This window comes from Mustelus asterias, chromosome 10, assembly GCF_964213995.1.
Source record: "Mustelus asterias chromosome 10, sMusAst1.hap1.1, whole genome shotgun sequence".
NCBI lineage: Eukaryota > Metazoa > Chordata > Chondrichthyes > Carcharhiniformes > Triakidae > Mustelus > Mustelus asterias.
In genome coordinates this window covers 19,913,757-20,057,935 of record NC_135810.1, presented here as the reverse complement: position 1 = coordinate 20,057,935, position 144,179 = coordinate 19,913,757, and the positions used below count along the sequence as shown (strand labels likewise).

At 49.2% G+C, this 144,179-nt stretch overlaps 1 long non-coding RNA gene across 1 annotated transcript; it reads right to left on the bottom strand.

The window, feature by feature from the left end:
• Positions 1–44,072: 44,072 nt before the first annotated feature.
• Positions 44,073–141,191, bottom strand: LOC144500004 (uncharacterized). The gene is made up of 3 exons (XR_013498913.1): positions 141,087–141,191; positions 47,274–47,404; positions 44,073–44,549 (listed from the first exon to the last, which is right to left on the bottom strand). It is a non-coding gene; the product is annotated as an uncharacterized LOC144500004 (long non-coding RNA).
• Between the last annotated feature and the right edge of the window lie 2,988 nt (positions 141,192–144,179).

The window sequence follows — 144,179 nt, the reverse complement described above, 5'->3', positions numbered from 1 at the left end:
GTAAAATACGTCCTTCTGATATCCGTGTTAAACCTCCCCCCCGCCTCACCTTGAACCTATGACCCCTCATGAACGTCACCATCGACATGGGAAAAAGCTTCCCACCGTTCACCCTATCTATGCCTTTCATAATTTTATCCACCTCGATTAGGTCACCCCTCATCCTCCGTCTTTCCAGTGAGAACAACCCCAGTTTACCCAATCTCTCCTCATAACTAAGCCCTTCCATACCAGGCAACATCCTGGTAAACCTCCTCTGCACTCTCTCTAAAGCCTCCACGTCCTTCTGGTAGTGTGGCGACCAGAACTGGGCGCAGTATTCCAAATGCGGCCGAACCAACGTTCTATACAACTGCAACATCAGACCCCAACTTTTATACTCGATGCCCCGTCCTATAAAGGCAAGCATGCCATGTGCCTTATTCACTACCTTCTCCACCTGTGACGTCATCTTCAAGGATCTGTGGACTTGTACACCCAGGTCCCTCTGCGTATCTACACCCTTTATGGTTCTGCCATTTATCGTATAGCTCCCCCCTACGTTAGTTCTACCAAAATGCATCACTTCGCATTTATCTGAATTGAACTCCATCTGCCATTTCTTTGCCCAAATTTCCAGCCTATCTATATCCTTCTGTAGCCTCTGACAATGTTCCTCACTATCTGCACGTCCAGCCATTTTCATGTCGTCCACAAACTTACTGATCACCCCAGCATAATTAGGGACCCACTGGGCGTAGTATGAGAAGAAGCCCAGGCATCTCCGTAGTGCTTTGAGATTGGTGGGAAGGGGAAGATCCAGGAGGAGATGCATGCGGTCAGGATCAGGGCCGATGACCCCATTTTCCACTACATACCCTAGGATGGTGAGGCGGTGAGTGCGGAAGACGCACTTCTCCTTATTGTAGGTCAGGTTAAGGAGAGCGGCCGTGTGGAAGAATTTATTGAGGTTTGCGTCGTGGTCCTGCTGATCATGGCCGCAGATGGTGACGTTATCCAGGTACGGGAAGGTGGCCCGCAGCCCGTTCTGGTCCACCATTCGGTCCATCTCACGCTGGAAAGCCGAGACCCCATTGGTGACGTCGAAGGGGACCCTAAGGAAGTGATAGAGGCGGCCATCTGCCTCGAAAGCAGTATATTGGCAGTCCTCCAGGCGGATGGGGAGCTGGTGGTAAGCTGATTTAAGGTCAATAGTGGAGAACACCCGGTATTGCGCAATCTGATTGACCATGTCAGATATGCGTGGAAGGGGATACGCGTCCAGTTGCATGTACTGATTAATGGTCTGACTGTAATCGATGACCATACAGTGTTTCTTCCCAGTTTTGACCACCACCACTTGTGCTCTCCAGGGGATAGTACTAGCCTCAATGATCCCCTCCTTCAGGAGCCGCTGGACCTCGGACTTGATGAAGGTCCTGTCCCCCGCACTGTACCGTCTGCTCTTGTTGGCAATAGGCATACATTCGGGGGTGAGGTGTTCGAATAGTGAGGGAGGGGTGACTTGAAGGGTCGAGAGGTTGCAAGTGGTGCGCGGTGGGCAGTCTAGGAACTGTGGGTTGCAGACGGAGAGCAGGGGAATGAGGCCCGTTGTACTGCAACGTGACACTCCTGAGATGGGTCAAGAAATCGAGCCCCAGGAGTACAGGAGCGCAGAGGTGTGGCAGCACCATGATGCGCGACAATCAAGCACGAGGTACAAGGCTTCAGCGATTGAAGGCTTTTATTGACAAACAATGGAACTATCTAAACACGAGTACACCATTCCAGACTGGAGGGGTCCCGCCTGAGCAGAGGGTCTTATACCTCTCCCAGGAGGCGGGGCCCGACCGGGATGTGCCATAACAGCATCCACCACAGGTATATTAATCCCACAGTGTAAACACCCTAGCCCAACAACAACATTATAACAACCCCACAGTGTCAACACCCTAACCCAACAGCAGCATTGGAATAACCCCACAGTGGTAACCAACGATGGTTCACCACATTCACCCCTCCTTTGAAAACAAAGGCCGGCGGGGTGCGAAAAACAGATTACATATATACAAAAAAAATCTACAAGTCCAGACGGTCTGGAGGACTGCACCGTCGCTGTGATCTCCTCAACACCGGTTGTGACACCGGAGCAGGTGCTTGCGGTGGCGTTCTCTCCAAAACAGCATCCGGCTGTCCCCTCGAGGACTCATGGGCCGGTTGACCCTGGTGAAGCGGTGGTGCAGGGGATCCCGGTACCTTCTGTGGTGGCGCCGATCTCCGAGTCTCAGGCAAGCTGTACATGGGAGTATAACTGTTATGCACTGGTCCCGGTGCTGACCGCGCCACGTCCGGGGAAGAAATAAGTGATAGGGGATTCGTGACAGGGGGTATGGGAGCGACAGGAGTTGCTACGTCCCCTGCGGGCGCCAGGTCTCGAATCGAGACTGTGTCCTCTCGCCCGTCAGGATATGCCACATAGGCATACTGAGGGTTGGCGTGGAGGAGTTGGACCAGTTCGACCAAGGGGTTGGACTTGCGGGCCCTTACATGTCGCCGCAGAAGGACGGGTCCTGGGTACGTCAACCAGGCTGGTAAAGATATCCCCGAGGACGACTTCCGAGGGAATGAGAACATCCTCTCGTGGGGAGTAGCATTGGTTGCCGTACACAGGAGGGAGCGAATGGAATGAAGCGCATTTGGAAGGACCTCCTGCCAACGGGAGACTGGAAGGCCCCTGGACTTCAGCGCCAATAGGACAGCCTTCCAGACTGTAGCATTCTCTCTCTCCACCTGTCCGTTGCCCCTAGGGTTGTAACTCGTGGTTCTACTAGAGGCAATCCCGTATGAGAGCAGGAATTGCCTCAAGTCGTTACTCATGAACGACGAGCCCCTGTCGCTATGTATGTAGCAGGGGTACCCGAACAGGGTAAAAAGATCACGGAATGCCTTGATCACTGTGGCAGTCGACGTGTCCGCACAGGGGACAACAAACAGGAACCGGGAGTATTCATCTATGATATTGAGAAAATACACATTCCGGTCCGTTGAGGGAAGGGGGCCCTTAAAATCCACACTCAGCCTCTCGAAGGGGCGAGTGGCCTTGACCAATTGTGCCCGGTCAGGTCGGTAAAAGTGCGGTTTGCATTCCGCGCAAATCCGACAGCTTCTCGTTACTGACCTGACATCCTCCACCGAGTAGGGCAGGTTGCGGGCTTTTATGAAGTGGTAGAGCCGAGTGACCCCAGGATGGCACAGGTCATTATGGAGGGCGTTCAAGCGGTCCTCCTGCATGGTAGCGCATGTTCCGCGCGAGAGGGCATCCGAGGGCTCATTGAGTTTCCCTGGACGATACATAATATCGTAATTATAGGTGGAGAGCTCAATTCTCCACCGCAAGATCTTGTCATTCTTGATCTTGCCCCTCTGCGTATTACTGAACATAAACGCCACGGATCGCTGATCCGTGATCAGGGTGAACCGCTTCCCCGCCAGGTAATGGCGCCAGTGTCTGATGGCCTCCACAATAGCCTGGGCCTCCTTCTCCACCGCTGAGTGCCGAATTTCGGGACCTTGAAGGGTGCGGGAAAAGAACGCGACGGGCCTGCCTGCCTGGTTTAGTGTGGCGGCCAGGGCGAAATCCGATGCATCACTTTCCACCTGAAAAGGGATGGATTCATCCACCGCGTGCATCGTGGCTTTCGCAATGTCGCTTTTCAAAGCCTTGAAGACCAATACGGCCTCCGGCGTGAGTGGGAAAGTCGTGGACTTGATGAGCGGACGGGCTTTGTCCGCGTAGTTAGGGACCCACTGCGCATAATAAGAGAAGAAGCCGAGGCATCTCCTCAGTGCTTTTGCGCTAGCGGGCAAGGGAAGTTCAGTAAGGGGGCGCATACGGTCTGGATCAGGGCCAATGACCCCGTTTTCCACCACGTATCCCAGGATGGCTAACCTGCGCGTACGGAATACACACTTCTCCCTGTTATAGGTCAGATTCAGGCGAGACGCAGTGCGCAGAAAGTTCTGGAGGTTTGTGTCATGGTCCTGCTGGTCATGGCCGCAGATGGTGACATTATCCAGGTACGGGAAGGTAGCCCGCAGCCCGTTCTGGTCCACCATTCGGTCCATAGCACGCTGGAAGACCGAGACCCCATTGGTGACACCAAATGGAACCCTAAGAAACTGATACAGACGACCATCCGCCTCAAAAGCCGTGTATTGTCGGTCCTCTGGGCGGATGGGGAGTTGGTGGTAGGCAGACTTAAGGTCTATGGTGGAGAACACCCGGTACTGCGCAATCTGATTGACCATATCAGATATGCGCGGGAGAGGATACGCATCCAGCTGCGTATAACGATTAATGGTCTGACTGTAGTCGATGACCATCCGGGGTTTGTTCCCGCTTTTAACCACCACGACCTGTGCTCTCCACGGACTAGCACTGGGCTGTATGATCCCTTCTTTGAGGAGCCGCTGAACCTCAGATCTGATGAAGATCCGGTCTTCAGCGCTGTAACGCCTACTTTTAGTAGCGATGGGCTTGCAGCCTGGTACCAGATTCATAAATAAAGAGGGTGTGGTGATCTTTAGTGTGGAAAGATTGCATGCGGGGCGCTTTGGACGATTTGGAGGCTGCGGCTGATTCCCTACTGCCAGTGAAGGGAGTGGCCCACCGTACTGTAGGATCACACTCCTCATGTGGACCATAAAGTTTAGTCCGAGGAGAATTGGCGCGCAAAGATGCGGCAACACAAGGAGCCTGTATCGCTCGTAAATTGTGCCCTGCACCTCCAGAGTTACCACACAACGTCCTTGGATCGGTACAGACCGGGACCGTGATGCCATAGAAATTGTCTGTTTGGCAGGTAGAACCCGGAGTCCACACCTCTTTGCAGTGTCAGGGTGAATAAAACTCTCGGTGCTCCCACTGTCAAACAGACAATACACAGTACGACCATTTACCTTGATGTTCATCATTGAACAGTCAAGCCTGTGATGCTTTGTCTGGTCCAGAGTGATCGACGCCACCGTTGGCCCTTGGACGTCACTGCAAGCAGCCGAGGTTGATGCTGAGAACCCCTGCTGGTCGCTCCTGGTCGTCGTCGACCAAGATGGCCGCCCCCATGAATCGCACGTGGGTGAGGGCGCCAAGCGTAGCGACTCCTGGTGGTCATCCTCCTCCTCCGCCAGCCACAATGGCGTCGTCCTGGGTTCGCACGTGGTCGGACCTCGTGGGTAATGCGACGCCAATGGAGATAGTCTCCGTTCTGGAGGGTCACAGGCTGCACTGCCGTTCTTGGGCTTCGATCTGCAGACTTTCGCGTAGTGCCCCTTTTTACCGCACTGACTGCAGATCACCATTTTAGCTGGACACTGTTGCCGTGGATGCTTGCCTCCTCCGCAAAAATAGCACCGTGGGCCGCCTGGAGCTGCCGCCGTCGTCGGGTCGATATGGGAGCGCGAGCCTGTGGGGCGAGGAGGGATTTGTGCCTGCTCCTGCCACGTTGTCTCCACGTGGTCTTCTGGGTACAGAGCCAAGCTTTTCGACGCAGCCTCCAGCATCTCAGCCATCTCCATCGCTTGGGTCAGGTTGAGATTCCCTTTCTCCAACAGCTTGAGCCGGATGTACGAAGACCCTACCCCTGCCACAAACGCATCTCAGGCGAGGTCGTACATGTACTGCTCAGCCGACACAGCTTTGCAGTCGCAGCCCCTGGCAAGCTGCAAGAGCTCATTGGCGTAGTCCTCCATGGTTTCGCCCGACTGCCGACGTCGTGTAGCGAGGAGGTAACGAGCGTGAATCTCGTTGGGTGGTCTCGTGTATCGCTTTTTCAAGAGCTCGATGGCCCTCGGGTAAGTGGTGGCCGCACGAATCGCGAGGTAGACCGTGTAGCTTACCCTCCCATGGAGGACCTGGAGTCTGTCGTTGTCCGTAGTAACTGCTGCAGAGGCTGCCAGGTAGTCCTCGAAACACTTCAGCCAGTGGTCGAAGGTGTTAGAGGCGCCGACCGCACGTGGGTCCAGCGTCAGACGCTCTGGTTTCAGCATTTGCTCCATACTCTCTTTACTGTCGAGAGTTTCGTGTTTGTCAATAAAATTGATGCGCGACAATCAAGCACGAGGTACAAGGCTTCAGCGATTGAAGGCTTTTATTGACAAACAATGGAACTATCTAAACACGAGTACACCATTCCAGACTGGAGGGGTCCCGCCTGAGCAGAGGGTCTTATACCTCTCCCAGGAGGCGGGGCCCGACCGGGATGTGCCATAACAACATCCACCACAGGTATATTAATCCCACAGTGTAAACACCCTAGCCCAACAACAACATTATAACAACCCCACAGTGTCAACACCCTAACCCAACAGCAGCATTGGAATAACCCCACAGTGGTAACCAACGATGGTTCACCACACACCAGGAGCTGACAATTTTCATACTCAGTGCCCCGAACCGTAAGGGTCACCACACAGTACCCGAGGACCTCCACCGAGCGGGACTTTGAGGCCAAGGAAATTGTTTGTTTAACTGGCCACACGGAAAGGGCATAGCGGCTCACCATATCGGGGTGGATGAAACTCTCCGTACCCCCGCAGTCGAACAAACAATTTCCCACGTGGCCGTTTACCTGGATGTCCATCATGGACCTGGCGAGTTGATGCGGACGGGATTGATCCAGCTGGACAGCAGCCACCGTGGATCCCGGAGGGTGGTCGACCGCAGTTGCCGGCGTCCAAAATGGCGGCCCCCTCGTCTCACACACGGCCGATGGCATCCAAAATGGCGGCTCCCTTGACTCACATGCGGCCGATGGCGTCCGAAATGGCGGCTCCCTCGGGTCGCAAGCAGCACTGTTGGGTTTCGAGGACGACTTTGCCCTGCAGACTTTAGCATAGTGGCCCTTCTTCCTGCACCCAGAGCAGAACACCTCCCTTGACAGGCAGCGTTGTCGGGGGTGCTTCCCCAGGCCGCAAAAATAGCACTTCGGACCTGCAACAGCCGCAGCAGTCGAGTCGTTGGTGGGGCGCGGTGTGGCGTAAGTCTGCGGCCCTCCTAGATACTGGGGTGGCAGCGGCCGTGGTGCCCACGATGCAACCGCGTGGTCGGATGCGTACGCCTCGAGATTACGGGAAGCCACCTCTAAAGATTCTGCGAGCCCCACCGTTTTCGGTAGGTCCAGCCCACCTTGCTCTAGCAGTCACTACCGAATGTAGTTGGACGCGATGCCTATAACATCGGCATCGCGGATTAAGTCCTCCGTATACTGTGCGGCGGATACAGCCTTGCAATTACAGGCCCTGCCGAGTACCCGTAGTTCGCGGAGAAATTGTGCACTCGATTCTCCCGGCCGTTGTCTTCGAGTAGCCAGAAGGTGTCTGGCGTAGACTTCGTTCGTCTGCTTGCTATACTGGCTCTTGAGGAGCTCTAGCGCATCCCTGTACGTCTCAGCGTCGCGGATGGTGGAATATACCATGTCGCTTACCCGGGCATGGAGCACGTGCAGCTTGTCTGCTTCGGACTGGACGACAGCGGAGGCTTTGAGGAAGGCTTCAAAGCACTTCAGCCAGTAGTCGAAGCTGTTGGAAGCTCCCACAGCTTGAGGGTCCAGGTCTAACTTGTCGGGCTTCAAAATTTGTTCCATCCTATAATTTTTGTTTTCTTTTGTGATTAAAATTGATGCACCATCAATTCACGAGGACTCCAGCGAGTGTGTGAAATACAACAGGCTTTTAATCACAAAGAACTGGAACACACCCTTGTAGCTAGCCTGGTCCAGACTGAGGCAGGGGGGAGGAACCGTCACCTTTATAACTCGATCAGGTGGAAAGGGAGGAGTCTCGGGTCAGGCGCAGCAGGGGTGTGTCCAGGCATATAATACGTAGTTACAGTGGGTCACCACAGAGGTGACATAATGGGCCCGATTTTACCATTTTGATTCTCAGTGCCGAATCTGGGCGTAGTACAGATCCGACCTTGAAATCCTCTTTCCAGCGCGCCCATACGCTTTTTGCCAGCTCCAGTCCGATCCGTGCAGTGGGCGGGGCTTAGCGCTGCCAGAACGATCGGAGCTCTGAACTGCGCATGCGCAGTTCGAAAAAGATCTGAAAAAGCGCGCCCGTGTTAGATCGCAGATCTGAGGAGTAGAAATGATGGGCCCGATTTTACCATTTTGAGTCTAAGTGCCGAATCTGGGCGTCAAATAGATCTGAGCCTGGAATCTTGTTTCCAGCACACCCATTCGCTTTTTGCCGGCTCCGGTCCGATTCACACTGTGGGCGGGGCTCCGGAACGATCGGAGCTCCGAACTGCGCATGCACAGTTCGGAAAAAAATCCGAAGCAGCACACCCGGGCAAGGAGAAAAAAGCAGAGAGAGCGGCTCTCTGACCCAGATCATCTGAGGGAGGGCGGAGGGGGGGAGTGGGAGGTGGAGAGGGGGCAGGACCCAAATCACCCTCGGGGGGGCGGGGGGGGGTAGTGGGAGGAGGAGAGGGGGGGGACCCAGATCACCCTTGGGGCGGGGAGGGGGTGGGTGGGTGGGGGGTGGGAGGAGGAGAGGGGGTGTGACGGGCCCATCTGGCTCAGCAAGTCAGTTACAATACTGCGTTCAGCATCTACTGAACCATCTTGGATACAAGGGATAATGGCATTAGGGTTCTGCATGTAAGCTTTGCTTATGCTAAAAATTATATCCTTGTTGTCGGCAGCCATTCCTGGTGTTACAGTACTGATAGCACCAGGAAGATCGACCAGTACCATTCATTATCCTTTGTATCCAAGATGGTTCAGTAGATGCTGAACCCAGTATTGTAACTGACTTGGTGAGCCAGATGGACCCACAAGGCAGAAGGACCATCTTTGTGTTGACCAAAGTGGATCTAGCTGTGGAACGTACAGCTTATCTTGCTAACGGAAGGATGGTGGAGGGAGACCAGCGATTGAGGTAGGTTGTGGGTGTGCTCTGCCGAGGGGGGCCTGCCTCCCCAGTGGCGTCCGATCCCGGGGGGGAGGGGGGGGGGGGGGGGGGTCTGCCGGGGTGATTAGCGGGGGGGTCCGCGGAGGATGGTCGAGGAGGATGGTGACTTCACAAGGGCAGAGAGGGCTTCGGAGGTTCTCCTGCAGAATAGAAATCCGCTTCGGACTTTTATTCTGCAGGTCGCTAAAAGCGCGGATTCGGAACGGGCCAGAAGACGGTAAAGTGGGATTTGGCGGTAGGGCTGGGCGCACGGTTTATTAAGTCGATTTAAATGCATGCGAATGCATTTAAATCATCGGGCCACTCAATTCGGGCGCGAGCCGGACCCACACCCGAATCGGGTGTCGGTAAAGCCACGATCTGCTCGGAATCGGGTGCAGATCGCAATATAGGCCCGACGCCCAACTTTACCGTGATTTCGCGCCCGAAAACGGGTGCGAAGTTTTGGTAAAATCGGGCCCGATGCCTTGACTTAAAATCATACCTGCGAGTAAATCTCTCACTCAGAATGACAATTATTTGGTCGTTTAAAAATATAACCTGTTCCTGTGCAAGCCACTCAGAAGCAATAAACACAGCTCCATATATGTAACTACATTTGCAATTTGCATCATTCTTGCTGATCAGAAGTAACTTTTAATCTTTCCATGATGCCACAAATCTGTGTTGTTAAACACAGATAATGAGTGGGTGCCGAAAGATTTCCATGGACTAGTCTGTCAGTCAGTGCTCCCACTGATCCATCCTGTACCAATATCTCTGTCCAGCTGCCTGGAAATCGTCAAGTCTCATCTGGAACAACTGAATTTGGTCAATAAATTATCTTTTTTGCCTTTGGTGCTGAAATAAAAATCTCACCATTCTCTGGACTCTGAAATGTCTTGCTGCACTTTACACTGGAGGCTGTCAGCTCTCTTCCAACTGGTCCTATTTTGGCCACTTCAATCATTACTGCAGTTGAAGAAAAGTCTATGGTGACTGTATGTTTCATCTAAAAGAATGCTGGCTTTTCACGCTGTGATATATGTGCGTTCAGTCTTTTGAGTTATGCCCCCTATTCCAGACATTAGATAAACATTCCTTCTGAAGTTTTTGTGGAGAAGCAAGGTCACATGACCCAGGACACCTACCTTTCGGCCAGTATAATAATACAGACCCCCCTGGGAGGCAGGCCCCCCTTGGCAGACCCCCCCTCAACCAGAGATCCATCTGAGCCCCTTCCTCCCCCCCCCAACCAGAGATCCATCTGAGCCCCCTCCTCCGCCCCCCCCAACCAGAGATCCATCTCAGTCCGCCCGCCTCCTCCGGCGGACGCCAGCGGAACGGCGTGAAGCCCGGTCACTTTAGCCATGGCTCCAAGTCTGCGCCCAGGTAGGTGCTGCAGGCTCTCGAAGGACTGAAGATGGTCGAGAAGGATGGTGGAGGGAGACCAGCGATCGCGGTTGGGGGTGTGGTCTGCCGAGGGAGGTATGCCTCCCAGGGGGGTCTGATCCCAGGGCGGGGGGCGGGGGGGCGGTTGTGGTCAGCAGGGGGTGGGGTGTTCTGCCGGGGGGTCTGCCTCCCGTCGGGGGGAATCTGCCTCCAGGGGAGGGAGCTTGGTCTGCTGGGGTGGTTAGCGGGGGGGTCTGCCAGGGTGAGGGGGGTGGAGGGATTGCCACTGCTGGGGGGCGTGGGCTGGATATCGGGGCACTCTGAGAAGGATGGTCGAGAAGGACTGACTTCACAAGGGCAGAGAGAGCTTCGGAGGTTCCCCTGCAAATAGAAATCCGCTTCGGATTTTTATTTCACAGGTCACTAAAAGTGCGGATCCAGATCGAGCTGCGCAGTGGTAAAGTGGGATTTGGTGGTGGAGTTAGGCGCACAGTTAATTAAATCGATTTAAATGCATGCTCATGCATTTAAATCATCGGGCCGCCCGATTCGGGCATGGACCGGATCCGCGCCCGAATCGGGTGTCGGTAAAGTCGCGATTTGCTCGGACTCAGGTGCAGATCGTGTTAAAGGCCCGACGCCCGAATTTACTGCGATTTTGCGCCCGAAAACGGGCGCAAATTGTTGGTAAAATCAGGCAAAACATGTGATCTGCTTGTTCATTTGTTCACTGATTTGACTATGCTTTGATTGAAACATCAAATGCGTTTAATTCCGCCTTTTAGTTTCATGGCTGGCTCCTTTGAAGTCAAGTGGCTCATTTTATTTTATTCAATAGATTTTCCCTGTGATAGTGTGATGGAAAGTGTTTCTCTCCTCTGGGATATATGTTATTCTGAGTTATCTGCTCCTTCATTGTCAATTGTATATGAGACTGAAAACCCAATTCCAATGCAACTTTGCAGAATTGTTGCATCAACCCCAAATTGGTAAATGCTTGCTTGAAACAATGATGTGGAGATGCCAGTGTTGTACTGCAGTGGACAAGATGAGAGATCACATGACACCAGATTATAGTCCAACAGGTTTATTTTAAATCACAAGCTTTCAGAGCACTGCTTCTTCACCTGACGAAGGAGCAGCGCTCCGAAAGCTTGTGATTTCAAATAAATATGTTGGACTATAATCTGGTGTCATGCGAACTCTCAGTTTGAAACAAGAATGCTGTGCTAATACTAATCGGCAAAGAGATTTTGCGTTGTTCCTTGATTCAATAATATTTATAATAAACCATGAAAAATGCTTTGTGAGAAGATGAGATGCTTAGAAACATAACGGTCACGACTTAGAAACATTATGGGTGGCACAGTTGCACAATGGTTAGCACTGCTGCCTCACAGCGCCAGGGACCTGGGTTCCATTCCTCCCTTGGGTGGCTGTTTGTGTGGAGTTTGCACACTCTCCCCTATGTCTGCATGGGTTTCCTCCGGGTGCTCCAGTTTCCTCTCACAGTCCAAAGGTGGATTGGCCATGCTAAAATTGCCCCTTAGTGTCCCAAGATGTGTAATTGGTTAGGGGGATTGTTAGGGGGATTAGTGGGATAAATGCATGGGGTTAAGGGAATGGGGTAAGGGTGGCGCTGGGTAAAATGCTCTGTTGGTGAATTGGTGCAGACTAGATGGGACAAATGGCCTCCTTCTGCACTGTAGACATTCTCATAGAATCATAGAAATCATAGAAACCCTACAGTGCAGAAGGAGGCCATTCGGCCCATCGAGTCTGCACCGACCACAATCCCACCCAGGCCCTACCCCCACATATATTTTACCCGCTAATCCCTCTAACCTACACATCCCAGGACTCTAAGGGGCAATTTTTAACCTGGCCAATCAACCTAACCCGCACATCTTTGGACATATCATTCTATGATAACATTGTTCAAGTCGTATGGGCAGCCTTTATATTCTATCCAAAGACTTCCTCGTGAAGGGTAATTGCCAAACCTTTGTGCTTAGGTGAAAAGTTAATGATAAGTAGCCATATGTCTCTCATGAGTTTGGAATCTGCTGGGCTCCATGGTAGGAGATAGCGCATATTGCTGGTGTTACAGTAGCAGCAGGCTTTTATGAGTGGAGTGACTATTAATCCCTAGAGTATAACATACAAAAGATATAGGTTTTGTATTTTTAAAGACCTGCTTTCAGGAGCTGCTGTTAAACGTATTGCATGCTTAACTCAGTCTACTCCAAGACCCAGTGACTTTACAAGCTTCAATGGCTTGCCACATCATTTTAATCTGACGTTAAGAATTCCATGTGGAAGCTGCAAAGACTCATGTACACTAAGAATCCCTTGTATCTGAAAGGAGCTCTATGATCGCTAAGCTTTCCAGATGCTGAATTTTAAAGTGTTTCAGGAGAGCGGGCAGGGATATCCACATGTTCATCGCATTAAAGCAATTCTTCATTAAGTCTACAAAATGTGCAGAAAATTCAATAGCCCACCTGAGTATTTTCAAACCTCACTTTACACTGCAATGCAATTTTAATTCCTTCAAAAGACCATTAGGTCTTCTGGAACTCACAAAAACTCACGTATCTTTGATTTGTGTTATTGTGTAAGAAAGATAATGCATTAAGACCCACCTGCAGATTGGTCAAGTTGTCTAATTTATGGCAAACAAATGATTATCGCTAATTGCATTTTGAAATTAAACAAAAGAGGGAAAAGGATGAATCACATTTTAGATTCATTAGCTGTCTGCTGAATTGAATTTCTAAAAGGTTCCCTGGACAGGCATACAAGTCCTAGAGGTACATTTTAATGATATAATTTAGACAAAATGGAGTCCCTTTAATGATACCAATATGCTTGCTTATTAAATTGCACCAATTTTGAACTTTGAATATTTTTCATATCAGGCAATGTGTGGATTCCTTGGGAATTATGCCTTTAGCTAATGGGCATCTTTAGACATTAGGATATTCCCCCAAAATTGGCTTTGCTCTCATGCTGTAGTCACTGAGTTCCAGTTTAAATTTTCCAACTCCCCATGAAAAGCTACGCTATCAACTGGCACTGCTACCAAGCCAATCCACGTGCTCTAAGAAGGGCTACCAGGCAATAACTTGAGCACAAAAGGCAAGGCTGACACTTGAGTGCAGTACCAAGGGGATGCTGCACTGTCAGAGGTGCTACCTTTCCGATGACACATTAAAATGGACAGAATGGATCCCATGGCGATGTTTTGAACAATAGCATCGGGGTTATTACCAGTGTTCTGAACAATATTTATTCCCTCAATTAACATCCAAAAACAGATTGGCCAGGATTTTACCAGCTCTCCCCGCCTATCGATGGACAGAGCAAGCCGGTAAAGTCACACGAGAGCCGAGAACTCAGGATGATGCCCAATTTCCCGGCTCTTGTGATGTTGCGAGAGCTGGATTTCCAGCGCAGTCAGCCTCATGCCAGATATGGGTGAGAGGTTGAATACATTATGTAAATACATTCTGATGTTAATTCCCATGGCATTAACGAGGCTGGTGCTCGATCGTCTGGGCTCGCTTGCCTTTATTGACTCACCAGGAGATGTTCTTTCCCGCGAGAAAAACACCTACTCCCCATGAATGGAGAACAGTTATGTTGGCCTCACCGGCAGAACTGGAAGCCATTGGGGTCGCCCAGGGAGGCAAAGGGCAAGGGAGGTGCCCCTTGGATGGTGCCACCCCTGGCAGAGCCACCTTGGCACCTTGTCACTGCCAGCTTGCCTTCTCGGTAATACCCACCAGGCAGTACTGGGGGGCAGGGCCTATGGGGGTGGGGGTGGGGCCTATGAGGACGGGGCGCATGGGGGCAGGGCCAGGCTGGGGCTGCCTGATCAGGAGAGGAGGGAGGCCTGCTGCACACCCTGCATTGTAAACAGATCGGGGGGAGGAGGGGGCACGATCAGTCTGGGCAGCAGGGGGGATTGGTGTGGGCTAGATGTCCATCCAGTGTGAGGTTTGCAATCAGCCATGGGCCCCCGCGATTGTGAGGGGGGAGTTTGTGAGGCTGCCTGCAGCAGCACGGGCCTGACAGCTCTCTCTCTGTCAGAACCCTGCAGTTGGAATTGCGCATGTGCAGAACCAGAAGTCTGTACATGCGCAAAACCTCCCTCTGCAGGCTGGCTGGTGAATTAAGCCCCGCCTACTGCTTGCAGCAGCTAGAAATGGTCTAGCCCATATTTTCAATGTCAAAGTCCGTAAGATTGGCTGTGAAAACTCACCCAAAAAAATGGATCAGGAACTCTCCCATTTTCACTCTAGCTGGACACTTAGAATCAATCTCGTAAAGTTCCACCCACTATCTGCACATTATCACCTTATTGTTTGTGGAACTTTGCCATGCTGTTCCAGATTGGCTGTTGCATTTACTAAATTACAACAATATACACTTCCAAACAGAAAGTACTTAATTCGCTGTGAATCTCTTTGAGGCATCCGATGGTTGCAAAAGGCGCTATATAAATCTACGTTTTTGATTTCTTTCTCTTAATGTAACACCTGTAATCCATGTACAAGATATTCTGGAGAACTTTTTTCACATATCTTCCCTGACTAGGTTACAAAAACAGAAAATGCTGTAAAATCTCAGCAGGTCTGACAGCACCTGTGGGGAGAAAATGGAGCCAATGTTTTGATTGTAGATGACCCTTCGTCAAAGCTGAGAGCAAGGAGAATCAGCGGAGATTTAATCAATGGGGGGGACGGGTGTTGGAATGGGACAAAGGGAATGTAAATGAGGATACAGAAGGCTGAGAAGGTGCTAACAGTGTCCATTCAGTGATCAGAATGTGTGAATGGCAGAACAGAGGTGCAAATTGTTAAAGGATGGCCTGAGGAATGTGGCAGTTGCCCTGAAGGTGGGGGTGGGTTGGGGGGTGGGGGGGGGGGGGGGGGGGGGGGGCAAGAAGGAGAGCCGGAATAGAGAAGTGAAAAAATGGAGGTGAGAAAGAAGAATGATAAAATGGATGAATAGGATGAAACAATGAAATAATATAAATGGAAATGGGGTGAAGGTCGAGGGGAGAGTTCATCTTCTGAAGTTGTTGAACTCAATGATCAGTCCAGAAAGCTGTAAAGTGCCCAGTTGGAAGGTGGAATGACTATGTTAATTTGTTGGGAGGCAGACAACATGCAACCTACTCCCTGCATTCTTCACTCATTCATTCCACCTGTCCCTTGGGAATCAGGATATTCCATGCAGAGCCTAGTGGCTGTACATGAATGAATTTCTCTCACCTGGCTTTTTAAGTTTTGTTGCTTTTTTCCATTTTTTTTGCACAAGAAAAACACACTCAAAGAAGAATTATGAGATTAAACAATTTCTTGTCACAAATAGTGCTGTTTTATTTTCAAAAGGAATAAAAAACAGCATTCTCTTTCCCGAGACAAATATTTTAAGAAATGGTTTTGTGCTTTTTTTTTCATTTCAAATGAATTTATTTGCCTGGTTTTCCCTTGTGAACTGGAATATCATTTTTATATCAATCTTCAGCTGCTGCTTTCCATAGCCAGGAATCAAGTCATGATAAAATTGTCAGATTTTATTATGCCAGCAGCCAGGAAGATATGTTTTCTTGTTGGCGCCGGTCTAATTCTGGCCACAAAATATCCTGCACCAGCAGCATTTGGCGCAGAAACATTTTGTGAATGCCTCACATACACTCTATCGTCATGTGACGGAAACTCATTTTTGTGGCCATGCATCTTTTGCGCATCATGGTGTTATGAATTGACAGTCACATTAACTTGGCATCTGTAGTGAGCAACTTGTTATGACCTCTTCATAGATCTGCTTGGGACACACTTCCCTTCTAGTTCAGAGACAGAAAACAGTGTAAATTCAGGGGTACATTCTCCTTCGGCTTACTTGACCTGAGACGTAGCCTATGGTACAAAAGGGACAGAGTACAACCATTGGATTAAAATGCCAATCGTAGATTTTATAATTTTGGAGCCAAGCCTTTCTTGCCCTGGATAGTTTAAAGGTAAATGAGCATCGATATAAAGCGACAATAATCTGGTCCTTTAGAACCCAGTGCTGGTTGAGATAGATGAAGGTTGGAAACCGACAAACTGGATCGCAAAGAATAGTTTATATAGAGGGACACCACCTCTAACCTGACTGCGATCCGACAGTAAGAAAACTGCATCTCGAGTACTTAACATTGACACAACTGGGATTTTTCAGTCAAGAAGCAGCCATCAGTGAGACAGGGTTTCATTCCTATATGGAAAGGTCGCAGAGACCGTCATTTGCCATTCGCCTTCAAACAGAAAGTTCAATACTGCTGTGCAACACCACTGCTAGACCCAATACAAGGTGGTATTAACTGTATTAACAGCACTACTCATGCATTTTAAGGTGATGCATTCCTTTTTCCAACAAAATGGATTAATATCACTTTAATGTACAGATGATTGCTTTCACCAGCAAAATATTTGGCGGGCACCCCGCCACCGCCCCCCCCGCTAGAATTCCAGTGGCGGACGGGATGGGAAAATTCGACCATTATACTATGACATTAGTGCACCTTTAAGAAATTCTTTCTTTTAAATCATGTTCTCTGCAGTTTGTAAGCAGGCCTTTTGATTTCATTGTGGCACCGGCGGTCAGCTAAAAGTTCTTTTATTGCTGCTTCAATGGTTTAAATGGGGTTTTATTTATTTCTAATCTGGGCCTCATGCACAGACTTGGAATTTACAACTGGGTGCAGGTCATGTGTTATGGACAGCTTCTTTTTCTTCATACCGAATTCAAGGTTACATTTTCAGTTTGGCTGCTGACTACTATTTTAGTTTAGTAGGTTTTTGGACATTAGACTGAAAAGCAGTGGTGCTCTCTCCCTGGGATTGTAAGTTCTACTAGCTAGGTGGAAACAGGTATCCTGGCCTTCCTGGAACGGAAATTCTGCTGCTGGAGGTTTGCTAGCTAATAACAAGAGTCTTTCCCTGCTGTTCTGACTTCAAGCTTGTCTGTGTGTATCAAGAGAACTGCAGCATCCAACCAAAGGATTACGTTCCAGCATCACGTGAACATTTATATTTTCTGTGTTAAACTTATGGCAAGGGTTTTGTTGATGGGATTTTTTTGGTGAGAACAGTATTTAGCTGTTAAGATTTATACAATATCATAGTCGTTTTTTTTCTTGTTTGTAATTGGTAAATATTATCGATCATTTTAACATATTAACTTTATTCTTAAGTAATCTTTGTTTGACAATAGCTCCCGAGTAGGTCATTTCAATCATACGATCACGAGGGGTCACGGGCTCAAGCTGAGAGGGGCGAAGTATAACTCAGACATCAGAGGGACGTTTTTTACACAGAGGGTGGTGGGGGCCTGGAATGCGCTGCCAAGTAAGGTGGTGGAGGCAGGCACGCTGACATCGTTTAAGACTTACCTGGATAGTCACATGAGCAGCCTGGGAATGGAGGGATACAAACGATTGGTCTAGTTGGACCAAGGAGCGGCACAGGCTTGGAGGGCCGAAGGGCCTGTTTCCTGTGCTGTACTGTTCTTTGTTCTTTGTTCTCTTTGTATACCTGAAGTGAAACATCTCATGCTAAATCTAGACAAATTCAAATTGCAAAACTTATAATTCAAGCAGACTTCATGAAACATTTCCTGACCTGAATTATAACACTATAAAATGAATAACTTGTCACTAAGTCTTCACAAAGTACAAACATTGATGGCAAGAGTTCCTCACTTTCAGAGGAGCAGATTTATTCAAATGTTACAAATCATTAACATTCCACTGCTGGAAAGGGTTGGAAAATCCCAGCCTAGGGGTCACTATTTAAAAATAAGGGGTTACCAATCGATTTATTTATTTAATAAAATAACTTCTGACGAAGAGCCATATTGAACTCAAAATTTTACCTCTGTTTCTCTCATCACAGGTGCTACCAGACCTGCTGTTTTACTTTGTATGGATTTGGCAGAGTTGTATTGTATTCCATACATTTTAACAGAAGTGGGGCTGGTTAGCTCATTTGGCTCGATGGCTGGTTTGTGCAGCTGAGCAACACCAACAGCATGGGTTAAATTCCTGTAGTGGCTGTGGTTATTTATGAAGCCACCCCCTTCTCAACCTTGACCACTGCCTGATGTATGGTGATCCTCAGGTTAAGTTGTTACCACAGTCAGCTTTTCTCCTCAAAGAGAACAGTCTATGTTCATCTGGGACTATGTTGAGTTTACCTTACAATTTAATAGGCTATAATTTTGAGTTGTACAGTAGTTATGAAAGTTGCTATTGTGATGATACCGTGCCTTTGTAAGGAGTATGTTTATAAGTCAGCTCTGTTTTACAAGGTCCCAATTTGTCTGGGAAAACATGCAGCTCCATGTTGAGAATGCAGGATAATAACTGAATTTCGCTGATGGTTTGTCTAAACAGAGTTAATGCATTTGTGTTTGCTTAGGTTTCCCTTGGGCTTTCAGAGTAGGGTTTTGATTAGGTTGATTGACATGTGTTAATGGGTGCAGTTAAGCTTGCAAGAGAGACAGTGTTTTAAAACAGTCAGTTTCTGCCTGGTGCTGAATGAAACAAGACATGTCTCTCTGTCTCTCTCTCTCTCAGTGCCCTGAGAACTCTTGTCCTGGCAATCTAATTACAAGCATGTAAGTTTGTGCTTGCTAACTGATCTTGAAAAGGTGTTTTAAGTCTGTAAGAGTAATATTGCTTGAATTGGAACTCACAAGGATAGGTTAGCAGTTAAGAATTATATCTTGTCATGTTTAAGAATTGTTCAAATGTTAAATATTAAACTACTTCATGTGTTATAGTTAAACTGTGTTGTTAAATAAAGTTTGTTTTGATAAAAGCTCCTTCCGTTTATCTGTAGACTCGCACTTGGAGTGAAACATTAGATCCTCACATTGCCAAAATTAGCAAATAATTCAGGTCTAGTCTAACTTCATAATATACCTTGGAGTTTCCGACTTTGTACCCTAACACTGTACACATGGGATTAGGCTGAGTGGTTCATCTTTTGGCTGGTGCACACGTGATGGGTCAAGTGGCCTCTTTTTGTGCTATGAACGTTTTAGTTCTGGAAATCTAACTTTATCTTTCTTTCACCAGTAACATTAAAGATATCTTCCGTTACATTAAATATGAAGCTGAAACTGCTCGTTTAGATGGGAATTAAATATCCATGGGAATATTTCAAAGGAGAATAGTTGGAACCTGAATTCGAATCCCGCCATGGCGGTTGGTGGAATTTGAATTCAATAAAAAAAAACCTGGAATCAAGAATCTACTGATGACCATGAAGCCATTGTCGATTGTCAGAAAAACCCATCTCGGTCAGGGAAGGAGATCTGCTGTCCTTTCCTGGTCTGGCCTACATGTGACTCCAGAGCCACAGCAATGTGGTTGATTCTCAACTGCCTTCCAAGGGCAACAAGGGATGGGCAATAAATGCTGACTAGCCAGCGACGCCCATGTCCCATGAATGAATAATAAAAAATAGGCAATTCTAAAACGTCTTAGCCAGGATTCCTCCTTCATTTACATAACAAGATTATCAGATGAATTAAATGACATCCAATTGTTGTGTGTTGATGTGTGCAAAGGAGCTTTCACATTTGCTTATATTAGAGATTTACTGAAAATCATTATAATCCCACCACTCGTGCTGCCTCCGTTCCGCCCTCGTTTTGTGTCTAATCTTCACTGTGTGCTTCTGAGAAGCTCCAAGAGCATCTCCTCAGGGTACTTGTAATTAGATATTGGTGTCCCACAGAGGTCTGGAGACACATGTGCACTGCACGCATCAATGATGTGAAGGTAAAGATAGAGGGAGCAACACCGAATTTCCACAAATGAGGCTAAAAATAGAGGTACAGTAAACATTCTCAAGATCAAAGAAAGCTGCCAAGAAATATTGATAATTTTGGTGCAATGGGAAGAAAATGCTCTTTGGAAATAAGCGACATTATATTTTTTAAATACAGGCAACCTTGGACTTACGATGCAAGTAGTTCCTGAAAACCGTGTCATAAGTCGAAATGTTGTGAAGTCGGAACCAACATATGGGAAGAAAGTTATAAATGGGGGATTAGTCCCGGAACCCTATTTTCACTGAAAAGTAATGTTCCCTTTCAAAGAACAAAGAACAAAGAAAATTACAACACAGGAACAGGCCCTCCAAGCCTGCACCGACCATGCTGCCCGACTGAACTAAAACTCCCCACACTCCCGGGGACCGTATCCCTCTACTCCCATCCTATTCATGTACTTGTCAAGACGCCCCTTAAATGTCACTCTTGTATCTGCTTCCACTACGTCCTCCGCCAGCGAGTTCCAGGCAACCCCACACTCTGTGTAAAAAATCTGCCTCGTACATCTCGTCCAAAGATGTGCGGGTTAGGTTGATTGGCCATGCTAAAATTGCCCCTTAGTGTCCTGAGATGCGTAGATTAGAGGGATTAATGGGTAAATATGCAGGGATACGGGGGTAGGTCCTGGGTGGGATTGTGGTCGGTGCAGACTCGATGGGCCAAATGGCCTCTTTCTGCACTGTAGGGTTTCTATGATTTCTATGATTTAAACCTTGCCCCTCGCACCTTAAACCTATGCCCCCTAGTAATTGACTCTTCCACCTGGGAAAAAGCTTCTAACTATCCACTCTGTCCATGCCCCTCATAATCTTGTAGACTTCTATCAGATCATCCCTCAACCTCCGTCGTTCCACTGAGAACAAACCAAGTTTCTCCAACCTCTCCTCATAGCTAATGCGCTCCATACCAGGCAACATCCTGGGTAATCTTTTCTGTACCCTCTCCAAAGCCTCTACATCCTTCTGGTAATATGGCGACCAGAACTGAACATTATAGTCCAAGTGCGGCCTAACTAAGGTTCTATAAAGCTGCAACATGTCTTGCCAATTTTTAAACTCAATGCCCCGGCCGATGAAGTATGCCTTCTTGACTAACTTCTCCACCTGCGTTGCCACTTTCAGTGACCTGTGTACCTGTACATCCAGATCCCTCTGCCTATCAATACTCTTAAGGGTTCTGCAATTTACTTTCCATCAGCTTATGGCTGTGACACCATGAACAGAGGAATGGAATCACCCCTTGGCATTTTGTGGTTTTGAAGAGAAAACCAGTTTACACCGACTGTTAAAGAAACCAAAACCTTTTGTAAAACAAGCATCTGACTCACCAGTTTTTGCTCATCAGTTAGTTTTTAACTATGGCTTTTGTCACACTAACGTTTGTGAGATTTTCTACATCTGAGAAGTAATTTACCCATCCTGAGCTTGTGAAAGGCAGAAATAAAGGAACATAACTGTTGGTTAAGACCAAGGGCTGAATTGTCCGACCCTTCTGGCCGGCAGGATCTTCCAGTCCCACCAATGGTGACCCAACAGTGGTGGATTCTCCAGTGGCTTTGCCAGCAAACAATGCAAAACACCGTTGACATCAGTGGGACTGAACGGTCCTCACACCAGCCAATGGCAATCTTCCTCTTCTGCCAGAAAAGCACCACGGGTCGGAGGGGGGAGGGGAAAATCCCATCCTTCACTGGCATGGTGTCTGTTATTCGGCTTTTAACTTAAACACCTTGCAACCATTCCGGTTTAATGAGACAAACAGGAATAATAATTAACTCTTTAATTGATTCAACCATTTCTTCCTTTGTTTAACACTTTCGGTACCAAGTCAAACTTAAGCAGTTGTAACTCATTAACTCTTTTACTGAACTTTAACTCTGAACTGAACATTAACTTTAATTATTTAATTGAAATAGATACTACCGATTTTAGGAAAAACCTTGGCCAAGAAACATCCCCGATGTAGAATCTATCTTTTTCTCTGAAGCATCCCTCAGGGTACATGTCTTACGATGGCTAGTCTCCATAGAGTTGTTGCTGGCAAACAAAGGATTGCAGTGATTTTTATCCACGAATTCTCCACTTGCTTCCAAAAGATCCTCTGTCATCCAGAAACCAAAAACCGATCACATTGCTCAAACATCCAATGAAATTGCTTGTGAACGACACCATTACACTACTTCACATGACAGGTACCACACATAACGTCAATAAAAGTCGAGGCCATGAAGTCTGAGTCAATGTCAGCAATTTGCCTTATTTGACCAACACGGGAAGCTTCAGGTCACAATTCCTAGACCAGAGTAACTGACTCAGAGCAACTTTATGACCTGTAACTGGTTTTAATTATAAGTTGACCAAAAATCCCAGCATGCTTAACTCTCAGCCAGAATAGCCGTTATTGCCATTATTATTGTTAAATCATTGTTGTAGCCTTCTTTCTCCATCGGCATATCGTAAAGTCCAAACCAACGTTGTGATGCCAATATTGGATACAAATTTATAAATGTCACAAATACTGTTGGTTGTAACTTGAATGTGGTCAAATCGAGGGCAATAATTACAGTTTGAAAATCATAAAGTTGGGTGATGTGGAACAATAAGAAGTTAAAGGTGCAGGTTCACAAGACAGCATTTGGAATATTGGCTATAATGGTCAAAGGTGCAGTACATAAATGTCATGATATCATGGTGAATCTTAATAAGATTACAGTTAGAGTACTATATGTGGTACAGTGCATAATATGTGGGGGATATCGAGGCAATAGAGGGTCCAACACAGATCTATGATTTTGCTTAGTATGAAGAAATGGAAATGCAAAAAAAGACTTGGAAATGTGGGGCTGCTTTCATGAGAAGAAGAGACCACATGATCTTTGATACAGGAGATTTAAGTGATAATGGGATGAGACAAATGGGATGGAAACAGAGGGGGAGTATCTCATCCACCAATCATTGCTTCCAATGCAGATTTGTGTCAATTCCAGGGGGCAGACAATGGCACTGGCTATGATCCAATGTTTCTGAATGATAGAAATAGTGATATGTCAATGGATTCCTCCTCTAGGTTGTTTCAAAAGGGGTTCAAAATGGAAATATGCTATAAAATATGTAAGAAATTCAAGGTGGAGAGCTGGGAAAGCTTTTTACTTAGATGGAGCAATGGTATGCACTATTGGGGTTGGCTGAAATAAGAAGCATTTTGGTTTCATAGAAAGAAGTCTCACAACACCAAGTTAAAGTCCAACAGGTTTATTTGGTATCATGAGCTTTTGGAGCACTGCTCCTTCATCAGGTGAGTGGGGTTTCATAGAATCATAGAAACCCTGCAGCGCAGAAGGAGGCCATTCAGCCCATCGAGTCTGCACCGACAACAATCCCACCTAGGCCCTATCCCCATAACCCCACATATTTACCCTGCTAATGCCTCTAATCTACACATCCCGGGACACGAAGGGACAATTTACCCCTTGGCCAATGCACCTAACCCGCACATCTTTGGACTGTGGGAGGAAACCAGAGCACCCGGAGGAAACCCATGCAGACATGAGGGGAATGTGCAAACTACACAAAGACAGTGACCCAAGTCAGGAATCGAATCCAGGTCACTGGAGCTGTGAGGCAGCGGAGCTAACCACTGTGCCACCGTGCCACCCCAAAGGGTAAGTTAGGTTGGTGATTATAGCAAAGGGACAATAAAAGAATATGAGAAGAGGATGTGGTTGTAAGTTTAGGAATGCTATTTGTCTGAGGCTAAGACTACAGGAACTGTTTGGACCAAATAAACAGTTTCAAAGACAACTTTTTTATGTAGTTCTATGTATATTGGAAGGTTAACTAAGTTAACTATATCTTGTTTTACTTTTGGATATAGCTGTTTATTATTCTGTCATTTAAGAACATAAGAAATCGGAGCAGGAGTAGGCCATCTAGCCCCTCGAGCCTGCCCCGCCATTCAATAAGATCATGGCTGATCTGAAGTGGATCAGTTCCACTTACCTGCCTGCTCCCTATAACCCCTAATTCCCTTACCGATCAGGAATCCATCTATCCGTGATTTAAACATATTCAACGAGGTAGCCTCCACCATTTCAGTGGGCAGAGAGTTCCAGAGATTCACCACCCTCTGAGAGAAGAAGTTCCTCCTCAACTCTGTCCTAAACTGACCCCCTTTATTTTGAGGCTGTGCCCTCTAGTTCTAGCTTCCTTTCTAAGTGGAAAGAATCTCTCCACCTCTACCCTATCCAGCCCCTTCATTATGTTATAGGTCTCTATAAGATCCCCCCTCAGCCTTCTAAATTCCAATGAGTACAAACCCAATCTGCTCAGTCTCTCCTCATAATCAACACCCCTCATCTTTGGTATCAAACTGGTGAACATTCTCTGCACTCCCTCCAAGGCCAATATATCCTTCTGCAAATTTGCCCCTCCTTTGAACGCATCTTTTGTTTCTTTATTTGTTCCATTGCCACTCCGTTTGACTCTGTCCCACCAACTCTTTTGTCATTAAGTGCCTTCCACTTAATGACCACTTACGGGCCTTATCCTGCTCAGCCTTAGTTTTTAGGCTGGTGGGTATGGATAGGGTAGGAAAGTGAACTTTAAACTTTTCCCTATCTCGGGAAGGGGGAGTGTAGCATCTCATTCTGAAGGTCCCCTCAGAATTTTGGGTGCCCTCCCCCTTGGAACATTGGAGCTACGGAACCCCCTCCAACCTGGCCTGCTTCCCGAAGCCATGATCGTCCCCTCCTGACGACCCCACCCCTCCTCCCCTGCCCTGGGTGTGCATCTACCCTCCTGCCCCTGGGACACCCAGAATTTACCTTTGCAAAGGTCCCAGGACTCAGTGCTGGGAAGAGCACTGTAGTACCGCTTCCAGTCACTGCAACACCCTATCTCTACCCCGGGTGAAGAACTGTCGGCCAATCCAAGGACTGACAGAAGTCATGCCAATTAACACTTGAGTGTTAAGTGATGGTGGAAGTTCGAGTGTCGGTGGCTGCAAGTTAGAAGTATCTGTTTTTTATTTTAATTAAGTTTAAGGTGGGCTGCCAATTTGCTAAATTCAAAATAGATGCTCTGAATCATTTCAACTGAGAGAAACTGCAGAACCAGTCAAGAATGAGCACAGATTAGAAGCTTTCTTTGATTTGGGGAGAGAGGGTAGTCTGATTTAAGTGGAAATGAATGGCAGAGTGAGTCAGAATAGGTGCTATTATTTTTAGGAACTCAAACACACCAGCCATAATTAGCCAAATCTCTTTACAAAGTGACAACTTGTCCTCAGCAGTCTGACACTCTACATCATGTCAACTGATAATTTGCCTGCAGGAAACTTAAGATGTCATAATGGACAGGAATATTTAATGTGCCAATTCTTTCCTTTCTTTATGAGAAACAGCTTTCTCCTGTGGGACTTGTGGTTTACCTGAAAAAAGTGAACATACAAAATGTCATGTATATTGTTGCATCCAAGTTTCCTAATGGAAAATAAACAGTTTTTTTCACTTGGATAAACAAAAGGGGTAAACAGACCTAATAGGACTCCTGTGGAACATTCTCTCGGTCATCACATCTTCTTCAGTCGGTGGGCGGGAGTGGAGAAATGATTTTGGAAGAGATATTTGGGGCGGGCTATTTTTGCAAGCTTCTTAGTTCTTTGCACTTTGCTTTGCACAATAAGAGAAAGAGGAGGAACTGAGAGACTCTTGTAGCGTAGGGCATCGGGGGAAGAAACATACCCCCTCGATTGAATACACAGTGGAAGGCGAATGGTTAACAGAAGAGAGATACATGCAGAAATTACTTTTCAGCAGAAAGGCAGTGGTTGTCTTGTGTTGCATACAGTAGCTTGACTGGCAGGCAATGTCCAGGGGAAGCATATGGCACTAACTGCTGCAGTAAAGGTCACTGCATCCCATTTATCTATTGCCATTGACTCCCTCCAAGAAGAGTAGAGGGAGCTTTAATTTACATCTGATTGTTATGCAGGAGCGCTCGATTTTGACACTGGATGCCTGAAATATTTTCCAGCATTAAAAATCTCACCAAGAGGAACAAAAAGAAAATCTTGTATTAAAATTCCAGAGCAAGCTCTCTGCCACCCCGCAGACTCGTACATAAAGACAGGCATTATAAGTTGGAAATACATTCAAGTAATTTCCCCCAGGAGAGTTGCCTCCTCTCAGACCTCAATGCAAGAGATTTGCACATTTCCCAAAATTTCTAATTCAGCTAAGGCAATAAGTTGTGGCTCCAATAGAAACATCCTGGGCTGGATTTTCCAGCCGTGCTTGCCCCAAAACCGGAAAATCCCGCCCGAGGTCAACAGACCTTTGCATGATTCACCCCCCCCCCCCCCCCCCCCCCACCCCCCCGCCGCCACCCAGTATGATTCCCGTGACAGGTGGGACAGGAACATTCCTGCCCCATGTGTGAAAAACAAACCATTGCTGTCACCTCTGTCTCCAATTCCCAGGCTACATTGTAACAATCCATATCTTGCAAAAAACAAGCAAAACGTTTACGAATAACTACATGCATGCAGCGGAAAAAATAAAAAGGATGTAATATTTTCAATACTTTGTAATTGTAATACTTTAGGATTTTCTGGCCCTTCCTGCTAGTGAGATCTTCCAGCCCTGCCAAAGGTGAACCCCCCCCCGCCCCGCCCCCACCACCCCCGTGCCGAGTTCTCCAACAGTGAGGTGGGCAAGCAATTCAAGATCCTCCCGGTGACCAATGGTGAACCGTTGGAAAACACGCCATGGCAGGGAACGGAAAATCTAGGCTATTGAGTTTCTGAGATGAAGGTGTTGCTTGGAATTTTTTTTTCATTGAAATGGCTACATCGCTGTTGCCATCAGAAGGAAATGCTTCCAAGCCACCTCCACCGTAGTCAGCTAACACTGCAGCCAGTCAACTTATTGATGGTGCTGATTACTGGATACTGCCCATCGCAAACTCCCTCTCCCTACAGGCAACTGTCTGAAGCCAGACAAGGATGTTCGCAAACTTGGTGTTACATTTGACCCCAAGGTGAGCTTTCAGCCACATAATCAGTGGTGCCATCAAGACTACTTATTTCCACATCTGTAACATCTGCTGTGTCCTACCCCATTGCAGTTCTTCTGCTGCTGAAATCCTCATCCATGCCTTTGTGATTCCGAGATTTTACTAACATACTCGGCTGCTCCCTTGCATTCTAGAATCCTTAAACCTGAGGCCATCCAAAACTTTGCAGCCCATGCCTTTCAAAATTAATCTTCAGGCCCACTGACCTTTGGCTCCCTATTAATACTTCAAACTTTAAGTTATTCTCCTCATTTTCAAATCTCTCTATATCCTTTACTGTTTCTTGTTTTCAATCTCCTCCAGTGCTACAACTTTCTGAGACATCTATGCTCCTTTAATTATGGCTTAGACATAGAATCATAGAGTCATACAGTGCAGAAGAGGCCCTTTGGCCGATTGAGTCACACATGTGAAATACCTGACCTCCCACCTACCTCCATTTATCAGCACTTGGCCCATAGCCTTGAATGTTATGACGTGCCAAGTGCTCATTAAACGTTGTGAGGCAATTCACATCTGCCACTCTCCCAGGCAGTGCATTCTAGACTATCACCATTCGCTGGGTAAAAACGTTTTTCCTCACATCTCTCCTAAACCTCCTGCCCCTCCTCTTGAACTTGTGCCTCCTTGTGACTGACCCTTCAACTAAGAGGGCCAGCTACTCGTTATCCACTCTGTCCATGCCCCTCATAATTTTTAACACCCCTCAGTCTTCTCTGCTCCAATGAAAACAACCCAAGCCTATCCAACCTCTCTTCTTAACTTAAATGTTCCATCCTAGGCAGCATCCTGGTGAATCTCCTCTGCACCCTCTCCAGTGTAATCACATCCTTCCTATAATGTGGTGACCAGAACGGCACACAGTACTCTAGCTGTGGCCTCACCAAAGTTCGACACAACTCTAACGTGACTTTCTTGCTTTTGTAATCTATGCCTTGATTGATAAAGGCAAGTGTCCCATATGTCTTTTTCATTTCCCTTCGGCTACTTGGGCATCCCAATTTTAGTTGTTTCACATTGATGGCAGAGTCTTCAGTTGCTGAGAATCTAAGTTCTGGAATACCCTCCATAAAGCTCTCTGGCTTTCTATCTCACTTATCTTACTTAAGACGCTCCTCAAAGCCTACCTCTTTGACAAATGTTTGGTTACCTGCTCTGCTATCTCCTGTATGTCTCAGTCTCATGTTTTGTTTTATACTGCTTCTGTGAAGCACCTTGGGACAATTCCTTATGTCAAAGTTGGCATTGTTGTGGTGGTCTTCTATGAACTAACCACAGGCGACTCAGGAACAATGTTACAATCATTTGTTCAAAATTCAACTATGGAGAGCACTGCGCCAGAGAAACTTCCAAAGCAGCAGTCTCCTCTAATACAGCACTCACAGATAGAGCACTCTAATTCAGCACTCACAGATAGAGCACTCTAATTCAGCACTCTCACCAAGTCACAGATACACTGTTAATCAGTACACAAAACTTTGTTTAATTTCCAATCTTGTCTACGTAGGTTTATTATTTAAACCTTCACCCAGTAGTAGGATTATCTCCAGGCTCAATAACTGTCCTTCCAACAGTAATGATGTGGAGATGCTGGCATTGGACTGAGGTGGACACAGTAAGAAGTCTCACAACACCAGGTCAAAGTCCAACAGGTTTACTTGGAATCACGAGCTTTCAGAGCACTGCTCACTTGACGAAGGAGCAGCGCTCCGAAAGCTCGTGATTCCAAATAAGCCTGTTGGACTTGGACCTGGTGTTGTGAGACTTCTTACTGTAAGAGTAATTGTTCAAGGATAGGAATTATGCTCAAGAAAGGGGGAAGTGGTGGAAATTTGGAAATAAACCTGTTGAACTTTAACCTGGTCTTTTAACAGTAAACCACCTTGCTGGAGACTTCTTTCTGATCTCAGATTGGGCGGCATGGTGGCACAGTGGTTAGCACTACTGACTACAATGCCAGGGTCACGGGTTCAATTCCAGCCCTGGGTGACTGTCTGAGCGGAGTTTGTGTATTCTCTTCCTATCTGCATGGATTTCCTCCGGGTGCTCTGGTTTCCTCCTACACTCCAAAGATGTGTGGATTAGGTTGATTGGCCATGCCAAAAATTGCCCCTTGTATTGGGAGATTAGCAGGGTAGATATAGGGATTGGGTGAGATTGCTGTCAGTGCAGGCTCAATGGGCCAAATGGCTTCCGTCTGCACTGTCGGGGTTCTGTGATTCTATGATTCAGATCCTTCGGGTGAGTAAAGTTTAACGGTGTATAGAGTTGCATAAGTATTTGACTAGCTTATGATTTACTCTAAGTCAGGTTTTGCTAAATTTATTAATTTCCACTAATAGCAAATAAATACCAATGATTGTTATGTTCTTCAAAGTGGAAAAGAAGAATACAAAACCAGGAGTTTAAGAAGGATTTGTGGTTATTTAAGAAGATAGATGCACATAAATTAAACAGAAAAAGATTGTAATTATTTAACTAATTCATTGAAGCTAATTCATTTGAGGTCCAGATGAGATTTGGTGAAGTCAGTAAGGAATTTGGGTTGTGTTAGCTAAAGTTTCCCAACATTTGGGAGAATGATTGATTTTGGGGAAGTAACAAGCATTTTTCATTCCAGAAGTTCAGGAAGGTAAATAACTACAGGAGAGTGAATTTAATATGATTCTTGGGGAAATTAAAGAATCTAATAACATTACTGCAATTGCAGATAGCGAAGGATCAAGTAATTTCATGTCAACGGATCTTTACATTTATATATCAAAGTTTTCGAGAAGAAATTATTAAGGGGAATTAAATTGCATGAAATTGACAGATGCCTTGTGGCATGAATAACAGATTGGTTAGGTGGTGGAAAGTTGGGATTACAAAGACATTGGTGTTTGCCAGGCATCCTTGCTGGCAAATGAGATCTGTGCTGGGAATCAAAGGGAAAATATATTGGGAATATGATTATTTGTGTCGAAGTCGAAAATAGAATTGTAGGATAGAGAGCACTGGCAGAAGCAACCTCATGCAGTAAGATGTGGGATAGTACATACTAGACATAAGATTGTCAGATTGAAATACAGTCTAAATGGAAAAGGATGAGGAGGGTAAATGAAAAAGGAATTTAGGAATCCAGGGTACATAGGCAATTAAAAGGTAGCTCAGCAATGCAATAGCAACAACCTGCAATTGCAACATAGCAGATTTCATGGAGAAAATATTTCACAGATCTAGGGCTGTAGTTGAAAATGTGGCCACAAGTAGGAGGGAGAGTGTGGATATGCACAAATAAGTGAGTGTTGGAGACAGAGATTTACATTGGTTGGAAGTTGCGGAGATGCAAAATTTGATCAGAAAAGTATATGGAATTCTGATACCAATCACAAGCAAGAACCAAAAGTAAAATAATAATGTTGTTGTCAGACAGAACCACAGCCAGGCAACATTTGTGCTCAATTTGGGACATTAAAGGAAGACATTTTACCCCATTTGAAAGGAGTTTACTGAGAATTCATAGGATAGTGCCTGGAATACTGGGAGTGAATTTGGATGAAAAATTGTGTACTCCTGGATTATATTGATTGGAGATGAAGATGTTAACTGGTGATTTAATGCAGGCATTATGAAAAATGCAAGGAATTGGCCAGGTAGATTAGTGTAGGAATTCAGCCACATGCTGGTTTCCCATCACCTACACCCTTTATTGTGCACCAAAGGAAAAGGCCACTCCCCCGGCTCACAGTCAAGTAGTCTTCACCTTGCGACCTACAATTCCAGTCCAGGTACAGTTATATGCTTAAATATACCCGCTGGCTCCTTCCCATTGGGCGAGCTATTGCCCGCTCAATAAGGCAGACCATACTCCGCGAAGCCTATGGGTAGATCTATTAATGATTATCCGTGACCTTTGTTGCCACCGTAACATCCCTCCCCCCATCCCACCGCGTCTCTGTCGGCGCCTCCATTTTGAGAAGGTCCTTTCCATCCTTTGGCGCTTGGATGGTGGTCCGTTGAAGGTGGGGCTGAGTCAGCTGGCATAAACCAGATAGGGGGCTTCTCTTTTGGAGGGAGCGTCACAGGATTAATGAAGCAGATTCCTCCTCGGGATCCATTTCAGCCCGGAGGCCCACTTCTTCAACCTCCGTCTCAGAGTCTGTATCTTCACTATCCAGAGAGGCCAACACAAAGTCAGCTTCAAGCTGAGGGCTCTGGCAATGGCTAACTCCATAGTCGATGGCTGGGTTGACTTGGGCAAGGACTCCAGGACTGGCCCTGAGGTAGCCTAAGTGTTTCTTTAGGGTTTACCCTGAACCTTGATCTTGTAAGCTACTGGTCCTGTTTTCTTCATTATCAACCCAGGACCCATCTGGGACTGGCTCTAAAGTTCCTTACATGAACCAGATCACCTGCTGCAAATGTTTTCCTGTTTTCATGGAATCAAGGTTTTTGTTTGGTTTTCCTGCTGGGATTCCACCCTCCCTGCCAAGTTTGGGAATCATGATGTGGAGATGCCGGGGTGAACACAGTAAGAAGTCTCACAACACCAGGTTAAAGACAAACAGGTTTATTTGGTAGCAAATACCATAAGCTTTCGGAGCGCTGCATTTCCACTCCATCTGACGAAGGAGCAGTGCTCCGAAAGTTTGGGAATAGCAGGTTCAATCTGATATGAAGCCGATATCCCATCAACAGTTCTGCTGGAGGAACACCTGCTGTGGTGTGCGATGTGGTCCTGTACTCAAAGCAAAATGGTGCCTATTTAGTCCCAATGGATGCCGCCGTTTGTTTCTTCATCACATTTTTTAAGATTTGAACCAGTCCATTAGGCAACAGGTGATAAGACGTGTCCAGACATATCGGATACCAATGGAGAGCATGAAGTTCTGGAAAAGTGAAGGTTTATGAAGGTCGTGCTGTTATCGGGAACCAAGACTTCCAGTATTCCGTGTGTGCTGAAGCTTTGCCGCAATTTCTCAATCATTGCCTGAGAAGTGTACAGTTATACTGTGTACAGTTCTGGCCACCCTATTATACAAAGGATATTATTCAACTAAAAAGAGTGCAGAAAAGATTTACTGGGATGCTACTGGGACTTGATTGTTTGAGTTATAAGGGGAGGCTGGATAGACCGGGACTTTTTCCCCTGGAGCGTAGGAGGCTTAGGGGTGATCTTATAGAGGTCTATAAAATAATGAGGGGCATGGATAAGGTAAATAGTCAACATCTTTTCCCAAAGGTAGGGGAGTCTAAAACTAGAGGGTATGGGTTTAAGGTGAGAGGGGAGAGATACAAAAGGGTCCAGAAGAGCAATTCTTTCACTCAGAGGGTGGTGAGTGTCTGGAATGAGCTTCCAGAGATAGTAGTACAGACAAGTACAATTTTGTCTTTTAAAAAGCATTTAGACAGTTACATGGCGAAGATGAGTATAGAGAGATATGGGCCAAATGCAGGCAATTAGGACTAGCTTAGTAGTAAAAAATGGTGGCATGTACAAGTTGGGCCGAAGGGCCTGTTTCCATGCTGTAAACCTCTATGACTCTATAAATCATGGAGCCCATGCGTCCTACCTCTGTCCACTTGAAGTATGCATCCACCATGATTAAAAACATAGAACTCATAAAGGGACCTGCAAAATCTGAATATACATGCACCCATGGTTTACCAGGCCACTCACATGGGTGTAAGGAGTCTGAGGGTGGGATGGTTTGATTTTCCTGACACAGGACACATTAGTTTACCAAGTCTGTGATTTTGGAATCAAGGCTGGACCACCAGATGTAGCTGCTGGCCAGCATCTTCAATTTAGATCTTCTGGTTGGCCATTATGCAGTTCCGTTAATATCGGAAGTCACCCTGTGGCCGAACAATTACTCGGAACCTCAAAGAATGAGCCTGTCCTCAACACTAAGTTAAGACTTCTTGATGAGGTAGGGTTTAATTTCTTCAGATGGTCGTCATTGGAAGCCACCATGCGAGATCATGTGTCTAATTTTGGATAAGGTTGGGTCTTTTTGGGTGCATCCAGGCTTTAATCTGCCTTGATGACACTAGCAAGGTCTCCAAAAGTTTCAGAGTTATTACAATCAATTCCATTGCTAGTACAGGAGCCAATCTTGTGGGAAATGGGAGGCGACTTCGTGAATCCGCATTACCTCTCCGAGTCCCAGGGAGATGTTTCAAAATGTATTCGTAGGCAGCCAATAACAAGGCCCAGCGATGTATTTTAGCAGAGGTGATGGGAGGGATTCCTTTGTCCTCTTTAAAGAGGGCCAGGAGGAGTTTATGGTCAGTAACTATAAAATGCAGTCAAATGTATTGATGGAATTTCCTTACACAAATACAACCAACCCTTCCAGTTTGAGAAAATTCTCGCTCTGCACCAAAAAGGTCCTGGAGGCATACACAATGAGCTTCTTCATCCCGTTGTTCTAGCGATGCAACAGCACTGCACCAACTCCAAACGAGGAAGCATCACAGATTACAGTAAGTTAAAATGGGCGAGTCAGGTGGATGAGAGTTGCTGATGATTAACCTTAGAAAAAGCCTCTGCCTGCAGGGCTTCCCAAGTCCACCTGTGGTACTTCTGGAGAAAGGTGTGGAGGGGGCCAATGTGGAAACAAAATTCTGGATAGATTTTCTGTAATAAGTGACTAACCCCAGGAAGGATTTTAATTCCGTGGTGTTTCTTGGGGCTGATGTATCCTTGATGGTCTTTACTTTATACTCTACTGGATGTAACCATGGTAGCCCCAACAGGTTACTTCGGCCACTTGAAAAATGCATTTCTCCCTCTTCGAGCACAAGATTTTGTCGAGGATGACCAGATGTTCCTGTTCTGAAGCCCATGCATTCAGGCAAAGTGTCTTTATTCCAGCTTTTATCTGGACCCAATTTGATGAAACGCTATCAACCTCTCCCTCGCCCTCTACTCCTTTAACTACTTGAATGTCCTCATTCACTTGCACTCGGCCCCTCTCTTCTACCATTGATTTCGTAAATCCTCTTACCTCTGCACCCTCCCCGCCATAAATTAGTTTAAAGCCCTATCTACAGCCCTAGTGATACGATTCGCTAGGACTCTGGTCCCAGCACAGTTCAAACGGAGACCATCCCATCTATACAGGTCCCATCTGCCCAAATACTGGTGCCAATGCCCCATGAATTCGAACCCATTCCTCCCACACCAATCCTTGAGCCACACATTCGTCTCCTTAATCCTATTAACCCTGCGCCAATTCCAGCATGGAATAAGGGACTGGTCTGGCTCTGAGGTACCTAGGTGTATCGCTGGAGTCAACCTAGATCTTGGCCTTGGCTCCTTCCATTTTTCCCAAGCCCTCTTGAAATACTCCAGGGTATTCACTGATAACTTCATACAGTCCCCGCCACCCCCATGCCTAGCCTGAAGACCTCCAACCAGTTGAGCTGAATTTGCTGGAGCCAATTTCTCCCCTTAAGGTTTAGTCCATGCCCCCATGCAATGATGAGTGGGAGACGAGCTGATTGCTGTCTATAAGTCACTGGGCCCACAGTGGTGCCTCTTATTTATAAATGTTCCCCATGTAGGTGGCTAGCCTAGTCTTCGTATTTTCCAATCCACAAAAAATGGATGCCTGATTGGATGTGCTTATAGGTCTGCTCTCTGATAATTGAGACTGTGGCTTTCGTGTCTGATGCGCATCAATTGGACACGAGGCACAAAGCTTCGGTAAAAGAAGGCTTTTATTAACTAACAATGGAACTATCAGAACTTTAACACACTATCCCAGACTGAAGGGGTCCCGCCCGAGCAGGGGGTCTTATACCTCTCCCAGGAGGCGGAGCCCAACTGGGATGTGCCACAACAGTAACAACCACAGGTGTATCAATCCCACCCTAGCCCAACAACAACATTAGAACAACCCAACAACAACATTAGAACAATCCCACAGTGGGAACCAACGATGGTTCACCACATTCACCCCTCCTTTGAGAACAAAGGCCGGCGGGGTACGAAAACAGACTAAAATGTCAACAGATTATAAGTTCAGACGGTCTGGAGGACTGCACCGTCGTTGTGACCTCCTCAATACCGGCAGTGACACCGGAGTAGGTGCTTGCGGTGGCGTTCTCCCCAAAACAGCGTCCAGCTGTTCTCCCACGGACTCACAGGCCGGTTGACCCTGATGAAACGGTAGTGCAGGGGATTCCGATACATTCTGTGATGGCGACGATCTTCGGGGCTCAGGCAAGCTGTGCATTGGAGTAAAACTGTTAAGCATTGGTCCCGGTGCTGTCCGCGCCATGTCCAGGGGAGAAATAAGGGATAAGGGATTCGTCACTGGGGGTATGGGAGCGACAGGAGTTGCTACGTCCCCTGCGGGCGCCAGGTCTCGGATCGAGACTGTGTCCTCTCGCCCGTCAGGATACGCCACATAGGCATACTGAGGGTTGGCGTGGAGGAGGTGGACCTGTTCGACCAAGGGGTCGGACTTGCAGGCCCTTACATGTCGCCGCAGGAGGACGGGTCCTGGGTACGTCAACCAGGCTGGTAAAGATATCCCCGAGGACGACTTCCGAGGGAATGAGAACATCCTCTCGTGGGGAGTAGCATTGGTTGCCGTACACAGGAGGGAGCGAATGGAGTGAAGCGCATCAGGGAGGACCTCCTGCCAACGGGAGACTGGAAGGCCTTTGGACTTCAACGCCAATAGGACAGCCTTCCAGACTGTAGCATTCTCTCGTTCCACCTGTCCATTACCCCTCGGGTTGTAACTCGTGGTCCTACTAGAGGCAATCCCGTATGAGAGCAGGAATTGCCTCAAGTCATTACTCATGAACGACGAGCCCCTGTCGCTATGGATATAGCTGGGGTACCCGAACAGGGTAAAAAGATCACGGAATGCCTTGATCACCGTGGCAGCCGACGTGTCCGCGCAGGGGACAACAAACGGGAACCCGGAGTACTCATCTATTATGTTCAGAAAGTACACGTTCCGATCTGTTGAGGGAAGGGGGCCCTTAAAATCCACACTCAGCCTCTCGAAGGGGCGAGTGGCCTTGACCAAATGTGCCCGGTCAGGTCGTTAAAAGTGCATTCCGCGCAAATCCGACAGCTCCTTGTCACCGACCTGACGTCCTCCACTGAGTAAGGCAGGTTTCGGATAGTGCTTTTTTAAAAGCTCGAGGGCCCTCGGGTAAGTGGTGGCCTCACGGATCGCGAGGTAGACTGTGTCGCTTACCCTCGCCCGGAGTCTGTCGTCATCTGTGGTGACCGCTGCGGAGGCTGCTAGGTAATCTTCAAAACACTTCAGCCAGTGGTCGAAGGTGTTAGAAGCGCCCACCGCACGTGGATCTAGCGTCAGACGTTCTGGCTTTAGGATTTGCTCCATACTCTCCTTCCTTTTTTTTTTCTTCCGTCGAGAGTTTAATGTTAGTTAATAAAATTGATGCGCATCAATTGGACACGAGGCACAAAGCTTCGGTAAAAGAAGGTTTTTATTAACTAACAATGGAACTATCAAAACTTTAACACACTATCCCTGACTGAAGGGGTCCCGCCCAAGCAGGGGGTCTTATACCTCTCCCAGGAGGCGGAGCCCGACTGGGATGTGCCACAACAGTAACAACCACAGGTGTATCAATCCCACCCTAGCCCAACAACAACATTAGAACAACCCAACAACAACATTAGAACAATCCCACAGTGGGAACCAACGATGGTTCACCACAGTGTCCACCTCCATCTTCAAAGGATGGCCATTCACTCGTAATTATACCATTATCGGAGCTACTTTCATTGTTACAATACAACTCAGTGTTGTTGCTATCTCTGGAAGGGAGGATAGCTGCATGGTACACTCATGTATCAGCTTCGCCTTTCGTCCCAGGCAGCACCCATTTTGCCTGTTCCTAAAACATCACTGTGGCTGTCCTTTGGTTGTTCTTGTAGTAATCTACCAACTGGCAACTGAACCCTCCTGGATTATGTCCTTTAATACTCCAGGAGTCGGCCCTGTTGTTCCTTGATAGTCTGGTGGCAATATTAGGGTACCTATATCAGCTGAGGCCCTGTAATACCCGATTGCACAAGCAGTCTGCATTAAGTCCTGGTTGCATGAAGTCCCTCCCCTGAGCTGGAAGACGTTGCTGCCTGATGTCCCGTTCACTGCATTCTCAAGTGACAAGTGTTAGGGTCTCAGACCAGAACCCCAAGGTATATTATGAAACCAGACTAGACCCCAACAATTATTCTATTTTGGAATAAATGTGAGGAAAGGATGCTTCACTCCAGGGGTAATTACACTAAAAAATCAGAGATCTGTTATCAAAGCAAGCTTTATTCATGACACAGTTTAAGTATAACTCAAGCAAAATGAAGCAGCTTAACTCTTAATAGTTGAACAATCTTTAAACATGCAAAGAAACAACTCTAATTTCTAACTGATCACTGTTTCAGTTCCAAATAAACAGCATTCTTCTTCGATTTAATACCCACTTTGAATGTAGTTAGCAATCACAAATATACTTGCTATAATGAGTGTAGAAGACTTGGAGTTTTCAGAGAGATATAGAGCTTTCAGAAGCCTGCAATACTCTCCAAAATTCAACCAGAACAGCCAAACTCCTACAAACTTCATTGCAGTGTTAACATAAGCCTACTTGTGGCAATAATAAATAAAATTTAAACTTAAAAAAATCCTGTTTTGTTCTCCTGCAGATACAGGACAGCACATGAACCACAACATCACATGACCTTGTCAATCACTCCACTCTGAAATCCCAGATGAAGTTAGTCCATTAACCCTTCTTAACATAACCACTTGAATGGTTGAAATGAGTAATTATCCTGCTCTCCCAGAATCTGAACTACATTCCTACCAAACACACTGACTACCTGTAGAAAGAAGCTGAAATTTAAAACATTCTCCTGAAACATAAAACAAACACACAATATATACATATCATTTGCACACTTTCATCGACTGCTTTTTTAAAGTTCAAATTGGCTTCTGCCAACAGCTACTTTTGGATGGCTAGGTCATTTATGATACATACTAACCTGTCCCGCAACATTCATTAAGAGGTGGTCCAAATTTGTGGTGTTCAGCTAATTTCTGCAACCTAGCCAAGAACTCGGTGATAGGTTCCCCAGGATTCTCCCAGCCATGTTGAAGCAATATCGCTGGAGAATTATCAGGGGCTTTGCATCATTGTGTTTTTTTTTTACCAGGTCTATCAGTTCATTCAAAGTTTTTGAATCAGGGACATTTGGATAGGTCAGATTTTATATTACACTGAAAGTCGGGGCCCGCATGCTATTAGCAAAATCACTTGTTTTTCCTCACCTTCAGTGTTGTTAGCACGGAAGGAGTAATACATGTGTTCAATGTATTGGGGCCGGTCTTCCCCACTGGTTAATAGGGCTTAAGTTCCCCAAAAAGAGGCTTTTCCTTACCAGAGAAATTCTTGATGTTCAGAGGTTGTCCGGAGAGAAAGATGGAGAAAAAAATAGAAATGTTCTTTTCTTTCTTGTCACCAATGTAGTAATTCAGGCATACCAGTTTCCAGTCACCAACACTCTTTATTGTGCACCAAAGGACAAGGCCATTCCCGTGGCTTACAGTCAGGTAGTCTTCACCTCGAAACCTACAACTCCAATTCAGATAAAATTGCAGGCTGGCTGGTTCCCATTGGGCAACCCTCCACTTGCTCAGTAAGACAGCTCATACTCCATGAAAGCCCACGGGTAGATCTATTAATGATCCTCCGTGGCTTTCGTGGTTGTCATAAAAATAAGGAACCAGTTCCCTCTGTAAAAAAATCCAATACAAGCAAATTGTAGATTGAAATGGATACCGGACATTCGGCTGTCATGTTCTTGCCAGTTCTCTGTAGCTGATCCCACCCTTGCCTTTTCCCAACAGCCCTGCATTTTTTTTGTCTCTTTTTATACCCCATTGAAATACATGATTGGATCAACCTCCACCACCCCCTCAGGCAGTGCACTTTAGATAGTCACCACTTGCTGGATAAAAAAGCTTTTCCGCATCTCACCATTGTTCATTTTGCCAATCACCTTTATCTGTGTCCTCTGGTTCTCAACCCTTCTCAACCCTTCTGCTAATGGGAAGAATTTCTGTTATGTTTTGACATGAGTAGATTAATCAATACATGGAGGTGATCCAACGTCGCAGCTTCTGTTTAGTTATCTTCAACAACCAACATAACAAAGAACCCGAATTCTGCCATCCTATAATGCACTGGCTCACGAAGAACAGCAGGCTAAACAAGACATAGAGTATATAACAGTTTTTCCCTATCTACTTTCTGCAGGGCCCTTAGGATTTTGAGAGAAGCATTACTTTCTATAATGTGTGCAGTCTGCACTAAATATTTTGTAACATGGTATTGCATTCTGTTTACAAGCATTGCACTTGAAAATAATTAATTAAACATGAAATGCTTTTGGAAACTCTGCCAGATGTGATAAGGCAATAAATGTAGGCTCTGGCTTTCTATGAGAATGTAGCAAACACTAGCCCAGGAGACCATAGGTGCAGTATTAGTTGTGCTGTTAAAAAGGGGTAGACACCAACTTGGGAGTAAGAGTGCCAATGGATTTGGAAAATAGATACAAATGGCAAAGCAGAATAATGGATAAATGGTCTGTTTGACTATTGCTTTTCAGTCTTTTGGCTAAGATCAAGCATTGGATCAGACCCAAGACTGTGTGCAATGCCTTATCTTACCAGCTTGGAACTTGTTTCTCTCTCTTGTGGGGACCATGAATTAGATTCAATTTGAATTTGTTTTTTTGGAGCAAGCAAGCAAGGAAATGGATTCAGGTCCGCCCACTCCACTCTGAGCATTGGCTTTGTAACTTTAAGAATAGAGTACAAATTTTTTAAAAAGTCTATTGTGCTGAGCACAAGTAATCTCCTCATTTGTGCCATGTCTGAGGCACTGCCACTGGCCTTATCACAGCTGTATCTATCTCAGAGGGAAAATCTGGTATGGTTTCCACTTTAGATCAGCACCCGATACTTCTTATGGGGTGGCATGGTGGCACAATGGTTAGCACTGCTGCCTCACAGCGCCAGGGGCCCGGGTTTGATTCTCGGCTTGGGTCTCTCTGTGCGGAGTCTGCGTGTTCTCCCCGTGTATGCGTGGGTTTCCTCTGGGTGCTCCGTTTTCCTCCTACTGTCCCAAAAACGTGCTGATTAGGTGCATTGACCATGTTAAGTACTCCCTCAATGTACCCGAACAGGTGCCGGAGTGTGGTGACCAAGGGGTTTTCATAGTAACTTCATTACAGTGTTAATGTGAGCCTACTTGTGACAAATAAATAAACTTTTAAACTTTATGTGCATATATACGAGTAAGAATGGGATTGAGGTCAGCTATGATAGCGTCTGTGATTGAACAACTCAAACCCTGGCCCAGGTACTTCACTTCAGCGAGTTTGAGATTTATCTCTGGCATCTGGGATCCTGCCGACAGCAAGGATTCACCAGTCAGCCTCCCGCATCAGTTTTATTTAAATCTTTAAGGTGGGCTGTGTCCTATCATTTGGTTTCAAATGGAATCTGTGAAGGTTTTAGCTCCACAGCATGTAAATGTAACCACTTTTCTTTGCCAGGATCTGCACCTGGTGGATGGATTTGGCAAACAGAATCCAGGAACAGGCTGTGGTTGTGGATAGGAAGACTGGGAGCATAGTGAGACGACACATAGAGGGTTCAATCCCTGACGTCGGGGAAGGTTCGGAACTTGCCAGGGTGTTCAATTCCCTAACCCTGGGGGTGGATCCAATCCTGGGTTGGTGTCCAATTTCCAACTCTAGGATGGAATCCAATCCCCGACCCTGGAGAGATTCAAGCTGTGACTCCTGGAAGATCCAATTGCTGACTTGAGAGGAGAGATCTTTGCATGGAGGTAAAGGGTCTGATTTGAGGTAGCAATTCTGATTTACCTGGTTCACAAACAATGGAGCAAGGGCACCTTTGTCTAAAAATGTCCTCGCCTCCCCTTCGTGGCCCATGAAGACTAGAAAACTCAGATGGTCAGGGAATCTGAGGGTGCCAGCCTCATTAAAATCTTCAAATGGCCAACCCACTTCCTGGGAACAACCCCACTGCCTTTCCCCTGTCCAGCATCTGTTAAATCTGGAATTGGGAAAGTCGGTGGCGGTTTGAGAAATCCACCTATTAATAGGGTCAAAGTTCAACCTGAAAGCTCTGCGACAGGTATTTTTCCTTGATTTAAATAATGGAATATTCGTGCCCTATCTATTGCCACAGACAAACCATTGAGGCCATTGACAAACCAACCTTCCTTGCAATGGATGACGCCGAGATATTATCTGAATATTGTTTTCATATGCTCTCCTTTTTATGACACTTGTCAATTCTGGTGATAGAGCCAGTGACAATGCAAAAGGGGAGGGTTGAGGGAAGTATGTGTCCATCCTATTTTTCATGAATTTCCCAGCACAAATTGGTACTTGCTTGGTAAATAATGACTATTTATTTATAAATAAACTGTGGAGGTCACTCACACTGATAGTATCACACCGCAACAAGGGGTCAAATAACCTCAGGGAATGCAGAAGGAAGGGGAGGAAAGAAAAACAAAGTTGCAGTGATACAATACATTTGATAAAAGCAGGAGTAGGCCATTCAGCCCTATGAGCCTACTCTGCCATTCATTATGACCATGGTTGATTCCCCCCTTTCTGCCATATCCTTTGATCCCAAGAGCTATATCTAATTTCTTCTTGAAATCAAAATACATTTTGGCCTCAACTACTTACTGTGGTAGTGAATTCCACACATTCACCATTCTCTGGATGAAGAAATTGCACCTCACCTCAGTCCTAAAAGGTTTACCCCTTACCGTGGGCGGCACGGCAGCACAGTGGTTAGCACTGCTGCTTCACAGCTCCAGGGACCTGGGTTCGATTCCCGGCTTGGGTCACTGTCTGTGTGGAGTTTGCACATTCTCCTCGTGTCAGCGTGGGTTTCCTCCGGGTGCTCTGGTTTCCTCCCACAGTCTAAAGGTGTGCGGGTTAGGTTGATTGGCCATGCCAAAATTGCCCCTTAGTGTCCTGGGATGCATAGATTAGAGGGATTAGCGGGTAAATATGTAGGGATATGGGGGTAGGGCCTGGGTGGGATTGTGGTCGGTGCAGACTCGATGGGCCGAATGGCCTCTTTCTGTACTGTAGGGTGTCTATGTTTCTATGTTATCCTCAAACTATGACCCCCAGATCTGGACTCCCCCACCATCGGGAGCATTCTTTCTGAACCTACCCTGTCTAATGCTGTTAGAATTTTATAAGTTTCTATGAGAACCCCCTCACTCTTCTAAATGCCAGTGAATATAATCCTAACCAACTTAATAGCTCCTCATATGACAGACCTGCCATCTCAGGAATCAGTCTGGTAAACCTTCGCTTTACTCTCTCAAAGGCAAGGACTTCCTTCCTTCGATAAGGATACCAAAACTGCAGACAATACTGTGCAATCACTGTGCAGCCAATGGAGTACCTTTGAAACGTATTCCCTGTTGCAATGTTGAAAAAATGGCAGCCAAATTGCCCACAGCAAGACTCCACAAATAGTGCAAGAGGGGAGAAAATTGGCAGGAATCAAGGAGGGAAATTTACAGCAAAACCGTGGCAAGTCCTCAAACGTCTGGAATACAAAAGGATGTTACAACACCCTGTATGGTGAATTAATAAGTCTGGATTTTAATGTTTTCTTTTTAAAAATGGGCTTTGATGTATGGCATAATACTGTGCATGTCAGCATAGTAGTAAATTAGGGGAAAACACCACCATGAGCAATGTGGTTCACATAATTCAAAAGTGGCTGACATACTCTTGAGTTATATGATCTCATGAATTATGTGGCCTGATATCAATCAATGTCTTGTATTACATAAATTCATCACTTCCTAACCTATAATGTCTATGTATTCTATAAAACAAGAAAATGTGTGAAATAGCTATTAACTAATTGGAGAATTGAAACAGTTTCTTGGAAATATCCTCTATTTTTTTCAATACAATATTTTCATGGCCGTTCTCAAAGAAGCACATTAATGTAAAATGTTGTGGATCTCGCAATACTCCTATTATAATGCTTTTTGATAAACTGTACCCTTTGATTATTGTTATCATTCCCAACTGAGAGGAAATCCATAATAAACAGGGTCCTTAAACCTGTGTTTTATATTCTCCCAAAGCTGCCTTGATAGGATATTACAAATAAACCACAAATTGGTCAAAGCCTTTGACAATTGTTTCACAAAATATTTCAAGGCAGGAATGGGAGAGAGAAAATTAACCATTTTCAAAGAATTTTATTCTGTGATCAGACTATTCCAAATAATAATGAGCAACTTTTAGCAGTCTCTGCGGGAAAACGAAACGGACAGTGAGTGACATTTAAAAAAAAGAACAAATAAGAATTGAGGTCAATTATTCCAAATAACATGCATGTTACTCAACCTGCCGGATCCAAGGATGTGTCAAAAATCAGTCCACGTTTAGCGCTTAGCAGTAAATACCAGTTTAAGTGCCGCACACTGCACCAAAGATAGTGTATTATTACCGCCAGTCTTAAGCAGCATTATCTTGCATAATAAATGCACTACAAAGGGTGAAACTGCACTAGAAGCGCAATTATTCAAATGCAGTGCAATCAAACTATAACAGAATATATTTTGTAAGCCTTAAAAGAATGTCATATCCAACCACTTATTTGTGGTTGCAGATAGGAACCCTTTCGTAACCAATTACTGGCTCATTAGGTAATATTTAATTGTTGCATCATTCCAATAAATTAAGCTTTTAAAACTTTATGGGCATAATTATTAATGTGACTGGTCACAGAATGAATAATTCAGACATGAAATAACGCTTATTGGCTGGAAGCGATGAGTGTGAGAAATATTTCCAGTGGTGCTATTATTGGGATTGGTTTGAAAGGACACACACATCTCCTGCAAAACTCTCTTTCGAATATCTTCTTCATTCAAATAGTGGTGCTCAATGGCTGCATTACAAAATGACGCAAAGCGGAAGGAGAAAGAAAGTAAGCTTCGACGATCTCAAATTGGAGTATTCTGGATTAACCTGTGACTGTGTGGATGTTTTTCTGTCACATTTTTCTTTCCAATGTTTTTCCCTTCTCCTGTCCAGTTGCTAGTTTTTGCCGGTATGCGTTTCCACAAGTGTCAGAAAACCACCTGGTACTTTCGCCAACTGGTCATTCTTCATTTCTGGGAACAAGGACAGTGGCTTTCTGACAGTCTGTTCATTGAAATTCAGAATAATTACATCCTTGCCTGCTATGCACTCTCATAGATTTTCTAGCTGGGTCCAAAGGCGGGTGGAGGGGTGGGGGGTGTGGAACTGCAGTGGGGGGGGCTTGGTGAGGAGCAGGTAGGGGAGGCTGCCATTAAGAATCACCAGAAATTAGTCAGGAGTAAGAATTCTAGTTGCTCTTCATTCTTTAGCCTCTGGTGGCTAAAATCAGCTAACCCATTGGTTGAAATTTGCTCCAAATTGCTCAGTGCCAACAGAAAATGGCGCATTTAATCCAAAGGATAGAACATCGTCAAATGTGTCATAGAAACATAGAATCATGCAGTGCAGAAGGAGGCCATTTGGCCCATCGAGTCTGCAACCACCACAATACCACCCAGGCCCTATCCCCATAACCCCATGCTAGTCCCCCTGACACTAAGGGACAATTTAGCATGGCCAATCCACCAAACCCGCACATCTTTGGACAATGGGAGGAAACCTGAGCACCCGGAGGAAACCCACGCAGACACCGGGAGAATGTGCAACTCCGCACAGACAGTGACCCAAGCCGTGAGTCGAACCCGGGTCCCTGGCGCTGTGAGGTAGCAGTGCTAATTGCTGAGCTACCATGCTGCCAATGTCAATGTAAGATTATGACAATGAAGTATCCCACGTCAAGCAATGATTCATAATATCCCAGCAATGCCACAATCTGCATTTAAACAGCACTACTAGTGCTAAATAAAACGGCACCAAGGTGCTTCATAGAGCTGGAGATACTGGATTCAAGAAGGAAAAATTAACAGGGACCAAGCCAGCCATTTATAATGGGGTCAAGAGAAAGAAGATACACAAGAGAAGCCAGACTGTTCAGTGGGGAGTGGAGATTATGGGGCTGGAGGAGTCAGGGAGATGAATGGCTGTGATGGGATTTAGACAGAGAATTTTAAATTTGAGGCATTGGGGTGCTGGCACTGTTCCACTCATGTTATCGTAAGTGACAATGTGGCAGTTTATTTTGCGTTTCACATTGCTGCATTACTACATGGCCTTGATTTTAATGGCACGCCCAAAATCGGAGGCGCGCAGAACGGCATACTCCGTTGGCCTCGGGCGCGATCTCACGAATCTCAGGCAAGCGTGCCGGTAAAATTCTGGCCCATATATTTTGCAAGCAGTATGGCACGTTGCGATAGCATCTCATTTAGCAACAGGAAAGGTGATGTGTTTGACCAATAGTTTAATCTGGAAATGTAAATTTTCTGACTCGGATCTATACAAGGTTTTGTTGAATTGAATGCATTTCAAATGAACACCAGTCGCCAAAATATTAAGTAGGAAGCGACAGTAGTTTTACAAAGTTGGGTCACAAGCAGTCTCACAACAACGACTGTGTTTACCCCAGTCTAACGCCGGCATCGCCACATCATCACAAGCAGTAGCCAGTTTCTTTGTGAATTATTTTGATTGTTCATTTATTGTAAAAGATCTTAAATAAATGCTATTCAATTTTCTGTGGCGTTATTCAGGTGTAATTAAAAACAGAAAATATTGGATGTATTCAGCAGATCAGTCAGCGCCTGTGGTGAGAAAAACTGAGCTAATGGCTGCGATTTTACCGGTTTGCCCTGCCCATCGATGGTTGGAGCAAGCCGGTAAAATTGCATGAGAGTCGGGAATTCAGGATCGCGCCCGATTTCTCGGATCTCGCGATCTTACCGGCATCAGATTTCCAGCGCAGTCAGCCTCTCGCCGATTTCTGGTGAGAGGCTGAATAATTTATTTAAATTTATTTAAATCATGATTTGCATCTGTTTCACAAGCCCGGTACTTAATCGTCTGGGCTCACTTGCCTTTGTGGACTCGCTGGGAGAGGTTCTCTCCGGTGAGGCAAACACCTGCTCCCAATGAACGGGGAACAGTCGCGTTGCCCTCTCCAGTACAACCGAAGGCCATTGAGGCCCCCCTGGAAGTTCGAGGGCAAGGGGGGTTGTCCCTTGGTCAGTGTCAACATCGCAGTACCAGCCTGGCACATTGGCAATGCCCACTGGGCATTTTGGCAATGCTGACTGGGCAGTGGCGGTGTGGAGTCTGAAAGGAGGGTGCGGGACCTGAAGGGGGCAGGGCCTATTGGGGGCAGGGCCCATGGGGATGGGGCCTGAAGTGGGGCCATGGGGAGGGGGAGGGTGCTGAAGGGGGGACTATGGGAGTGGGGCCAGACCAGGGTAGGCCGAGGGTGCGGGGGGGGCCCTAATGCTTCTCTACATCACTATCAGTGGGGGCGGGAGCGTGGGCCCCACTCTGCACTCTGCCAGAGATCGTGGGTGAGGGAGGGAGGTGGGACCACTGCCGCTGCCTGCGACCAGTGGGTGGGGGGCACAATTGGCCTGGGGGATGGGGGGTGGTGGGATTATATTTTTGGTCGCGTGGAGCTCGTGATCAGTCACAGTTGCTTGGGGGTGCCGGGTTGAGGCTGGCTGCAACAGGTGATGCCTGACGAGTCTCTCTCTCTCTGTGTCAGGCCTCTTGCTATTGCACGTGTGCAGCCACAAAGATCTGCATTTACTCAATAGCTCCCTCTGCTGCCTGATCAGGCTCGCTGTCAAGATTAGCCCACCCACTGCCTCGAGTAGCTAGAAACAGTCAAGCCCATTTTTTCATGCACTAAATGCAGAAGATTAGGATTAAAAACTCACCCAAAAAACAGATCTGCCACTCTTCCATTTTCATGCTAGCAGGACACTTTTCTCTAAAATTCCGCCCAATGATTCAGGGCAATTAAATGAAACCAGAAAGCATTGGAAAAACTTAGAATATCTGATAGCATCTGTGGAGAGAAGGAGAGTTAGTGGGAGGGATTTTTCTCCCCCTCCAAGGCATGTTTGGCAGCAATGGGAGGCACTATAATTTTCTACATGCATTTTAAAGATTTTGATAATAAAAGATCCCAGAATTTTTACAACTGGCCGATGGTTCCCAGTTTTTACCTTCTCTCTTTCCTTGAACAGGGGAGATACATTTACTTTGGCTACTTAAGAAGATTATTCCACTATCGCTGATAAAATACTAATTATGGAGGTGCCCACACCACATTCTAAGGCTGGGCTTGGGAGGAAGAAGCTCTTGTTCTGGCACCTGTACCCCATGGAGGTTACATTCAGTAGCAAATGTCACTCCCACTTATAACCTCACTAGCCTCTCAATTAGCATAACCCTCCTCACCAGGGTCTGCCTGACCAGGATTGGCAAAATGACCCCAGTTTCCTGGTTATCCATCCTCCACCGCTATTCCATGTCCGGGACAGACTGCAGTTCCACGAGGGGCCATCGCTCCTGGTGGTGCTGCAGGGACTGACAAGCTGCCAGCCACCTGATTGACCATCAGTTCTTGGAGGCAGGAGATCCTCCCTCATTCGGCCAGAAACTACAAGCTGAAACAGTTAGTTAACTGTTTGACAAAATGAAATTCAGTCATATTTTCTGGAACTTGCAGAGCTAAGCTCACTCCCAATTTTCATACAATGGCAGACATTGTTATTTTTTAAAAAATGATGGCCAGAATATCCACGATCTCTGCAGTGACCTATTTTATAACCCCAGCACGCTGGCCATCAGGTCCTGAGGATTTGCATGATTTTAGTCTTATGTTTTACAATACTTTAAATCTTTTTAACCCCTTACTTCTACTCCTCATCTGCAACATCTGTCTTCTACTGCGAAGGCAGACACAAAATATTCGTGATGTGGAGATGCCGGTGTTGGACTGAGATGGGCACAGTAAGAATTCTCACAACACCAGTTGAAGTCCAACAGGTTTATGTGGAATCACGAGCTTCATCGTTCATCTGATGAAGGAGCAGCGCTCCGAAAGCTCATGACACCATATAAACCTATTGGACTTTAACCTGGTGTTGTGAAACTTCTTACAAAGTATTTGTTCATTGTCTATGCAATTTCCCCATTATACTTTATCCTGTCTCCGTCTCCAAGTGGCCAGTGTTCACTTTAGCAACTCTCCTCTTTTCTATTCATGAACCTGCAATCTGATTTTATTCTTCTGGCTAGTTTATTCTCACATTCTATTTTTGTCCTCTCTCTTCGCTTTTTGGTGGCCCTTTGTTGATTTTGAAAGCGCTCCCAATCTTCAGGCTTACTACACGTTTCTTTGACACATTATGAGCCTTTTCTTTTAATTTAATATTATTTTTAACTTCCGTAGGAAGTCACAGATTGATATTCTTTGCTGAGCTTTTATTTTTTAATGGAATGTATTTTTGTTGAACTTTTTAATGATTTATTTAAATGTTTTCCACTGTTTATTTATTGCCATATCTTTTAGTCTCTTTACCCAGTTAACCTGAGCCAGCTCTCACTTTCATGAATATATAATGAACATTAAGTTTTAAGATTCTTGTTTGGGGCTGGAGTGTGTCACTTTCTTGTTTGGGGCTGGAGTGTGTCACTTTCTTGTTAAGGATGGAGTGTGTCACTTTCTTGTTGAGGGTTGGAGTGTGTCACTTTCTGGTTTGGGGTTGGAGTACTTTCAAAACTAATGGTGAATTAAATTATATTACGGTCACTTTATCCGAGTGGATCTTTGTATTAACCTGGCTTCATTGTACTATACAAGACTTAAAATAGGTTCATTCCGAGTTACTTCTGCAATATATTATTCCCAGAAACTGTTTTGAAAGCATTCCACAAACTTATCTTCCAAACTTTCTTTTCCCCTTTGATTGGTCCAATCGATTTGAAAATTAAAGTAATCCACAATTATTACATTGTCTTTGTTTCATTTTCCAATTTCTTTTTATTAGTGTCACAAGTAGGCTTACATTAACACTGCAATGAAGTCACTGTGAAAATCTCCTGGAAATCCAGTAGCTAGTGGGGAACACTGAAGGGTATGTTAGCATGGCCAATGCACTCACCAGCATGTCTTTTGGACTGTGGGAAGCAACCGGAGCACCCAGGGGAAACTCACACAGACACAGGGAGAACTTGCAGACTCCGCACAGACAGTGACCCAAGCCGGGAATCGAACCCGGGTCTCTGGAGCTGTGAGGTAGCAGTGCTAACAAGTACACCACCGTGCTTTCCTTAGTGTTCTGTCCTATGGCATAATTACCGTTCGGGGGTCTAAAAACTTCTCTCACCAACATTTTATGACCCTTGTTCTTCCTCAGCTCCATGCATACTGCTTCTCCTTCATGTGCTTCTGAGCCAAGATTCTTTCTCACTCCTGTCCTTATGTTATATACAGTAAGAGTTTTAACAACACCAGGTTAAAGTCCAACAGGTTTATTTGGTAGCAAATACCATTAGCTTTCGGAGCGCTGCTCCACCTTATGTTATATATTCAGAGAGTATACAAAGAACAAAGAACAGTACAGCACAGGAAACAGGCCCTTCAGCCCTCCAAGCCCGTGCCGCTCATTGGTCCAACGAGACCATTCGTTTGTATCCCTCCATTCCCAGACTGCTCATGTGACTATCCAGGTAAGTCTTAAACGATGCCAGTGTGTCTGCCTCCACCACCCTACTTGACAGCGCATTCCAGGCCCCCACCACTCTCTGTGTAAAAAACGTCCCTCTGATATCTGAGTTATACCTCGTCCCTCTCACCTTGAGCCCGTGACCCCTCGTGATCGTCACCTCCGACCTGGGAAAAAGCTTCCCACTGTTCACCCTATCTATACCATTCATAATTTTGTACACCTCTATTCGGTCTTCCCTCATTCTCCGTCTTTCCAGGGAGAACAAGCCCAGTTTACCCAATCTCTCCTCATAGCTAAGACCCTCCATACCAGGCAACAGCCTGGTAAACCTTCTCTGCACTCTCTCTAAGGCCTCCACGTCCTTCTGGTAGTGCGGCAACCAGAACTGGACGCAGTACTCCAAATGTGGCCTAACCAGCGTTCTATACAGCTGCATCATCAGACTCAAGCTTTTATACTCTATACCCGGTCCTATAAAGGCAAGCATACCATATGCCTTCTTCACCACCTTCTCCACCTGTGCTGCCACCTTCAAGGACTTGCACACCTAGGTCGCTCTGTGTTTTTATACTCTCGATGGCTCTGCCATTTATTGTATAACTCCCCCCTACATTAGTTCTTCCAAAATGCATCACTTACATTTATCTGGATTAAATTCCATCTGCCATTTCTCCACCCAATTTTCCAGCCTATCTATATCCTGCTGTATTGTCCGACAATGTTCATCGCGATCCGCAAGTCCAGCCATCTTCGTGTCATCCGCAAACTTGCTGATAACACCAGTTACACCTTCTTCCAAATCATTTATATATATCACAAATAGCAGAGGTTCCAGTACAGAGCCCTGCGGAACACCACTGGTCACAGACCTCCAGCCAGAAAAAGACCCTTCGACTGTTACCCTCTGTCTCCTGTGGCCAAGCCAGTTTTTTACCCATCTAGCCACCTCTCCTTGTATCCCATGAGCCTTAACCTTCTTAACCAACCTGTCATGAGGGACTTTGTCAAATGCCTTACTGAAATCCATATAGACGACATCCACGGCCCTTCCCTCGTCAACCGTTTTTGTCACTTCCTCAAAGAACTCCACCAAATTTGGAAGGCACGACCTCCCTCTTACAAAACCATGCTGTCTGTCATGAATGAGATTGTTCCGTTCTAAATGTGCATACATCCTGTCTCTAAGAATCCTCTCCAACAACTTCCCTACCACGGACGTCAAGCTCAGTGGCCTATAATTACCCGGGTTATCCTTGCTACCCTTCTTAAATAACGGTACCACATTCGCTATCCTCCAATCCTCAGGGACCTCACCTGTGTCCAATGAAGAGACAAAGATTTCCGTCAGAGGCCCAGCAATTACATCTCTTGTCTCCCTGAGCAGTCTAGGATAAATGCCCGCAGGCCCTGGGGATTTGTCAGTTTTAATGCTACCTAAAAAACCTAACACTTCCTCCCTTTTAATGGAGATTCTCTCTAACGGGTCAACACCTCCCTCTGAGATACTCCCAGTCAACAAGTCCCTCCCCTTTGTGAATATTGATGCAAAGTATTCATTTAGGATCTCCCCTATTCCTTTGGGTTCTAAGCATAATTCCCCTCCTTTGTCCCTGAGAGGTCCGACTTTTTCCCTGACAACTCTTTTGTTCCTAACATATGAATAAAATGCCTTAGGATTCTCCTTAATCCTATCTGCCAAGAACTTTTCGTGACCCCTTTTTGCCCTTTTAACTCCCCATTTGAGTTCTTTCCTACTCTCTCTGTATTCCTCCAGAGCTCCATCTGTTTTCAGTTGCCTGGACCTAACGTATGCCTCTCTTTTCTTTTTGATCAGATCCTCAATTCCCCTGGTTATCCACGGCTCTCGAATCCTACCTTTCCCATCCTTCCTATTTACAGGCACATGCCTGTCCTGCAGCCTTATCAACTGTTCCTTAAAAGACTCCCACATGCCAGACATGGACTTACCCCCGAACAGCCTCTCCCAATCAACGGCCACCTGCCTAATCCGGCTATAGTTAGCCTTCCCCCAATTTAGCACCCTACCCTTAGGACAACACTCGTCCTTGTCCATTACTATCCTAAAGTTAACAGAGTTGTGGTCACTATTTGCCACATGTTCCCCTACCAAAACTTTGACGACCTGACCAGGCTCATTTCCCAGAACTAGATCCAGTATAGCCCTCTCTCTAGTTGGGCTATCTGCATACTGTTCCAAGAACTGTTACAAATTCCTCCCCGTCCAGACCCCCAGCCCTAAGCACTTTCCAGTCTATACCAGGGAAATTGAAGTCTCCCACTACAACAACCCTATTTTTTCTGCACATATCCAGAATCTTCTGTATACATTCAGCTCAAAAATACTTCTACTGAACAATGTTTTGAGGCTACATTAATGATCAACTTTCCTTGTTCTTATGAGATTGTTTTATTGGTTGGTGTAAATTTATGTTTATTCAAGTCCTTACAAGTTGGCAGATTCACTCTGTTGCTTGCACAGGCATTGAGTGCAGAAATCAAATCGCCCCAGGTCATGATTTTATCTTCAATTATTTTTTACAAGCAGAAAATGTATCTGTAAATGCTTGAAAGTTAGGACATAAGTGTAGGATCCAATTAAACCCTGGTATCATTTTGCTGAATCTGTACTGTACTGCATCCCCTCCAAGGACAATATTCCTTCCCTAAAAATGAACAAAATATTTGATCCAGAGAGGATCTGCTCAAGGATCCATACAACTGAAGGGTAACATTTTCCCCATTGTAATCTGACCCACTTGAGATAAAATCCAACATTCTATTCATCTTTTTGATTGCTTTCTGTGCATGTCTATTGACATTTAATATGTTTAATTCATTCTCAGGATATGTTTAGTTTAGTTTAGTTTATTTATTAGTGTCACAAGTAGACTTGCATTAATACTGCAATGAATTTACTGTGAAAATCCTCTAGTCACCATACTCCAATGCCTGTTCAGGTACACTGAGGGAGAATTTAACATGGTCAATCCACCTAACCCGCATATCTTTGGACTGTGTGAGGAAACCGGAGCACCCGGAGGAATCCCACGCAGACATGGGGAGAATAATAGAAATCATAGAAACCCTACAGTGCAGAAGGAAGCCATTCGGCCCATCGAGTCTGCACCGACCACAATCCCACCCAGGCCCTACCCCCATATCCCTACATATTTACTCACTAATCCCTCTAACCTACACATCTCAGGACTCTACGGGGCAATTTTTAGCATGGCCAATCAACCTAACCGCACATTTTTGGACTGTGGGAGGAAACCGGAGCACCCGGAGGAAACCCACGCAGACACGAGGAGAATGTGCAAACTCCACACAGACAGTGACCCAAGCCGGGAATCGAACCCAGGTTCCTGGAGCTGTGAAGCAGCAGTGCTCACCACTGTGCTACTGTGCCGCCCGGATATGAATATGGGCTCTGTAAACAAGGTCAGCATTTTTTGACCATCTGGGTTTCCCTTGAGAAAGTGATGTTGAGCTTTACTCTTAAGCTGCTGCAGTCCACATGTTAAAGGCAGTCCCACAATGTTGCATAGTATGGAATTTCAGGATTTTGAGCTAGCAATGAGGAATGTTTTAGTGTAATTGGACTCTCAAATCTCTCAGCTCTGTAATAGTTCTTAGAGTCCCCCCATTTAGAGAATAGTTCGATTTTTTTTCTTGGTTCCAAAATGGATGATTTTACACTTGCGTCCAATGGACTCTATTTTCCATAATTTTGACCACTCATTTCATCTATGTTCTTTCGCAATTTCCTTCGCTAACATTGTGTCTTCCTCCTAACTTGGTGCCATCTGCGGACACTATCCCACAGTTCTCCATTGTTTCATCCAAGCTGTTTATAACTATGTTGAAAAGTTGAGGCCCCAGAACAATCTCTTATGAACACCTCTTGTCACATTTAGCCATTCAAAATTCCTACTCCTTATTCCCACTGTCGGTTTCTCATCTCCAGCTTATTTCCGACCCAGTCGAAAACCTACCTCCAATTCCTGAGGATCACAGATCTCATCTGCTCTGCAAACCCCATCAGAACCAATAATTTCTCCAATGCAGCCTCTGTGTGCTTACACTCACATTGTCACCTTCCACAGCCTTCACAACTACTTCTCACTTTCTGCTCCATCCTGTCACATTGAACACTGTAGTAAGTTGGCTTATAAATGGTAAGGTTTGGAAACACTTGATTGGGACACGTATGAACTCACTTCCTCTTCTCGCAAGAGAAGTTGGCACAGAGCAGGAATATCACAACCAAATAAAGGTCCTGCCACATTGCAAACATTCAAAATTTGGAAGATGCGCCCAGTGACATCAAATTGGACCCAAAAAAGTATTGGAGATGGCATGACTGGAAGCGAGACACAGAACAGTTTGATGACATCATCTTCCCTTCCTCTTTTCATTCTACTTGGAATTGCAGCATGGTGACACAGTGGTTAGCCCTGCTGCCTCATAGTGCCAGGGACCCCGGTTCGTTTCCCAACTTGGGTCACTGTCTGTGTGGAGTCTGCGCATTCTCCCCGTGTTTGCGTGGGTTTTCCCTGGATGCTCCAGTTTCCTCCCACAGTCCGAAAGACATGTGGTTAGGTGCATTGACCATGCTAAATTCTCCCTCAGTGTACCTGAACAGGTGCCGGAGTGTGGTGATGAGGGGATTTTCACAGTAACTTCATTGCAGTGTTAATGTAAGCCTACTTCTGACTCTAATAAATAAACTTCAACTTAAAAAACTTAAACTTATCACATGTTTGTGAAGTGATAACAGAAGATGGAGTGTTGTATCACACCGCTACAAATCTGCCTGTACATCTTCTGTCCTGTTCTACTCCCCTTTTTCAAGTTCAGTAAGAAGTCACTAATGTTAAACACACTGTTAATGAAAACCAAAATGACAATGCACCATCACTTGCTTGAACCCTATCTTACCCTATCCCATCGACATAGCTATAAGCATCCTATCTGACATACACAGTGAGTTATGGGGAGAGTCAGTCATCACAGTAAAATCTTTCCGCTGACATAGTCATGCCGTGGTTTTGGTCTCAACCATAAACTCCACCTTGGGTAGGTTGGAAGTACAGATGAACAAGGGCAATTGTTCTAACTGCAGTGTCTACTCTCACACAGGTCAGTCGCTGTTTAGGACTGGAATGGGAGCTACATTGCAATGGGAATGGAACATGATGCTATCTCTCATGATAACAGCACTTCTGTGTCCCTCAGAACCAACATTGTCTCTGGTGCTGGAATGCCAGGTGCAGCTAAGTAGCTGGTTAGGCACTGAGTTGTTGAGGTCAGCATCTGGTCGAAACTCTTCGAGCGTCCCTGATTGAGCCACACTACATTACTGGCACTGGGGGAACACCTCATAGAGGCATTAGCATAGGTAAAAGAGCACTTCAGGCAGGTACTAGTGATCACCGAGATTAGAAATAAATTGTAAGACTCCCTTTAAACCTGTAAAATCACAATGCTGATTGGAATCTTTGAATAGGATTCCTATGTTAACCAACATTCTAACAATGTCAGGAGACATGAATAGTTTTGCTTCCTGGGAAGATACTGTTTATTTCAGGGGAAAAAGGCTGTGATGTATGTTGGAAATATTAATGCAGGGGAGCACAGGTCGTCCTGGATTTAACTATTTAATTTAAGGGCGGCACGGTAGCACAGTGGTTAGCACTGCTGCCTCAAAGCGCCAGGGACCTGGGTTCGATTCCTGGCTTGGATCACTGGAGTTTGCACATTCCCTTCATGTCTGTGTGGGTTTCCTCCGAGTGCTCCAGTTTCCTCCCACAGTCCAAAGATGTGCGGGTTAGGTTGATTAGCCGTAGTAAATTGCCCCTTAGTGTCAGGGGGACTAGCAGGGTAAATATGTGGGGCTACGGGGATAGGGATGGATGGGATTGTGGTCAGTGTCGACCCGATGGGCTGAATGGCCTCCTTCTGCACTGTAGGGATTCTATGATTCATGTGTAATGTTGAGGGAGTGCTGTGATGTGGGAAGTTTTCTTCTTTAAACAAGTCAGTACACGAACAGTCCTAATGCCCCTGTGGCTCTGCTGAACATTATTGATTCCATGACACTCTGAAGAAAAAAGGGGGACAACCTACAGAATCAAACGAAAACAGATGAATTAATCCTTCATCTCTGGCCTGGAATTTGCATCTGTAATGGCAGTGAAACTGTCACCATTCTCTGTCATTACTGTGTAAAATTGACAACAACCTCTGGTGTCTAAACATGCACTGCTAATGATGGAAATCCAGGAGTTTCTGTCAGTGATACCTGGCTCCTCCATGGGGTGCAATGTTGCAATCTTTGCAGATGCAGTCAACAGGATAAGTGATGTGACACGCTTATATTTATTATTAGTATTCCTGCTGTAAAAACCATTGAAGAAGATATGCCTTGTTGATCGATCTGTATTGAAGTTTTTAAAAGCAAATTAAGGTATAAATAATGCTCAGCTGCCCATCCAGCCATGTTAACATGCACTGTCAGATGCCAGAGGGTGGCAACTGGGGGATTTTCACAGTAACTTCATTGCAGTGTTAATGTAAGCCTACTTGTGAGACTAATAAACTTTTTTTTTCTCATGCCCTCCATTCTGTGATTTTAAAATAAGTTTAACTTTCAAAGTTTGTTTATGACATTTTAGCTTCCCCCATAATCTCATGTGCACATCCCAATCTTTATACCACTTCCTGCAAAATGATTAAAGTGTGACTTGGAACCTGTGCTTTTAACTTCCTGGTGTTCTGTCCATGAGAATCCTGCAATCTGATTGGCTGTTGCGTTAGTTTTATGATTTAACTAATGCTGAACAACACAGGTCCCCTCGAGATGGAGCGAGATTGAAAGTCACACTGCAGCAGGAGAAATTAATGCTTAAGAGTCTTTAAGATCTTTGTGGGCAGCTTTCTTCAAGGCCAGTGCTGATTGTTTTCTCTTCAGCACAGCTCACCAAATCTGGCCCATTGTTTTTTGTTGTACATCATACCTTATATGGCCTACATATCAATTGCCACTGGACTTCAAAGTAATTTTCTTTATATGAGGCACTCTTACATATTTCTGGAAGAATTGATAAGGTGTGACATAATTGCATCTCTCTCTCTCACTATTCCTTGGGTGTGCAACATGATTGGGCAATGGCCTACTCATGTCAACATTTATCTTTAATTCCACAGAACGAGTTTTAAGTTAAAATGACTCCTTGCTTTTTCTGGGGGAAAAAAAGTTTTATTTGATTGGAGGAAAGAAAACATTTATTGTACGAGGAATGATCATTTTGAAATCAGGGATTTCAGAAAGCAACTTCCATGAATAAAAGTATTCATTTTTCCTGTGTTTCACATAATCCATCAGCAAGGTGATGTCTTTAGCAGACACATATTCTGGGACAGAGTCTATTGATTCCCTTCACCAAATTCTCTGTGTGCATCCAAAGATGTGCAGGTTAGGTGGATTGGCCATGTTAAAATTGCCCCTTAGTGTCAGGGGGATTAGCAGGGTAAATATGTGGGGTTATGGCGATAGGGCTTGGGTGGGACTGTTTTCGGTGCAGGCTTGATGGGCCAAAGGGCCTCCTTCCATAAGGATTCTACAATTAGGATAGTGATGGAAAAGGATGAGTGGTGTCCCAAGGGTAAGGTGTTGGATTGGGGGAAGGCTAACTTTAGTGGGACTAGGCAGAAATTGGCAGCTCTTGATTGGGAGAGGCTGTTTGAGGGTAAATCCACATCTGGCATGTGGGAGTCTTTTACGGAACAGTTGTTAGGGCTACAGGACAGGCATGTTCCTGTAAAAAAGAAGGATAGGAAGGGTAGGATTCGAGAACCGTGGATAACCAGGGAAATTGAGGGACTGGTCAAAAAGAAAAGAGGCGTATGTTAGGTCCAGGCAGCTAAAAACGGAGGGAGCTCTGGAGGAGTACAAAGAAAGTAGGAAAGAACTCAAACGGGGAATTAGAAGGGCAAAAAGGGGTCACGAAATGTCCTTGGCAGACAGGATTAAGGAGAATCCCAAGGCATTTTATTCATACGTTAGGAACAAAAGGGTTGTCAGGGAAAAAATCGGACCTCTCAGGGACAAAAGTGGGGAATTATGCTTGGAGCCCAAAGAAGTAGGGGAGATCCTAAATGAATACTTTGCGTCGGTATTCACAAAGGAGAGGGATGTGTTGACTGGGAGTGTCTCGGAGGGGAGTGTTGAACCGTTGGAGAAAATCTCCATTACAAGGGAGGAAGTGTTAGGTTTGTTAGAGAATATAAAGACTGACAAATCCCCAGGGCCTGATGGAATCTATCCAAGGCTGCTCAGGGAGACGAGAAATGAAATCGCTGCTCCTCTGACGCAAATTTTTGTCTCGTCACTGGACGCAGGTGAGGTCCCAGAGGATTGGAGGATAGCTAATGTGGTCCAGTTATTTAAGAAGGGTAGGAAGGATAACCTGGGTAATTATAGGCCGGTGAGCTTGACGCCCGTGGTGGGGAAGTTGTTGGAGAAGATTCTTAGAGAGAGGATGTATGCGCATTTAGAAAGGAATAAACTCATTAACGATAGTCAGCATGGTTTTGTGAGAGGGAGGTCATGCCTCACTAACCTGGTGGAGTTTTTTGAAGAAGTGACCAGAATGGTTGACGAGGGAAGGGCCGTGGATGTCATCTATATGGGCTTTAGTAAAGCGTTTGACAAAGTCCCTCATGGTAGGCTGGTGAAAAAGGTTGGATCTCATGGGATAAAGGGGGAGGTGGCTAGATGGGTGGAGAACTGGCTTGGTCACAGAAGACAGAGGGTGGTAGTGGAAGGGTCTTTTTCTGGCTGGAGGCCTGTGACTAGTGGTGTTCCGCAGGGCTCTGTATTGGGACCTCTGCAGTTTGTGATTTATATAAACGATCTGGAAGAAGGTGTAACTGGGGTGATCAGTAAGTTTGCGGACGACACAAAATTGGCAGGACTTGCAGATAGTGAGGAGCATTGTCAGAAGCTACAGAAGGATATAGATAGGCTGGGCAAAGAAATGGCAGATGGAGTTCAATCCTGATAAATGCGAAGTGATGCATTTTGGTAGAAATAATGTAGGGAGGAGCTATACGATAAATGGCAGAACCACAAAGGGTGTAGATACGCAGAGGGACCTGGGTGTGCAAGTCCACAGATCCTTGAAGGTGATGTCACAGGTGGAGAAGGTGGTGAAGAAGGCATATGGCATGCTTGCCTTTATAGGACAGGGCATAGAGTATAAAAGTTGGGGTCTGATGTTGCAGATGTATAGAACGTTGGTTCGGCCGCATTTGGAATACTGCATCCAGTTCTGGTCGCCACACTACCAGAAGGACGTGGAGGCTTTGGAGAGAGTACAGAGGAGGTTTACCAGGATGTTGCCTGGTATGGAGGGGCTTAGTAATGAGGAGAGATTGGGTAAACTGGGGTTGTTCTACCTGGAAAGACGGAGGATGAGGGGAGACTTAATAGAGGTGTATAAAATTATGAAAGGCATAGATAGGGTGAACGGTGGGAAGCTTTTCCCCAGGTCGGTCGTGATGTTCACGAGGGGTCATAGGTTCAAGGTGAAGGGGGGGAGGTTTAACACAGATATCAGAAGGACATATTTTACACAGAGGGTGGTGGGGGCCTGGATTGCGCTGCCAGGCAAGGTGGTGGAGGCGGACACACTGGGAACGTTTAAGACTTATCTAGATAGCCATATGAATGGAGTGGGAATGGAGGGATACAAAAGAATGGTCAAGTTTGGACCAGGGAGCGGCGCGGGCTTGGAGGGCCGAAGGGCCTGTTCCTGTGCTGTATTGTTCTTTGTTCTTGTTCTTTGATTCTATGATTTCTGGTGGATGAGTTTACAAACTCATAGAATCTTCCTTTAGAGGATTTATTTCTTAGCAGATTAAATATGTAAGGCGAAGTTATTTTCCTTATCTTGATACATATCAAATTCTGATAGCATGATGCCACCACACCATTGACATATATAATACCAGGTCAAGTGCAGAGCTCATCAGGGTGCTAAAGAGGTTTTCATGTCTGGCATAGCTAAGTCAAGTGGGGAAAGGTCAGGATGGAGAAATGGACTGATTTACAGAAGAAAAGAAACAAATACAAATGAATTTTGAGCTTTGAAAGGGCTAAAGGGGTCATGAAAAAGCATTGGCCAGCAGGATTAAGGAAAATCCCAAGGCTTTTTATACATATATAAAGAGCAAGAGGGTAGCCAGGGAGAGGGTTGGCCCACTCAAGGACAAGGGAGGGAATCTATGCCTGGAACCAGAGGAAAGAAAGACTTGGTGGATGATGAATCTGGGGACGGGTGTGCAGATAGTTTGGTTAAGGTTGAGATCTTGGCAACTTGGCAAGTTCCGCACACATGAGGACGGCCTAAACCAGGATCTTGGGTTCATGTCACACTGTCGGTAACGCCCACAGCTTGCCTCCTGAACTTGCAGAATCTCACTGGCTGTCCTGTCTGGAGACAATACACATTTCTTTAACCTGTGTCTAATGCTCCCTCCACTCACATTGTCTGTATTTTTAAGCCCTGATCAGCTGTAAAGATTCGCATTCTAATCAGTATTCAGTAACTTGATTTTGTGTATCTGTATGCCCTGTTTGAGAGCAGATATCCACTCCATCTGACGAAGGAGCAGCGCTCCGAAAGCTAATGGCATTTGCTACCAAATAAACCTGTTGGACTTTAACCTGGTGTTGTTAAAACTCTTACTGTGTTTACCCCAGTCCAACGCCGGCATCTCCACATCATGACTACAGGGGAGGTCCCAGAGGATTGAGAATAGCCAATGTTGTTCCTTTGTTTAAGAAGGGTAGCAAGAATAATCCAGGTAATTACAAGCCGGTGAGCCTTACATCAGTGGTAGGGAAATTATTGGAGAGGATTCTTCGAGACAGAATTTATTCGCACTTGGAAATAAGTGGATGTATTAGTGAGGCAACATGGTTTTGTGAAGGGGAGGACGTGTCTCACGAACTTGATCGAGTTTTTCGAGGAAGTGACGAAGATGCTTGATGAAGGTAGGGCAGTGGATGTTGTCTACATGGACTTCAGTAAGGCCTTTGGCAAGGTCCCTCATGGCAGACTGGTGCAGAAGATGAAGTCGCATGGGATCAGAGGTGAGCTGGCAAGGTGAATACAAAACTGCCTCGGTCAAAGAAGACAGAGGGTAGCAGTGGAAGGGTGCGTTTCTGAATGGAGGGCTGTGACAACGGGTGTTCCTCAGGGATCAGTGCTGGGACCTTTGCTGTTTGTAACATATATAAATAATTTGGAGGAAAATGTAAATTTGTGGACGACATAAAGGTTGGTGAATTTGCGGATAGCGATGAGGACCATCAGAGGATACCGCAGGATATAGATCAGTTGGAGACTTGGGCGGAGAGATGGCAGATGGACTTTAATCCGGACAAATATGAGATAATGCATTTTGGAAGGTCTAATACAGATAGAAAATATACAGTAAGAGTATTAACAGGCAAAGGGATCTGGGTGTACAGGTACACAGGTCACTGAAAATGGCAACACAGGTGGTGAAGGTAGTTAAGAAGGCATACGGCATTTCAAGTCAAGAAGGGCGGCACGGTAGCACAGTGGTTAGCACTGCTGCTTCACAGCTCCAGAGACCTGGGTTTGATTCCCGGCTTGGGTCACTGTCTGTGTGGAGTTTGCACATTCTCCTCGTGTCTGCGTGGATTTCCTCCGGGTGCTCCGGTTTCCTCCCACAGTCCAATGATGTGTGGGTTAGGTTGATTGGCCATGCTAAAATTGCCCCTTAGTGTCCTGAGATGTGTAGGTTAGAAGGATTAGCGGGTAAATATGTAGGGATATGGGGGTAGGGGCTGGGTGGGATTGTGATCGGTGCAGAGTCAATGGGCTGAATGACCTCCTTCTGCACTCTATGGTTTCTATGGTTTCTATGGCATGTTTGCCTTCATCAGCCGGGGTATTGAGTTTAAAAATTGGCAAGTCATGTTGCAGCTTTATAGAACCTTAGTTAGGCTGCACTTGGAATATAGTGTTCAATTCTGGTCGCCACACTACCAGAAAGATGTGGAGGCTTTGGTGAGGGTACAGCAAAGATTTACCAGGATGTTGCCTGGCATGGAGGGCATTAGCTATGAGGAGAGGTTGGAGAAACTTGGTTCATTCTCACTGGAGCGACGGAGGTTGAGGGGAGACCTGGTAGAAGTCTACAAGATTATGAGAGGCATAGGCAGAATGGATAGTCAGAAGCTTTTCCCAGGGTGGAAGAGTCAATTACGAGGGGGCATAGGTTTAAGGTGCGAGGGGCAAGGTTTAAAGGAGATGTACAAGGCAGATTTTTTACACAGAGTAGCGGGTGCCTGGAACTCGTTGCCGGGGGAGGGAGTGGAAGCGGATACGGTAGTGACTTTTAAGGGGCGTCTTGACAAGTACATGAATAGGATGGGATGAGAGGGATATGTCCCTGGAAGGATAGGGGGTTTTAGTTAAGTTGGGCAGAATGGTCGGTGCAGGCTTGGAGGGCCGAAGGGCCTGTTCCTGTGCTGTAATTTTCTTTGTTCTTTGTTGAAATGACGTTTAAGTTGCCCCAGAGTGCTTTGCAATTGGGCAAAAAGAGAATATTGGCTACTGGCTTTTTAAATCAATTCGAAGCTTTTGCAGATTGAAGCATTTTCTTGCATATTATAAATCAAATTGCTGATTTTAGCATAGTCTGCCATTTTATTTCTGGGAGGAATTGATGATTTGTTCACCTCAAGATTTCCAAAATTTAAATTAATTTTATTAAAAGAGTTCCTCTCAGTTTATTTCTGAGGCTTTGGGAATATGATGGCTGCTTTGATTTTTATTTTTCTCTTAAAATTGATCTTTTGTTTTGCTTCAGAATGATGGCATGTCCATGTTTCTGGGGCGAGTTTAATGGGGAAAAAGAAAACCTCTGTGCAATGTTATTAGAGGATAAGTCAAGTCGAACATAACTAAACACAGAGGTGAAAAGAATGCAGAGTCCAACCGATGAGCAATGACGAAACATGAGAGGTGCCAACTTGATGCACACTTTACTGCAAAGTTGTGTCTGAAATGGTGAGCTTAGTCAAGCAGGGTTAAAATTATTATTTTTAATTCATTCGTGGGACATGGGCATCACTGGCTGGCCAGCATTTACCACACATCCCTAATTTCCCTTGAACTGAGTGCTTGCTAGGCCATTTCAGAGGGCAGTTGAGAATCAACTGTGTTGCCATGGCTCTGGAGTCACATGCAGTAAGGATAGCAGATTTCCTTCCCTGAAAGACATCAGTGAACCAGATTTGTAGGGTGGGATTTTATGGCCTCGATTGACCCCAGATCGGAAAAACCCGGCCAAGGTCAATGGACATTTCCATTGTCTGCCCCTTGCCCGCTCCAATTCCGTGGCGGGTGGGGCGGTAGAACAAAGAACAAAGAACAATACAGCACAGGAACAGGCCCTTCGGCCCTCCAAGCCCGCGCCGCTCCCCGGTCCAGGATTGAATCCTGAATCCAGGATCCCCGCCCAATTTTCCAGCCTATCTACATACCAATATCCTATCCACCGAGCTGTCCCTCACAGCTACGATGCTTTGTTCATCACATCCGGCCTTAATTCCAGGTATTTTTATTGAATTCAAATTCCACCACCTGCCGGGCCGGATTTGAAACCGGATCCCCAGCACATTAACTGAGCTTCTGGATTAATAGTCTGGCATTAATACTATTAGGCCATCACTGACAGTGCAGAAGTGATTTGGCCACCATGATTTTTACCTTCCCTGCCAAACTTGAATTTCACTCTGAATGCATTACGGAAGCTTTCTATTTCTGTGCTTCACTGCCTATTGGTTACACAGCAAAACTATAATATCTAATGAGCCTTTTTAGATGCTGGATCAATGACTGACCTGTTACACTGCAATCAATGGAAAGCTTTTTTAACAGTTCAGTCACTATGATTGAAATGTTCACCTAGAGGCATCTCACGCAAGGAGATAATATTATACTTCTCATTCTTTAATCATGTTCACAGACATTCCCAATTAGTTACACCGTTTTAAAAAAAAAAAAATCATTTCCAGTTGATTGAGTACATGATTCATTGGGTGTCATAATTAATGCTTATTTTTATCTTTGATAATGAACTCGCATTGAATGAATGACTTAAAAAGAAATACTGACAGTTCCATCAAAGTGATTCCATGAGTTATCTTTTCAGCAGCCAAATCATCTGGACATTGCTGGCATTTGTACATTGCCGAAATGCAAAGATTATTTGAGGTAACTAATTGTGCGGCACCAATACAAAACTCAAAATCTTCCCTGATGAAATGTAATATCAGAAGATTTCATTGGTCGACAGCTAATGTTGTGTCAGCTATCCTTGTGTTGCTTTTCAAATTTAACTATCTGTTACACGGTGTAAATTTTGTCTAGTTTATGAGGACATTCCATTTCAATAAAACAATAATTTTCTGCACCATTGAGCTTTTGTTAAAATATCTGTTATTTTTTTAAACCAGCATCCTGTACAGTCATGTGGAATGGACTTTGATTATGTTCTGCTTTGTGAGCTACATGCTTAATGTTCAGAGTGCTACATGTGTCAGCATCATGGCTGCAATAAAGCCCATAGAGATCATTGGCTTGGTGTTTCCATCTGATTTTGGGGAGGTTTTTTCAGTGCAATTTACCTGATGTTGGCGTAACCAACACAACAGATCACAGCATTGTAATTGCAAATTGCATTTGACGTAATTCAAGGCCGGAATTCTCTGGCCATTCGCGCCACTGCTGCCAGCGAGAAGGGAGAATTTGGTGCTCAGCCGAACATTCGTTCACGACAGTGGGATTTGAGAATCCCAGCTGCAGGCGAGATCAGAGAATCTGGCCCCAAGTTTCCAAACAAGGATGGGGCCCGGAGCTCAAAACTGGACACATCTCCAAGCTGAATTAATCACTACTGGAAACTTCTACTAATTGTACTAGCTTGGAGGCAGTTGCTGAGGCTCTAAAAGTTAGTCTGGTTCTTTTGGGTGTAAGGCCAGTGATATAGATACATTTTTAAAGGTTTTGAATATTTTTTATAATTTGCTAAGGAACTGACCGAATCTGACGAGAAAATAAAGGCAAACCACTGCGGATCCTGGAATCTGAAACAAAAACAGAAAGTGCTGGTAAATCTCAGCAGATTTGACGGCATCTGTGGAGAGACAACACAGCTATGTTCTCTCTCCACAGATGCTGTCAGACCTGCTGAGCTTTTCCAGCATTTTCTGTGTTTGCTTTTCATAGTTTTGAAAAAATAATTTTCAGTAATTGAAAACCAGTCATGCATTGATACTCTGACCAAAAAATGCTTACATTTCTGTGGTTAATCCATTATATTGGCCTTAAATATATCAAGGAATACTATGTAAAGCAATATTTTTCTTTAGTAATTATATTTTATCACACTGCCTGATTTTTCTGGATCACATCAGATTTTTATGGTGGCACAGTGGTTAGCACTGCTGCCTCACAGCGCCAGGACCTGGGTTCGATTCCCGACTTGGGTCACTGTGCGGAGTCTGCACATTCTTTCCGTGTCTGCGTGGGTTTTCTCCGGGTGCTCCGGTTTCCTCCCACAAAAAGACATGTTGGTTAGATGCATTGGCCATGCTAAATTCTCCCTCAGTATACCCGAACAGGCGCCGGAGTATGGCGGCTTGGGGGTTTTCACAGTAACTTCATTGCAGTGTTAATGTAAGCCTACTTGTGACACAAATAAATAAACTTTAGATTTTGGCTTTGACGTGATGAAAACAGTTTGAGGCCACATCTGGGGTCCCTTTATTTAAGGAAAGATATAGGCCGGCATTCTCCAAAAAAATTGTAAGTGTTGAATTCTTGGAAAAAGTGGAATAAAACACACTGGTTTTTTTCAGTGGGAGTTTGAAAATGAAAAGTGCACTGATATAAGTTGCATGAAAAGTCTGTGGCCGGGGCCTATTCCTGCTGGAGATGCCGGCAGCATAGCGGTGAACAGGCCATTGCGCATGCGCCGAACTGTCAGTCCTGAGATCCGTGTATGCACAGTGGTCCCTGCCTGCCGGCCTCTTGATCGCTGGCCAGCTCAATCACTCGCCAGCCCCGCAACCCCCTCATTGCTGGCCCTCTGCTCCCCCATGGCCCGATCGCTGCCCCCCCCCCCCCCCCCCCGAGCATGCCCGGGCCACCCTTTCCCCCTTCCCCCCCACCCCCAGCCCGCCTCAGTCACCCCCCAGCCCCGATCAACCCCCCCAATCTCCCCCCTCCCCCATGACAGCCCCGATCCCCCGACAGCCCCAACTCCCCACTCCCCTTATTAACATCAGTCCTCCTTGCTCTACCTTTCACATAACCCTCACCAGTGATACATCCACACTTTGTCCCTCCAATGATAATTTTCATTGAGATCATTGCCCCCATAACCTGGCATTTAAAATGCATCACAGTGCCAACCGATGACAACATTCAATCTTTCATTCATTTGGAACATATAATAATTTACACTTGAGGACATGATACCACCCAAGTGATATCCACAATGGTGCTAATGCAGTTTGTGAGATTATCTTGCAAGTTTTTATGTGGTGTTCCCCCTGCCCCGGCTGAGGTACGAGTTGAGGCAACTTACTCTTTCCCTGTTCCAGCTGTAATCTTTCGGTGTTCGTGAGGGACATCCACACATTTTCCCTCATGCGACTGTGCAGGGGCAGCCTTTGATGTGGGGGCAGGAAGCAATGCGTGTGCCTCTGTCAAAGGAGCCGGGGCTCCAGGTAATGACTCTGGGATGCCTTCAGGAACACCCTATTGAACAATGAATAAAGAACAGTACAGCACAGAAACAGGCCCTTCGGCCCACCAAGCCTGTGCCGACACATAATGCCTTTCTAAACTATGACCTTTTGCCTCTATGCGGTTTATATCCCTCTGTTCCCTCCCTATTCATGTGTCTGTCAAGATGCCTCTTAAACATTGATATTGTATCTGCTTCTACCACCTCCTCTGGCATTCCAGGCACTTACCACCCTCTGTATTAAAAACTTGCCTCTCACATCTCCTTTAAACTTTCCCCCTTTTATCTTAAACCTATGTCCCCTAGTAATGGACATTTCTGTCCTGGGCTTGCATGCCTTGGTCCTTTTAGGACACAATTGGTTGCTATCCAGGGGCAGGGGGAGCATCTGGCAATGTTTCCGTGCCTTTGTGTGCCATGACTGCAATGGCACGGTATTGAGGCCACTTTGCCTCCATTCTGTTTCTCCTTTGCAATTCCTCGCAGTTGGCACAATCACTCGGCATGCAGCATATTTTATCATTGCCATATGGCCTTTAAATTGCCCACCCAACTTTCAGCTCCTGCCACCCAAGCCTACCTGCCACCCCGAACTGGAGCAGAACTGTGCATTTAGCCGCCTCCCATATGATCTGAACGTGATACCGGCGCGGGAATAAAATCTGTTTGTTAAGCTTCCGTTCATTTTGTCAAAGCTCAGATAGCCAGGTGGTGAAGGATAGAGTGCCAGAGCCGAGTCTTTATTCATTTACAAGCTTTTATTTACAGAGACACACATTCATACTGTGAACCTTCCATTTAAGTCTGCCTTTCAGCTTGTTCCTTGGCACAGGTGAATCCCCAAATAAATCCTGCCACCTGCGTGCAATTAACATCCAATTGATGTACAATTAGCACATCAGACTGCCACAGGATGAAGACATCATGAGCGTTGCTGGATACTGGCCATTGAGGTGCATGATTAACTCTTTATGGTCACACCAGCTGGGTGTTGAGGGACTGGAGTCTCTTTTGGTTCCATTTATAGCAGAGTTACCATCTGGTGACCACAAAACAATGGGCATGAAGTCAATGGCATTCTGCACCATGGGTACACCTGCAACCTTATCAAGGTCTTGTGATTACTCAGCCTGCTTGCCTCTGGCAAAAACAAATTGTATTTCCTTATGTTTGATTATAGAGTCTCAGTCATCCTGCATCCTAAGCAAGTGCAAACTTGGAGATGTTCCAGATATCTCCAGCTCCAGCCTGAATGGTTCCAGGGACAGACCCTTTCATCACCGCAGTAACCTTCACAACCACTGGCAGTCCCTGTCCTAGCTGCTTGGAGGTCACAGTTGTAGCTGCAACAAGTGGCAGATTTCGGTGAGATAAAGGTGAAATCGGCACAGTCCCAAATGACCAGAGGCTGTTCTCCCCTTTGAGGGGGAGAGCTGACTGGTGGTGTTTTAATCTTAGGGTCACCACATCTCAGGCAAATGAGAAGGTTGAGAAGGCAGAGCTTTCATGAATAACCGGTATGGGAATTGAACCCATGCTGTTGGTGTTTCTCTGCATTACTAACCAGCCGTCCAGCCAACTGAGCTAAATTGACCCCCATTTCAGAAAGGATGTCCTTATTCAAGTGCTAATGTCTCGTATAGTGTTCCTCACAGAGGTTCAGATAGGAGAATTAATCCTGAACATCCTAGCCAGGACGCTAATATATCTTGCCTTTGATAAGGGGACCAAAATTGTTCACAGTATTCCAGGTGTCGTATAGTTTTGTATAGTTTTAGCAAGACTTCCCTACTTATGTACTCCATTTCTTTTGAAATAAAGGCCATCATTGTATTTGCCTTCCCTGTTGCCTGCTGAACTTGCATGCTAGCTTTTTGTGATTTATGCACGAGGACCCCCAAATCTCTTTGTTCTGCAGCTTTCTGCAGTTGTTAACCATTTAAATAATATTCAACTCCTTTATTCTTCCGACAAAAGTGCAAAACTATATATTTTCCGACATGATATTCCATCTGCAAAGTTTTTGCCTCCTCCGGGTGCGACTTCCCAGCTCCGCTCGCCCCAAGACCTGCCCACGTTCAACGAACCTTGCATGGTCTGTATCCCGCCCGCTATGATCCGTGTGGTGGGCAGGATGAGAAAATTCTGCCCTTTGCGTCATGCTCATCACTTGCCTTCCCACATATTTTTGTCATTCCCAAACTTGGCAATAGTACATTCACTTCTCTCATCCAAGTTTTAAATATGACGTAAGTAATTGTGACTCCAGCACTGATCCCTGTGGCACTCTATTAGTTACAGATTGCCATCCTGAAAATGCCCCTCTTACCTCAACTGTCTGTCTTCTATCCATTAGCCAATCCTCTATCCATGCTAATATACTACCCCCAGCACCATGGGCTCTTATCTTATTAAGTAGCCCATACCACCTTTTGTGCGGTTCCTTATCAAATACTTTTTTAAAAATCCAAGTATACGACAAGCTAACCCTGCATTTATGTGTTTCTAATTGCTCTGCCATTGCATCCTTTATAATGGACTCTTAACATTTTCCCAATGACAGAAGTTAAGCTAACTGGCCTTTGGTTACCTATTTTTGTCTCCCTCCCTTTCTGAATAAGGGTGTTACATTGGCAGTTTTCCAATCCTCAGGGACTCTTCCAGAATTTAAGGAGTCTCAGAAGATTATTATCAATGCACCCATTATCTCTGTAGTTACTTCCTTTACTATCATAGGATGCAACTCATCAAGTCTAGGGGACTTATTGACATTCAGCTGTTTCTTTTTCTCCAGAGATAGTTATTGTATTTATTTCCTCCCCTACCTCTTCCCCCCTTGATTATTTAGTATTTTTGAAATGCCATTAGTGGCTTCTACTGTGAAAACAGATGCAACATATTGACTTAACTCATCTGCCATTTCCTGGTTCCAGATTATTACTTCCACAGTCTCATTCTCTAGGCTAGTGAGTGGGCTTCCTTCAGCTCAGTGGGCCACAAGATTGAAGTCAGGCTTGTTCACAAATCATGACCCAATGAATCAGATTAAATACATTTAATACACACCAAATATTTCTTAATGAACTATAAAAAAAAAGCTTAAATTCATATATTAATAGAACTATCATTAACTTTAAATGGTAAAAACAAAATAAATATTTACACTTTGGATGCAGAGTGAGTGTTCAGTTCTGGCAGTCAATGTGTGCAGTCAGCATGCACCTCACTTCACTTGCCTTTCCTTTTTGTGCGTATCACTTCAGTCATACAGATAGGAAACAAAACTACACAGGCCGAAGTCAGCAGAATGTGGCAACCCTGCGTATGGGTAAAAGTCAACAAAATTTCTTATGGGCCGCACTCAGATTGCAGATGGGCCACATGTGGCCCCAGGTCACAGGTTGCCCAGCACCGCTCGAAGGGACCTATGTCTACTTCAGACTCTCTCTTCCTTTTTATATATTTAAAGACGATCTCACTGTAAATTTTTATATCACTTGCTAATTCCTTCTCATGGTTTATCTTCTTTTTGGTAATCTTTTGTTGTTTTTTAAATTTTTCCAATCGTCTGGCTTACCACTTATTTTTGCCACAGTTTTCAGTTTAATACTATCTTTAACTTGCTTGAGTAAACATGATTGATTACATTCCTAGAATATTTCTTCCTTTGTTGTGAATCATAACCTATTTTCATAGATGTCTGCCATTGCTGATCAATTGTCTTTTCTGCTGAACTCCTTTTCCAGTCGACTCCAGCCAACTCTTCCCTCATTCCTTTATAATTACCTTTATTTAAGTTTAACATAGTTGTTTCTCACCCAAGGAGGTGAACAGTCATTGAAGCAGTCTGAGTAAAGCAAGTTTTGGAGAGAATAGGGAGGGTAGATTTTAAAAAGTGAAGACTTGAAATCCCTTGTGAGAGAAACAGAGATCTAGCAAGATGGTGTAACTCACAGTGGATACTGATGTCTGGGCGGATTGCTGAGAAACACATAATTCATGATCTCTGCAGGTCTCACAGCTTCAATGTTTCTCTGCTCAGAACCTCAGTTTCTTTTTCTCATTGTTGCAGGCTGTCTATGAGGGTCTTTATATTGCTGCTTAAATGGGGGTTTGTTTATTTTTACTGGGATGTTTATGACTCTGCATTGTTAGGAGAAAAACTGGTTGGTAGGTCAGGTGATAGGATTTTTTTTTCATTTTCAGTTTGGAGCGGCAGTTTGAGTTTTCGTTTTAGAAGGGGCATCAAGCTGAAAATAAGTCTCTCTCTCTCGCTCTCTCTCTCTGGTTTTGGAAATTCTACTGGTTAGCTGAAAGCAAGGTCTTACCTTTCTGAAGGTGCGAATCGGCTGTTGGTGGCTTGCCTGGAGCCATTGCTCTTTTGGGAAGCTTTTCTGACTTCAAACTGTTCTGAGTCTATCCACAGAACTGCGGACTTCGTCCAAAGGTCTCAAGTCCAGTATCATATATAGGGCGGCATGGTAGCACAGTGGTTAGCACTGCTGCTTCACAGCTCCAGGGTCCCGGGTTCGATTCCCGGCTCGGGTCACTGTCTGTGTGGAGTTTGCACATTCTCCTCGTGTCTGCGTGGGTTTCCTCTGGGTGCTCCGGTTTCCTCCCACAGTCCAAAGATGTGCAGGTTAGGTTGACTGGCCAGGTTAAAAATTGCCCCTTAGAATTCTAAAATGCATAGGTTAGAGGGATTAGCGGGTAAAATATGTGGGGGTAGGGCTGGGTGGGATTGTGGTCTGTGCAGGCTCGATGGGCCGAATGGCCTCCTTCTGCACTGTAGGGTTTCTATGATTTCTATGATCATGTGAGCTTTGCTGTGTTAAACCTGTGAAAAGGGTCTTTTGTCTGTGGGATTGATTTGATTGGGACACATTAGATATACTTGTTAAGGTTTGTACAGTATAGCAGTTGTTTTGTTCCTTGATTGTAATTGATAAGAGTTCTTGTTAATTTTCTTACTATACATGTCAACTATATTCTTAAATAAACTTTGTTTGATAAAAGCTCCCGAGTGGGTCATTTGAATCATATCTGAAGTGAAACATATCATGCTTATCCTAGTCAAATTCAAGATGCAAAACTTATGATCCAGGCAGGGTCCATAAAAAACTTTGGAGTTTTTGACCTGAACCATAACAATAGCATCTACCATTTAACGATGGTATAATTCTTGGATCAAGTTTGTCTGTAAATTCACATGGACTTCAAGTTAATTCTGAACATTAGAGCAGGATAAATATTGTAAATTGTTTAAATGGACTGACTTCATAAAGTAAACTATATTTTGCTTGTTTGGTATAGTTGAATCTTGTAGCTTTATTCTCTGAGTAATATCCTGGATTTTAAACTTTGTTGTCTTTAAATAAAAAGATTTCTGGTCCCTAATGGGATCATAACATTTTTGCTGTTTACAGTGCATTGTACATTGGGGAGACCAAACACTGACTGAGTGACCATGTTGTGGAACACCTCTATTCAGTCCACAAAAATTACTACAACCTACTGGTCGCTTGGCATTTCAATTTCATCTTGTTCACATTTCTGTCCTCAGCCTGTTGCATATTCCAGTGAAGTCCAACACTAGCTGGAAGTACAGCACCTAATCTTCCAATTGGCCAATTTGTAGCATTCTGAACTCAACATGAACTCTGCCCTCCAATCAGAAGCATTTTTACTCCCCCAAATTCTAATGTATATTTTGTTTCCTTAAACTATATTCTTAAATAAACTTTGTTTGAGAAAAGCGCCCAAGTGGGTCATACTTGAGGTGAAACATATCATGCTTATCCTATCCAAATTCAAGATGCAAAACGTATGATCCAGGTGGGCTCCATAGAAAACTTTGGCTGACATTTATTCGACTGTTAACAACTAGGGCAGGATTTCCCAGCCGTGCTCGCCCCAAAACCGGAAAATCACACCCGAGATCGACAGACCTTTGCATGGTCTGCCTCTCACCCACTACAATTTCAGTGGGAGGTGGGATGGGAAAATACCCCCCCCCCCACCCCTCCCGCCCGCTACTCTGGACCAATATTTTATTCTTTTATTACTGCCATTATCACTCCCTTTGCTGTTTATTCATGCTATCTTTGGCATTTAATCTCTCCTGCTCTCTAACCTCCCCCTTTTTCAACATCAAAAAATCCATCACATTTCCACAGAAGAATCCTACTCTGTTAACTCTATTTCACTCACCAGATGCTGCCTGACCTGCTGAGCTTTTCAGCATTTTGTTTTTATTCCAGATCTCCGGAGTCCGTAGTATTTTGCTTTTGTTGAATTAGTTCTTTCCTGGACAGGTCTCCCTACTGTCCTACTGCCAGTCCGACAGCGTTTCTCTGTGTTGAGTTAAAACTACTTTGTGAAGCTTTGCACAGCTAATGATGTTATTTTTATCTGTCCCCAGTGAGTATTCTATTTATATATAAAAAGCCATGTTTTACCGACCTTAGAAGTATTTCACGTTTACAGCTAAGGTTGAATACATGCAGTGAGAAGACATTTATGGGGAAGATAAAACAGTGAGTATGAACTCCTGCTTTGAACTTCACAGGGCTAATTTCAACATTGGGTAATATTCAACTTTGCAGGTGACATTAACAGAAGGTTGCAGACAGAAATATAGGCGATAACTGCTTTCCATTGGCAGAGTGAAGAAAAATGCATGACTTGCATTTATATAGCACCTGCCGTAATCACAGGGCATCCCCAAAGTGTTTCACAGCCAACAAGGTGCTTTTGAAGTGTTGTGGGAAACATGGCAACCAATTTGCACACAGCAATCTCTCACAAAAAACAATGTGATAAGGACCAGATTATCTTATATTTAAGTTTATTGATTTGCGTCACAAGTAGGTGTACATTACCACTGCAATGAAGTTACTGTGAAATCCCCGAGTCGCCACACTCTGGTGCCTGTTCAGATACACTGAGGGAGGATTTAGCATGGGCCAATGCACTTAACCAGCACGTCTTTCAGACTGTGGGAGGAAACCGGAGCACTCGGAGGAAACCCAGGGAGAACGTGCAAACTCAGCACAGACAGTGACTCAAGCCGGGAATTGAACCCAGTGCTGACCATTGTGCCACTGTACCGCCCATCAGGATGGAATTTTCCCAAAATTTGGTCAAGTCTCACTTGGGGTGCAAAATCCAGTGTGAATCCTGCCAGCCTCAATGGCGCGATCTGGACCGTAGTTTTTAAGAAAAAAAATTCCCCATGCGGAAAAACTCTGCGCCTATGGCGTGAACCGTCTGATTCGCCCACCCCGAGGGTCATGCAGTTCAATCAAACATTTAAACAGCTCTTGCTCACAGTCAAGCCAGGAGGAAGGCAGCCAAGAAGCCTGATCCACCATCCACCAATGGGGCCCTCACTAGAATTTTGGATACCATGGAGGAGAGAAGAGAAATAATCTACTATCAGGTCAGCAGGAACCCCTCCAGCAAAGTCACAATACCTGCCTGGGTGACGGTGACCATGTTGGTGAATATCAGCATCCTCCACAAGAGGACGGGGGGGGTGCAATACCAGAAAAAAATGAATGACCTCCTCTGTTCTGCCAGGGTAAGTGCTTCTTCTCTTCCCTCACCACTCCCCTTTTCAGCCACCCCTTCCCATGCCACCTGGACTCCACGTGCTGCCACGTAGCAGGGTCCCACCACCTGGCCTCCCACAAACGTCCTCTGCTCCCTGGCAATCACTTCCTCACAATTCCTCCCTGCTCATGAGCAGTGCCCACATGCCAGGTATCACCACCATCTCAGTCGCAAGGCCTTCTCCATTTGTCTCCCTGCACGATAAGCTTACTCACAACTGCCGCAATGCAGGAAAAGATGGACACCGGCATAGTTGAACTGAGGATCCTGACTCCATTTGGTGAGAGAGTCCTGGAACTGGCAGGGGAGGAGCAGGAGTGCTGGGAGCGAGGTGGGCCGGCGGGAGAAAAGTGAAGAGGCTCTCCACTCTCACCCAGCCGTCCAAACTCACATGAGTTGTGTGTGTCGCAGACCTTTGACCTGGCTATGCACTAACGCCACGTCACTTCCTTTGCAGGAAAATCACCCGAGATACCCGTTCATGAGCAGGTTTCTACTGCCAACCCTCAACAAATTCTAAGGAGAGGTCGTAGGAGGACATTGAAGATGCTGTTACTCGTGCCCTCCAACAGCACAGAGTCACATTTTGGTGTTCATCGCAGGTTCACTATCTGGTGAGCACCACCCTGCTGCTGATGCATATCAGATGGACGTAGGGATGTCCCAAGGATTGAACAGTTGGAGGTCCGCTGGATCCCAGGACTCAGCGATGCCCCAGCCAAGTGCCATGCCTTTGGCGTCCTTTATCCCTCAATTGCTTGAGATGGAAATGTCGAGCTGGGAATTCCAGGAAGTGTTATCAGTGATATTCCTGACACTGTAAGACTGAATAGAAGAGTCCCAAAGCCTTCTATCAGAGGAGATTGCCCAGCAATGTGAGGCACCCAGGCCAACACTGCAAGGGTGGCGGCCACAGTGGAGAGCCTGGGGCTTAAAGTCAGACCCAAGACAGAAGATGTCTAAAGCATAGCTCAGTCCCTGAGCACCATGGCTGAGACTTTCAACTGCATGGTGCAGACACTCGTGGGCATCCACAAGTGCCAAGACCAGTGGATGGCAGGGCTTCTGGATCTCACTCCAGCTGCCCCTCTATCCCATGGAGTGACCCAGAGGCACATGAGTACCTGTACTTGTGCACAGCCTGGTGCCTTCCACCCAGGAAAACCTGGGAGTCACCTGCCAATCTGATTCCTCGCTTCCAGAGACTGGCGTACCTTGGGCACAGCAGACAGAACAAGGTGGCACTCCAACACCAGGGACACCCAAAAGTAGGCTGGGATCTTCTTGGTCCTGACCCTTCAGAGAACGCTCACCAAGGGGATCTCAGATATCAGGGCATGGAAGACAGTAGACCATCTCCACCTCTGATGTGCAACCTGGGGACAAACCGAGATATAGCGGGGGTTACACATAAAGGTTAAGGAAGTGGAGGTGCACAGCATGGGCATGGGTGAATTTAGACATGAGGAGCTCAGGAACACTATTACCAGTTCAATTTTGAAATCTCACTGTATTAAATGTTATTGTTGCTCACCACTTTAACACCTCAGAAACTTAGGTTTCTTCTGAATGGCATGATGCCTCTCACCATCGGGATATATTGCTCCCACTGAGCTTCCATGCTATCCAAACATGAGGTCTTCTACGTGCGATTCGCAGTGACAAGATTCAGTCATGATGCAGTGAGCCCAAAACCCTCACCCCAATCGCCCTCATTGGCTTAAGGAAGAAGAATGGAGTGCTCAACCTCACTCAGACATGAGTCAGAGAGTCAGCATGCTGGCAGCAGACATTCAGGAGTCAGATATCATCATTAACCAAGGAACCATTCCTCTCTGTGAGCCATCATCACCCTCTTGCATTGACTGGTCAGCCAGCACTCATGGACTCCTCATCCCTAGCTCCCTGGTCAGAGAGGGGTGACAACTTCCTGAAGAGGCACCCAGTAGTCTATCAAACTAGCCCTCCTTTACAAATCGGGAAGCAATAGGGCGTTTCTAGCCCTACTGCCCATGCGTACCCTTGCCCCGGCTTGCTCTCCATCCTTGGCCTCCACAGCAGGCTCTTCCTCGATACCATGTCTTCCTCATCCGAGGACATGTGACATTCCTCCAGTTTGCCCTGTGGAAGCTCCTCACAACTTTGCAGAGCAAGGTTGTGGAGGGTGCAGCCAACAGCCGCGATGTAGGAGACCCTGTAAGGCTGGACGAAAGGGCTCCACTGAATTGTCAAGGCAGCGGAAATGCCTCCTTGGAAGTCCAATGTACCACTCGATGGCTGAGTGAGTCATTCTGTGTGCATCATTATGTCGATTCTTCGCAGTGGTCTGAAGCCACCGCACTGGTGTCAGTAGCCACAACCTGAGGGGATAGCCCGTGTCCCCGAGGAACCATCCCTGTAGCCAGGGGTGTCCCTTCAAAAGTCCAGGAATGGGCATTGGCCAAAGATAGAAACAGAGAAGATAGATGCAGGAGGAGGCCATTTGGTCCTTCGAGCCTGCTCCGCCATTCATCATGATCATGGCTGATCGTCCAACTCAATAGCCTAATCCTGCTTCTTCCCATAACCTTTGATCCCATTCGATGAAGCTATCATGTACGCTACCCAGTGAACAGGCACACATTACTCTCATTGCATGGTCACAGAGCAGCTGCATGTTTAGGTTGTGGAACATATTCCTGTCCATGAAGGAGACTCTCTGGTGCCAATGTGTGTGTCGAGCGACATGCGTGCAGTGATTTGCCACCTGCAGCTGTGGCAAACCCGCTATCTGACTGAATCGCATTGGTCTCTCGTCCAATATGGCCTGGTCCTGGTTGAAGTGGAAGTACTCACAGACAGTGCAACTGTGACCTCATGAATGCACAGCACAGAGAGCAGACACACACAGAGAGCAGACACACACAGGGAGCAGACACACACAGGGAGCAGACACACACAGGGAGCAGACACACACAGGGAGCAGACACACACAGCACAGAGAGCAGACACACACAGCACAGAGAGCTGACTCACAAAGCACAGACAGCAGACTCACACAGCACGCAGACTCGCACAGAGAGCCGACTCACAAAGCACAGACAGCAGACTCACACAGAGAGCAGACACACACAGAGAGCAGACTGACACAGAGAGCAGACTCACACAGCACAGAGAGCAGACTCACACAGCACAGAGAGCAGACTCACACAGCACAGAGAGCAGACTCACACAGCACAGAGAGCAGACACACACAGAGCGCAGACTGACACAGAGAGCAGACTGACACAGAGAGCAGACTCACACAGCACAGAGAGCAGACTCACAGAGAGAGCAGACTCACACAGAGATCAGACACACACAGAGAGCAGACTGACACAGAGAGCAGACTGACACAGAGAGCAGACTCACACAGAGAGCTGACACACACAGCACAGAGAGCAGACTCACACAGCACAGAGAGCAGACTCACACAGAGAGCAGACTCACACAGCACAGAGAGCAGACACACACAGAGAGCAGACTCACACAGAGAGCAGACTCAGACAGAGAGCAGACTCAGACAGAGAGCAGACTCACAGAGAGAGCAGACACACACAGCACAGGGAGCAGACACACACAGAGAGCAGTCTCACACAGCACAGAGAGCAGACACACACAGAGAGCAGACTCACACAGAGAGCAGTCTCACACAGCACAGAGAGCAGACACACACAGAGAGCAGACACACACAGAGAGCAGACTCACACAGAGAGCAGACACACACAGAGAGCAGAGAGCAGACTCACACAGCACAGAGAGCAGACTCACACAGAGATCAGACTCACACACCACAGAGAGCAGACACACACAGAGAGCAGACACACAGCACAGAGAGCTGACACACACAGAGAGCAGACTCACACAGAGAGCAAACACACACAGAGAGCAGAGAGCAGACTCACACAGCACAGAGAGCAGACTCACACAGCACAGAGAGCAGACTCACACAGCACAGAGAGCAGACTCACACAGAGATCAGACTCACACAGCACAGAGAGCAGACTCACACAGCACAGAGAGCAGACTCACACAGAGAGCAGACACACACAGAGAGCAGACTCACACAGCACAGAGAGCAGACTCACACAGCACAGAGAGCAGACTCACACAGCACAGAGAGCAGACTCACACAGAGATCAGACTCACACAGCACAGAGAGCAGACTCACACAGCACAGAGAGCAGACTCACACAGAGAGCAGACACACACAGAGAGCAGACTCACACAGCACAGAGAGCAGACTCACACAGCACAGAGAGCAGACTCACACAGAGATCAGACTCACACAGCACAGAGAGCAGACTCACACAGCACAGAGAGCAGACTCACACAGAGAGCAGACACACACAGAGAGCAGACTCACACAGCACAGAGAGCAGACTCACACAGCGCAGAGCGCAGACTCACACAGCACAGAGAGCAGACTCACAGAGAGAGCAGACACACACAGCACAGAGAGCAGACACACACAGAGAGCAGACGCACAGAGCACAGAGAGCAGACTCACACAGCACAGAGAGCAGACTCACACAGCACAGAGAGCAGACACACACAGCACAGAGAGCAGACTCACAGAGAGAGCAGACACACAGCACAGAGTGCAGACACACTGAGAGCAGACGCACACAGCACAGAGAGCAGACTCACACAGAGAGCAGACTCACACAGAGAGCAGACTCACACAGCACAGAGAGCAGACTCACACAGCACAGAGAGCAGACTCACACAGCACAGAGCGCAGGCTCACACAGCACAGAGAGCAGACTCACACAGCACAGAGAGCAGACTCACACAGCACAGAGTGCAGACTCACACAGCACAGAGTGCAGACTCACACACACAGAGAGCAGACACACACACACAGAGAGCAGACTCACACACACACAGAGCAGACTCACACAGCACAGAGAGCAGACTCACACAGCACAGAGTGCAGACTCACACAGCACAGAGAGCAGACTCACACAGCACAGAGAGCAGACTCACACAGCACAGAGAGCAGACTCACACAGCACAGAGAGCAGACTCTCACAGCACAGAGAGCAGACTCGCACAGAGAGCAGACTCACACAGCACAGAGAGCAGACTCACACAGCACAGAGAGCAGACTCACACAGCACAGAGAGCAGACTCACACAGAGAGCAGACTCACACAGAGAGCAGACACACACAGAGAGCGGACACACACAGAGAGCAGACTCACACAGCACAGAGAGCAGACTCACACAGAGAGCAGACACACACAGAGAGCAGACACACACAGATAGCAGACACACACAGAGAGAGCAGACTCACACAGCACAGAGAGCAGACACACACACAGAGCAGACACACACACAGAGCAGACTCACACAGCACAGAGAGCAGACACACACAGAGAGCAGACACACACAGAGAGCAGACACACACAGAGAGCAGACACACACAGAGAGAGCAGACTCACACACACAGAGAGCAGACACACACACAGAGCAGACACACACACAGAGCAGACTCACACAGCACAGAGAGCAGACACACACAGCACAGAGAGCAGACTCACACAGAGAGCAGACTCACACAGAGAGCAGACACACACAGAGAGCGGACACACACAGAGAGCAGACTCACACAGCACAGAGAGCAGACTCACACAGAGAGCAGACACACACAGAGAGCAGACACACACAGAGAGCAGACACACACAGAGAGAGCAGACTCACACAGCACAGAGAGCAGACACACACACAGAGCAGACACACACACAGAGCAGACTCACACAGCACAGAGAGCAGACACACACAGACAGCAGACACACACAGAGAGCAGACACACACAGAGAGCAGACACACACAGAGAGAGCAGACTCACACACACAGAGAGCAGACACACACACAGAGCAGACACACACACAGAGCAGACTCACACAGCACAGAGAGCAGACACACACAGCACAGAGAGCAGACTCACACACAGAGAGAGCAGACACACACAGCACAGAGAGCAGACTCACACAGAGAGCAGACACACACAACACAGAGAGCAGACACACACAGAGCGCAGACTCACACAGCACAGAGAGCAGACTCACACAGCACAGAGAGCAGACTCACACAGCACAGAGAGCAGACTCACACAGCACAGAGAGCAGACTCACACAGCACAGAGAGCAGACACACACAGCACAGGGAGCAGACACACACAGAGAGCAGTCTCACACAGAGAGCAGACTCACACAGCACAGAGAGCAGACTCACACAGCACAGAGAGCAGACTCACACAGCACCGAGAGCTGACACACACAGCACAGAGAGCAGACTCACACAGCACAGAGAGCTGACGCACACAGCACAGAGAGCTGACACACACAGAGAGCAGACTCACACAGAGATCAGACTCACACACCACAGAGAGCAGACACACACAGAGAGCAGACACACACAGCACAGAGAGCAGACTCACACAGAGAGCAGACACACACAGCACAGAGAGCAGACTCACACAGAGAGCAGACTCACACAGCACAGAGAGCAGACTCACACAGCACAGAGAGCAGACTCACACAGAGAGCAGACACACACAGTGAGCAGACTCACACAGCACAGAGAGCAGACTCACACAGCGCAGAGCGCAGACTCACACAGCACAGAGAGCAGACTCACAGAGAGAGCAGACACACACAGCACAGAGAGCAGACACACACAGAGAGCAGACGCACAGAGCACAGAGAGCTGACTCACACAGCACAGAGAGCAGACTCACACAGCACAGAGAGCAGACACACACAGCACAGAGAGCAGACTCACAGAGAGAGCAGACACACAGCACAGAGAGCAGACACACTGAGAGCAGACGCACACAGCACAGAGAGCAGACTCACACAGAGAGCAGACTCACACAGCACAGAGAGCAGACTCACACAGCACAGAGAGCAGACTCACACAGCACAGAGCGCAGGCTCACACAGCACAGAGAGCAGACTCACACACACACAGAGCAGACTCACACAGCACAGAGAGCAGACTCGCACAGAGAGCAGACTCACACAGCACAGAGAGCAGACTCACACAGAAAACAGACTCACACAGAGAGCAGACTCACACAGAGAGCAGACTCACACAGAGAGCAGACTCACACAGAGAGCAGACACACACAGAGAGCAGACACACACAGAGAGCAGACACACACAGAGAGCAGACTGACACAGAGAGCAGACTCACACAGAGAGCTGACTCACAAAGCACAGACAGCAGACTCACACAGCACGCAGACTCGCACAGAGAGCCGACTCACAAAGCACAGACAGCAGACTCACACAGAGAGCAGACACACACAGAGAGCAGACTGACACAGAGAGCAGACTCACACAGCACAGAGAGCAGACTCACACAGCACAGAGAGCAGACTCACACAGCACAGAGAGCAGACACACACAGCACAGAGAGCAGACACACACAGAGCGCAGACTGACACAGAGAGCAGACAGACACAGAGAGCAGACTCACACAGCACAGAGAGCAGACTCACAGAGAGAGCAGACTCACACAGAGATCAGACACACACAGAGAGCAGACTGACACAGAGAGCAGACTGACACAGAGAGCAGACTCACACAGAGAGCAGACTCACACAGCACAGAGAGCAGACACACACAGAGAGCAGACTCACACAGAGAGCAGACTCAGACAGAGAGCAGACTCAGACAGAGAGCAGACTCACAGAGAGAGCAGACACACAGCACAGGGAGCAGACACACACAGAGAGCAGTCTCACACAGCACAGAGAGCAGACACACACAGAGAGCAGACTCACACAGAGAGCAGTCTCACACAGCACAGAGAGCAGACACACACAGAGAGCAGACACACACAGAGAGCAGACTCACACAGAGAGCAGACACACACAGAGAGCAGAGAGCAGACTCACACAGCACAGAGAGCAGACTCACACAGAGATCAGACTCACACACCACAGAGAGCAGACACACACAGAGAGCAGACACACAGCACAGAGAGCTGACACACACAGAGAGCAGACTCACACAGAGAGCAGACACACACAGAGAGCAGAGAGCAGACTCACACAGCACAGAGAGCAGACTCACACAGCACAGAGAGCAGACTCACACAGCACAGAGAGCAGACTCACACAGAGATCAGACTCACACAGCACAGAGAGCAGACTCACACAGCACAGAGAGCAGACTCACACAGAGAGCAGACACACACAGAGAGCAGACTCACACAGCACAGAGAGCAGACTCACACAGCACAGAGAGCAGACTCACACAGCACAGAGAGCAGACTCACACAGAGATCAGACTCACACAGCACAGAGAGCAGACTCACACAGCACAGAGAGCAGACTCACACAGAGAGCAGACACACACAGAGAGCAGACTCACACAGCACAGAGAGCAGACTCACACAGCACAGAGAGCAGACTCACACAGAGATCAGACTCACACAGCACAGAGAGCAGACTCACACAGCACAGAGAGCAGACTCACACAGAGAGCAGACACACACAGAGAGCAGACTCACACAGCACAGAGAGCAGACTCACACAGCGCAGAGCGCAGACTCACACAGCACAGAGAGCAGACTCACAGAGAGAGCAGACACACACAGCACAGAGAGCAGACACACACAGAGAGCAGACGCACAGAGCACAGAGAGCAGACTCACACAGCACAGAGAGCAGACTCACACAGCACAGAGAGCAGACACACACAGCACAGAGAGCAGACTCACAGAGAGAGCAGACACACAGCACAGAGTGCAGACACACTGAGAGCAGACGCACACAGCACAGAGAGCAGACTCACACAGAGAGCAGACTCACACAGAGAGCAGACTCACACAGCACAGAGAGCAGACTCACACAGCACAGAGAGCAGACTCACACAGCACAGAGCGCAGGCTCACACAGCACAGAGAGCAGACTCACACAGCACAGAGAGCAGACTCACACAGCACAGAGTGCAGACTCACACAGCACAGAGTGCAGACTCACACACACAGAGAGCAGACACACACACACAGAGAGCAGACTCACACACACACAGAGCAGACTCACACAGCACAGAGAGCAGACTCACACAGCACAGAGTGCAGACTCACACAGCACAGAGAGCAGACTCACACAGCACAGAGAGCAGACTCACACAGCACAGAGAGCAGACTCACACAGCACAGAGAGCAGACTCTCACAGCACAGAGAGCAGACTCGCACAGAGAGCAGACTCACACAGCACAGAGAGCAGACTCACACAGCACAGAGAGCAGACTCACACAGCACAGAGAGCAGACTCACACAGAGAGCAGACTCACACAGAGAGCAGACACACACAGAGAGCGGACACACACAGAGAGCAGACTCACACAGCACAGAGAGCAGACTCACACAGAGAGCAGACACACACAGAGAGCAGACACACACAGAGAGCAGACACACACAGAGAGAGCAGACTCACACAGCACAGAGAGCAGACACACACACAGAGCAGACACACACACAGAGCAGACTCACACAGCACAGAGAGCAGACACACACACAGAGCAGACACACACAGAGAGCAGACACACACAGAGAGCAGACACACACAGAGAGAGCAGACTCACACACACAGAGAGCAGACACACACACAGAGCAGACACACACACAGAGCAGACTCACACAGCACAGAGAGCAGACACACACAGCACAGAGAGCAGACTCACACACAGAGAGAGCAGACACACACAGCACAGAGAGCAGACTCACACAGAGAGCAGACACACACAACACAGAGAGCAGACACACACAGAGCGCAGACTCACACAGCACAGAGAGCAGACTCACACAGCACAGAGAGCAGACTCACACAGCACAGAGAGCAGACTCACACAGAGATCAGACTCACACACCACAGAGAGCAGACACACACAGAGAGCAGACACACAGCACAGAGAGCTGACACACACAGAGAGCAGACTCACACAGAGAGCAGACACACACAGAGAGCAGAGAGCAGACTCACACAGCACAGAGAGCAGACTCACACAGCACAGAGAGCAGACTCACACAGCACAGAGAGCAGACTCACACAGAGATCAGACTCACACAGCACAGAGAGCAGACTCACACAGCACAGAGAGCAGACTCACACAGAGAGCAGACACACACAGAGAGCAGACTCACACAGCACAGAGAGCAGACTCACACAGCACAGAGAGCAGACTCACACAGCACAGAGAGCAGACTCACACAGAGATCAGACTCACACAGCACAGAGAGCAGACTCACACAGCACAGAGAGCAGACTCACACAGAGAGCAGACACACACAGAGAGCAGACTCACACAGCACAGAGAGCAGACTCACACAGCACAGAGAGCAGACTCACACAGAGATCAGACTCACACAGCACAGAGAGCAGACTCACACAGCACAGAGAGCAGACTCACACAGAGAGCAGACACACACAGAGAGCAGACTCACACAGCACAGAGAGCAGACTCACACTGCGCAGAGCGCAGACTCACACAGCACAGAGAGCAGACTCACAGAGAGAGCAGACACACACAGCACAGAGAGCAGACACACACAGAGAGCAGACGCACAGAGCACAGAGAGCAGACTCACACAGCACAGAGAGCAGACTCACACAGCACAGAGAGCAGACACACACAGCACAGAGAGCAGACTCACAGAGAGAGCAGACACACAGCACAGAGTGCAGACACACTGAGAGCAGACGCACACAGCACAGAGAGCAGACTCACACAGAGAGCAGACTCACACAGAGAGCAGACTCACACAGCACAGAGAGCAGACTCACACAGCACAGAGAGCAGACTCACACAGCACAGAGCGCAGGCTCACACAGCACAGAGAGCAGACTCACACAGCACAGAGAGCAGACTCACACAGCACAGAGTGCAGACTCACACAGCACAGAGTGCAGACTCACACACACAGAGAGCCGACACACACACACAGAGAGCAGACTCACACACACACAGAGCAGACTCACACAGCACAGAGAGCAGACTCACACAGCACAGAGTGCAGACTCACACAGCACAGAGAGCAGACTCACACAGCACAGAGAGCAGACTCACACAGCACAGAGAGCAGACTCACACAGCACAGAGAGCAGACTCTCACAGCACAGAGAGCAGACTCGCACAGAGAGCAGACTCACACAGCACAGAGAGCAGACTCACACAGCACAGAGAGCAGACTCACACAGCACAGAGAGCAGACTCACACAGAGAGCAGACTCACACAGAGAGCAGACACACACAGAGAGCGGACACACACAGAGAGCAGACTCACACAGCACAGAGAGCAGACTCACACAGAGAGCAGACACACACAGAGAGCAGACACACACAGAGAGCAGACACACACAGAGAGAGCAGACTCACACAGCACAGAGAGCAGACACACACACAGAGCAGACACACACACAGAGCAGACTCACACAGCACAGAGAGCAGACACACACAGACAGCAGACACACACAGAGAGCAGACACACACAGAGAGCAGACACACACAGAGAGAGCAGACTCACACACACAGAGAGCAGACACACACACAGAGCAGACACACACACAGAGCAGACTCACACAGCACAGAGAGCAGACACACACAGCACAGAGAGCAGACTCACACACAGAGAGAGCAGACACACACAGCACAGAGAGCAGACTCACACAGAGAGCAGACACACACAACACAGAGAGCAGACACACACAGAGCGCAGACTCACACAGCACAGAGAGCAGACTCACACAGCACAGAGAGCAGACTCACACAGCACAGAGAGCAGACTCACACAGCACAGAGAGCAGACTCACACAGCACAGAGAGCAGACACACACAGCACAGGGAGCAGACACACACAGAGAGCAGTCTCACACAGAGAGCAGACTCACACAGCACAGAGAGCAGACTCACACAGCACAGAGAGCAGACTCACACAGCACCGAGAGCTGACACACACAGCACAGAGAGCAGACTCACACAGCACAGAGAGCTGACGCACACAGCACAGAGAGCTGACACACACAGAGAGCAGACTCACACAGAGATCAGACTCACACACCACAGAGAGCAGACACACACAGAGAGCAGACACACACAGCACAGAGAGCAGACTCACACAGAGAGCAGACACACACAGCACAGAGAGCAGACTCACACAGAGAGCAGACTCACACAGCACAGAGAGCAGACTCACACAGCACAGAGAGCAGACTCACACAGAGAGCAGACACACACAGTGAGCAGACTCACACAGCACAGAGAGCAGACTCACACAGCGCAGAGCGCAGACTCACACAGCACAGAGAGCAGACTCACAGAGAGAGCAGACACACACAGCACAGAGAGCAGACACACACAGAGAGCAGACGCACAGAGCACAGAGAGCTGACTCACACAGCACAGAGAGCAGACTCACACAGCACAGAGAGCAGACACACACAGCACAGAGAGCAGACTCACAGAGAGAGCAGACACACAGCACAGAGAGCAGACACACTGAGAGCAGACGCACACAGCACAGAGAGCAGACTCACACAGAGAGCAGACTCACACAGCACAGAGAGCAGACTCACACAGCACAGAGAGCAGACTCACACAGCACAGAGCGCAGGCTCACACAGCACAGAGAGCAGACTCACACACACACAGAGCAGACTCACACAGCACAGAGAGCAGACTCGCACAGAGAGCAGACTCACACAGCACAGAGAGCAGACTCACACAGAAAACAGACTCACACAGAGAGCAGACTCACACAGAGAGCAGACTCACACAGAGAGCAGACTCACACAGAGAGCAGACACACACAGAGAGCAGACACACACAGAGAGCAGACACACACAGAGAGCAGACTGACACAGAGAGCAGACTCACACAGAGAGCTGACTCACAAAGCACAGACAGCAGACTCACACAGCACGCAGACTCGCACAGAGAGCCGACTCACAAAGCACAGACAGCAGACTCACACAGAGAGCAGACACACACAGAGAGCAGACTGACACAGAGAGCAGACTCACACAGCACAGAGAGCAGACTCACACAGCACAGAGAGCAGACTCACACAGCACAGAGAGCAGACTCACACAGCACAGAGAGCAGACACACACAGAGCGCAGACTGACACAGAGAGCAGACTGACACAGAGAGCAGACTCACACAGCACAGAGAGCAGACTCACAGAGAGAGCAGACTCACACAGAGATCAGACACACACAGAGAGCAGACTGACACAGAGAGCAGACTGACACAGAGAGCAGACTCACACAGAGAGCAGACTCACACAGCACAGAGAGCAGACACACACAGAGAGCAGACTCACACAGAGAGCAGACTCAGACAGAGAGCAGACTCAGACAGAGAGCAGACTCACAGAGAGAGCAGACACACAGCACAGGGAGCAGACACACACAGAGAGCAGTCTCACACAGCACAGAGAGCAGACACACACAGAGAGCAGACTCACACAGAGAGCAGTCTCACACAGCACAGAGAGCAGACACACACAGAGAGCAGACACACACAGAGAGCAGACTCACACAGAGAGCAGACACACACAGAGAGCAGAGAGCAGACTCACACAGCACAGAGAGCAGACTCACACAGAGATCAGACTCACACACCACAGAGAGCAGACACACACAGAGAGCAGACACACAGCACAGAGAGCTGACACACACAGAGAGCAGACTCACACAGAGAGCAGACACACACAGAGAGCAGAGAGCAGACTCACACAGCACAGAGAGCAGACTCACACAGCACAGAGAGCAGACTCACACAGCACAGAGAGCAGACTCACACAGAGATCAGACTCACACAGCACAGAGAGCAGACTCACACAGCACAGAGAGCAGACTCACACAGAGAGCAGACACACACAGAGAGCAGACTCACACAGCACAGAGAGCAGACTCACACAGCACAGAGAGCAGACTCACACAGCACAGAGAGCAGACTCACACAGAGATCAGACTCACACAGCACAGAGAGCAGACTCACACAGCACAGAGAGCAGACTCACACAGAGAGCAGACACACACAGAGAGCAGACTCACACAGCACAGAGAGCAGACTCACACAGCACAGAGAGCAGACTCACACAGAGATCAGACTCACACAGCACAGAGAGCAGACTCACACAGCACAGAGAGCAGACTCACACAGAGAGCAGACACACACAGAGAGCAGACTCACACAGCACAGAGAGCAGACTCACACAGCGCAGAGCGCAGACTCACACAGCACAGAGAGCAGACTCACAGAGAGAGCAGTCACACACAGCACAGAGAGCAGACACACACAGAGAGCAGACGCACAGAGCACAGAGAGCAGACTCACACAGCACAGAGAGCAGACTCACACAGCACAGAGAGCAGACACACACAGCACAGAGAGCAGACTCACAGAGAGAGCAGACACAGAGCACAGAGTGCAGACACACTGAGAGCAGACGCACACAGCACAGAGAGCAGACTCACACAGAGAGCAGACTCACACAGAGAGCAGACTCACACAGCACAGAGAGCAGACTCACACAGCACAGAGAGCAGACTCACACAGCACAGAGCGCAGGCTCACACAGCACAGAGAGCAGACTCACACACACACTGAGCAGACTCACACAGCACAGAGAGCAGACTCACACAGCACAGAGAGCAGACTCACACAGCACAGAGAGCAGACTCGCACAGAGAGCAAACTCACACAGCACAGAGAGCAGACTCACACAGCACAGAGAGCAGACTCACACAGCACAGAGAGCAGACTCACACAGAGAGCAGACTCACACAGAGAGCAGACACACACAGAGAGCGGACACACACAGAGAGCAGACTCACACAGCACAGAGAGCAGACTCACACAGAGAGCAGACACACACAGAGAGCAGACACACACAGAGAGCAGACACACACAGAGAGAGCAGACTCACACAGCACAGAGAGCAGACACACACACAGAGCAGACACACACACAGAGCAGACTCACACAGCACAGAGAGCAGACACACACAGAGAGCAGACACACACAGAGAGCAGACACACACAGAGAGCAGACTCACACAGAGAGAGCAGACTCACACACACAGAGAGCAGACACACACACAGAGCAGACACACACACAGAGCAGACTCACACAGCACAGAGAGCAGACACACACAGCACAGAGAGCAGACTCACACACAGAGAGAGCAGACACACACAGCACAGAGAGCAGACTCACACAGAGAGCAGACACACACAACACAGAGAGCAGACACACACAGAGCGCAGACTCACACAGCACAGAGAGCAGACGCACACAGCACAGAGAGCAGACTCACACAGCACAGAGAGCAGACACACAGCACAGAGAGCAGACTCAGACAGAGAGCAGACTCACAGAGAGAGCAGACACACACAGCACAGGGAGCAGACACACACAGAGAGCAGTCTCACACAGAGAGCAGACTCACACAGCACAGAGAGCAGACTCACACAGCACAGAGAGCAGACTCACACAGCACAGAGAGCAGACACACACAGCACAGGGAGCAGACACACACAGAGAGCAGTCTCACACAGAGAGCAGACTCACACAGCACAGAGAGCAGACTCACAAAGCACAGAGAGCAGACTCACACAGCACCGAGAGCTGACACACACAGCACAGAGAGCAGACTCACACAGCACAGAGAGCTGACGCACACAGCACAGAGAGCTGACACACACAGAGAGCAGACTCACACAGAGATCAGACTCACACACCACAGAGAGCAGACACACACAGAGAGCAGACACACACATCACAGAGAGCAGACTCACACAGAGAGCAGACACACACAGCACAGAGAGCAGACTCACACAGAGAGCAGACTCACACAGCACAGAGAGCAGACTCACACAGCACAGAGAGCAGACTCACACAGAGAGCAGACACACACAGTGAGCAGACTCACACAGCACAGAGAGCAGACTCACACAGCGCAGAGCGCAGACTCACACAGCACAGAGAGCAGAAAAACAGAGAGAGCAGACACACACAGCACAGAGAGCAGACACACACAGAGAGCAGACGCACAGAGCACAGAGAGCTGACTCACACAGCACAGAGAGCAGACTCACACAGCACAGAGAGCAGACACACACAGCACAGAGAGCAGACTCACAGAGAGAGCAGACACACAGCACAGAGAGCAGACACACTGAGAGCAGACGCACACAGCACAGAGAGCAGACTCACACAGAGAGCAGACTCACACAGCACAGAGAGCAGACTCACACAGCACAGAGAGCAGACTCACACAGCACAGAGCGCAGGCTCACACAGCACAGAGAGCAGACTCACACACACACAGAGCAGACTCACACAGCACAGAGAGCAGACTCACACAGCACAGAGAGCAGACTCGCACAGAGAGCAGACTCACACAGCACAGAGAGCAGACTCACACAGAAAACAGACTCACACAGAGAGCAGACTCACACAGAGAGCAGACTCACACAGAGAGCAGACTCACACAGAGAGCAGACACACACAGAGAGCAGACACACACAGAGAGCAGACACACACAGAGAGCAGACACACACAGAGAGCAGACTCACACAGAGAGCAGACTCACACAGAGAGCAGACACACACAGAGAGCAGACACAGCACAGAGAGCAGACTCACACAGCACAGAGAGCAGACTCACACAGAGAGCAGACTCACACAGAGAGCAGACTCACACAGAGAGCAGACTCACACAGAGAGCAGACACACACAGAGAGCAGACACACACAGAGAGCAGACACACACAGAGAGCAGACACACACAGAGAGCAGACACACACAGAGAGCAGACACACACAGAGAGCAGACTCACACAGCACAGAGAGCAGACTCACACAGAGAGCAGACACTCACAGAGAGCAGACACACACAGAGAGCAGACACACACAGAGAGAGCAGACTCACACAGCACAGAGAGCAGACACACACAGCACAGAGAGCAGACTCACACAGAGAGAGAGCAGACACACACAGCACAGAGAGCAGACTCACACAGAGAGCAGACACACACAACACAGAGAGCAGACACACACAGAGCGCAGACTCACACAGCACAGAGAGCAGACGCACACAGCACAGAGAGCAGACTCACACAGCACAGAGAGCAGACTCACACAGCACAGAGAGCAGACTCACACAGCACAGAGAGCAGACTCACACAGCACAGAGAGCAGACTCACACAGCACAGAGAGCAGACTCACACAGCACAGAGAGCAGACTCACACAGCACAGAGAGCAGACTCACACACAGAGAGAGCAGACACACACAGCACAGAGAGCAGACTCACACAGAGAGCAGACACACACAACACAGAGAGCAGACACACACAGAGAGCAGACTCACACAGCACAGAGAGCAGACGCACACAGCACAGAGAGCAGACTCACACAGCACAGAGAGCAGACTCACACAGCACAGAGAGCAGACGCACACAGCACAGAGAGCAGACTCACACAGCACAGAGAGCAGACTCACACAGCACAGAGAGCAGACTCACACAGCACAGAGAGCAGACTCACAGAGAGAGCAGACTCACACAGCACAGAGAGCAGACACACACAGAGAGCAGACTCACACAGAGAGCAGACTCACACAGAGAGCAGACTCACACAGCACAGAGAGCAGACACACACAGAGAGCAGACACACACAGCACAGAGAGCAGACTCACACAGAGAGCAGACACACTCAGAGAACAGACACACACAGCACAGAGAGCAGACACACACAGAGAGCAGACTCACACAGAGAGCAGACACACACAGAGAGCAGACTCACCCAGCACAGAGAGCAGACACACACAGAGAGCAGACACACACAGAGAACAGACACATACAGCACAGAGAGCAGACACACACAGAGAGCAGACACACACAGCACAGAGAGCAGACATACACAGAGAGCAGACTCACACAGAGAGCAGACTCACACAGAGAGCAGAGAGCAGACTCACACAGCACAGAGAGCAGACTCACACACACAGAGAGCAGACACACACAGCACAGAGAGCAGACTCACACAGCACAGAGAGCAGACTCACACAGAGATCAGACTCACACAGCACAGAGAGCAGACACACACAGAGAGCAGACACACATAGCACAGAGAGCAGACTCACACAGCACAGAGAGCAGACTCACACACACAGAGAGCAGACACACACAGCACAGAGAGCAGACTCACACAGCACAGAGAGCAGACTCACACAGCACAGAGAGCAGACTCACACAGCACAGAGAGCAGACTCACACAGCACAGAGAGCAGACTCACACAGCACAAAGAGCAGACTCACACAGAGATCAGACTCACACAGCACAGAGAGCAGACTCACACAGAGAGCAGACTCACACAGAGAGCAGACACACACAGAGAGCAGACACACACAGCACAGAGAGCAGACTCACACAGCACAGAGAGCAGACACACACAGCACAGAGAGCAGACACACACAGCACAGAGAGCAGACTCACACAGCACAGAGAGCAGACTCACACAGCACAGAGAGCAGACACACACACAGAGCAGACTCACATACACAGAGAGCAGACACACACAGCACAGAGAGCAGACTCACACACACAGAGATCAGACTCACACACACACAGAGCAGACTCACACACACAGAGAGCAGACACACACAGCACAGAGAGCAGACACACACAGCACAGAGAGCAGACTCACACAGCACAGAGAGCAGACTCACACAGCACAGAGAGCAGACTCACACAGAGAGCAGACTCACACAGAGAGCAGACACACACAGAGAGCAGACACACACAGCACAGAGAGCAGACACACACAGCACAGAGAGCAGACTCACACAGAGAGCAGACTCACACAGAGAGCAGACACACACAGAGAGCAGACACACACAGCACAGAGAGCAGACTCACACAGCACAGAGAGCAGACACACACAGCACAGAGAGCAGACACACACAGCACAGAGAGCAGACTCACACAGCACAGAGAGCAGACTCACACAGCACAGAGAGCAGACACACACACAGAGCAGACTCACACACACAGAGAGCAGACACACACAGCACAGAGAGCAGACTCACACACACAGAGATCAGACTCACACACACACAGAGCAGACTCACACACACAGAGAGCAGACACACACAGCACAGAGAGCAGACACACACAGCACAGAGAGCAGACTCACACAGCACAGAGAGCAGACACACACACAGAGCAGACTCACACACACAGAGAGCAGACACACACAGCACAGAGAGCAGACTCACACACACAGAGATCAGACTCACACACACAGAGAGCAGACACACACACACACAGAGAGCAGACTCACACACACAGAGAGCAGACTCACACAGCACAGAGAGCAGACTCACACAGCACAGAGAGCAGACACACACAGCACAGAGATCAGACTCACACACACAGAGAGCAGACTCACACAAACACAGAGCAGACTCACACAGCACAGAGAGCAGACTCACACAGAGAGCAGACTCACACAGCACAGAGAGCAGACTCACACAGAGAGCAGACTCACACAGAGATCAGACTCACACAGCACAGAGAGCAGACACACACAGCACAGAGAGCAGACTCACACAGAGAGCAGACTCACACAGCACAGAGAGCAGACTCTCACAGAGAGCAGACTCACACAGCACAGAGAGCAGACTCACACAGAGAGCAGACTCACACAGCACAGAGAGCAGACTCACACAGCACAGAGAGCAGACACACACAGAGAGCAGACTCACACAGAGAGCAGACTCAGACAGAGAGCAGACTCACAGAGAGAGCAGACACACACAGCACAGGGAGCAGACACACAGCACAGAGAGCAGACACACACAGCACAGAGAGCAGACTCACACAGAGAGCAGACTCACACAGCACAGAGAGCAGACACACACAGCACAGAGAGCAGACTCACACAGAGAGCAGACTCACACAGCACAGAGAGCAGACTCACACAGCACAGAGAGCAGACTCACACAGCACAGAGTGCAGACTCACACAGCACAGAGAGCAGACTCACACAGCACAGAGAGCAGACTCACACAGCACAGAGAGCAGACTCACACAGCACAGAGAGCAGACTCTCACAGCACAGAGAGCAGACTCGCACAGAGAGCAGACTCACACAGCACAGAGAGCAGACTCACACAGCACAGAGAGCAGACTCACACAGCACAGAGAGCAGACTCACACAGAGAGCAGACTCACACAGAGAGCAGACACACACAGAGAGAGGACACACACAGAGAGCAGACTCACACAGCACAGAGAGCAGACTCACACAGAGAGCAGACACACACAGAGAGCAGACACACACAGAGAGCAGACACACACAGAGAGAGCAGACTCACACAGCACAGAGGGCAGACACACACACAGAGCAGACACACACACAGAGCAGACTCACACAGCACAGAGAGCAGACACACACAGAGAGCAGACACACACAGAGAGCAGACACACACAGAGAGCAGACACACACAGAGAGAGCAGACTCACACACACAGAGAGCAGACACACACACAGAGCAGACACACACACAGAGCAGACTCACACAGCACAGAGAGCAGACACACACAGCACAGAGAGCAGACTCACACACAGAGAGAGCAGACACACACAGCACAGAGAGCAGACCCACACAGAGAGCAGACACACACAACACAGAGAGCAGACACACACAGAGCGCAGACTCACACAGCACAGAGAGCAGACTCACACAGCACAGAGAGCAGACTCACACAGCACAGAGAGCAGACTCACACAGCACAGAGAGCAGACTCACACAGCACAGAGAGCAGACACACACAGCACAGGGAGCAGACACACACAGAGAGCAGTCTCACACAGAGAGCAGACTCACACAGCACAGAGAGCAGACTCACACAGCACAGAGAGCAGACTCACACAGCACCGAGAGCTGACACACACAGCACAGAGAGCAGACTCACACAGCACAGAGAGCTGACGCACACAGCACAGAGAGCTGACACACACAGAGAGCAGACTCACACAGAGATCAGACTCACACACCACAGAGAGCAGACACACACAGAGAGCAGACACACACAGCACAGAGAGCAGACTCACACAGAGAGCAGACACACACAGCACAGAGAGCAGACTCACACAGAGAGCAGACTCACACAGCACAGAGAGCAGACTCACACAGCACAGAGAGCAGACTCACACAGAGAGCAGACACACACAGTGAGCAGACTCACACAGCACAGAGAGCAGACTCACACAGCGCAGAGCGCAGACTCACACAGCACAGAGAGCAGACTCACAGAGAGAGCAGACACACACAGCACAGAGAGCAGACACACACAGAGAGCAGACGCACAGAGCACAGAGAGCTGACTCACACAGCACAGAGAGCAGACTCACACAGCACAGAGAGCAGACACACACAGCACAGAGAGCAGACTCACAGAGAGAGCAGACACACAGCACAGAGAGCAGACACACTGAGAGCAGACGCACACAGCACAGAGAGCAGACTCACACAGAGAGCAGACTCACACAGCACAGAGAGCAGACTCACACAGCACAGAGAGCAGACTCACACAGCACAGAGCGCAGGCTCACACAGCACAGAGAGCAGACTCACACACACACAGAGCAGACTCACACAGCACAGAGAGCAGACTCGCACAGAGAGCAGACTCACACAGCACAGAGAGCAGACTCACACAGAAAACAGACTCACACAGAGAGCAGACTCACACAGAGAGCAGACTCACACAGAGAGCAGACTCACACAGAGAGCAGACACACACAGAGAGCAGACACACACAGAGAGCAGACACACACAGAGAGCAGACTGACACAGAGAGCAGACTCACACAGAGAGCTGACTCACAAAGCACAGACAGCAGACTCACACAGCACGCAGACTCGCACAGAGAGCCGACTCACAAAGCACAGACAGCAGACTCACACAGAGAGCAGACACACACAGAGAGCAGACTGACACAGAGAGCAGACTCACACAGCACAGAGAGCAGACTCACACAGCACAGAGAGCAGACTCACACAGCACAGAGAGCAGACTCACACAGCACAGAGAGCAGACACACACAGAGCGCAGACTGACACAGAGAGCAGACTGACACAGAGAGCAGACTCACACAGCACAGAGAGCAGACTCACAGAGAGAGCAGACTCACACAGAGATCAGACACACACAGAGAGCAGACTGACACAGAGAGCAGACTGACACAGAGAGCAGACTCACACAGAGAGCAGACTCACACAGCACAGAGAGCAGACACACACAGAGAGCAGACTCACACAGAGAGCAGACTCAGACAGAGAGCAGACTCAGACAGAGAGCAGACTCACAGAGAGAGCAGACACACAGCACAGGGAGCAGACACACACAGAGAGCAGTCTCACACAGCACAGAGAGCAGACACACACAGAGAGCAGACTCACACAGAGAGCAGTCTCACACAGCACAGAGAGCAGACACACACAGAGAGCAGACACACACAGAGAGCAGACTCACACAGAGAGCAGACACACACAGAGAGCAGAGAGCAGACTCACACAGCACAGAGAGCAGACTCACACAGAGATCAGACTCACACACCACAGAGAGCAGACACACACAGAGAGCAGACACACAGCACAGAGAGCTGACACACACAGAGAGCAGACTCACACAGAGAGCAGACACACACAGAGAGCAGAGAGCAGACTCACACAGCACAGAGAGCAGACTCACACAGCACAGAGAGCAGACTCACACAGCACAGAGAGCAGACTCACACAGAGATCAGACTCACACAGCACAGAGAGCAGACTCACACAGCACAGAGAGCAGACTCACACAGAGAGCAGACACACACAGAGAGCAGACTCACACAGCACAGAGAGCAGACTCACACAGCACAGAGAGCAGACTCACACAGCACAGAGAGCAGACTCACACAGAGATCAGACTCACACAGCACAGAGAGCAGACTCACACAGCACAGAGAGCAGACTCACACAGAGAGCAGACACACACAGAGAGCAGACTCACACAGCACAGAGAGCAGACTCACACAGCACAGAGAGCAGACTCACACAGAGATCAGACTCACACAGCACAGAGAGCAGACTCACACAGCACAGAGAGCAGACTCACACAGAGAGCAGACACACACAGAGAGCAGACTCACACAGCACAGAGAGCAGACTCACACAGCGCAGAGCGCAGACTCACACAGCACAGAGAGCAGACTCACAGAGAGAGCAGACACACACAGCACAGAGAGCAGACACACACAGAGAGCAGACGCACAGAGCACAGAGAGCAGACTCACACAGCACAGAGAGCAGACTCACACAGCACAGAGAGCAGACACACACAGCACAGAGAGCAGACTCACAGAGAGAGCAGACACACAGCACAGAGTGCAGACACACTGAGAGCAGACGCACACAGCACAGAGAGCAGACTCACACAGAGAGCAGACTCACACAGAGAGCAGACTCACACAGCACAGAGAGCAGACTCACACAGCACAGAGAGCAGACTCACACAGCACAGAGCGCAGGCTCACACAGCACAGAGAGCAGACTCACACACACACAGAGCAGACTCACACAGCACAGAGAGCAGACTCACACAGCACAGAGAGCAGACTCACACAGCACAGAGAGCAGACTCGCACAGAGAGCAAACTCACACAGCACAGAGAGCAGACTCACACAGCACAGAGAGCAGACTCACACAGCACAGAGAGCAGACTCACACAGAGAGCAGACTCACACAGAGAGCAGACACACACAGAGAGCGGACACACACAGAGAGCAGACTCACACAGCACAGAGAGCAGACTCACACAGAGAGCAGACACACACAGAGAGCAGACACACACAGAGAGCAGACACACACAGAGAGAGCAGACTCACACAGCACAGAGAGCAGACACACACACAGAGCAGACACACACACAGAGCAGACTCACACAGCACAGAGAGCAGACACACACAGAGAGCAGACACACACAGAGAGCAGACACACACAGAGAGCAGACACACACAGAGAGAGCAGACTCACACACACAGAGAGCAGACACACACACAGAGCAGACACACACACAGAGCAGACTCACACAGCACAGAGAGCAGACACACACAGCACAGAGAGCAGACTCACACACAGAGAGAGCAGACACACACAGCACAGAGAGCAGACTCACACAGAGAGCAGACACACACAACACAGAGAGCAGACACACACAGAGCGCAGACTCACACAGCACAGAGAGCAGACGCACACAGCACAGAGAGCAGACTCACACAGCACAGAGAGCAGACACACAGCACAGAGAGCAGACTCAGACAGAGAGCAGACTCACAGAGAGAGCAGACACACACAGCACAGGGAGCAGACACACACAGAGAGCAGTCTCACACAGAGAGCAGACTCACACAGCACAGAGAGCAGACTCACACAGCACAGAGAGCAGACTCACACAGCACAGAGAGCAGACACACACAGCACAGAGAGCAGACACACACAGAGAGCAGTCTCACACAGAGAGCAGACTCACACAGCACAGAGAGCAGACGCACACAGCACAGAGAGCAGACTCACACAGCACCGAGAGCTGACACACACAGCACAGAGAGCAGACTCACACAGCACAGAGAGCTGACGCACACAGCACAGAGAGCTGACACACACAGAGAGCAGACTCACACAGAGATCAGACTCACACACCACAGAGAGCAGACACACACAGAGAGCAGACACACACAGCACAGAGAGCAGACTCACACAGAGAGCAGACACACACAGCACAGAGAGCAGACTCACACAGAGAGCAGACTCACACAGCACAGAGAGCAGACTCACACAGCACAGAGAGCAGACTCACACAGAGAGCAGACACACACAGTGAGCAGACTCACACAGCACAGAGAGCAGACTCACACAGCGCAGAGCGCAGACTCACACAGCACAGAGAGCAGAAAAACAGAGAGAGCAGACACACACAGCACAGAGAGCAGACACACACAGAGAGCAGACGCACAGAGCACAGAGAGCTGACTCACACAGCACAGAGAGCAGACTCACACAGCACAGAGAGCAGACACACACAGCACAGAGAGCAGACTCACAGAGAGAGCAGACACACAGCACAGAGAGCAGACACACTGAGAGCAGACGCACACAGCACAGAGAGCAGACTCACACAGAGAGCAGACTCACACAGCACAGAGAGCAGACTCACACAGCACAGAGAGCAGACTCACACAGCACAGAGCGCAGGCTCACACAGCACAGAGAGCAGACTCACACACACACAGAGCAGACTCACACAGCACAGAGAGCAGACTCACACAGCACAGAGAGCAGACTCGCACAGAGAGCAGACTCACACAGCACAGAGAGCAGACTCACACAGAAAACAGACTCACACAGAGAGCAGACTCACACAGAGAGCAGACTCACACAGAGAGCAGACTCACACAGAGAGCAGACACACACAGAGAGCAGACACACACAGAGAGCAGACACACACAGAGAGCAGACACACACAGAGAGCAGACTCACACAGAGAGCAGACTCACACAGAGAGCAGACACACACAGAGAGCAGACACAGCACAGAGAGCAGACTCACACAGCACAGAGAGCAGACTCACACAGAGAGCAGACTCACACAGAGAGCAGACTCACACAGAGAGCAGACTCACACAGAGAGCAGACACACACAGAGAGCAGACACACACAGAGAGGAGACACACACAGAGAGCAGACACACACAGAGAGCAGACACACACAGAGAGCAGACACACACAGAGAGCAGACTCACACAGCACAGAGAGCAGACTCACACAGAGAGCAGACACACACAGAGAGCAGACACACACAGAGAGAGCAGACTCACACAGCACAGAGAGCAGACACACACAGCACAGAGAGCAGACTCACACAGAGAGAGAGCAGACACACACAGCACAGAGAGCAGACTCACACAGAGAGCAGACACACACAACACAGAGAGCAGACACACACAGAGCGCAGACTCACACAGCACAGAGAGCAGACGCACACAGCACAGAGAGCAGACTCACACAGCACAGAGAGCAGACTCACACAGCACAGAGAGCAGACTCACACAGCACAGAGAGCAGACTCACACAGCACAGAGAGCAGACTCACACAGCACAGAGAGCAGACTCACACAGCACAGAGAGCAGACTCACACAGCACAGAGAGCAGACTCACACACAGAGAGAGCAGACACACACAGCACAGAGAGCAGACTCACACAGAGAGCAGACACACACAACACAGAGAGCAGACACACACAGAGCGCAGACTCACACAGCACAGAGAGCAGACGCACACAGCACAGAGAGCAGACTCACACAGCACAGAGAGCAGACTCACACAGCACAGAGAGCAGACGCACACAGCACAGAGAGCAGACTCACACAGCACAGAGAGCAGACTCACACACACAGAGAGCAGTCTCACACAGCACAGAGAGCAGACACACACAGAGAGCAGACTCACACAGAGAGCAGTCTCACACAGCACAGAGAGCAGACACACACAGAGAGCAGACACACACAGAGAGCAGACTCACACAGAGAGCAGACACACACAGAGAGCAGAGAGCAGACTCACACAGCACAGAGAGCAGACTCACACAGAGATCAGACTCACACACCACAGAGAGCAGACACACACAGAGAGCAGACACACAGCACAGAGAGCTGACACACACAGAGAGCAGACTCACACAGAGAGCAGACACACACAGAGAGCAGAGAGCAGACTCACACAGCACAGAGAGCAGACTCACACATCACAGAGAGCAGACTCACACAGCACAGAGAGCAGACTCACACAGAGATCAGACTCACACAGCACAGAGAGCAGACTCACACAGCACAGAGAGCAGACTCACACAGAGAGCAGACACACACAGAGAGCAGACTCACACAGCACAGAGAGCAGACTCACACAGCACAGAGAGCAGACTCACACAGCACAGAGAGCAGACTCACACAGAGATCAGACTCACACAGCACAGAGAGCAGACTCACACAGCACAGAGAGCAGACTCACACAGAGAGCAGACACACACAGAGAGCAGACTCACACAGCACAGAGAGCAGACTCACACAGCACAGAGAGCAGACTCACACAGAGATCAGACTCACACAGCACAGAGAGCAGACTCACACAGCACAGAGAGCAGACTCACACAGAGAGCAGACACACAAAGAGAGCAGACTCACACAGCACAGAGAGCAGACTCACACAGCGCAGAGCGCAGACTCACACAGCACAGAGAGCAGACTCACAGAGAGAGCAGACACACACAGCACAGAGAGCAGACACACACAGAGAGCAGACGCACAGAGCACAGAGAGCAGACTCACACAGCACAGAGAGCAGACTCACACAGCACAGAGAGCAGACACACACAGCACAGAGAGCAGACTCACAGAGAGAGCAGACACACAGCACAGAGTGCAGACACACTGAGAGCAGACGCACACAGCACAGAGAGCAGACTCACACAGAGAGCAGACTCACACAGAGAGCAGACTCACACAGCACAGAGAGCAGACTCACACAGCACAGAGAGCAGACTCACACAGCACAGAGCGCAGGCTCACACAGCACAGAGAGCAGACTCACACACACACAGAGCAGACTCACACAGCACAGAGAGCAGACTCACACAGCACAGAGAGCAGACTCACACAGCACAGAGAGCAGACTCGCACAGAGAGCAAACTCACACAGCACAGAGAGCAGACTCACACAGCACAGAGAGCAGACTCACACAGCACAGAGAGCAGACTCACACAGAGAGCAGACTCACACAGAGAGCAGACACACACAGAGAGCGGACACACACAGAGAGCAGACTCACACAGCACAGAGAGCAGACTCACACAGAGAGCAGACACACACAGAGAGCAGACACACACAGAGAGCAGACACACACAGAGAGAGCAGACTCACACAGCACAGAGAGCAGACACACACACAGAGCAGACACACACACAGAGCAGACTCACACAGCACAGAGAGCAGACACACACAGAGAGCAGACACACACAGAGAGCAGACACACACAGAGAGCAGACACACACAGAGAGAGCAGACTCACACACACAGAGAGCAGACACACACACAGAGCAGACACACACACAGAGCAGACTCACACAGCACAGAGAGCAGACACACACAGCACAGAGAGCAGACTCACACACAGAGAGAGCAGACACACACAGCACAGAGAGCAGACTCACACAGAGAGCAGACACACACAACACAGAGAGCAGACACACACAGAGCGCAGACTCACACAGCACAGAGAGCAGACGCACACAGCACAGAGAGCAGACTCACACAGCACAGAGAGCAGACACACAGCACAGAGAGCAGACTCAGACAGAGAGCAGACTCACAGAGAGAGCAGACACACACAGCACAGGGAGCAGACACACACAGAGAGCAGTCTCACACAGAGAGCAGACTCACACAGCACAGAGAGCAGACTCACACAGCACAGAGAGCAGACTCACACAGCACAGAGAGCAGACACACACAGCACAGGGAGCAGACACACACAGAGAGCAGTCTCACACAGAGAGCAGACTCACACAGCACAGAGAGCAGACTCACAAAGCACAGAGAGCAGACTCACACAGCACCGAGAGCTGACACACACAGCACAGAGAGCAGACTCACACAGCACAGAGAGCTGACGCACACAGCACAGAGAGCTGACACACACAGAGAGCAGACTCAGACAGAGATCAGACTCACACACCACAGAGAGCAGACACACACAGAGAGCAGACACACACAGCACAGAGAGCAGACTCACACAGAGAGCAGACACACACAGCACAGAGAGCAGACTCACACAGAGAGCAGACTCACACAGCACAGAGAGCAGACTCACACAGCACAGAGAGCAGACTCACACAGAGAGCAGACACACACAGTGAGCAGACTCACACAGCACAGAGAGCAGACTCACACAGCGCAGAGCGCAGACTCACACAGCACAGAGAGCAGAAAAACAGAGAGAGCAGACACACACAGCACAGAGAGCAGACACACACAGAGAGCAGACGCACAGAGCACAGAGAGCTGACTCACACAGCACAGAGAGCAGACTCACACAGCACAGAGAGCAGACACACACAGCACAGAGAGCAGACTCACAGAGAGAGCAGACACACAGCACAGAGAGCAGACACACTGAGAGCAGACGCACACAGCACAGAGAGCAGACTCACACAGAGAGCAGACTCACACAGCACAGAGAGCAGACTCACACAGCACAGAGAGCAGACTCACACAGCACAGAGCGCAGGCTCACACAGCACAGAGAGCAGACTCACACACACACAGAGCAGACTCACACAGCACAGAGAGCAGACTCACACAGCACAGAGAGCAGACTCGCACAGAGAGCAGACTCACACAGCACAGAGAGCAGACTCACACAGAAAACAGACTCACACAGAGAGCAGACTCACACAGAGAGCAGACTCACACAGAGAGCAGACTCACACAGAGAGCAGACACACACAGAGAGCAGACACACACAGAGAGCAGACACACACAGAGAGCAGACTCACACAGAGAGCAGACTCACACAGAGAGCAGACACACACAGAGAGCAGACACAGCACAGAGAGCAGACTCACACAGCACAGAGAGCAGACTCACACAGAGAGCAGACTCACACAGAGAGCAGACTCACACAGAGAGCAGACTCACACAGAGAGCAGACACACACAGAGAGCAGACACACACAGAGAGCAGACACACACAGAGAGCAGACACACACAGAGAGCAGACACACACAGAGAGCAGACTCACACAGCACAGAGAGCAGACTCACACAGAGAGCAGACACACACAGAGAGCAGACACACACAGAGAGCAGACACACACAGAGAGAGCAGACTCACACAGCACAGAGAGCAGACACACACAGCACAGAGAGCAGACTCACACAGAGAGAGAGCAGACACACACAGCACAGAGAGCAGACTCACACAGAGAGCAGACACACACAACACAGAGAGCAGACACACACAGAGCGCAGACTCACACAGCACAGAGAGCAGACGCACACAGCACAGAGAGCAGACTCACACAGCACAGAGAGCAGACTCACACAGCACAGAGAGCAGACTCACACAGCACAGAGAGCAGACTCACACAGCACAGAGAGCAGACTCACACAGCACAGAGAGCAGACTCACACAGCACAGAGAGCAGACTCACACACAGAGAGAGCAGACACACACAGCACAGAGAGCAGACTCACACAGAGAGCAGACACACACAACACAGAGAGCAGACACACACAGAGCGCAGACTCACACAGCACAGAGAGCAGACGCACACAGCACAGAGAGCAGACTCACACAGCACAGAGAGCAGACGCACACAGCACAGAGAGCAGACTCACACAGCACAGAGAGCAGACTCACACAGCACAGAGAGCAGACTCACACAGCACAGAGAGCAGACTCACAGAGAGAGCAGACTCACACAGCACAGAGAGCAGACACACACAGAGAGCAGACTCACACAGAGAGCAGACTCACACAGAGAGCAGACTCACACAGCACAGAGAGCAGACACACACAGAGAGCAGACACACACAGCACAGAGAGCAGACTCACACAGAGAGCAGACACACACAGAGAACAGACACACACAGCACAGAGAGCAGACACACACAGAGAGCAGACTCACACAGAGAGCAGACACACACAGAGAGCAGACTCACCCAGCACAGAGAGCAGACACACACAGAGAGCAGACACACACAGAGAACAGACACATACAGCACAGAGAGCAGACACACACAGAGAGCAGACACACACAGCACAGAGAGCAGACATACACAGAGAGCAGACTCACACAGAGAGCAGACTCACACAGAGAGCAGAGAGCAGACTCACACAGCACAGAGAGCAGACTCACACACACAGAGAGCAGACACACACAGCACAGAGAGCAGACTCACACAGCACAGAGAGCAGACTCACACAGAGATCAGACTCACACAGCACAGAGAGCAGACACACACAGAGAGCAGACACACATAGCACAGAGAGCAGACTCACACAGCACAGAGAGCAGACTCACACACACAGAGAGCAGACACACACAGCACAGAGAGCAGACTCACACAGCACAGAGAGCAGACTCACACAGCACAGAGAGCAGACTCACACAGCACAGAGAGCAGACTCACACAGCACAGAGAGCAGACTCACACAGCACAAAGAGCAGACTCACACAGAGATCAGACTCACACAGCACAGAGAGCAGACTCACACAGAGAGCAGACTCACACAGAGAGCAGACACACACAGAGAGCAGACACACACAGCACAGAGAGCAGACTCACACAGCACAGAGAGCAGACACACACAGCACAGAGAGCAGACACACACAGCACAGAGAGCAGACTCACACAGCACAGAGAGCAGACTCACACAGCACAGAGAGCAGACACACACACAGAGCAGACTCACACACACAGAGAGCAGACACACACAGCACAGAGAGCAGACTCACACACACAGAGATCAGACTCACACACACACAGAGCAGACTCACACACACAGAGAGCAGACACACACAGCACAGAGAGCAGACACACACAGCACAGAGAGCAGACTCACACAGCACAGAGAGCAGACTCACACAGCACAGAGAGCAGACTCACACAGAGAGCAGACTCACACAGAGAGCAGACACACACAGAGAGCAGACACACACAGCACAGAGAGCAGACACACACAGCACAGAGAGCAGACTCACACAGAGAGCAGACTCACACAGAGAGCAGACACACACAGAGAGCAGACACACACAGCACAGAGAGCAGACTCACACAGCACAGAGAGCAGACACACACAGCACAGAGAGCAGACACACACAGCACAGAGAGCAGACTCACACAGCACAGAGAGCAGACTCACACAGCACAGAGAGCAGACACACACACAGAGCAGACTCACACACACAGAGAGCAGACACACACAGCACAGAGAGCAGACTCACACACACAGAGATCAGACTCACACACACACAGAGCAGACTCACACACACAGAGAGCAGACACACACAGCACAGAGAGCAGACACACACAGCACAGAGAGCAGACTCACACAGCACAGAGAGGAGACACACACACAGAGCAGACTCACACACACAGAGAGCAGACACACACAGCACAGAGAGCAGACTCACACACACAGAGATCAGACTCACACACACAGAGAGCAGACACACACACACACAGAGAGCAGACTCACACACACAGAGAGCAGACTCACACAGCACAGAGAGCAGACTCACACAGCACAGAGAGCAGACACACACAGCACAGAGATCAGACTCACACACACAGAGAGCAGACTCACACAAACACAGAGCAGACTCACACAGCACAGAGAGCAGACTCACACAGAGAGCAGACTCACACAGCACAGAGAGCAGACTCACACAGAGAGCAGACTCACACAGAGATCAGACTCACACAGCACAGAGAGCAGACACACACAGCACAGAGAGCAGACTCACACAGAGAGCAGACTCACACAGCACAGAGAGCAGACTCTCACAGAGAGCAGACTCACACAGCACAGAGAGCAGACACACACAGAGAGCAGACTCACACAGAGAGCAGACTCAGACAGAGAGCAGACTCACAGAGAGAGCAGACACACACAGCACAGGGAGCAGACACACAGCACAGAGAGCAGACACACACAGCACAGAGAGCAGACTCACACAGAGAGCAGACTCACACAGCACAGAGAGCAGACACACACAGCACAGAGAGCAGACTCACACAGAGAGCAGACTCACACAGCACAGAGAGCAGACACACACAGCACAGAGAGGAGACACACACAGAGAGCAGACACACACAGCACAGAGAGCAGACTCACACAGAGAGCAGACTCACACAGCATAGAGAGCAGACACACACAGCACAGAGAGGAGACTCACACAGCACAGAGAGGAGACTCACACAGAGAGCAGACACACACAGAGAACAGACACATACAGCACAGAGAGCAGACACACACAGAGAGCAGACACACACAGAGAGCAGACACACACAGAGAGAGCAGACTCACACAGCACAGAGAGCAGACACACACAGCACAGAGAGCAGACTCACACAGAGAGAGAGCAGACACACACAGCACAGAGAGCAGACTCACACAGAGAGCAGACACACACAACACAGAGAGCAGACACACACAGAGCGCAGACTCACACAGCACAGAGAGCAGACGCACACAGCACAGAGAGCAGACTCACACAGCACAGAGAGCAGACTCACACAGCACAGAGAGCAGACTCACACAGCACAGAGAGCAGACTCACACAGCACAGAGAGCAGACTCACACAGCACAGAGAGCAGACTCACACAGCACAGAGAGCAGACTCACACAGCACAGAGAGCAGACTCACACACAGAGAAAGCAGACACACACAGCACAGAGAGCAGACTCACACAGAGAGCAGACACACACAACACAGAGAGCAGACACACACAGAGCGCAGACTCACACAGCACAGAGAGCAGACGCACACAGCACAGAGAGCAGACTCACACAGCACAGAGAGCAGACTCACACAGCACAGAGAGCAGACGCACACAGCACAGAGAGCAGACTCACACAGCACAGAGAGCAGACTCACACAGCACAGAGAGCAGACTCACACAGCACAGAGAGCAGACTCACAGAGAGAGCAGACTCACACAGCACAGAGAGCAGACACACACAGAGAGCAGACTCACACAGAGAGCAGACTCACACAGAGAGCAGACTCACACAGCACAGAGAGCAGACACACACAGAGAGCAGACACACACAGCACAGAGAGCAGACTCACACAGAGAGCAGACACACACAGAGAACAGACACACACAGCACAGAGAGCAGACACACACAGAGAGCAGACTCACACAGAGAGCAGACACACACAGAGAGCAGACTCACCCAGCACAGAGAGCAGACACACACAGAGAGCAGACACACACAGAGAACAGACACATACAGCACAGAGAGCAGACACACACAGAGAGCAGACACACACAGCACAGAGAGCAGACATACACAGAGAGCAGACTCACACAGAGAGCAGACTCACACAGAGAGCAGAGAGCAGACTCACACAGCACAGAGAGCAGACTCACACACACAGAGAGCAGACACACACAGCACAGAGAGCAGACTCACACAGCACAGAGAGCAGACTCACACAGAGATCAGACTCACACAGCACAGAGAGCAGACACACACAGAGAGCAGACACACATAGCACAGAGAGCAGACTCACACAGCACAGAGAGCAGTCTCACACACACAGAGAGCAGACACACACAGCACAGAGAGCAGACTCACACAGCACAGAGAGCAGACTCACACAGCACAGAGAGCAGACTCACACAGCACAGAGAGCAGACTCACACAGCACAGAGAGCAGACTCACACAGCACAAAGAGCAGACTCACACAGAGATCAGACTCACACAGCACAGAGAGCAGACTCACACAGAGAGCAGACTCACACAGAGAGCAGACACACACAGAGAGCAGACACACACAGCACAGAGAGCAGACTCACACAGCACAGAGAGCAGACACACACAGCACAGAGAGCAGACACACACAGCACAGAGAGCAGACTCACACAGCACAGAGAGCAGACTCACACAGCACAGAGAGCAGACACACACACAGAGCAGACTCACACACACAGAGAGCAGACACACACAGCACAGAGAGCAGACTCACACACACAGAGATCAGACTCACACAGCACAGAGAGCAGACTCACACAGCACAGAGAGCAGACTCACACAGAGAGCAGACACACACAGAGAGCAGACTCACACAGCACAGAGAGCAGACTCACACAGCACAGAGAGCAGACTCACACAGAGAGCAGACTCACACAGAGAGCAGACACACACAGAGAGCAGACACACACAGCACAGAGAGCAGACACACACAGCACAGAGAGCAGACTCACACAGAGAGCAGACTCACACAGAGAGCAGACACACACAGAGAGCAGACACACACAGCACAGAGAGCAGACTCACACAGCACAGAGAGCAGACACACACAGCACAGAGAGCAGACACACACAGCACAGAGAGCAGACTCACACAGCACAGAGAGCAGACTCACACAGCACAGAGAGCAGACACACACACAGAGCAGACTCACACACACAGAGAGCAGACACACACAGCACAGAGAGCAGACTCACACACACAGAGATCAGACTCACACACACACAGAGCAGACTCACACACACAGAGAGCAGACACACACAGCACAGAGAGCAGACACACACAGCACAGAGAGCAGACTCACACAGCACAGAGAGCAGACACACACACAGAGCAGACTCACACACACAGAGAGCAGACACACACAGCACAGAGAGCAGACTCACACACACAGAGATCAGACTCACACACACAGAGAGCAGACACACACACACACAGAGAGCAGACTCACACACACAGAGAGCAGACTCACACAGCACAGAGAGCAGACTCACACAGCACAGAGAGCAGACACACACAGCACAGAGATCAGACTCACACACACAGAGAGCAGACTCACACAAACACAGAGCAGACTCACACAGCACAGAGAGCAGACTCACACAGAGAGCAGACTCACACAGCACAGAGAGCAGACTCACACAGAGAGCAGACTCACACAGAGATCAGACTCACACAGCACAGAGAGCAGACACACACAGCACAGAGAGCAGACTCACACAGAGAGCAGACTCACACAGCACAGAGAGCAGACTCTCACAGAGAGCAGACTCACACAGCACAGAGAGCAGACTCACACAGAGAGCAGACTCACACAGCACAGAGAGCAGACTCACACAGCACAGAGAGCAGACACACACAGAGAGCAGACTCACACAGAGAGCAGACTCAGACAGAGAGCAGACTCACAGAGAGAGCAGACACACACAGCACAGGGAGCAGACACACAGCACAGAGAGCAGACACACACAGCACAGAGAGCAGACTCACACAGAGAGCAGACTCACACAGCACAGAGAGCAGACACACACAGCACAGAGAGCAGACTCACACAGAGAGCAGACTCACACAGCACAGAGAGCAGACACACACAGAGAGCAGACTCACACAGAGAGCAGACTCAGACAGAGAGCAGACTCACAGAGAGAGCAGACACACACAGCACAGGGAGCAGACACACACACAGAGCAGTCTCACACAGAGAGCAGACACACACAGCACAGAGAGCAGACTCACACAGAGAGCAGACTCACACAGCACAGAGAGCAGACTCTCACAGAGAGCAGACTCACACAGCACAGAGAGCAGACTCACACAGAGAGCAGACTCACACAGCACAGAGAGCAGACACACACAGAGAGCAGACTCACACAGAGAGCAGACTCAGACAGAGAGCAGACTCACAGAGAGAGCAGACACACACAGCACAGGGAGCAGACACACACACAGAGCAGTCTCACACAGAGAGCAGACACACGCAGAGAGCAGACACACACAGCACAGAGAGCAGACACACACAGAGAGCAGACTCACACAGAGAGCAGACACACACAGAGAGCGGAGAGCAGACTCACACAGCACAGAGTGCAGGCTCACACAGCACAGAGAGCAGACTCACATAGCACAGAGAGCAGACACACAGCACAGAGAGCAGACTCACACAGCGCAGAGCGCAGACTCACACAGCACAGAGAGCAGACTCACAGAGAGAGCAGACACACACAGCACAGAGAGCAGACACACACAGAGAGCAGACTCACACAGCACAGAGAGCAGACACACACAGCACAGAGAGCAGACTCACAGAGAGAGCAGACACACAGCACAGAGAGCAGACACACTGAGAGCAGACGCACAAAGCACAGGGAGCAGACTCACACAGAGAGCAGACTCACACAGAGAGCAGACTCACACAGCACAGAGAGCAGACTCACACAGCACAGAGAGCAGACTCACGCAGCACAGAGCGCAGGCTCACACAGCACAGAGAGCAGACTCACGCAGCACAGAGCGCAGGCTCACACAGCACAGAGAGCAGACTCACACACACACAGAGCAGACTCACACAGCACAGAGAGCAGACTCACACAGCACAGAGAGCAGACTCACACAGCACAGAGAGCAGACTCACACAGAGAGCAGACTCACACAGCACAGAGAGCAGACTCACACAGAGAGCAGACACACACAGCACAGAGAGCAGACTCACACAGAGAGCAGACTCACACAGCACAGAGAGCAGACTCACACAGCACAGAGAGCAGACTCACACAGAGAGCAGACACACACAGAGAGCAGACTCACACAGCACAGAGAGCAGACTCACACAGCGCAGAGCGCAGACTCACACAGCACAGAGAGCAGACTCACAGAGAGAGCAGACACACACAGCACAGAGAGCAGACACACACAGAGAGCAGACGCACAGAGCACAGAGAGCAGACACACACAGCACAGAGAGCAGACTCACACAGCACAGAGAGCAGACTCACACAGCACAGAGAGCAGACACACACAGAGAGCAGACTCACACAGAGAGCAGACACACACAGAGAGCAGACTCACACAGAGAGCAGACTCACACAGCACAGAGAGCAGACTCACACAGAGAGCAGACTCACACAGAGAGCAGACACACACAGAGAGCAGACTCACACAGAGAGCAGACTCACACAGCACAGAGAGCAGACTCACACAGAGAGCAGACTCACACAGAGAGCAGACACACACAGAGAGCAGACTCACACAGAGAGCAGACTCACACAGCACAGAGAGCAGACTCACACAGAGAGCAGACTCACACAGAGAGCAGACACACACAGAGAGCAGACACACACAGAGAGAGCAAACACACACACAGCACAAAGAGCAGACACACACAGAGAGCAGACACACACACAGAGCAGACACACACACAGAGCAGACTCACACAGAGATCAGACACACACAGAGAGCAGACACACACAGAGAGCAGACTCACACAGAGAGCAGACTCACACAGAGAGCAGACACACACAGAGAGCAGACACACACAGAGAGCAGACACACACAGCACAGAGAGCAGACACACACAGAGAGCAGACTCACACAGAGAGCAGACACACACAACACAGAGAGCAGACACACTCAGAGCGCAGACTCACACAGCACAGAGAGCAGACGCACACAGCACAGAGAGCAGACTCACACAGCACAGAGAGCAGACACACAGCACAGAGAGCAGACTCACACAGCACAGAGAGCAGACTCACACAGCACAGAGAGCAGACTCACAGAGAGAGCAGACACACACAGCACAGAGAGCAGACTCACACAGAGAGCAGACTCACACAGAGAGCAGACATGCACAGAGAGCAGACACACGCAGAGAGCAGACACATACAGCACAGAGAGCAGACTCACACACACACAGAGAGCAGACACACACAGCACAGAGAGCAGACTCACACAGAGAGCAGACTCACACAGAGAGCAGAGAGCAGACTCACACAGCACAGAGAGCAGACTCACACAGCACAGAGAGCAGACTCACACAGCACACAGAGCAGACTCACACAGAGAGCAGACACACACAGCACAGAGAGCAGACACACACAGAGAGCAGACACACACAGCACAGAGAGCAGACTCACACAGAGAGCAGACTCACACAGAGAGCAGAGAGCAGACTCACACAGCACAGAGAGCAGACTCACACAGCACAGAGAGCAGACTCACACAGCACACAGAACAGACTCACACAGCACAGAGAGCAGACTCACACAGCACACAGAGCAGACTCACACAGAGAGCAGACACACACAGCACAGAGAGCAGACACACACAGAGAGCAGACACACACAGCACAGAGAGCAGACACACACACAGAGCAGACTCACACAGAGAGCAGACTCACACACACAGAGAGCAGACTCACACAGCACAGAGAGCAGACTCACACACACAGAGAGCAGACTCACACAGCACAGAGAGCAGACTCAGACACACAGAGAGCAGACTCACACAGCACAGAGAGCAGACTCACACACACAGAGAGCAGACACACACAGCACAGAGAGCAGACTCACACAGCACAGAGAGCAGACTCACACAGCACAGAGAGGAGACTCACACAGAGAGCAGACTCACACAGCACAGAGAGCAGACTCACACAGGGAGCAGACTCACACAGAGAGCAGACTCACACAGAGATCAGACTCACACAGCACAGAGAGCAGACTCACACAGAGAGCAGACTCACACAGCACAGAGAGCAGACTCACACAGAGAGCAGACTCACACAGCACAGAGAGCAGACACACACAGAGAGCAGACTCACACAGAGAGCAGACTCACACAGCACAGAGAGCAGACACACACAGAGCGCAGACTCACACAGAGAGCAGACTCACACAGCACAGAGAGCAGACACACACAGAGAGCAGACTCACACAGAGAGCAGACTCACACAGAGATCAGACTCACACAGCACAGAGAGCAGACTCACACACACAGAGAGCAGACACACACAGCACAGAGAGCAGACTCACACAGCACAGACAGCAGACTCACACTGCACAGAGAGGAGACACACACAGAGAGCAGACACACACAGCACAGAGAGCAGACTCACACAGAGAGCAGACTCACACAGCACAGAGAGCAGACACACACAGAGAGCAGACTCACACAGAGAGCAGACTCAGACAGAGAGCAGACTCACAGAGAGAGCAGACACACACACACAGAGAGGAGACACACACAGAGAGCAGACTCACACAGCACAGAGAGCAGACTCACACAGAGAGCAGACTCACACAGCACAGAGAGCAGACACACGCAGAGAGCAGACACACACAACACAGAGAGCAGACACACACAGAGAGCAGACTCACACAGAGAGCAGACTCACACAGCACAGAGAGCAGACACACACAGAGAGCAGACACACACAGAGAGCAGACACACACAGAGAGCAGACTCACACAGAGAGCAGACTCACACAGAGATCAGACTCACACAGCACAGAGAGCAGACTCACACAGCACAGAGAGCAGACACACACACACAGAGAGCAGACACACACACACACAGAGCAGACTCACACACACAGAGAGCAGACACACACACACAGAGAGCAGACACACACAGCACAGAGAGCAGACTCACATAGCACAGAGAGCAGACTCACACAGAGATCAGACTCACACAGAGATCAGACTCACACAGAGTTCAGACTCACACAGCACAGAGAGCAGACTCACACAGAGAGCAGACTCACACACACACAGAGCAGACACACACAGCACAGAGAGCAGACTCACACAGAGAGCAGACACACACAGAGAGCAGACACACACAGCACAGAGAGCAGACTCACACAGCACAGAGATCAGACTCACACAGCACAGAGATCAGACTCACACAGCACAGAGAGCAGACTCACACAGCACAGCGAGCAGACTCACACAGAGATCAGACTCACACAGCACAGAGAGCAGACACACACAGCACAGAGAGCAGACACACACAGCACAGAGAGCAGACTCACACAGAGAGCAGACACACACAGAGAGCAGACACACACAGCACAGAGAGCAGATTCACACAGCACAGAGAGCAGACTCACACAGAGAGCAGACTCACACAGAGAGCAGACTCACACAGAGAGCAGACTCACACAGCACAGAGAGCAGACACACACAGAGAGCAGACTCACACAGAGAGCAGACTCAGACAGAGAGCAGACTCAGACAGAGAGCAGACTCACAGAGAGAGCAGACACACACAGCACAGAGAGCAGACTCACACAGAGAGCAGACTCACACAGAGAGCAGACTCACACAGCACAGAGAGCAGACACACACAGAGAGCAGACTCACACAGAGAGCAGACTCAGACAGAGAGCAGACTCAGACAGAGAGCAGACTCACAGAGAGAGCAGACACACACAGCACAGAGAGCAGACTCACACATAGAGCAGACTCACACAGAGAGCAGACTCACACAGAGAGCAGACTCACACAGCACAGATAGCAGACACACGCAGAGAGCAGACACACACAGCACAGAGAGCAGACACACACAGAGAGCAGACTCACACAGAGAGCAGACACACACAGAGAGCAGAGAGCAGACTCACACAGCACAGAGTGCAGGCTCACACAGCACAGAGAGCAGACTCACACAGCACAGAGAGCAGACTCACATAGCACAGAGAGCAGACACACAGCACAGAGAGCAGACTCACACAGCACAGAGAGCAGACTCACACAGAGATCAGACTCACACACCACAGAGAGCAGACACACACAGAGAGCAGACACACACAGAGAGCAGACTCACACAGCACAGAGAGCAGACTCACACAGTGAGCAGACACACACAGCACAGAGAGCAGACACACACAGAGAGCAGACTCACACAGCACAGAGAGCAGACTCACAGAGAGAGCAGACTCACACAGCACAGAGAGCAGACACACACAGAGAGCAGACTCACACAGCACAGAGAGCAGACTCACACAGAGAGCAGACTCACACAGCACAGAGAGCAGACTCACACAGCACAGAGAGCAGACTCACACACACAGAGAGCAGACTCACACAGAGAGCAGACTCACACAGCACAGAGAGCAGACTCACACAGAGAGCAGACTCACACAGCACAGAGAGCAGACTCACACACACAGAGAGCAGACTCACACAGCACAGAGAGCAGACTCACAGAGAGAGCAGACTCACACAGCACAGAGAGCAGACACACACAGAGAGCAGACTCACACAGCACAGAGAGCAGACTCACACAGAGAGCAGACTCACACAGAGAGCAGACTCACACAGCACAGAGAGCAGACTCACGCAGCACAGAGCGCAGGCTCACACAGCACAGAGAGCAGACTCACACAGAGAGCAGACTCACACAGCACAGAGAGCAGACTCACACAGAGAGCAGACTCACACAGAGAACAGACACACAGAGAGCTGACACACACAGCACATAGAGCAGACTCACACAGCGCAGAGAGCAGACTCACACAGAGAGCAGACTCACACAGCACAGAGAGCAGACTCACACAGAGAGCAGACACACACAGCACAGAGAGCAGACTCACACAGAGAGCAGACTCACACAGAGAGCAGAGTCACACAGAGAGCAGACTCACACAGCACAGAGAGCAGACTCACACAGAGAGCAGACACACACAGAGAGCAGACTCACACAGCACAGAGAGCAGACTCACACAGCGCAGAGCGCAGACTCACACAGCACAGAGAGCAGACTCACACAACACAGAGAGCAGACTCACACAGCACAGAGAGCAGACTCACACAGCACAGAGCGCAGGCTCACACAGCACAGAGAGCAGACTCACACACACACAGAGCAGACTCACACAGCACAGAGAGCAGATTCACACAGCACAGAGAGCAGACTCACACAGCACAGAGAGCAGACTCACACAGCACAGAGAGCAGACACACACAGAGAGCAGACTCACACAGCACAGAGAGCAGACTCACACAGCGCAGAGCGCAGACTCACACAGCACAGAGAGCAGACTCACACAGCACAGAGAGCAGACTCACACAGCACAGAGAGCAGACTCACACAGAGAGCAGACTCACACAGCACAGAGAGCAGACTCACACAGCGCAGAGCGCAGACTCACACAGCACAGAGAGCAGACTCACAGAGAGAGCAGACACACACAGTACAGAGAGCAGACACACACAGAGAGCAGACGCACAGAGCACAGAGAGCAGACTCACACAGCACAGAGAGCAGACTCACACAGCACAGAGAGCAGACACACACAGCACAGAGAGCAGACTCACAGAGAGAGCAGACACACAGCACAGAGAGCAGACACATTGAGAGCAGACGCACACAGCAAAGAGAGCAGACTCACACAGAGAGCAGACTCACACAGAGAGCAGACTCACACAGCACAGAGAGCAGACTCACACAGAGAGCAGACTCACACAGCACAGAGAGCAGACACACACAGAGAGCAGACTCACACAGCACAGAGAGCAGACTCACAGAGAGAGCAGACACACACAGCACAGAGAGCAGACACACACAGAGAGCAGACGCACACAGCACAGAGAGCAGACTCACACAGCGATCAGACTCACACAGCACAGAGAGCAGACACACACAGAGAGCAGACACACACAGCACAGAGAGCAGACTCACACAGCACAGAGAGCAGACACACAGCACAGAGAGCAGACTCGCACAGCACAGAGAGCAGACACACACAGAGAGCAGACACACACAGAGAGCAGACACACACAGAGAGCAGACTCACACAGAGAGCAGACTCACACAGCACAGAGAGCAGACTCGCACAGCACAGAGAGCAGACACACACAGAGAGCAGACACACACAGAGAGCAGACACACACAGAGAGCAGACACACACAGAGAGCAGACTCACACCGAGAGCAGACACACACAGAGAGCAGACTCACACAGAGAGCAGACTCACACAGCACAGAGAGCAGACTCACACAGAGAGCAGACTCACACAGAGAGCAGACACACACAGAGAGCAGACACACACAGAGAGAGCAGACACACACACAGCACAAAGAGCAGACACACACACAGAGCAGACACACACACAGAGCAGACTCACACAGCACAGAGAGCAGACACACACAGCAATGAGAGCAGACTCACACACAGAGAGAGCAGACACACACAGCACAGAGAGCAGACTCACACACAGAGAGAGCAGACACACACAGCACAGAGAGCAGACTCACACAGAGAGCAGACACACACAACACAGAGAGCAGACACACTCAGAGCGCAGACTCACACAGCACAGAGAGCAGACGCACACAGCACAGAGAGCAGACTCACACAGCACAGAGAGCAGACACACAGCACAGAGAGCAGACTCGCACAGCACAGAGAGCAGACACACACAGAGAGCAGACACACACAGAGAGCAGACACACACAGAGAGCAGACTCACACAGAGAGCAGACTCACACAGCACAGAGAGCAGACTCGCACAGCACAGAGAGCAGACACACACAGAGAGCAGACACACACAGAGAGCAGACACACACAGAGAGCAGACACACACAGAGAGCAGACTCACACCGAGAGCAGACACACACAGAGAGCAGACTCACACAGAGAGCAGACTCACACAGCACAGAGAGCAGACTCACACAGAGAGCAGACTCACACAGAGAGCAGACACACACAGAGAGCAGACACACACAGAGAGAGCAGACACACACACAGCACAAAGAGCAGACACACACACAGAGCAGACACACACACAGAGCAGACTCACACAGCACAGAGAGCAGACACACACAGCAATGAGAGCAGACTCACACACAGAGAGAGCAGACACACACAGCACAGAGAGCAGACTCACACACAGAGAGAGCAGACACACACAGCACAGAGAGCAGACTCACACAGAGAGCAGACACACACAACACAGAGAGCAGACACACTCAGAGCGCAGACTCACACAGCACAGAGAGCAGACGCACACAGCACAGAGAGCAGACTCACACAGCACAGAGAGCAGACACACAGCACAGAGAGCAGACTCACACAGCACAGAGAGCAGACTCACACAGCACAGAGAGCAGACTCACAGAGAGAGCAGACACACACAGAGAGCAGACACACACAGAGAGCAGACACACACAGAGAGCAGACACACACAGAGAGCAGACACACACAGAGAGCAGACACACACAGCACAGAGAGCAGACACACACAGAGAGCAGACTCACACAGAGAGCAGACTCACACAGAGAGCAGAGAGCAGACTCACACAGCACAGAGTGCAGGCTCACACAGCACAGAGAGCAGACTCACACAGCACAGAGAGCAGACTCACACACACAGAGAGCAGACTCACACAGAGAGCAGACACACACAGCACACAGAGCAGACTCACACAGAGAGCAGACTCACACAGAGAGCAGACGCACACAGAGAGCAGACTCACACAGCACAGAGAGCAGACTCACACACACAGAGAGCAGACACACACAGCACAGAGAGCAGACTCACACAGCACAGAGAGCAGACTCACACACACAGAGAGCAGACACACACAGCACAGAGAGCAGACTCACACAGAGAGCAGACTCACACAGCACAGAGAGCAGACTCACACAGCACAGAGAGCAGACTCACACAGCACAGAGAGGAGACACACACAGAGAGCAGACACACACAGCACAGAGAGCAGACTCACACAGAGAGCAGACTCACACAGCATAGAGAGCAGACACACACAGCACAGAGAGGAGACTCACACAGCACAGAGAGGAGACTCACACAGAGAGCAGACTCACACAGCATAGAGAGCAGACACACACAGCACAGAGAGCAGACACACACAGAGAGCAGACTCACACAGAGAGCAGACTCAGACAGAGAGCAGACTCACAGAGAGAGCAGACACACACACACAGAGAGCAGACACACACAGAGAGCAGACACACACAGAGAGCAGACTCACACAGAGAGCAGACCCACACAGCACAGAGAGCAGACACACACAGAGAGCAGACTCACACAGAGAGCAGACTCAGACAGAGAGCAGACTCACACAGAGAGCAGACACACACAGAGAGCAGACACACACAGAGAGCAGACTCACACAGAGAGCAGACTCACACAGAGAGCAGACTCACACAGAGAGCAGACTCACACAGCACAGAGAGCAGACACACGCAGAGAGCAGACACACACAACACAGAGAGCAGACACACACAGAGAGCAGACTCACACAGAGAGCAGACTCACACAGCACAGAGAGCAGACTCACACAGCACAGAGTGCAGACTCACACAGCGCAGAGCGCAGACTCACACACACAGAGAGCAGACACACACAGAGAGCAGACTCACACAGAGAGCAGACACACACAGCACAGAGAGCAGACACACACAGAGAGCAGACTCACACAACACAGAGAGCAGACACACACAACACAGAGAGCAGGCTCACACAGCACAGAGAGCAGACTCACACAGCACAGAGAGCAGACTCACAGAGAGAGCAGACACACAGCACAGAGAGCAGACACACTGAGAGCAGACGCACACAGCACAGAGAGCAGACTCACACAGAGAGCAGACTCACACAGAGAGCAGACTCACACAGCACAGAGAGCAGACTCACACAGCACAGAGAGCAGACTCACACAGCACAGAGAGCAGACTCACAGAGAGAGCAGACACACAGCACAGAGAGCAGACACACTGAGAGCAGACGCACACAGCACAGAGAGCAGACTCACACAGAGAGCAGACTCACACAGAGAGCAGACTCACACAGCACAGAGAGCAGACTCACACAGCACAGAGAGCAGACTCACACAGCACAGAGCGCAGGCTCACACAGCACAGAGAGCAGACTCACAGAGAGAGCAGACACACACAGCACAGAGAGCAGACACACACAGAGAGCAGACACACACAGAGAGCAGACGCACACAGCACAGAGAGCAGACTCACACAGAGAGCAGACTCACACAGCACAGAGAGCAGACTCACACAGCGCAGAGAGCAGACTCACACAGAGAGCAGACTCACACAGCACAGAGAGCAGACTCACACAGAGAGCAGACACACACAGCACAGAGAGCAGACTCACACAGAGAGCAGACTCACACAGAGAGCAGACTCACACAGAGAGCAGACTCACACAGCACAGAGAGCAGACTCACACAGAGAGCAGACACACACAGAGAGCAGACTCACACAGCACAGAGAGCAGACTCACACAGCGCAGAGCGCAGACTCACACAGCACAGAGAGCAGACTCACACAACACAGAGAGCAGACTCACACAGCACAGAGAGCAGACTCACACAGCACAGAGCGCAGGCTCACACAGCACAGAGAGCAGACTCACACACACACAGAGCAGACTCACACAGCACAGAGAGCAGATTCACACAGCACAGAGAGCAGACTCACACAGCACAGAGAGCAGACTCACACAGCACAGAGAGCAGACACACACAGAGAGCAGACTCACACAGCACAGAGAGCAGACTCACACAGCGCAGAGCGCAGACTCACACAGCACAGAGAGCAGACTCACACAGCACAGAGAGCAGACTCACACAGCACAGAGAGCAGACTCACACAGAGAGCAGACTCACACAGCACAGAGAGCAGACTCACACAGCGCAGAGCGCAGACTCACACAGCACAGAGAGCAGACTCACAGAGAGAGCAGACACACACAGTACAGAGAGCAGACACACACAGAGAGCAGACACACACAGCACAGAGAGCAGACTCACAGAGAGAGCAGACACACAGCACAGAGAGCAGACACATTGAGAGCAGACGCACACAGCACAGAGAGCAGACTCACACAGAGAGCAGACTCACACAGAGAGCAGACTCACACAGCACAGAGAGCAGACTCACACAGAGAGCAGACTCACACAGCACAGAGAGCAGACACACACAGAGAGCAGACTCACACAGCACAGAGAGCAGACTCACAGAGAGAGCAGACACACACAGCACAGAGAGCAGACACACACAGAGAGCAGACGCACACAGCACAGAGAGCAGACTCACACAGCGATCAGACTCACACAGCACAGAGAGCAGACACACACAGAGAGCAGACACACACAGCACAGAGAGCAGACTCACACAGCACAGAGAGCAGACACACAGCACAGAGAGCAGACTCGCACAGCACAGAGAGCAGACACACACAGAGAGCAGACACACACAGAGAGCAGACACACACAGAGAGCAGACTCACACAGAGAGCAGACTCACACAGCACAGAGAGCAGACTCGCACAGCACAGAGAGCAGACACACACAGAGAGCAGACACACACAGAGAGCAGACACACACAGAGAGCAGACACACACAGAGAGCAGACTCACACCGAGAGCAGACACACACAGAGAGCAGACTCACACAGAGAGCAGACTCACACAGCACAGAGAGCAGACTCACACAGAGAGCAGACTCACACAGAGAGCAGACACACACAGAGAGCAGACACACACAGAGAGAGCAGACACACACACAGCACAAAGAGCAGACACACACACAGAGCAGACACACACACAGAGCAGACTCACACAGCACAGAGAGCAGACACACACAGCAATGAGAGCAGACTCACACACAGAGAGAGCAGACACACACAGCACAGAGAGCAGACTCACACACAGAGAGAGCAGACACACACAGCACAGAGAGCAGACTCACACAGAGAGCAGACACACACAACACAGAGAGCAGACACACTCAGAGCGCAGACTCACACAGCACAGAGAGCAGACGCACACAGCACAGAGAGCAGACTCACACAGCACAGAGAGCAGACACACAGCACAGAGAGCAGACTCGCACAGCACAGAGAGCAGACACACACAGAGAGCAGACACACACAGAGAGCAGACACACACAGAGAGCAGACTCACACAGAGAGCAGACTCACACAGCACAGAGAGCAGACTCGCACAGCACAGAGAGCAGACACACACAGAGAGCAGACACACACAGAGAGCAGACACACACAGAGAGCAGACACACACAGAGAGCAGACTCACACCGAGAGCAGACACACACAGAGAGCAGACTCACACAGAGAGCAGACTCACACAGCACAGAGAGCAGACTCACACAGAGAGCAGACTCACACAGAGAGCAGACACACACAGAGAGCAGACACACACAGAGAGAGCAGACACACACACAGCACAAAGAGCAGACACACACACAGAGCAGACACACACACAGAGCAGACTCACACAGCACAGAGAGCAGACACACACAGCAATGAGAGCAGACTCACACACAGAGAGAGCAGACACACACAGCACAGAGAGCAGACTCACACACAGAGAGAGCAGACACACACAGCACAGAGAGCAGACTCACACAGAGAGCAGACACACACAACACAGAGAGCAGACACACTCAGAGCGCAGACTCACACAGCACAGAGAGCAGACGCACACAGCACAGAGAGCAGACTCACACAGCACAGAGAGCAGACACACAGCACAGAGAGCAGACTCACACAGCACAGAGAGCAGACTCACACAGCACAGAGAGCAGACTCACAGAGAGAGCAGACACACACAGAGAGCAGACACACACAGAGAGCAGACACACACAGAGAGCAGACACACACAGAGAGCAGACACACACAGAGAGCAGACACACACAGCACAGAGAGCAGACACACACAGAGAGCAGACTCACACAGAGAGCAGACTCACACAGAGAGCAGAGAGCAGACTCACACAGCACAGAGTGCAGGCTCACACAGCACAGAGAGCAGACTCACACAGCACAGAGAGCAGACTCACACACACAGAGAGCAGACTCACACAGAGAGCAGACACACACAGCACACAGAGCAGACTCACACAGAGAGCAGACTCACACAGAGAGCAGACGCACACAGAGAGCAGACTCACACAGCACAGAGAGCAGACTCACACACACAGAGAGCAGACACACACAGCACAGAGAGCAGACTCACACAGCACAGAGAGCAGACTCACACACACAGAGAGCAGACACACACAGCACAGAGAGCAGACTCACACAGAGAGCAGACTCACACAGCACAGAGAGCAGACTCACACAGCACAGAGAGCAGACTCACACAGCACAGAGAGGAGACACACACAGAGAGCAGACACACACAGCACAGAGAGCAGACTCACACAGAGAGCAGACTCACACAGCATAGAGAGCAGACACACACAGCACAGAGAGGAGACTCACACAGCACAGAGAGGAGACTCACACAGAGAGCAGACTCACACAGCATAGAGAGCAGACACACACAGCACAGAGAGCAGACACACACAGAGAGCAGACTCACACAGAGAGCAGACTCAGACAGAGAGCAGACTCACAGAGAGAGCAGACACACACACACAGAGAGCAGACACACACAGAGAGCAGACACACACAGAGAGCAGACTCACACAGAGAGCAGACCCACACAGCACAGAGAGCAGACACACACAGAGAGCAGACTCACACAGAGAGCAGACTCAGACAGAGAGCAGACTCACACAGAGAGCAGACACACACAGAGAGCAGACACACACAGAGAGCAGACTCACACAGAGAGCAGACTCACACAGAGAGCAGACTCACACAGAGAGCAGACTCACACAGCACAGAGAGCAGACACACGCAGAGAGCAGACACACACAACACAGAGAGCAGACACACACAGAGAGCAGACTCACACAGAGAGCAGACTCACACAGCACAGAGAGCAGACTCACACAGCACAGAGTGCAGACTCACACAGCGCAGAGCGCAGACTCACACACACAGAGAGCAGACACACACAGAGAGCAGACTCACACAGAGAGCAGACACACACAGCACAGAGAGCAGACACACACAGAGAGCAGACTCACACAACACAGAGAGCAGACACACACAACACAGAGAGCAGGCTCACACAGCACAGAGAGCAGACTCACACAGCACAGAGAGCAGACTCACAGAGAGAGCAGACACACAGCACAGAGAGCAGACACACTGAGAGCAGACGCACACAGCACAGAGAGCAGACTCACACAGAGAGCAGACTCACACAGAGAGCAGACTCACACAGCACAGAGAGCAGACTCACACAGCACAGAGAGCAGACTCACACAGCACAGAGAGCAGACTCACAGAGAGAGCAGACACACAGCACAGAGAGCAGACACACTGAGAGCAGACGCACACAGCACAGAGAGCAGACTCACACAGAGAGCAGACTCACACAGAGAGCAGACTCACACAGAGAGCAGACTCACACAGCACAGAGAGCAGACTCACACAGCACAGAGCGCAGGCTCACACAGCACAGAGAGCAGACTCACAGAGAGAGCAGACACACACAGCACAGAGAGCAGACACACACAGAGAGCAGACACACACAGAGAGCAGACGCACACAGCACAGAGAGCAGACTCACACAGAGAGCAGACTCACACAGCACAGAGAGCAGACTCACACAGCGCAGAGAGCAGACTCACACAGAGAGCAGACTCACACAGCACAGAGAGCAGACTCACACAGAGAGCAGACACACACAGCACAGAGAGCAGACTCACACAGAGAGCAGACTCACACAGAGAGCAGACTCACACAGAGAGCAGACTCACACAGCACAGAGAGCAGACTCACACAGAGAGCAGACACACACAGAGAGCAGACTCACACAGCACAGAGAGCAGACTCACACAGCGCAGAGCGCAGACTCACACAGCACAGAGAGCAGACTCACACAACACAGAGAGCAGACTCACACAGCACAGAGAGCAGACTCACACAGCACAGAGCGCAGGCTCACACAGCACAGAGAGCAGACTCACACACACACAGAGCAGACTCACACAGCACAGAGAGCAGATTCACACAGCACAGAGAGCAGACTCACACAGCACAGAGAGCAGACTCACACAGCACAGAGAGCAGACACACACAGAGAGCAGACTCACACAGCACAGAGAGCAGACTCACACAGCGCAGAGCGCAGACTCACACAGCACAGAGAGCAGACTCACACAGCACAGAGAGCAGACTCACACAGCACAGAGAGCAGACTCACACAGAGAGCAGACTCACACAGCACAGAGAGCAGACTCACACAGCGCAGAGCGCAGACTCACACAGCACAGAGAGCAGACTCACAGAGAGAGCAGACACACACAGTACAGAGAGCAGACACACACAGAGAGCAGACACACACAGCACAGAGAGCAGACTCACAGAGAGAGCAGACACACAGCACAGAGAGCAGACACATTGAGAGCAGACGCACACAGCACAGAGAGCAGACTCACACAGAGAGCAGACTCACACAGAGAGCAGACTCACACAGCACAGAGAGCAGACTCACACAGAGAGCAGACTCACACAGCACAGAGAGCAGACACACACAGAGAGCAGACTCACACAGCACAGAGAGCAGACTCACAGAGAGAGCAGACACACACAGCACAGAGAGCAGACACACACAGAGAGCAGACGCACACAGCACAGAGAGCAGACTCACACAGCGATCAGACTCACACAGCACAGAGAGCAGACACACACAGAGAGCAGACACACACAGCACAGAGAGCAGACTCACACAGCACAGAGAGCAGACACACAGCACAGAGAGCAGACTCGCACAGCACAGAGAGCAGACACACACAGAGAGCAGACACACACAGAGAGCAGACACACACAGAGAGCAGACTCACACAGAGAGCAGACTCACACAGCACAGAGAGCAGACTCGCACAGCACAGAGAGCAGACACACACAGAGAGCAGACACACACAGAGAGCAGACACACACAGAGAGCAGACACACACAGAGAGCAGACTCACACCGAGAGCAGACACACACAGAGAGCAGACTCACACAGAGAGCAGACTCACACAGCACAGAGAGCAGACTCACACAGAGAGCAGACTCACACAGAGAGCAGACACACACAGAGAGCAGACACACACAGAGAGAGCAGACACACACACAGCACAAAGAGCAGACACACACACAGAGCAGACACACACACAGAGCAGACTCACACAGCACAGAGAGCAGACACACACAGCACAGAGAGCAGACTCACACACAGAGAGAGCAGACACACACAGCACAGAGAGCAGACTCACACACAGAGAGAGCAGACACACACAGCACAGAGAGCAGACTCACACAGAGAGCAGACACACACAACACAGAGAGCAGACACACTCAGAGCGCAGACTCACACAGCACAGAGAGCAGACGCACACAGCACAGAGAGCAGACTCACACAGCACAGAGAGCAGACACACAGCACAGAGAGCAGACTCACACAGCACAGAGAGCAGACTCACACAGCACAGAGAGCAGACTCACAGAGAGAGCAGACACACACAGAGAGCAGACACACACAGAGAGCAGACACACACAGAGAGCAGACACACACAGAGAGCAGACACACACAGAGAGCAGACACACACAGCACAGAGAGCAGACACACACAGAGAGCAGACTCACACAGAGAGCAGACTCACACAGAGAGCAGAGAGCAGACTCACACAGCACAGAGTGCAGGCTCACACAGCACAGAGAGCAGACTCACACAGCACAGAGAGCAGACTCACACACACAGAGAGCAGACTCACACAGAGAGCAGACACACACAGCACACAGAGCAGACTCACACAGAGAGCAGACTCACACAGAGAGCAGACGCACACAGAGAGCAGACTCACACAGCACAGAGAGCAGACTCACACACACAGAGAGCAGACACACACAGCACAGAGAGCAGACTCACACAGCACAGAGAGCAGACTCACACACACAGAGAGCAGACACACACAGCACAGAGAGCAGACTCACACAGAGAGCAGACTCACACAGCACAGAGAGCAGACTCACACAGCACAGAGAGCAGACTCACACAGCACAGAGAGGAGACACACACAGAGAGCAGACACACACAGCACAGAGAGCAGACTCACACAGAGAGCAGACTCACACAGCATAGAGAGCAGACACACACAGCACAGAGAGGAGACTCACACAGCACAGAGAGGAGACTCACACAGAGAGCAGACTCACACAGCATAGAGAGCAGACACACACAGCACAGAGAGCAGACACACACAGAGAGCAGACTCACACAGAGAGCAGACTCAGACAGAGAGCAGACTCACAGAGAGAGCAGACACACACACACAGAGAGCAGACACACACAGAGAGCAGACACACACAGAGAGCAGACTCACACAGAGAGCAGACTCACACAGCACAGAGAGCAGACACACACAGAGAGCAGACTCACACAGAGAGCAGACTCAGACAGAGAGCAGACTCACACAGAGAGCAGACACACACAGAGAGCAGACACACACAGAGAGCAGACTCACACAGAGAGCAGACTCACACAGAGAGCAGACTCACACAGAGAGCAGACTCACACAGCACAGAGAGCAGACACACGCAGAGAGCAGACACACACAACACAGAGAGCAGACACACACAGAGAGCAGACTCACACAGAGAGCAGACTCACACAGCACAGAGAGCAGACTCACACAGCACAGAGTGCAGACTCACACAGCGCAGAGCGCAGACTCACACACACAGAGAGCAGACACACACAGAGAGCAGACTCACACAGAGAGCAGACACACACAGCACAGAGAGCAGACACACACAGAGAGCAGACTCACACAACACAGAGAGCAGACACACACAACACAGAGAGCAGGCTCACACAGCACAGAGAGCAGACTCACACAGCACAGAGAGCAGACTCACAGAGAGAGCAGACACACAGCACAGAGAGCAGACACACTGAGAGCAGACGCACACAGCACAGAGAGCAGACTCACACAGAGAGCAGACTCACACAGAGAGCAGACTCACACAGCACAGAGAGCAGACTCACACAGCACAGAGAGCAGACTCACACAGCACAGAGAGCAGACTCACAGAGAGAGCAGACACACAGCACAGAGAGCAGACACACTGAGAGCAGACGCACACAGCACAGAGAGCAGACTCACACAGAGAGCAGACTCACACAGAGAGCAGACTCACACAGCACAGAGAGCAGACTCACACAGCACAGAGAGCAGACTCACACAGCACAGAGCGCAGGCTCACACAGCACAGAGAGCAGACTCACAGAGAGAGCAGACACACACAGCACAGAGAGCAGACACACACAGAGAGCAGACACACACAGAGAGCAGACGCACACAGCACAGAGAGCAGACTCACACAGAGAGCAGACTCACACAGCACAGAGAGCAGACTCACACAGCACAGAGAGCAGACACACAGCACAGAGAGCAGACTGACACAGCACAGAGAGAAGATTCACACAGCACAGAGAGCAGACTCACTGATGCGCATCAATTGGACACGAGGCACAAAGCTTCAGTAAAAGGAGGCTTTTATTAACTAACAATGTAACTATCAGAACTTTAACACACTATCCCAGACTGAAGAGGTCCCGCCCGAGCAGGGGGTCTTCTCCCTCTCCCAGGAGGCGGAGCCCAACTGGGATGTGCCACAACAGTTACAACCACAGGTGTATCAATCCCACCCTAGCTCAACAACAACATTAGAACAACCCAACAACAACATTAGAACAATCCCACAGTGGGAATCAACGATGGTTCACCACATTCACCCCTCCTTTGAGAACAAAGGCCGGCGGGGTAAGAAAACAGACTAAAATGTCAACAGATTATAAGTTCAGACGGTCTGGAGGACCGCACCGTCGATGTGACCTCCTCAATACCGGCGGTGACACCGGAGTAGGTGCTTGCGGTGGCGTTCTCCCCAAAACAGCGTCCAGCTGTTCTCCCACGGACTCACAGGCCGGTTGACCCTGATGAAACGGTAGTGCAGGGGATCCTGATACATTCTGCGATGGCGACGATCTTCGGGGCTCAGGCAAGCTGTGCATTGGAGTAAAACTGTGAAGCACTGGTCCCGATGCTGTCCGCGCCACGTCCGGGGGAGAAATAAGGGATAAGGGATTCGTCACTGGGGGTATGGGAGCGACAGGAGTTGGCTACGTCCCCTGCGGGTGCCAGTTCTCGGATCGAGACTGTGTCCTCTCGCCCGTCAGGATATGCCACATAGGCATACTGAGGGTTGGCGTGGAGGAGGTGGACCTGTTCGACCAAGGGGTCGGACTTGCGGGCCCTTACATGTCGCCGCAGGAGGACGGGTCCTGGGTACGTCAACCAGGCTGGTAAAGATATACCCGAGGACGACTTCCGAGGGAATGAGAACATCCTCTCTTGGGGAGTAGCATTGGTTGCCGTCCACAGGAGGGAGCGAATGGAGTGAAGCGCATCAGAGAGGACCTCCTGCCAACGGGAGACTGGAAGGCCTTTGGACTTCAACGCCAATAGGACAGCCTTCCAGACTGTAGCATTCTCTCGTTCCACCAGTCCATTACCCCTAGGGTTGTAACTCGTGGTCCTACTAGAGGCAATCCCGTATGAGAGCAGGAATTGTCTCAAGTCATTACTCATGAACGACGAGCCCCTGTCGCTATGGATATAGCTGGGGTACCCGAACAGGGTAAAAAGATCACGGAATGCCTTGATCACCGTGGCAGCCGACGTGTCCGCGCAGGGGACAACAAACGGGAACCGGGAGTACTCATCTATTATGTTCAGAAAGTACACGTTCCGATCTGTTGAGGGAAGGGGGCCCTTAAAATCCACACTCAGCCTCTCGAAGGGGCGAGTGGCCTTGACCAAATGTGCCTGGTCAGGTCGGTAAAAGTGCGGTTTGCATTCCGCGCAAATCCGACAGCTCCTTGTCACCGACCTGACGTCCTCCACCGAGTAAGGCAGGTTGCAGGCTTTGACAAAGTGGTAGAGCCGAGTGACCCCAGGATGGCACAGGTCATTATGGAGGGTGTTCAAGTGATCCTCCTGCGTAGTAGTGCATGTTCCGCGCGAGAGGGCATCCGAGGGCTCATTGAGTTTCCCTGGACGAAACAGGATATCGTAGTTATAGTTGGAGAGTTCAATTCTCCACCGCAAGATCTTATCATTCTTGATCTTGCCCCTCTGCGTGTTGTTGAACATGAACGCACGGACCGCTGGTCCGTGATCAGGGTGAACCGCTTTCCCGCCAGGTAATGGCGCCAGTGTCTGACGGCCTCCACAATGGCCTGGGCCTCCTTTTTCACCGCTGAATGCCGAATTTCGGGGCCTTGGAGGGTGCGGGAAAAAAACGCGACGGGCCTGCCCGCCTGGTTAAGTGTGGCGGCCAGGGCGAAATCAGATGCATCGCTTTCCACCTGAAAAGGGATGGATTCGTCTACCGCGTGCATCGTGGCTTTTGCGATGTCGTGTTTCAATTCCTTGAAGGCCAATTGGGCCTCTGGCGTGAGTGGAAAAGTCGTGGACTTAATAAGCGGACGGGCTTTGTCCGCGTAGTTGGGGACCCACTGCGCATAATAGGAGAAGAAGCCTAGGCATCTTCTCAGTGCTTTTGCGCTAGCGGGCAAGGGAAGTTCAGCAAGGGGGTGCATACGGTCTGGATCAGGGCCAATGACCCCGTTTTCCACCACGTATCCCAGGATGGCGAACCGGCGCGTACGGAATACACACTTCTCCCTGTTGTAGGTCAAATTCAGGCGAGATGCAGTGCGTAAAAAGTTCTGGAGATTTGTGTCATGGTCCTGCTGATCACGGCCGCAGATGGTGACATTGTCCAGGTACAGGAAGGTAGCCTGCAGCCTGTTCTGGTCCACCATTCGGTCCATAGCACGCTGGAAGACCGAGACCCCATTGGTGACACCAAATGGAACCCTAAGGAAATGATACAGACTACCATCCGCCTCAAAGGCCGTGTACTGTCGGTCCTCTGGGCGAATGGGGAGTTGGTGGTAGGCGGACTTAAGGTCTATGGTGGAGAACACCCGGTACTGCGCAATCTGATTGACCATATCAGATATGCGCGGGAGGGGATACGCATCCAGCTGCGTATATCGATTAATGGTCTGACTGTAATCAATGACCATCCGGGGTTTGTTCCCGCTCTTGACCACCACAACCTGTGCTCTCCATGGACTAACACTGGGCTGTATGATCCCTTCTTTGAGGAGTCGCTGAACCTCAGATCTGATGAAGATCCGATCTTCAGTGCTCTAACGCCTACTTTTAGTAGCGATGGGCTTGCAGCCTGGTACCAGATTCTGAAATAAGGAGGGTGTGGTGATCTTTAACGTAGACAGATTGCAGGCGGGGCGCTTTGGACAATTTGGAGACTGCAGCTGTTCCCCCACTGTCAGCGAAGGGAGTGGCCCACCGTACTGTAGGATCACACTCTTCATGTGGACCATAAAGTTTAGTCCGAGGAGAATTGGTGCGCAAAGATACGGCAACACAAGGAGCCTGAAACGCTCGTAAATTGTGCCCTGTACTTTCAAAGTTACCACACAACGTCCTAGCACAGCGACAGACCGGGATCTTGATGCCATAGAGATTGTCTGTTTGGCAGGTTGAATCTGGAGTCCACTCCTCTTCACAGTGTCAGGGTGAATAAAGCTCTCAGTGCTCCCGCTGTCAAACAGACAATAAATTGCACGACCATTTACCTGTATATCCATCATCGAACAATCAAGCCTGTGATGCTTAGCCTGGTCCAGGGTGATCGACGCCACCGTTGGTCCGTGAACGTCACTGCAGGCAGCTGAGGTCGATGCTGAGGACCCCTGCTGGTCGCTCATGGTCATCGTCGACCAAAATGGCCGCCCCCATGAATCGCACATGTGTGAGGGCGCCAAACGTAGCGACTCCTGGTGGTCATCCTCCTCCGACTCCGTCGACCGCAATGGCGTCGTCCTGGACTCGCACGTGGACGAACCCCATGAGTACTTCGACGACGATGGTGATGATCCCCGTTCCGAAGGGTCACAGGCCGCACTGCCGTTCTTGGGCTTCGATCTGCACACCTTCGCATAATGCCCTTTTTTACCGCATGAGGTACAGACTACCGCTTTAGTGGGACACTTTTGTCGTGGATGTTTGGCTCCTCCGCAGAAGTAGCACCGCGGGCCGCATGGGGCTGCAGCCGTCGTCTGGTCCACATGGGAGCACGCCATAACACTGCACTTCGAGCCCGAGGGGCGAGGAGGGATTTGCGACTGCTCCTGCCACGTTGTCTCCACGTGGTCCTCCAGATACAGGACCAAGCTCTTCGAAGCCGCCTCAAGCATTTCAGCTAATTCCATAGCTTGGGTCAGGTTGAGATTTCCCTTTTCTAGCAGCTTGAGACGGATGTATGAAGACCCGACCCCGGCCACAAACGCATCTCGGGCGAGGTCGTACATGTACTGCTCAGCCGACACAGCTTTGCAGTCGCAGCCCCTGGCAAGCTGCAAGAGCTCATTGGCGTAGTCCTCCATGGTTTCGCCCGACTGCCGACGTCGTGCAGCGAGGAGGTAACGAGCGTGGATCTCGTTAGGAGGTTTCGTATAGCGCTTTTTTAAAAGCTCGAGGGCCCTCGGGTAAGTGGTGGCCGCACAGATCGCGAGGTAGACTGTGTTGCTTACCCTCGCATGGAGGACCCGGAGTCTGTCATCATCTGTGGTGACCGCTGCGGAGGCTGCTAGGTAATCTTCAAAACACTTCAGCCAGTGGTCGAAGGTTTTAGAAGCGCCCACCGCACGTGGATCTAGCGTCAGCCGTTCTGGCTTTAGGATTTGCTCCATACTCTCCTTTCTTTTTTTTTCTTCCGTCGAGAGTTTAATGTTAGTTAATAAAATTGATGTGCATCAATTGGACACGAGGCACAAAGCTAAGGTAAAAGAAGGCTTTTATTAACTAACAATGGAACTATCAGAACTTTAACACACTATCCCAGACTGAAGAGGTCCCGCCCGAGCAAGGGGTCTTATACCTCTCCCAGGAGGCGGAGCCCGACTGGGATGTGCCACAACAGTTACAACCACAGGTGTATCAATCCCACCCTAGCCCAACAACAACATTAGAACAACCCAACAACAACATTAGAACAATCCCACAGTGGGAACCAACGATGGTTCCCCACACTCACACAGCACAGAGAGCAGACACACACAGCACAGAGAGCAGACACACACAGAGAGCAGACTCACACAGAGAGCAGACTCACACAGAGAGCAGACTCACACAGCAAAGAGAGCAGACACACACAGAGAGCAGACTCACACAGAGAGCAGACTCACACAGAGAGCAGACTCACACAGCACAGAGAGCAGACTAACACAGCACAGAGAGCAGACACACACAGAGAGCAGACACACACAGAGAGCAGACACACACAGAGAGCAGACTCACACAGAGAGCAGACTCACACAGAGAGCAGACTCACACAGCACAGAGAGCAGACTCACACAGCACAGAGAGCAGACTCACACAGCACAGAGAGCAGACACACACAGAGAGCAGACACACGCAGAGAGCAGACGCACACAGAGAGCAGACTCACACAGAGAGCAGACTCGCACAGCACAGAGAGCAGACTCACACAGAGAGCAGACTCACACAGCACAGAGAGCAGACTCACACAGAGAGCAGACTCACACAGCACAGAGAGCAGACTCACACAGAGAGCAGACACACACAGAGAGCAGACACACACAGAGAGCAGACTCACACAGCACAGAGAGCAGACTCACACAGCACAGAGAGCAGACTCACACAGCACAGAGAGCAGACTCACACAGCACAGAGAGCAGACACACAGCACAGAGTGCAGACTCACACAGCACAGAGAGAAGACACACAGCACAGAGAGCAGACTCACACAGAGAGCAGACTCACACAGAGAGCAGACACACACAGAGAGCAGACACAAACAGAGAGCAGACTCACACAGCACAGAGAGCAGACTCACACAGCACAGAGAGCAGACTCACACAGCACAGAGAGCAGACTCACACAGCACAGAGAGCAGACACACAGCACAGAGTGCAGACTCACACAGAGAGCAGACACACACAGAGAGCAGACTCACACAGCACAGAGAGCAGACTCACACAGCACAGAGAGCAGACACACAGCACAGAGAGCAGACTCACACAGAGAGCAGACTCACACAGCACAGAGAGCAGACTCACACACACACAGAGAGCAGACTCACACAGCACAGAGAGCAGACTCACACAGCACAGAGTGCAGACTCACACAGAGAGCAGACTCACACAGCACAGAGAGCAGACTCACACACACACAGAGCAGACACACACAGAGAGCAGACTCACACACACAGAGAGCAGACACACACAGAGAGCAGACTCACACAGCACAGAGAGCAGACTCACACAGCATAGAGAGCAGACTCACACAGCACAGAGAGCAGACTCACACAGAGAGCAGACTCACACAGCACAGAGAGCAGACACACACAGAGAGCAGACACACACAGCACAGAGAGCAGACACACACAGAGAGCAGACACACACAGCACAGAGAGCAGACTCACACAGAGAGCAGACTCACACAGCACAGAGAGCAGACACACACAGCACAGAGAGCAGACTCACACAGAGAGCAGACTCACAGAGAGAGCAGACTCACACAGAGAGCAGACACACACAGAGAGCAGACTCACACAGAGAGCAGACTCACACAGAGAGCAGACTCACACAGCACAGAGAGCAGACACACACAGCACAGAGAGCAGAGACACACAGCACAGAGAGCACACTCACACAGCACAGAGAGCAGACTCACACAGAGAGCAGACACACACAGAGAGCAGACTCACACAGCACAGAGAGCAGACACACACAGCACAGAGAGCAGACACACACAGCTCAGAGAGCAGACTCACACAGAGAGCAGACACACACAGAGAGCAGACTCACACAGAGAGCAGACACACACAGCACAGAGAGCAGACACACACAGAGAGCAGACACACACAGAGAGCAGACTCACACAGAGAGCAGACTCACACAGCACAGAGAGCAGACTCACAGAGAGAGCAGACTCACACAGAGAGCAGACTCACACAGCACAGAGAGCAGACACACACAGCACAGAGAGCAGACACACACAGCACAGAGAGCACACTCACACACACAGAGAGCAGACTCACACAGAGAGCAGACTCACACAGCACAGAGAGCAGACACACACAGAACAGAGAGCAGACTCACACAGAGAGCAGACACACACAGAGAGCAGACTCACACAGAGAGCAGACACACACAGCACAGAGAGCAGACTCACACAGAGAGCAGACACACACAGAGAGCAGACTCACACAGAGAGCAGACACACACAGCACAGAGAGCAGACTCACACAGCACAGAGAGCTGACACACACAGAGAGCAGACTCACACAGCACAGAGAGCAGACACACACAGAGAGCAGACTCACACAGAGAGCAGACACACACAGAGAGCAGACTCACACAGCACAGAGAGCAGACACACACAGAGAGCAGACTCACACAGCACAGAGAGCAGACTCACACAGCACAGAGAGCAGACACACACAGAGAGCAGACTCACACAGAGAGCAGACACACACAGCACAGAGAGCAGACTCACACAGAGAGCAGACACACACAGAGAGCAGACTCACACAGAGAGCAGCCTCGCACAGAGAGCAGACACACACAGCACAGAGAGCAGACTCACACAGAGAGCAGACACACACAGAGAGCAGACTCCCACAACAGAACGCGGACTCCAAGACCATCGACACCTACCGCAATAGTATTACTTCACCCCTCGAGTAAAGCTATTGATGCCTGACAGCTGAGCGCCTCTTTCTCCTGCCCCTCAACACAACCCCCCACCCCTAGTCCCACCCAATAGCATCTACCCCCTGGTCTGCCTGGTGATCAGTGTTGTTCACGTCCCTCCTCCCTATCGGTGGTCAGGGTGCCTGAGTCCCATGTTTAAAAGCTCAGTGGTGATTCACACCAGCGTGACCTCATGGGGGCTGGTGGGTGGGAAGATTTGTTGTGATGGAAGGTGCTACGTCAAGCCCACAAAGTATGTTATAATACTTTCAAATTCATGCAAAGTTATTGGAGGGGGACTGAGGGGATCATGATTCAAAATCCTGTTTTTGGTTCAAATCCTGCTTTTGGTCACTCTTGATTTGCAGCCATCACGGGATTTCCACCCATGGCCAATGTGGCGACAGAGTCGCGGCCTTTGGTTTTGTGTTGTTGATTAAGGGAGAAGTATTGTCCAGGGCACCAGGGATAACTCCCCTTTTCTGCTTCACGATCTTGGCATGGGATCTTCTGCATCTACCTGAGAGCGTAGGTGCAGTCTTGTACAGCTCATCTGAAAGGCAGCATCGCCGACAGTGCAGCATTCCCTCAATGCTGCAATGCAGTGCCAGTGCAGATGTGGTGCTCAGATCTCTGCTGCAGGACTTGAGCCCACATTCTTGTGACTCAGAGGTGAATGTACTAGCCACTGAGCCACAACTGACACTGAGGGCGGGATTTTATGGCCTCGTTCGAGCGAGACCGGAAATTCCCGCCCAAGGTCAATCGAGATTTCCATTGTTGGACCCTCGCCCGCCCTGATTCCGTGACGGGCGTGGTGGTAGGGTTCTGGCCCAAGCATCAACTACAAACTCAGACATTTAAGAAAGACTAAGGAACCCTTAGATCCTGAATTCAAATTGGTGCTATGGTGTTTCTCTTCCCCGTTCCATCTGGGCAAAGAAATAGCTCCACAACTTTTCATGGGAATACATTTTTTGTACACAGACTATTTTTAAATCCTTGCTATAATTATAGACAGAGGAGGTGTAATTACTCTCTCACTAAACAGGTGATAAATAAGCACATTTTATAACGTTGTTGTGATGCTTCTCATCAGGAAACCTGTGAAATTCATCGATCAGATTCTTTTTCAAGTCATGCGATGCAAAATCGCTCCAGGAGCCACAAATTACCCAAAAAAGGGGGTCGAACTCGTAAGCAATTTTAAAGCAGTTCATTAAGAAACAACTGTTTAAATATTATGCCTCAGCTGAATAGACAGAAAGGAAACAAGACCAGACCCAGTGATGGATGGGAATGGGTTTATACCTTGGGCAGAATTGTCCGACCCTCTCGATTGCGGGCGCAACCCATAATGGCAGCTAAATCTCACAAGCGGCTAAAAACGGGATTTGCGCCGGTGAGATCTCAGTTTGAGATCTTCCCCGCCCCTCGTCAGAGACGTAATTTCCATAAATTTTAATACATTAACATCTGATTTCTGGGCTTGATGCCATAACATCTGCCCGCAAGGTATCGTCCTCCCCCTCCCCCCCCCGGCCACACCCGACGGCGTGACATCACACTGATACGAATCTTGACCGGTTTTCAAAAACAAAAACCAGTCACGATGACCATACCGAGGGCATGGAGGTGCCCATCATCCTTGGGGATAGAGGGGCATGCCAGGGCATTGCCCCCTGGTACCACCAGAGTCAATGTCAGGGGGCACTGGCAGGGAGGTAGTACCCTCCTCCATGGGGGAGGGCTTACATTCTGCATGCGGGTGGAGGGATTTCCCCTACCTATGTGAGGGAGGGGGATGGCGGTGTGGGTCGTAATTTCCTATGTATGGGGGGTGTTGCTCTTATCTGCTGTGTGGTGAGGGGAGGGGAGAGGAGGGGAGGTCCCAATATCCATGGGAGTGTGGATCCTTTAATTAAACTTTGAGCTTGAGATCAGGGTACCCTTTAAAAAAGGTGCCCCGATCTCAGATTCCCGATGTTACCGAATTCTTTAGGCCCTCCCCCAGCTGGCTGTGTGATCCTCGCCAGCATCACTATATTGCAGAGTGCTGTTTAATCAGGCAAGAAAAGGTGGCTGTGATGCCGACAACATTCACATAGCTTTTCTCGCCTGATCCAGCACTCTGTGCAATGTTGGGGTGATTCCCACCCCTTATTTCTGGAGCCTTGTGTGTGAAGTGTATTGTTCATTTCAAGCAGCCGCATTTGTTTGATCGGGTTTGCACAATGTGCCCACCCACAGTATAGGATTAAAGTTTATGAATATAGTCCTGAATCCCAAGTGTTTTCCTCAATGCTGCATCCTATATGTACCGTCGGTATCCTGTGCCAATCACTTGTTCGACCTACATAAAGTTTAAGTTTTTTATTTATTGGTGTCACAAGTAGGCTTACATTAGCCTTGCAATGAAGTTACTGTGAAAAACCCCTATTTGCCACACTCCGGTGCCTGTTCGGGTACACTGAGGGAGAATTTAGCATGACCGATGCACCTAAACAGGTGTCTTTCAAACTGTGGGAGGGAACCGGAGCACTCGAACGAAACCCACGCAGACACGGAGAGAACGTGCAGACTCCGCACAGACAGTGACCCAAGCTGGGAATTGAACCCTGGCGCTGTGAGGCAGCAGTGCTAACCACTGTGCCACCGTGCCACCCACTTGTCCAGTCACTGAAGTACACTCAAGTACTCAAGGTAAATCTCTCCTCGACCTGAAGTCCTCCCGTGGTGTACCAATTGCTCTGACATCCTGTTTAATTTTTACTCAGGCAATTGGTTTTCACATGAGTGATGAGATCCAACCTTAAGAGGTTTAAGAATGTCTTGCTTCAGAGTCTCATGTCCTTACATAACTGACCTTTGCTGTCCTGCGTTTGCCAACCTGATTGCCTCCTGCAGAATTTTTCATACTAAGGGGGAAAACTATTTTATCCAGTTGTTATCTTTAAGCTTTTATAAGGTTATCAGAGAACTGGTGCTGACAGATCTGCCCACTTTGAGAAGGTTATATCCTTATTGCCTTCTCACAATTGTCTCCTGACTAATCCAGCAACTTCCATGTTTTCAGTTCATCTTCCTAATTTCTTGATCAGACAATATATTGGAATTATCAATCACCGACACAAACCCTTGAACTGCTGCCAAGAATCCACATGAAAACGTTCCCAGTTTTGTGATGACTGGATTGGTAACCCCCACCTGCAGATTATCTTATACAATTCCAAATTATCGGCAGGACAGAATTACATTCAGTTCAAAGAAAAAGATCATTCTTGGACTTAAAAGATGATCGAGCTCTGTTCACCTCCATGCACCTTGTTTGTTTATTTATTGGCATCACAAGTAGGCTTGTATTAACACTGCAATGAAGTTACTGTGAAAATCCCCTCGTTGCCACACTTTGGCGCCTGTTCGGGTACACTGAGGGAGAATTCAGCATGGTCAATGCACTTAACCAGCACATCTTTTGGACTGTGGGAGGAAACCAGAGCACCTGGAGGAAACCCACGCAGACATGGGGAGAACGTGCAGACATTGACCCCAAACTGGGAATTGAACCTGGGTCCCTGGCGCTGAAAGGCAGCAGTGCTAACCACTATTAATCAGAAGGTGTAAAATTAAAAAGTGATTTGTAATCCGGGCTAAGCCTGGTACTGAGCAATACCAGTGTATTTCATTCAATCCTGATTGCCTTCAAGTCAGTTTTCTCTATGAAGCATATGTCAAAGTTTTGATGATTTACGCTACCCATGACATAAAACAGTTAGCATGATTTACAGGGTGGGAGTGGCCAGTCCGATGCTTTTCCCCTGACATGGTTGAAGGGTGGGAAGGAAGGAGGTCTTACAGTTGGTGGATTGTTCTTTGTCAAAAGCAGGGTGGACCCCCTAAAGTCGAGAGTAAAGAGAACAGATCTGCTATTCTTATTCATTTAAGTTTATTGTCCAATTACACAATTCTGCCATTGAGATTGGAAGAATTTCCAATTTATTTTCACGTTATCCCTCAGCTCCATAACAGATGGTATTGGAACATTCAAAACCATAATGACTCACCCTGAGGTCAATGTCTTGTACAATGTTCCAGACGAAAGTTTTCATTTACACTCTGCGGTCTCTTACAGCTTATCAAAATCCATTCAGATCCACACTCCTGGCATTTTGTTGCATGTGGTACTTAAAATGGCTTCTTCCCAAATCCGTCATTCACAAAGAGGTCATTTGACTGAGTGGTCACATGATTATAGCAAGCCAAAATACACAAGATGCAAAGTTCACAAAAGGCAATGGCATTTCTCCAATACCTTATTTTTACAAGGACTTGACTGTCTCAAATATGCAATAATATTCTCAGCCGGATAAGATTATTGTTTCAAGGGAGCCAGTCTGCAAATATCTTCAGCTCCAAAAAATGCTGGAAAATCTCATCATGTCTGACAGCATCTGTGGGGCGGGGGGGGGGGGGGGAATAGAGCCAATGTTTCAAAATCAGACCTGCTGAGATTATCTAGTATTTTCTGTTTTTGTTTCAAATTCCAGCACCTGCAGTATTTTGCTTTTATCTTCCGGTCCAGTCACATTTCAGCAATCATGTTTATGGGTTGTGAATGCAATTGGCACAGACTCCAGAATCACCTGCATCTTGGCATCATCAAAGATGGCAAGTTCGTACTCCTCTACAAGGCCTGATAAAACTTGGGACACAAAGAGTATACGGCCTGGTCGAGGACCGTGAATGATTGAGGTGAAGGAGTCCGACTCAACTGATGTTAATTGTTGATAGTATCCAGTTTTAAAAGTGCAGACTACTGATCTCCTACCACCATCATACGAGAGAGGGAAAACTTCTATGGGAGGCCTGGGAGGGGTCTGGGTACTGGGTGCAATGTAGGAACCAGCCAAGCACAGCTGCTAATCCATATGATCTCTGGAACGATAGAATCCCTACAATGCAGAAAAAGGCTATATGAGCCATTGGGGGTGATCTTACCATCTCGCCCCGCCAGCCAAAGTGAGTCAGTAAGATTGTGAGAGTGCCGTGAAATTGGATTTGTGCCCGATTTCTCATCTCCCTTGAGCTTACCGCCACCGGATATCCAGCAAGATCAGTCTCACGCCCGAATAGGGTGTGAGGCTGATCTCAATATTTAAATAATATTTAAAATAGAATTTAAATGTTACAAGTGAGCCCGGGATGTAATTGTGGGCGATGCCTGAAGGGGTAAGGCCGATCGGGGGGAACACTGCATCAGCTCTGCAACCGCGATCAATGTGACGGGGGGTGGGTTGAGGGGTGGAACACTGCGAACTCATGATTGACCCGTGTGGGGGTGGACCCCACGAAGGCCAAAGGTACCTGAGGGAGGCAGTGACAGACAGACATATCTCTGTGTTCTGTGCTATGGCGCAGAACAAAGAGATCTGAGCATGCACAATGGCACCCTCCACTGCCTTCTTTCGGCGAGCTTAGGCCCCACCCCCTCCCCCTGCTGGCGGGAAACAGATATTGCATTGTTTTCGCACAGTGAGGTAAGATTCAATTTTAACTCCCTCCAAAAAAAAGCGCAATTCTCTCCATCCTCATTTGGCACTTTGAATTTTTTTGATAAGATCACCCCCATCGAGTCTGCACCAATTCTGTGAAAGATCATCCCACCCAGGCACTTCACTCCGCTCTATTCCTGTAACCCAGTGCATTTACCCTGGCTAATTCACCTAACTTGCAAATCTTTGGAGTGTGGGAGGAAACAGGATCACCCAGATGAAACCCACGCTGACACTGGGAGAATGTGCAAACTCCACAGACACACACCCAAGGCTGGGCGCGAACCTGAGTCCCTGACACTGTGAGGCATCAGTGCTAACTGCTGTGCCACAGTGCCGCCCACTATCTCCAGTCTCTCCAGCCACTGCTCGACAGGGTCGGATCTGCACCTTATGTGGCAGTCATAGGTAGCGGCTACAATTAAAATAACGCATAATGGTGGTCCTTCTTATAATTGAGTTCTGGATGGGCCCAACCTCTCGCTAATGGGCCTTCAACGGCTACTGCCTTAGCCATAGCAAAGGTTTGGGGAATGTTACCATGAATCTGTGTTTGTCAAACTATCTTTAGATTATTTCCATTTTTAAGACTTTCATTATCAGGGCTCCCATATCAGCAGGGCTTGTCAGGTTTAACTAGCATGAACCAGATAAATATTAGCGGAGTATGATGTTAGTCTGTGATGGCGACACAACCAAAGCAGAAGCAAAAGCAGAACCCAGTCACCTGCGATAGGATTCTCATGAGTCAGAAGGAGAGCTATTTCTATAATATCCAATTCTTGTGCAGATTTCATTAGGTTGTTGGGAAGTTATTCCTTTCAAAAAGAAGAAAAGAAAGAAAAACAAAGCTCCAGTAAAGATATTGAGGGCAAAACAAAGGGTGTGTTTTTTAAACAGTTTTTCCAAAAGGGCGGCACGGTAGCACAGTGGTTAGCACTGCTGTTTCACAGCTCCAGGGACCTGGGTTCGATTCCCGGCTTGGGTCAGTGTCTGTGTGGAGTTTGCACATTCTCCTCGTGTCTGCGTGGGTTTCCTCCGGGTGCTCCGGTTTCCTCCCACAGTCCAAAGATGTGCGGGTTAGGTTGATTGGCCATGCTAAAATTGTCCCTTAGTGTCCTGGGATGCGTAGATTGGAGGGATTAGTGGGTAAAACATGTCGGGATATGGGGGTAGGGCCTGGGTGGGATTGTGGTCGGTGCAGACTCGATGGGTCGAATGGCCTCTTTCTGTACTGTAGGGTTTCTATGATTCTATGAAATGATCCGTGTAAGCACAACACGGTACAGGTTCTCTATTCACTCACTGTTGTTCTGTCACATGTTGGATTTATGTAGAAAACATTATCTACTCATTTTTCCCTCATGTGGGGGTATTCTAGAAATTGTGATCAATTCTTTGGCCTGATTTTTACCGTCCCACCTGCCACGGGAATCAGAACGGGCGAGGGGCAGCATGGAAAAAGGTCCATTGACCTCAGGTGGGATTTTACAGTTTCAGGATGAGCGAGGCCATAAAATCCCACCCTTTACTTCTAATCCATGTCTGAGAAGTTGAGAAACATTGAAACTTCTGATTAATACTTATTAAGTCGTCCATGAAATA